Source organism: Pogonomyrmex barbatus, unplaced genomic scaffold (genome assembly GCF_055798465.1).
Source record: "Pogonomyrmex barbatus isolate J1 unplaced genomic scaffold, ASM5579846v1 scaffold1, whole genome shotgun sequence".
Classification (NCBI taxonomy): Eukaryota; Metazoa; Arthropoda; class Insecta; order Hymenoptera; family Formicidae; genus Pogonomyrmex; species Pogonomyrmex barbatus.
Window position 1 is genome coordinate 8,744,804 of NW_028297098.1, and position 132,393 is coordinate 8,877,196.

Sequence of the window (132,393 nt, forward strand, 5' to 3'; positions counted from 1 at the left end):
ATTGCAAATAGAAAGCGTAAATTTAAAATTGCATCCTCACAAGAAGTATTCTGTATTCTGACGCCTCGCAGTGAAACCATCGTGCAAACTATTACTAGTCAAAATCAGATTGGAATAGTGAAACTTGAAGAAACGGAATTAGGAGTATTTAGTAGTTACCTGGTAGAACCCGATGATTATATCTACTCAATAAGTATAATTAATACAACTACCGAAACTATTGAAATAACGACGCCGAGTATAACGTTAGACGCCATACAGCTGGGTGACGCCGCGAAGATGCTCATGTTACACGAGAGCGACGGCCGTACTGTACGTACGTAGTCACGGCAAGAATGCTTACAAAAATTGCTACGAACAGAACATCTAAATCACGAGGAAAAGAAGGCATTAATATAGATATGTTCTGACTTCTGCGACATATTTCACGTAGAGAACGATCCACTAACTTACACTACGACAATAACACATGAAATACACATAGCGATAGCGCGCCTGTAAATGTGCAACCTTATAGATTGCCGGAGAAACATAAAGCAGAAGTAAATCGGCAGATTGAAAAAATGTTAGATGACGGAATAATATGTCACAGTACGAGTCAATGGAATGCGCCATTGCTAATAGTACTTAAAAAGGTGGATCTATCTGGGGAACAAAAATTACGCATCGTAGTGGATTTTTGAAAATTAAACGATTTAACAATCAGAGATTCTTTTCCAAATATAACAGATATCCTAGATAAGCTGGGAAATGCAAAGTATTTTTCAACGTTAGACCTCGCATCCGGATACTATCAAATTCCTATGAAGGAAGAACATAAAAATAAAACTTTTCTACACCGTATGGACACTATGAATTTAAGAATGATTAATTTAGAATGATGATAATGAATAATAAATAATTTAGAATGCCGTTCGGACTTAAAAACGCGCTCGCGACATTCCAACGGCTAATGAACTCAGTATTAACCGGAATTCAAGGACTCAGATATCTAGTTTATCTTAACAATATAGTAATATACGGTGCGACATTGAACGAACACAATAAACGACTAACTGAAGTAACGACTGAGAGACTATAATCTCAAGTTGCAGCCAGATAAATGCGAGTTTCTCAGAAAAGAAGTCACTTAACTAGGACATATTACGGAAAATGGGATACAACCTGATCCCCGTAATTGCAAGCGGCAAGAGAAATTTCCGACACCAAAAAAGGGTGAAAGATATACAGTCATTTTTAGGACTGGATATTATCGAAAATTCATTCAAGACTTTTCGAAAATTGCCAAATTGCCAAACCTCTAACAAAACTAACAAAAAAAGAGGAAAAATTTAACTGGAGAATTGAGCAACAATATGCTTTCCAGACACTAAAAAAAAAAAATTAATTACGGCACCAATATTAAATTACCCAGATTTTACTAAAGAATTTTTAGTAACTATCGACGCGTCCGATTACGCCATCGGAGCAATATTATCACAAGGACGAATAGGTCAAGATCGACCAATAGCCTATGCCAGCAGAGTATTAAATAAAGTAGAACGAAATTATAATACGATTGAGAAAGAGCTTCTAATGATAGTATGGGAGGAATTAAATACTTCCGACTGTATTTATACGGAACGAAATTTAAAATAATCACCGATCATTGACCATTAGTTTGGCTATTTAGCGTTTCAGACCCTGGATCTAGATTGATGGTGAAGACTCAAGCTAGAAGAATATGATTACGAAATTATTCACAAGGCAAAGGAAGTACAAACGCGGATGCGTAAGTAGAAATCCAATCATTCTTGACTCACAGTTAAACACCATCGTACACGATGAAGAGAGGAACGATGACGACGAAAGAGAGGAAGAGATAAAACGAGAATACACTGCAGAAGAAAAGCGACAAATACTTTATGAATATCATGATGCGCTGACAGGGGGGCATCAAGGAGTCGCACGAATTCTGAACCGAATTAAACTATTACATAATTGGCGCGGTATAACACACATGGAAGATTATATTAACAAATGCAACCTCTGTCAGAAAAATAAATTAAACCAAAAAATCAAACTGCCAATGGTCGTTACCGATATGCTTAAAAAAACCGTTCAAAAAATGTGCGCTTGATATAATAAGACCATTACGAATACCCATTACGAACGCAGGAAACAAATATATCTTACTTTTCAAGATAATTTAACGAAATTTAGTAAAGCGATTCCGATAGAGAATCAAGAAGCAAATACGGTGATAAAAACCTTTGTCATCAAAATAGTTGCCGAATACGGGATTCCTGAAAGGATTTTAATTGATCAAGGCATGAATTTTATGAATGAAATATTTAAAAATACATGCAAGTTGTTGAAGATCAAGAAGATTCAAACAAGAGGACGCTCAAAGAAATTAGAAGCGCAATGGATCGGACCGTACATAATTATCAAAAAACTGTCCGAAGTAAATTACAAAATAAAAATGGACCGTACGTGTATGCAAATCGAATGAAAACATTCGCGGAAAACTAATAAATAAAAATAAAGAAGACTCACCAAAATAAGGTTCTAAGGAAGCTGGGAATATCCAATAGAATAAAATAAAACTAGCTTGCACTAAACACTACACAAAAAAAGAACAAGCAAAAATTAAAAATAACTATGTAAGGGTTAATCCCGAATTAAGTAAGGGAGGAAAGATTTTTAAATTTCTCCTCCTCTGGAAAATCAATTAACAAGTCTTCACCACCAACAACACCAGGAATCATAGTCTCCTCCGTAAAATCAATGGGCTCGGGAGAAGTAGTGAAACGGGCAGACTCCGACGATCACGCGGACTGGGTATCATCATCAAGAACGTCCGTTTCATCACCAAGAATATTCTCATCTTCCCCAACGCCCATAAAAGGGTCCGTGGATAGAAAACTTGTGTCGGGGTATCACCGCGTTCGATGTCGTAACGCGCCAAATAATTCATCACGTTTCCTTCATGGAAACCCCCGCGAAACAAAACGAAATATTCGCACCCTCTTCAGAACCCTAAGGAACATTAACATTCTGAGCTATTCGAAACGTAGGAAATCGTATCGGCACCGAAAATATCTGTGTCCAAAAAATTATTTATAATTTTCTCCTCATTTAACTCGCGAGCGTCGCGCAGGGGCGAACTGTTAAAACAGAAACTAGCATCGCGAGGAGACATCGCTAAAAGCACCCGTTAGCAATAATCCACGGAAAACAACTAACATTAATATAATAAAAAGAACGGGTAAGCAGGTGCTATCTTGAAAAGGATATTCCGAAGTCAAAAGATAGACACCAGAGTCTAAGAGGAGATATAGTGAAGAACGAAATAAGAGTAATCATATCCCGTGAAGTGTTACGTCCGGGGGACTTCACGAATTCTTCTCTTTCGGGAAGAAAAAATTAACGGCTGCTAACCCATAAACGGAGCACTTCGAACGATCTAAAGAAACCCTAAATAAATAAAATTTCCTCTCGATATGTCTCACTATCAAAAAAATTCTTGGGGTAAACAGCCTTGTCGGCACTGACAAGTTTATGACCTACCAATAAAAAATTAATATTAACAAAAGCAAATTCCTAACGGATAAGAAACGCGTCGGATCGTTCAAAGGTGACACTCCCCAAATTGGTGGGGAAACAAAAAAAACGCCAGTCAAGAAGAAACGATTAGTGGCCGTTGGCGGCCACACCAATAAACGATTGAGGGTGTGAACTGGCGGGAAAATTTTTATTAACTAATTCTATCATTTGCTAGGAAATCTGGAAATATAAAAACAACCACAATTCACAGAACACTGCTCCCCTCCTTCCTCTATATTCACAATTTTCCTAAACTATCATTCGACAAGCCAACACGGAAATCCATCACGCCCTCAGATATTCCACCCCTTCGGAACCTTTTAAAAACCGCGACTTGGAGCGGATCGCCCTCTTCCCGCTTCTCATCGTTCCACGTCATCACGGTCGGGACCATCCGGAGTTGTCAACAAATCTCGTTTATCAGTTAGAATCTGTGCGCGATTCTTATATTTTCGTGTGATTCGACGATCCAGCCTAGCCAAAATACTTCTCGACCATCACCAGCGGCCGCTACAATAAAAGTAAATCCACCTTTATCACTCTTTCCCGCGGTAAAGTTTGGTTCGCGACCTCTACATATATATCTCATTAAAACACTCCAACATTTCAAATTGGCAAGCCGCCGATTAACTTGGTGAAGCTGCCTCCCCCGATTCCACAACATTCCAACCTGGCAAGCCGCCGATTGATTCGGTGAAGCTGCCTTATCTCGATTCCTCAATTTCTCTTTCATCTGATTCTCTTTTACATATTGAACCAAACGAACGCCATCCCGAATAGACGAACGAAATGAGCATTGCGACACCATCGGGAGAAGTCGAATAAGCGGATTCGTCGCGAAACCTGCCACGCCGAAGAACTCGCGGAGCAATTAATAGAAGTAGAACCGGGGCTAGCCAACATCTCGCTACACCAATACGCCTCCGCCCTCCGCTCCGCGGCCGAATTCGAAAAACAGTGCACTCCAGAGAACTTCGACGTGGAGAAGTTCTTTAATCTCGTCCGCCAATTTCCTCGCTCTCCCATCCACCTCCTGACACCTTCTTCCTCAAAAGAAAGTTCAAACCCGACAGTCAGTTTTGGGATCAGATCTCAAAACACCAAATCACTGATACCATCCCTATGTATATTTCCCGTGATCCTCTTCCCTACCTCGTCCCAGTCAAGGCTTTCCGCAGCGCGCATCCTAATCCCCCGCCACACCTGCAACCCGATCCCATCGACATGCTCGCGATCACCAATTTTTTACCCCAATTGGAACAATTGGGTATATAAATTCAGATTTTCCTTTGTCTGCTGTCATTTACAATATTTCAAATTTTTATGTATAAAATTTTTCTTTTCTTTTTGTAACCAATATCTCAACCCTTTTGATGTACACAAAGAGAACATTGTAATTCATTTTTATTTATTATTATTAAATTAGTTAACCTGAATTCCGTCTTAATTTCTTTACCCTAAAACTTGACCCCGCGCCGTTTCCGGCTCCCTGAGGATCGCACTAGGTCCATCCCTGGTAAAAGAGATTCGGTTCTCTGACCTAAAAACGGACCACCGATAGCGCGGGCGCAGGCAAGGGTAATAACGTCGCCGACGCTGACCCGATCCCTGTCCCCTTAACGCGCGTTCGACTCGCGGATCGACCTCACGACGTCGTTCCGCGAGAACAGAAGAGGTTCCGTGCGTCCACCCGAATTCTCCTCCTCCTGACGAGAGATATTATCTTTCATCCAGAACCACGGACGTAACAGAAGTAAAAGAATATATGCGTCAGTCCCGACGCTACAACAGCAAAAATTTAAAAAAAAATGTATTATATTATAATTACAGAATAATTTTATGGACTATCATAGGCACTGAAGAAAGCCAGGAAAAAACGTTTTCATTTGAAATGAAAAGTTTTTTCCATCATCCTGGGATATATTTCGAGAAAATCGGATTTATGAATCATATACAAACTATAATACATGGAAGTTAGTTATCAAATTAGATACCACCGCTCTAGGAATACGAGCACAGCAATTACAAGATTATTTAGAGCAGATAGATTAGCGATGTAAAAGTATTATTGGACCAATCAGATTTATTTGTCAAAATATCCTGCAAATACTACATAGGAACAACGAAAAACTAACAACACTGTTAGCACGCTTACAAAGCGTATGTAGAGTCTCTGACAGCAAAAGAGGATTATTAAATACGATTGGTACGATGAGCAAAACATTATTTGGTACGATGGCCGATGACGCGCTACACATAGAGCAAATGCAATTATTGCGAAACAACCAACAAATCTAAAAATATGCTGCAAGAAAGATAAAAATTATCAACGCCACAATAGGCTACATAGATGGATTAGAAAAAAACCATAAGTTATAATAAAGATCGGCTAAAAAATGTAACAGCGCAAATGGAATTACAATTAGCAAAATACACACAGCGAGAGGATGAAAATTTATTAATACTAAAGATAATAATGACGGACCTGATCAAAGATGTCGAGAACACTATTGACTATCTATCATTAGCAAAAGACAGAATAGTGCAAACCCGCCTATTACCACTCGAGAATATCATAAGAGAATTGCGAAAAGCTGCGACACAGCTGACAGAAGGACAACACTTTCCATTTAAAATTAGTATAGAAAATTGGCGCACTATCCAGAAATATATGACTATAAATACATATTACGATAAAACAGATATCTACACGATTTTCCGATTCCCAGTAATCATTTTCCCGACATTCAAATTAATAAAACCGATACCGTTCCCGTTACGCGAACACGCGAACATCTTTTCATTTATACGGGTAAATCACGCCTTAATAGCAATAGATAAAGAAAACCATCATTATATATTATTAGAAGAGCGTGAACTAAACACGATACAAAACGATCAAACTTGTGCGAACAAAATTTTCCCGTCTATCATGGGTACGGACGCGTCATGTGAAGTGCAAATTTATATAAACGCGCTCGAACAGCTCCAGAATTGCGAACAAGGACGTATAATTTCCGATACCTCATTATGGCTAACGCTAACGGAGCGTGGCTATATTCCGCACAAGTAAACCAAAAAATAGAAATTCAATGTGATAAGTCGGAAGTAAGAAAACTAGAGATAAATGATATAGATAAAGTAAAATTAAACGGTGTAAACTAACGACGCCGGAAATAACGATAGTCACGCGACGACAGATAGCGACTCATTATGTATGAGCACATTTACCGGAATACAATTTAACGTTAATATCAAAAGACCATCAAAGGTGCAAAACAGCTCAGAAAAAATAAAACTGCGACCAATAATAAAAGACCCATTAAAATTAACAAAATTAAGCAAAAATAAATGAATTAAATAAGCAACTAGATGAGGAACCGAACGTGTTCCAAAACGTACATTTTACTTACCCCGTTAGTTTCAGCGGAATATTAATAATTATAATTATAATAGGAATAATAAGTGTAATTATAAGAAAAAAGAAAGCAAAAAATGTAAATAAAAATAGCGAACTGCGCGGAAGAAACGAAAGTTCACGATTTTAAAAATGTATCGGATTGAAGAATTTTGTAATATGAAAAACTCCGTTTTTCTTTCCCGGCGAAGGAGGGATGTTGTAGTCCGAATTACTCCTTATATTATTTTTTGTATATTATATTTTATCTTCACGATCATTCTCGAATCTCGAAATAGCCGGTGCTATGGAAACGCTGACCGGAAATGCAAGCATGCAAAAACAAGTCTGCAAATTCCAAAACAGAACGCGAACGAGGAATTTGCTAGAGCGCGCCGTTTTAATCATATATGGTCCGATTTTAAATTATAAGACGATACTATTAGAATATTATAAAAACGCTAAATCACCGAGAGTAGGCAGTCACAATACGTAACAAAACAGTTGTATTTCGTCACGGCCAGTCGTTATCAGTAACAACGAGATTCACACGAAACATTGTCAAGAAACCGTACCAATAAATCAGTTACTTAACGAAAGTGAGTAATAATATTTGGCCAGAAAAACCTTTTATCTACGATCCTGCTCGGAGTTTTAACTTCTAAGGCTCGGCGAACCCGACTTTCCCTAATTACAATCTTGTAACCCAGTCCGGGCTACAACAATATATATATATGTATATATATATGTATATTTGTTTCAAAAAAATACATATAAAAAACAATAAAAATATATATAACATATATAATATATAATATATAATATATAATATATAATAATTTATATATAATATATATTATATATAAATATGAATTAATTACTTATGTAATTGACAGCCCGTGATATCGATGCTTAATTAAATCAAAGTATTTTTTTATTAATTCAACGACATTTTTTTATGTAGACATCAGGCAGACATAACGTAACCGCCGAATGGATATACCTATATATATATCGTATTAGCTGTTGTCACTTGTCTATGATTTGTTCATAACGGCGACATTAACTACAGTGAGCAACAAGTAGTCTGTTGAAAATAATAGTATTTCGATAACATTATGAGTCTATTAGAATTAACAGTGTTTCGGTAACATTGTGTTGAACAATTATTAAAAGTATTGAGATGTTCGTGTAGTGTTACGTAGTACAGTGAGCATTGAGAATTACATCTGAAAGCAAGTAAGTTTTTAACATTTTTATAATCTTAAGACACACAAAATGTCGAGTATTTGTAAAGACAGGAAAACTAGTAGTACCTGCATTTATAAAAACTGCAGTATTAATAATAGACACAATACATTAAATATTCAATTCTATCGTCTGCCTATTGAAGATAGAGAACGATTAATAACATGATTAGTAAATAGCGGTTGTGACGATTTAGCGGAAGAATCCGATGCAGAATTGCGAAAGTTAAGAATATGTAGTAGGCATTTTCCAACAAATATGATATATCCAAAGGGAAGATTAAAAAAGAATGCAAAACCGTTTATATCCTGTCGATTTCGATGATGAGGAATTTATTACTGAGAACATACAATGTCACGAGCATTATGAGCAAATACGTATTTTGAAAGAAAAAGTAGCAAAGCAAAATGCAAAAATATAAAAATTAAGAAAACTTCTTAATGTATCGAGATTGAAAGTTAAAACAAAACATAAGGTAATAACTCGTTTACGAAAAAAAATAATCACAGGTGATTTACCAGAGACATGAATATTTTAAACGCTTTGTTTTGACGAGTTCAAGGCTTTGTATTAACATTTTTAATAATGCAACTTTTTCACAAGAAAAAAGAGGCTTATAAGGACGAAAAAAAACAATTAGCTCAAAAAATGCATTATACTTCGCCAAGTTTATATAGAAAAATGCGCGAAGAATTCGGTTTTATATTACTTTCAGAAAGTACAATTAAAACATGGTTTAGTGTAATAGATTTATGGAATTTATAGTATCATATTTCATTGTTTAAAAGCAAAAGTAAATTGCATGGATAGTAGCGAACGCAATTGCGTTTTTGATGAAATGAAAATAAAAAAAAGTTTTGATTTTAACGAGAAACGGCAAAAAATAGGTTTTGAGGATTTGAGATCACTAGAATGTAACGCGACAGTCGCGACAAGTGCTTTAGTTTTTGGTTCGAGATTTATTACATAATTGGAAGCAACCAGTAGCATATTTTATAATGTGGCACTTTAAATAATTAACAATGCGAAACATAGCATTTCCTCGTAGCTGGTAATATAATTAATTAAATTTATTTCATATTAAAAAGACTTTAACAACCAAGATCTTGCTTGCCAAGGAAATGCCATGTTTCGCGTTGTAGTTTATTAGTTAACATATACTCGGCCTATATCTATTGTTTACTTTAAATAATGTTCTTTTATCTGCATTAGACAAAGTTATACAAGCATTATTAGATACAGGATTAAAATTGCATGCTATTGTTTGTGATTAAGGTAATAATAATCAGAGTGCTATAAAATATAAAATTTCTATACATCGTCCTTATTTTATGCATAGACAAGAAAAAATATATGCAATTTTTGATATACACACATATTTATAAATCTATAAGAAATCAACTCTTGAAATATAATGTTATGTACGATGACAATAAAGTAGCATCATGGAACGATATGATTATTATGGCAATTAGAAAATGACAAAGCGACAAGAGCGGCTTGCAAATTACCAGAAAAACATGTAAATCTTAATCATTTTGACAGAATGAATTGCCGTTTAGCTTTACAAATTTTTAGCCACAGAGTTTCAGCTGCAGGTTATTAATTGTAGGAACAACAGGAGGAATTGATACTGAAACTGTTATGTATACTGCTGAATTTTTTACAATTCTTAATAATAGTTTCGATTCTTTAAACAGTCGCAATTGTAATGATTCAAGTCCAAATGCTTGTGCTCTATCAGAAATTCGACTTTATGTGGAAAATGATCTAAAACAATTATTAAATGATTATTCTAAGTGGCGCACTATTACAGATAAAGGTCTCAAAATACTGTCATGTTTTGAAGGATTACAAATTAGTGTTACGTTTATTTTACAATTGTGGGACGATTTAAAACGCGACGAAATTAAATTTTTCATGACTTCTAGAGTTAATCAAGATCCGTTAGAAAATCTTTTTTCCATGATACGTACATATGGCGGAATATATAATCAAAATCCGAGTGCAAAAGCTTTCGATTATTGTTACAAAAAAACATAATATTAAATTTGTGTAAGTCTACACAATCTTCAAATTGCTTAGATGATGAAGATGAAATTGTATTTCCAAATATGAATATATCTACATTTCTTTGTCGAATAACATTCGATACAATCACATCAATTAATATATCTAACGATTATGAAAATGATGATGAACAAAATGTATCGATAAACGTTAAAAAAATTGTTATTGACGCATCATATACAAATAATAAAACTCTAGAAGCGTCTGCTATTGAATATTTTGCAGGATTTGTTGCTAAAAAATGTATTGCAAAATCAAATTGTGATCAATATCATATCTCATTTATTAATACAAATGAACTGACAGACGCAAGACAAATATTAATATATTTTCGAGCATATGAGATTAATGATGACGAGGAATTAGGACATCTATGTGTATCTACAGAAGAATTTTCATTTGTATTTCGATTAATGAACGCAGTATTTGATGCAGGTTATCTTAATATGAGAGGAAATTATAACATATTAGATACTCTATTTCCATTCATGATACAAGCTGTACACACAAAGTATCCAAATTGGTTTCAGCATGAAACTTGTAACATTCATCGAAAAAATTTAGCATATTACATGATGAAAATTAAGATACATAAAGATTTAGTTTGGTTAGGAGAACGATTAAGATTTTCAAAAAGTCATAAATCTATACAGAAATTAAAAAATGTACAAAGCATTTAAAAATTTTTTAACATTTAGATACTTATGAATATACTCACGGCAGTACGTGCGGAACGAGTACACACAGAAGGATTGCGGCTCTTTCAGCAGTACAATTTAAAACATTACTCGCGGCACTTTGTGCCGATCGAGTAAGAAGATCGCGGCTTTTTGAGCGGAACGATCTATAAAAATTCTAAATATTACTCGCGGCATTTCGTGCCGATCGAATAAGAAGATCGCGGCTCTTTGAACGATCAAGAATTTTATACATTTAGAGTTTATCCAGATTAACTTATTACATAACAGTATGCATAAAGAAAATTATCAAATCGTAATTCTATTCTCTAAATAGAATATATAAAATGCAATTGGATAATTTTTTTTATGAATATGTTTATATAGTTATATATATATAAATTATATATAAATTATTCTGGATATATCCTTTCTCGCATTTTGTGCGGAGTAAGAAGATCGCGGCTTTTTGAGCGGAATGATCTGCGAAAAGCACTATAATGCAGTTCGCGACTTTATGGCGGACCGAACCAATATGGGAGACAAACTTGGAATTCTTTCATATTAAAATATTGTATTTCTTTTTTTACGTATGTTTTGTAAAGATTCTTAATATATCCAATATTATTATCATTTTTATGAAGGAATACACGTTATGTGTCAATTGGCCTCTACGTGACATCTCCTGGAAATGCTCTATATGAGTAGCTAACAATTGACACATTAATCTTATTATAGGTATTGTTATATATGTAATAAGATATATATATATATATATATATATATATATATATATATACACATATAATTTTTTAAATATGTAATATAAATCTTATTATATGTATACATATTATACATATATCTTATATAAGTCAGTGATAAATATTTTTAAAACTCTAAGAAATTCTTATCATGCATTAATTTTTTATATCCATTTAGGTAAAGCCGATGCCATAAAGATAGCAAATTAGTAAGAGTATTATGAGCGTAAGAACATGTAATCGAACTATTGAAAGATTTTCATAAAGATGAATAAAACAATTGAGATGTAATCTTGGATTGTCGGTAGCGCATTATCCATTCTTAGGATTTGGATTTATAGTATGAATTTTTTGCGTGGATGAGCTTTACATAAAGAAGGATTTCTCCGAAACATAAGTATTACAAGCGCGAAATAAAAAATATTAAATTTTACGTTTGTTTTTTAAATAAATTTTATATGAATTGTTGCTAATAAATCATAATTGCATTTGTTTGTAGATGATAGTGAAAATAAACCAACAAGTATCAACCAAGTATCAACAGATGCTTTAGAAAAAACATTAAATCATGTGGAAGGTGCGACGAATGAAACAGAACGTCAACAACTCCGCAAGGTTTCATCGTCATATCGTGGCAACTCTCTTGTATATTCGTAACGTAGGAGTTTAGGTATTAGAAATTATATCACGATAATCAACAATATAAAAACATATAATGATTTCTAATTCATATTTTAGATATTTAAATATTTTTTAATCTTTATAAAATGATCGAGGAACTTATAATACGTAACCTACGTAGTAGGTTTGTTGTGCGAGGAAATTGTATTCGAGGGTATGGAGTGGGAAAATATTATTCTTTGCAAAACTAATTCCACGTGCGTATAAAATAATAAAGATATATTAAAATTTTAAATATAAGATGTATTTTAAATATAAGATATTTAAATAAAGATATATTATAATTTTAAATATATGTTATATAAAATTTATGGTACATCAATGTGGTGGTTCGTATATCCACCACTGAAACGTTGTCAATCTGCTGAGTCTCCGACGCTGCCAGACCGCTGCCTGCTTTTCGAGTACAAGGCGGAATGGGCGACGGGGAATGGAAGGTTGTTCGTGCTGGTTCCCAGAAATAGGCGATTCTCATGAGTATATTTCATACATTTTTAATAGAGAAAACATCGTGTACATTAATGACGCGGCGTGGGAGTCTGAGTCCCCCGCGTATACGAGGAGCCTCCGGTGGTGGCCGGGGCGCGTGGTTCCTCTCTGTAACGTTGTGCGCGTCGCTCGCGGGCACCGGCTCCGCCGTGATGAGGCGTCCTGGCTCGTGTCGTTAGAGCGGCTTCGATGGATGGCGAGGCCTCGGTCTGCGAGGCGGCGTGGAACGTGGACTGCCGGTGGTCTCAGCGGGGCGTTCCCCGTGTGATGCTCCCCAGGTCAAGGGGTATGAGGCGCCACGGAGTGATGGTGGGCTCCGGTCGTAGTCCTGTGAAGCTCGGGACGGATGGGCGGTGATGTGCCGCAATCTGCGGCGGAAGCCTCGCCCGTTGCGGGGTGCTTGGTTCGCCGCGTGCGTCCCTGCGGGCCGGAAAATGGATGCTGCGGCCCGGTGTAGGCGGACAAGTCCGCGGAGCTGCTGCGTTCGGCCGCGGTGGCGTCCGCGATGTTGGGCCAGACGTGTGGCTGTCGGCCGACGAGGAGGAAGTCGAGAGGGCGCCAAATAGCTCGACTAGACGGTCTCGCTCGGAGGCCGTGGGGCGATGTTCGCTCCTCCGCACTGGCGGCGCGGGCTCTGGTCGACGCGGTGTCGCCGGTATCGGTGCCTGGCCGTCTCGTCGTCCTCCCAGCCGTGTGGTCCGCTCTGCGCTGGCGGCGGGGGTAGTCCTCCCCGCGGTGATGGCGGCCAGCAGGTCGCTAGGGCACGGGCGGATGCGGCTGCGAGGTCGGCGGCTGTGCTGCGGTGGTTGCGACGTGGTGGCGGAGTCCGATCCTCGGCGGCGTACCTCGGTGTCGTCTGCGGCGTGGCCTTCCTCCGATGTCTGCGGTGGTGGCTCGTTCGGATGCCTCTCAGCCGGAATGCCTAGAGTCCACTCAACGGCGTGAACGGCCGCTGAGAAGAGTTCGGCGAGAGGAGGCACGGCGTGAACGGCCGCGTCGAAAGGTGAGGAGCCCCTCTATGGCGTGAACGGCCACCGAGGGGAGAGTACGACCTGTGAAGGGTCGGTAACGCCGGCAAAAAGGGCCGTATAGTTGACCGCAAGCGGTCGGACCTCAGTGTCTCCTTAGCCGTGTACGGGCCCCAGAGCGCACTGAGGGGTAGTGTCGGTTGCTGGTGCTGGCCGCTCTTATATAGCGGCCGTGTGGTCTTCCGCGCACGAGTTGATGGTTGTCCGGGTGGCCATCTCGCGGCGAGCGCGTGTATCACTCTCGTGCGCGGGCGGGCCTTACGGCTTTTCGCGCACGAGCAAGCGGTCGGACGGCTGGCCATCTCGTGGCGAGCGTGTGTCACTCCCGTGCGCGGGCCCACGGTGTCGGCGCGTGGCAGCGCGGCGGCGCGCGCCGGCGCGCTCGATGCAGGGTCGGAGTGGCGGTGACCGCCACAATATTAATATATGTATAATATATGTTACATATGTTATACTAATGTATATTATATATGTATACAAATATTATATTAATAATAATAATTATTATTATTAACAATAGGTTGTCCCTTGCTTCCTCTTCCTCCCCCTCTTCTTCTTCTTCCTCCTCTTCCGCCTCTTTCTCCTCTCTCTTCTCTTCCTCCTTTTCCACCTCTTTTTTTATACATGTTACGTCGCGTTGACCATTTATATCTATAAAAGAGATTAATATATAACAAAGATGTTAATTAAAAAAAATATTTAATTATTTTACGAATATCTAAAAGTAATATTAAAAATTTAAATTTTATATATACATATATGTATATCTAAGCATTTAAGATCTAGTTTCACCGCGTATAAGCCTGTCGTTTTATTCATATAATACAGGTATCATGCAACAAATATATTGTGTACACAGAAAAGAGAGAGAGAGAGAGAGAGAGAGAGAGAGAGAAAGAGAGAAAGGGGACAAAGGAAGGACCAAATCAATAAGTGACAAATAGAAAAAGTTTGTGTATATTTCGTTTTTATTATAGTTCTTGTCTATTTTTCAATGTAACACACACACACACACACACACACACACACACACACTCTCTCTCTCTCTCTCTCTCTCTCTCTCTCTCTCTCTCTCTTTTTTCTCTCTCTTTTTGAGGCAGACGTATGTTACATCGCTCCGTAAAAATCATAGTTTTTACGGTGACCCAAGAGGGCGGAGGGGAACAAGAGTTTCCATAGTGGTGGTAGTATCGACTATAAATATGTGTGTGCGTTATCTAATCGGAATGTGTTGAATAGTCCAAGAAAGATGAGAATTTATATGTGACATTCTGGTGCTTGAAAGACAGGTGCCAATTAAGTGCCGACGTGGATTATTCGGCGACCGCGGACGCTAAGGTAACTAATTAGTGCAATGCGTGGTGATTTATCGACATTGAGGAGAACAGTCGGTAATGAGGACATGCTTGAATCTGATTATGCAGAGTATCGTTGCTGTGCGTGTAAGAAGGAAATAAAAAACGTTGTACTGCAGTGTACGGCCTGTGTGAGATTCTTCTTTCATCCGGGATGCGCTTTCAAGCATAAAGTATATAATAAGCAGGATGAATTAGTAAAATGCGAAGGACTATTTAAAGAAATCATTGGCGACAGTGATAAGATAGATAGAAATGAAGAAAACGCCTGCAGCGGGTGGCAGTAGAGACAGATTGGGATCAACAGGATCGACGGGTTCGACGGGAACAGCAGTGACTACATCAAGTGCGAGCAAACAAACTGGAATGGAGATGAAAATTGACTGATTGATTAGAACAGTAAGGGAGATAAAAGATGAAGTAACATGTAAGAATAAAATTAAGACGATGATCGCAAAAATCATTCGGGAAGAGTTGGAAACTTTTAGGCGTGAACTTGAAGAAGTGAAGAGGAATATGCAAGAGAAAACCACTGGAATATCAGGACATGGATTAGGAAGTTATAGTGCGGCAGTAAAAAATAAGAAGAAAGAAAGCATCTTAATTCCAATCGTTAAAGGAATAAGAGAGTGAAACTACCAAGAAATTAATAAAAGAAAAAGTAGATATAAAGAAGATGGAGGTAGGAATAACAAAGCTGAGGAAAGGAAGTAAAGGGTCGGTCATTCTGGGAGAGCGAGGGAGAAATGGAAAAACTGAAAGATACAGTACGCGAGAAGCTAGGTGAAGACTTCAAGATCACAGAACCGAAAAAAATAAGACCGAAAATAAAAGTTGTAAATGTTGGAGAAGAAGAAATACAGCTGAAAGATGAAATCTTAATTGATACGATCAAGAAGCAGAATATAGTCGATGCAGAGAAGATGAAGAATTTGGCATAAAAATTGTGAAAAGAATTGTTGAGGGCGATTCTTTAATACTAGAAGTAAATGAAATGACTCATGAGTTAATGCTAAGAAGAGAGAAAATAAATATCGGATGGAGGAAGTGTCGTGTGTTCAATCATTACAGTGTTAAGAGATTTTAAATGCTGGGGTTACTACCATATTGCCAAAAATTGTAAGTGGCAGGAAACATGTCATAAATGTGCTAGGAATCACAAAGTAGGCGAGTGTAAGGCAAAAAAGATGAGATGTGTAAATTGTATGCAAGAGTAAAACATACAATTTAAAGATAAATGACGAACATGATGCTTTAAGTAGAAAATGTCCGACTTTCATCAGAGCGCTGGAGGAGGAGAAGAAGAGAACTGGCTGGAAATCTACTAAATAGCAATCACGGAAGGAGTCAATTGTATACACAAATACGCAAAGTATTATGGCGCACAAAGACGAAATTCAAGATTACATGAAGGGGATGAATCTGGTAATCATGGCGTTATCGGAGACCAGACTCGTCCCGGAAATCGAAGATAGTGAATTAAATGTGCCGGGATATGATTTAGTTAGATGCGATGGGGAAAACAGAAACACATGAGGTGTTGTGATTTATATAAGAAAGATATCAAATATCAGGTAATAGCGAAGAAGAAGATAGAATCTAACTGCTGGTTGCGGTTGAGATGAAAGATAATATATACAAAGGCGTGATTATAGTTGTGTACCATTCACCGAGTTCGCTTCAGATAGCGATTTTATAAAATTTCTAGAGGATATAGTGGATCTTCTAGTAACGAAAGGTCAATGCAATTATGCTAGGTGACTTTAATATAGATTTAATGACGGATATGTTTTACGAAAAAATTAATAAATGAAATGTCATATTTGGGCATAAAGCAATATGTAGATAAGCTGACGAGGATCACAAACAACAGTCAAACTTTGATAGATTTAGTTTTCGCAAATATCAAGATAAACTGTAAAGTATACGATAAGCCAAAAGTATCAGAGCATTCATGGATAAGCGTTGAAATTAATATAAGTAATAATAAGGTAAAATATAGAGAATTTATTAGTAGGGACTTCAGCAAATTTCAAATAAATGAATTTTTATACGAAATAAGGAAAAGATTGGAAAAAAGAGGTAATTTAGAGGTAAATGAAAGAGCAGAGAAGTTTGTTCAGAATATGGTAGCGGCATTAGATATCATAGCACCAAAGAAAAAGTTTAAAATTCCAAAGTTATGGGAAGGGAAAAAATGGTATTCGGATGATATAAGAGTAGCTACAAATAAAAGAGATGAAGCATATGTGAGAGCGATATATACGTGCAATGAACAAGATTGGCTGCAGTTCAAAATTGAAAGAAATACGGTAGTTAAATTAATTAGAAATAAAAAAAAGAATAATATGAAAAAATGATAGATAATAATAAAAATAATCCCGTTCTAATGTGGAAAAACCTTAAAAGAAGTCATAAGAAGAGAGACTATGGATTCAAGAGAAATTAATAATGTTGCGGCCGTGCGGTGTTCCGTTCGGCGCTGCCCCGTGAAATTAATCAATATCAATCAATAAGAGTTTGAAAAGAGGATCGGCCCTTGGCAACGCGTCATTCTCCGATTGTTTTATAGATTTCACGGTCAGATTCCGCGGTGGCCGGACACGTTTCTGTACTGTTGTACCGTTGGTTTAATAAAGAGCGAGCTTTTCTTTAAACAGTGTTCTTTCTTTCTGAAAGCGCTCCGCGAGTATCGCGATCTCGGGAAGTAACGCCGCGAACGCGACAATTTTGGGGGCTCGTCCGGGATCGAATTTTTCGATGTGTGTGTGTGTGTGTGTGTGTGTGTGTGTGTGTGTGTGTGTGTGTGTGTGATAATGGCGGAGCGACAAACGGAAGAGACGGGGACTGGACAGGAAGAGACGAAAGGTCGGAGAGTGGTCTCTGCAAGAAAAAGAACCTGTACTCGAGCGGAAGGGCCGGAGGCGTCTCCGAACTTGGAGGAGATTCTTCGCTTGACGCTGGAAGAACTTCGTTCTTTGAGGGAGGAGCGCGCTCGTCGAGAGACGGAAACATCTTCAATGCCCCGTCCGCAGGAAGAGATTTCGCAACGTCCGATATCAGGCCAGTCATTTCCTTTTTCAAATTTTAGTTCCAACTTGAAACTTAAGCCCGATACTTATGACGATAGTGTTCCGTTGCGTGAATATCTTACGCAGTTTAATTTAATTGCGCGGGCGAATAATTTGGGAAACACAGAGAAGGCTGCTGTATTAGCGTCGTGTCTCCGAGGAAAAGCGCGTGCGATTTTGGAAGGGGGCACAGATTTTGAGAACTCTCAATTTGAAAATTTGGTCGCGCGTTTAGAGCTACGTTTTGGAGAAAATTTATCCTCGCAAAATTATTATTATCAATTTATGAATCGAAAACAGAGATTCGGAAAAGATTTAGCTGCATTAGGCTCGGATATCGAGCGTTTATCTCGATTAGCTTATCCTGAATGTTCTCCCAGAGTTCGTGACAAAATTGCTTGTTCTCAATTTGTAGTTGCATTGTCTGATGTGAATGTTAAACAGACATTGCAGCTAGAAGGGTTAATATCTTTGAGGGCCGCGGTAGAAAAGGCTTTGGTTATTAAAATTATTAGGGAGAATTGTTTAAAAGAGCGGAAAAATTTTGATTTTAAAGAGGTTAAAGATTGCTCGAATTATAAGAGCAATCCTGATTTAAATGGGTTCAAAGTAGAATCTCGTGGAACGAGGAGTTTAAATTTTAAGAAAAAGAAGAATTTTAGAATTGAAGGAAAAAAGGAATGTTGGCAGTGCGAAAAACAAGGGCATTTCCGTTCCGAGTATCCATCACTTTCTGTTTCACAACAGGGAAAATAGGTTTTGTCGAACTTTTAGGGGGCGGGCTCGACAAATGGAAGAAATGCCCCGGGTGTTTGTAGGCGTTTTGAGAGAGAGTATGAAAAATCAGGGAATTTTGTTTTCCAAGGCTCTCTTAATGAGAGAGACTGTTTTTTTAAATTGGATACGGACTCCGACGTGACCTTGGTGAGCAGTAAATTTGTAGGGAGAAAAGGGAAGCATTTTTCAGTAAAGGAAGAAAATTTGAGGTATCCTACGGGGGAAAGGGTCCCGATCAGTTTTAAAATATTCGCTAAGATAAAGTTAGGGAGATTTAATTTAGAGTTACCGATTTTCGTTGCCGATATTGGAGAGGATTGTATTTTGAGCGCGGATTTCTTTTCACGAGTAGGGATGCAAACTGTAATAGAATCTTTTCTCCGTGGAGATCAAAGGGAAGGTTTTTGTCGTCGGAAGCAAGAAGACGAAGCTGTGCCCGTGGAGTTGGAAGAATTCTTTAATAATAATTCCCGAGAGGTAGATCAGAGAATAGTTTTCGCTACATTGTTGCGAGAATTTCGTGACGTGTTTTCGGAGCAAGCCGTTGCAGGAAAGTGTGAAGTTCTTCAACATAAAATTGAATTGATGGATTCTCGTCCTATCAAACAAGTTCCTAGGAGAATTCCAATACATATGCGTTTAGAAGTTGAAAAAATTATGGAAGACATGAAAGAACAAGGGGTTCTTGAAAATGAAGAATCTTCAAGCCCTTGGGTTTCTCCAGCAGTTTTGGTAAAGAAGAAAGATGGATCTCTTAAATTTTGCGTTGATTTTCGGAAATTGAATGCGGTTACGAAAAAAGATTCTTATCCGCTACCAAGGGTTGACGATCTTCTTGATCAGTTATCGGGAAATACCTGGTTTTCTACTCTGGATTTGAAGAGTAGTTATTGGCAACTGAAAATTCGTCCCGAAGATAGGGAAAAGACTGCTTTTTCTGTGGGGAATGGACTTTGGCAATTTGTTGCAATGCCTTTTGGTCTGTGTAATGCCCCGGCTACCTTTGAACATCTTATGGAACGGGTGCTTCGGGGTTTACTTTTGAAAATTTGCCTGGTTTATTTAGATGTGATAGTATGTGGCAAAACTTTTGAGAAAATGAAAGAGAATTTAAGAGAGGTTCTTCTGAGATTTCGTGCTGCGAAACTTAGTATTAACTCAAAGAAATGTGATTTATTTAGGAGACAAGTAAAATATTTGGGTCATATTGTTTCTTCTGCCGGGATCGCTACGGATCCAGAGAAGACTGATGCGGTCACTGAGTGGCCAGTTCCTCAGAATAAGAAACAGGTCCGAAGTTTTCTTGGATTTTGCTCTTATTATCGGAAGTTTGTTAAGGGATTTTCTTCAATTGCGAAGCCTCTGTTTAAGTTAACTGAGAATTTGACTAAATTTGAATGGACCGGGCAATGTCAAGAAGCATTTTTGAGGTTAAAGCAGATATTAACATCTGCATCTCTTCTTTCCTTTCCGAAGGAGGAAGGAAAGATGATTTTGGATGCTTCAGACTTTGGAATAGGGGCGATACTTTCACAAATTCAGGATGGCTATGAGAGGGTCATTGCTTATTATAGTCGGGTTTTGAACAAGCCTGAGCGGAATTATTGCACAACAAGAAGAGAGTTATTAGCTTTGGTAGAATCGGTGAAACACTTTCATCATTATTTGTACGGAAAGAGTTTCTCTATTCGAACTGATCATGCTTCTTTGAGATGGTTGATGTTCTTCAAAGACTTGGAGGGACAATTGGCTCGCTGGACAGAAAAGTTACAACAATATGATTTTGATGTTGCTCATCGAAAGGGGATTATATACGGTAATGCCGATGGTCTTTCGAGACGCCCTTGTGCAGAAAAAAATGTAGATTTTGTACTAAAGTGGAAGTTCAGAGAGGGCTTTCTGAGGATAAAGTAGTTGCTCGTATTGTTTTGCGTGAGGATTCTTCTGAGAATTGGCGTAAGGCTCAAATAGAGGATCAGGAACTGGCAATGTTTTTACTTGCCAAAGAAAATGATTTGCGACCTTCTTAGGAGGAAGTTTCTTTGAAAGGATTGTCAGCCAAGATTTATTGGCATCAATGGCATGCCTTGGAAATCCAAAATGGGATTTTGCATAAGAGATGGGAGGCTCCTAATTTGAAAAACAGTTTTCTTCAGTTGATGGTCCCGCGAAGTAAAGTGAAGCAGATTTTAGAAGAAGCTCATGATACTCCTTCTGGAGGGCATTTCGGGATCAATAAAACGCTGGAAAAGATCCGGAAGCGTTTTTATTGGGCAACCTGTAAGAAGAATGTTGAGGAATAGTGCAGAACCTGTAAGATTTGTATTGCGAAGAGGGGTGCTGCAGATAAGGGGAAATCTTTGCAGATCTTTAATTCGGGAGCTCCTTTTGACAGGATTCACATGGATATTTTAGGCCCGTTACCTGTTTCTTCTTCAGGCAATAAGTATCTCCTAGTTGTTGTAGATTGTTTTACTAAATGGGTAGAGGTTTTTCCTTTGAAAAATATGAGAGCTACTATGGTAGCAGAAATTTTTGTTAATCAGGTTGTTTCTAGATATGGGGTCCCGTTGGAACTTCATACCGATCAGGGAAGGAATTTTGAATCACAGCTCTTTCAAGAATTAATGAGAATTTTAGGAATTAGGAAAACAAGGACGACCGCTCTTCATCCTCAGTCTGATGGTCAAGTTGAAAGACAATTTTATAGTATTTGTCAAAGTTTGTTGAAGAGAATCAAAAGGATTGGGATCGTTGGATTCCCATGTTTCTTCTTGCTTATAGGATAAGCATGAGGCTACAGGCGTAACTCCTTCAAAATTGTTTTGTGGAAGAGATCTTGCCGATGGATTTGCTAAGAGGTACCCCTCCGAGTTATGGTTTTTCCGAGTCAGCGGAGGAGTACATTCGGAATTTGCGGCAGAAACTGGATGAAATTCATCAGAGAGTAAGAGAGAAATTAGAATCAAGGTCTTTGAAGATCAAATGCCGCTATGATCGAAAGGCTAGGCATCTCGTTTTTGAGGAAGGGCAGAAGGTTTGGTTATTTAATCCTCACCGTAAGAAGGTCTCCCAAACTACAGAACGATTGGGAAGGGCCTTTTGAGATAATTAAGAAAATTAGTGATGTAGTTTTCTGTATTTCTCGTTCAGGTGGTCGGAAAAGCAAGGTTGTGCATGTCGACAGGTTAGCTCCGTTTAGAGAAAGGGAAAAATTTTAAGTAGAGGTTTTCGGAGCCCGGTTTTCCAATTTTGACATTACTTTTATTTCTTGTTGATTGTTTTGAGTTACTGTTTTCTGTTTTATCTTTTTTTAAGCTTCCTTCCGTCGTGAGAAGCGTCGTGAGGAGATCCTCGAACCTGAGCACCAAGCAAGATCTTCAAGCTCGTGCTTCGAACTGAAGAGAAGTCTGCCTCGCCCCCGGTTTTCCGAGTCGTGGTTTTTTCGGGGGACGATGGGCGAATGCCGAGACAGGGGCTTAGTGTGTCTTTTCGAAAGACGTAAGAGTCCACGACGATTACCTCCACTTTGCCCGAAGAATGGAAGAGAGAAGTGCGCAAAGCTCAAAACGAAGAGTCAAGAGTGAAACGTGCAAAATTTCAAGAATAAGATTCTTCTGAAGAGTAGAGAAGACTGGGATTAGAAGTAGCGGCGCTCGGTAACCTGAGGCAGCAGCCCAGGGTAGGGCAGGAAGTCGCCAGGAGTCTTTTCCAAGAAGAAGTTTTTGAAAGAGGAAGAATTGTTGGGATGACAATTTTATGAAGAGGGGGGCAGTGTTGCGGCCGTGCGGTGTTCCGTTCGGCGCTGCCCTGTGAAATTAATCAATATCAATCGATAAAAGTTTGAAAAGAGGATCGGCCCTTGGCAACGCGTCATTCTCCGACTGTTTTACAAATTTCACGGCCAGATTCCGCGGTGACCGGACGCGTTTCTGTACTATTGTACCGTTGGTTTAATAAAGAGCGAGCTTTTCTTTAAATAGTTTTTTTCCTTTCTGAAAGCGCTCCGCCGAGTATCGCGACCTCGGGAAATAACGCAGCGAACGCGACAATAATATAGATTTTGAAATATTAGAGAATGTAGGTGAATGTACTTTAGCGAATAAATTTAATATATTTTATATAGAGAGTATTAAGGAAATAATAGAATCTATAAGAAAAAATGACAGTAAAAGTATAAAACTTATCTTTGTTATAGAAAGCAGGGGCATAATTGAAAATTTCGAATGCATAAATGTACAGAAATTTAAAAAAATTGTTATGGCGTTACCACAGAAGAAGGGAACAGATGAGGGGTTATCTAGCGATATATTAAAAATAAGTTTTCAAGTAATAAAAGATGAACTAGTAAGAGTAATAAATGAGTCATTAACAAATGGTATATGTCCGTAGAGATGGAAAACATCTACGATAATACCGATTCCTAAGATAGAAAAACCAAAGAAAGCCTGTGAATATAGACCAATTAATATATTACCAATATATTATGAGAAAGTTTTAGAATTAGTTGTAAAGGAACAAATTGAAAAGTACTTGCATAGTAATGATATTATAACAGAACATCAGTCGGGATTTAGAAAATATCATTTATGTGAAACAGCGATACAAAGTGTTATTGATGATTGGAAGTTGATAATTAGTGAAGGAAAAATGATAGAAGTAATATTCTTGGACTTAAAACGGGCATTTGAAACAATAGATAGAAAAAGATTACTGGGAAAATTAGATTAGAATATGGAATGAGAGGGATGGTATTGAAGTGGTTTAAATCATATCTAAGCAATAGAACACAACAAGTTAGATTTAATAATCAATGGTCAAAGTGTATCAAAACGGAATATGGAGTTCCGCAAGGATCGGTACTAGGGCCTTTACTGTTTATAATTTATATAAACGATTTAGTAGAATTTTGTCTAGAAGAATGCAATATAAAAATGTTTGCAGAGGATACTTTAGTATATGTAAGTGGGGAAAATAGTGCGGAATTAGAGATGAAAATGAAATGAACATGGTACTTAACATAGTAGAAGAGTTGATGAATGTAAATAGGTTGAAAATGAATGCAAATAAAACAAAATGCATGATAATCAGAAGTATAAGAAATGAGCAAAAAGATAATATTATATTGAGATGCTCGGACGGAATTAAGTTGGAACACATCGAAAAAATAAAATATCTTGGCATAATTATCGATAATAAGCTCCAATTTAAAGATCACTGTGATTATATGCTAAAGAAAATAGGAAAAAAGACTAGTTTTTTTAAATAGAATAGGTAACTTCATATCAGTGTATACTAGATGTATTGTACATAAGTCGATCATAGCACCTCACTTTGAGTACTGTGCTACGCTATTAATTGGAATGGGAGAAACGCAATTGAACAAACTTCAAGTAGCTCAAAACCGTGCCATGAGAGTTATTTTGCAATGCAATAGATATACCAAAGTTGAGGACATGCTGCAGGCACTGCAATTTATGTCCGTAAGGCAGCGATTATATTATAATGTAGGAGTATTTATTTTAAAAATTTTATATAACATGGCACCGATGGCGTTAAATAATAGATTAGAAATAGTGGGAAGTGAATGTGATAGACAAACGAGGCAGGCCGGAAACATTGTATTAACATTTCGTAAAACTAGAAGTGCGCAAAAGAGTTTCTTTTACGAAGGAATAAAAATATACAATTCTTTGCCAACCGAGATAAAGCAGTGCGTAAAAATTGAATCATTTAAGAAAATGTTGAAAGTATATGTGGTAAATAGTGTATAATAATTATGTATATGTATATAAAATAGCTGAGAAAGCTAATCAAGTTCAATCAATCTGTGTGTGTGTGTGTGTGTGTGTGTGTGTGTGTGTGTGTGTGTGTGTATGTATGTATGTGTGTATGCGTGCGTGCGCGCGTGCGTGCGTGCGTGCGTCTCTCTCTCTCTCTCTCTCTCTCTCTCTCTCTCTGTGTGTGTGTGTGTGTGTGTGTGTGTGTGTGTGTGTGTGTGTGTGTGTGTGTGTGTCAACACACTGAAGCGTGAGTCTATGTCCGTGTACGCTGCAGTATAACACGACGACCAGCCGGGCTTCGAGAAGAGATAGAAAAGGATAACAATATGACAACAAATACGATTTTTTGTTCTCTCTTTTTAGTTTATAGCAATATTAACAATGCACGATATATGATGATTTTAAGTGTTGAGTTGAGGAAACGCGAGATATTATTCTTAATCTACTTTCTAAATTTTTATATTTCTGTGTAAAATTATTATGATATATATTTTATAGAAATAGATATGTAAAAATCAATATATTCATTTTTTAATTTAAAAAAAGGCGTCTCTTTATTTTAAAAAATTAATTATAGCACTTTTATTAATATTTAGATATTAATTTAAAAAATATTAAAAAATTACAATTTTTAATAAATATTGTTATTAATAGATTGTAATAAATATAGTTTAAAAATTCTGTTTAGTCTCAAATTTATTTTCTTTTAATACATCTGGATATGTTACGTCCAGGTCCCGGAATTATTAGTTAAAGGGTCAAAGAGATGAGGCAAGGAAGGCATATCCTCTCGCAGGTGGCCGTTCTGGAGCGTGCCTGTTAGTCGAACGCACTGTACAGGTCAGTCGATATCGATCTTGAAAAAGACGCTATGACTCCGACTGCGTGACATATGTCCGTTGGTCCGTTAATTTAGGCTAGAAAATTTAATCTTTTTTGCCTGGGATAGGATCATGCGATCCCCGAGAGCGGGCGGGAACGAGCGTGACAAGAGAGTAGTAAGTGGGGCACTATGGCGTGTCAAAACAAACTCCCACCACCTTCCCACTGACGCCAGGGGCGTGGCCCCCCGACGGTCAAAAACTGGCAGCCACGTGGAAATGGAGCGTTCTGATTGGTCGGGGGATGGGAGATGATAATTAGGTAATTAGTGGGAGCGTTCTGATTGGTTGGCTTCGTAGCTGCCCGACGCGTGATTGGCTCTACCCATAGTGTCCCGTGTGTGCGATTGTTTGTCGAAATGCTAGACGAGATAGGGGAAGAGGTGAGAAAGCGTCTGGGACCGATCGGAGTCCGAAAACAAAATGGCGATTGCGAAAAGAAATATGGCGAGACTGTAAAAGGAATATACTTGTCGAGAATGGAATGCGATTTTTTGTTCACGTGGGATGGAGCAAAGAGAAGAAAACCGATTTTTTGTGGAATTTACTGGTTGTATACGGGATATGAAGAATCACGTTTTTCTAAGGGCGAAAGGTTTCTCGGCACCTCATAGTCGGTGAATTTAGATAAATTTCTCGACTCGTTTGACATTTTTTGGGGGAAATATAGGTTACGAGTGGATATAGGTTTTGAAGATATGAGATGATTTTCGGTGTGTAATAACCATTATTTACCAGGTCGTATGGTATTTGGGAGGAGGAAAACGGGAACGGATAGGTTCGCATTATATATTTCTGACGTCGATGACGTCGAATTCGGAGTTATACGAAGCTTTTATTCTAAGACAAACACGTGGATTGAAAAAATTTTCTAGATGTAAACTCTAGATTTTTCTAACATTTGGAGTTATACACTAGCGAGGTTATGTTTCTTAATTCTAAACAAACGAAAAATATTTAAAAAACGATTAGATATTTCTAGCTTGGAATTATGTGGCTAAAATTGGTTTTAAATCGGTGAGAAAGGAAATAAAATGGACAAAGAATTTATGTTACAAAAATTAGATTTATTGTTATATCATTATACAAATTATACCATAATAGTGTTTCATTAATGTTTAATTCTTAAAAGTACAAGTTTGTATATGACAGCACGTTACATGAGATTTTTCACATTTCTTTTTTCCATGAAGAAAGATTTTACGAAATAATTGTACGATTAGCTTATTATTATCTTCGTAATCTTCGTTGAATATTTTGAGAAATTGTTTAAGCTTATAACCACGAGACAAATAATAAATAAATACGCAGCAATTTTGTCCACAGGTCTGAAAAAATGTACCCTGTAATCGCGTGATGTTCCATTTATGAGTAGTAAAGTTTCGTCGAAGTCGTAGATTGAATCTGGAATCCAGGGGTGGTAGTCCGTAGCTATTGAAATACGTGCCTTCTCCGTGCTTGTCTAGGTAGAAAGCAACCCAGTGTTGTCCAGGACGATCGTGATTATCAGTGTTCGCGACGATGGCCGTCGACTTCGTCCACACCCTCGGGATTCTGTCGGCAGGATATACACCCGCATGTTCGATACTGAGATGATGCAACGCTCGTAAGATTTCGAGCGAATTCATCTTCCGCGGTGTGGAATGATGTTTGACTTGTTTTTTGGTCCGTCGGTGTCGTTATATTTTTATCCTCTTGTGAGGATTGTAGGGTAGAAGTTTCCTTTTTTTCACATTTGAGTTTCGATAGATCTTCTTTCTCGGCTTTTATTTGTTCGCACCTCGCCTGTTCTTTTTCTAATCTCTTATTTCTCCACGTAACGAGATTCAGAAAATTTCGTTTTATTGTAAAAACCTCGCTTTCTGTATCATTGTCATCGGAACTTTTAATGGTAAAAGAATTAGCGCTGCTTATGTAGCAGTTCCCTTCTTGAGATTGCATCCAGTATCTCAATTTGCATGCGTTGCGTAACGCGCAATGAAATTTGTAGGAATTTCACTGAAATCCATGATGACCGCAGCGTCATTCATGCTTTTCACCTTCCGACAGGTTTTGAAAGCTGGAGAGATTCCTTTTAGATTATATACGTTTCTTGCGAACGTATTTTCCAAATAATGTATCTTCTCTCGACCTCGGGTGTATATGTAACGCGCTTACCGTGCAATTTCACATAGCTCCGCCATGAAATGTTTGGAATTGACTGTTCCGTCAAACCACTCGATCTCATGGAAGTTTCGAGAGAGCCAGTTGTTTTCTCGTCTGTATTTTTCGGGTAATTCGACAAATGGATATGGAGGCATCATAATGCAGTGATTTATGAATGCTTCGTTAATGGCGACAACCGCTACTTCCTTCGGCATAAACTTTCCCTCAGCGTCGCGGAAACCTTGTATATCGATAACTATATCCATGATGCGTAGAATATACTTTTAATTTATTTTGCACGAAGTGACGACGTTCGTGTCTAAAGCAAAACTGCGGCTACTTTTGGTTAAGCTTTCGAAGAAATAGAAATGAAAAATAGATAACGGTGGGAGGGGGGAAATTCGAGTATGTCTCATCCGCTAAAATTAATGATAATTTGACGCGAGGAATCGATCTCTAACACGTTATCGAATTCTGCGTAAACGATACAATTAATCGTTGAGGTAATAGCTTTTTCAAATCGCACCTCTAATCATAAACTTTCATGTCTGACAAGATTCCAATGTCCAGCGCAATTTACCGATAGATCGGGAGTGAGATCGAAAGCGAAAAGCGTGAAACCTTTGGCATAATCTTCTCTGCTTATAGAATTCCCCTCGTTTAGAAAATGGATGTCTGTTCCTGAGAAGATGGTGTTATAAGTCTCGACATAGAGCGGATGGTCTTTTGAAAAATTCGGTTGCAGCGGTCTACTCGGCAGCGCTCTACTTTGCACGCCATCGGCATATAGCGAGAAGAAATTTATGCCATAATTTTTGAAATTAAATGGATTTAACTTTCTGTCGCCGTTAAACGCTTTGTTATCGACGAATCCGACTATTACTCGTTTCGGAAGTTGCCCGAGTATCGCGTTATCAATCGATTCTCCTACCACTCCAGCGTGAATCGTGAATGTTTTAACTTCGACTCGCGTCAGAGGATACTTGGCGGTTGTTTTACTCAGCATTCTCGCATGTTCGAGTAAACTGCGGGGCTTATTTTTGCTCTTCTTATGAGTAAACTAGCATCTAGAATGCGTATTTTCGACGTTGAGTTGCTTTCCATGAGGCAAAACGCATCTCTCGAGCGAACGAGTCTCATTCTAACCTCCACTCCGTTAATTAAAAATTTATTCTGATTAAAGACGTCGCAATGAAGATGACCTATTAGATCTACCGAACGTTCTCCTTGGATGTATCGGGCGCGTTTCACGAGAGCTTGATTGGGGTTGTCCGATTCTAATAGCGCGTCCATATAACCGGGTTCGTCCGTGTCCCATAGACAGGAAGTCAAATGGGAAGTTTTTGCCGGTGAAGAATAATTTAACAATGCTTCGCGCTGTACGCGCGGTACGCGTAGGCGTTGTTTGGGGGTGATACAAGTTTTTGATTGAAGTACACGTCGATTTGATTGAACATCGAATGTAGTAGATGATTCACAGGGCCTACTTTGTTTCCTTCTGCTCCTCCTCCCACTCCTCCTCCTCCTCGTGCTGTCGATGTTCCAAGACCGGGTAAACTTTCCACTCGTACGCGAAGGCTTAGCATGGTATGCGTGAGATCTAGATAATCTTCTCTGTGCCCGGGTACGACGAATTCTATAGGCGCGTCGTCCGCGAGCGAGGTCACCGGTTTGTAATAAACCCATTGCGAATTCTCGATACTGATTTGAGTAGGAGGTAAACTGAAAAGATCGAGCTCGCTCTTTAAACACTCGCTCGAGTAGGTATGAAGAAAGGACATATCTATATCTCTCAAATTTACAAAATGCGTCGGTTAAGCGAATATATCGGATACGGTGCGCTTTTTCCCGCTATTTCGTTGATGTTTCGTTGCCTTTTTAATTTTACCCGCTTTCCTCTTCGATGATTTTTTTTTTAATCGTTTTTTTCACGCCAATTTTCGATGATTTCTTTTTTTACCGGCTTGTCTGCGTTTACGAACCGCGCTTGTCCCGGATTTAACGGTGCGTGCGTCGTGTCCTCCAAAGGGAAACTGACCCGGTCGTATTTTCGTGGATGTTTTATATCCCAAGCCCTTCATCAAGTTACTTATATTTTCTTTGGCTTTTCTCTTAAGATTTCCGCCCGATTCCTTGAGCCGCGTTTTGACTGCTTCCCTGAACGGAGTGTTGTTTTCAACATCCTCTATCACGCCAATTCCGGCGCGTAAAGCTTCTTTCCGGACTGCGCGCATTTCCCTGCTTAGATAAGGAAGTACTCTTCTAAATAATCCTCCGAGGAAACTACTGATCCCATGACCGCGCTGATAGGCTGAACCGACGAAAATTCGCGGAATTCCGCCTCCCCTGCCCCCACTGTTTTGCATTTCGTAATACTCGTCATATTCCATGAAAACTTAGTTTTTTCTCAAAGCTTCGTAGACTTTCCACCGTGAATGGTAATTAACGGACGCGTCTAAAGTGTAATGTTGCTATCAGCGTTCCGGATACGAATGGTATTTTTTCTCCACGGTGATCTTTTATATCTATTTCAATTTTATGGAATTTTGTTTGACGCAAAGGAGTATATTGCAAAGTGGAGAAATATTTTACTAAATTCGTTCCGTGTAATTACATCCGGGTATTTCGGTTGGAACGATCCGAAGAAGCGGACTCCGCGTATCGCCGGTTATGTAAGGCTCGCAAATGTCGCAATAAACATATATTTTATCAGGGATACCGTACCATAGACTATAGGGTTCTGCAGTCCAGAAAGATACAGTGCGTCCACTACCGATAGCATAACCGAGTTTCAAAAACGGCGTTAATTCGTCGGAATTAGGTAACTTGTGACGGTAAATTGTGCCGGCATCATCGATGTTGATCTTTAATATTTGAAAAATATTAGCTGGCAGATTTATATAATGAACGAGAGTACAGTTGTCGTCACAATCGATGCTTATACGGACATTACCACTTGAATCTTTTCGTAGTTCGAAAGTAAAATGCGAATCGCTGCGTCTGCACTCTTTATTAATCGCGTAGATAAGATCCTCTGTATTTTCATAAACCCTTGTCTGTAAGTGCAATTCTTTCACCGTAAACTTATCATCGTTTTTCTCATCTTTTTCGCTCTTCAAATCAACAAATCTAATCTTATTATCGTTTTGACGTATGTGAAAAAGACTGGCGGGAAATTGAATCTCGCTAAGCGCGACTTCCCATTCCCCGAATAAATGTACGCCGTGAGATAATTGAGTGGTGAAAGAAGAGCATGTATTTCCCGGGAAATACTTCTTACTGCTATCGCTCGGAAGAACCATAAAAAATTGTTCTTCCTCCATCTTGGAGAAAAGTTAAACTCGAAGCGGGAATCCAACTGTCGAATTTATTGGGATATCCTTGCCAGCTAACTAGCAGCTGTTTATTAGCACCGCGTCCTCTGCTTTTTATCACGCGTTCGACGATAAACTCTTCCTCTCTCAAATTTTTTCTGACCCGTGCTAATTCTTGTTCATAAAAAATCCCATCGATGTGTTCACCCGATAAGTCGCACAATTCGTACACGCGGGGTCTTCGCCAATGAAGAATGCGACAAACTCGAAATATTTCCTCGCTTCACCGCGCTTCGTATCCTTTCTCGAAAGTGGCTTTTGCTCTACTGACACGAATGAGATCGTTAACATCGAATTTAGTCTTTTGTTCTACTACTTTCGACGCCGCCTTCTCTTACGCGCCTCTACGCCACTCCATATTTTCGCGTGCGATGCGAGCGAGATTTTCTCTCGTAACGGTCGCCGGTTGCCTGATGAACGAATGACGAGTGTGATTGTAAGCGCGCACGATATCTTGCAGCATTTCGATGTAACGCCGCGTATTTTTATGTGTAAAATAGCGCCACATTCGCTCTTTTAACGTTCTATTGAAGCGTTCAACGACGGCGGCTTTGACGTCCGGATTGCGAGTTACTCGATAACGTATGCCCCTTTCTTTTAAAAAATCTTGCATCGGTCGCGCGATAAATTCTTTACCCTTGTCGGTTTGCAAGTACACGGGTACTCGATCATCGCTTCTCGAGAGAATATTTTGGAAGGCGCTTGTCACGCAATTGCTCGTTTTATCCCGCAACGGTTCTACCCAGACAAATTTACTAAGTACGTCGATAATCATGAGAAGATAAGAAAATCCGTCGTTGTAACTTTTGAGATTACGGAGGTCGATCAAATCGGCCTCCCACAAATCGTCGATATTCGTCACGTTGTAACGCAATCGCTAAAATTTTCGTTTCGACGGAGCAGCGTGTACGCGTCTTGCGATTCGAGCCAGCGAGCTACTTTTTTACGAGAGAAATTCAGTTTAGCGGCACGCAATAAGTTATCCGATGCCGAATACCCCGCATAGTGCGCTGGATCGTAATACAAATTTTCAAGCCTGATCATTTCAATTCACTCCAATCGAGTAAGCGTCTCTTTCTTGCCTGTCGAGAATCTTTTGCGAAGGTTATAGGGATATCGTCTTTACGAAAACGCGGCGAAAGAAACAATGCGCATCTCGCTCGCTCTTCTTCTTCGGCCTTTTTGTCCCTTTCTCGTGCGTCGTACTCTTTTCCGCGTCGTCGCCGTCGACGTCGCCGACGTTGACGTAGAAAGTTTTCTCGGTATTTTCGGAGTGGAACTCGCTTGTGGTGATGATAATATCTTGACAAATGTGATTGCTAACAATTCCTTATTTCCTACGAGTACAGCCGGGGTGTTTGTCGTACGTAGTAATCGCGCAAACTGACCTCTTCCTATTGCTTTCACGATTTTTCTCTCGCGCATCGCGTCGTTTATCAGTTCCGTGATATTCGAATCTTTTATAACGTCACCATCGATAGTCACGATTCCTTCCTCGTCCCAAGTAATTCTCGCGGGTACTGCTTTATCGATCAAATGTTTCAAAAGTAAACGCGCCTTGGCGCGAAAACCTTTCGGCACCTTTTCTAATATTTTTTCGACGCTTTGCCGTTCGCGCTTACGCAGAGACTCGCCTCGTAGTATATTACTTACTTGTCCATCAAGATGCGAAAGTTTGCTCAATGCTTGTGATTCGCGCGCTGGTTCCGCCATGTCTCCCTCCTGCGCATCTGAATTGTTCTCATTGGCGGTGTTACGCGCCGAATTTTCCTTTTGCGCTTTATTAAAATGGAGATATCTCCAAAGTACTTCTTTAGACAATTTCCATTTCTCACTTACATCGCGCGGAGTGGGAGAATTAAGAATTTTGCTCGATATCAGAATCGAGCTGCGACAAAGGCGTTCCGGGTGTTTGTATGGAATTTAAATTTTCTCCATGTAAATTTTCTCGTCTCCGAATTCTGCCTCATGGAATTTTCCCTGATGCCTATTTCCGTTTGCTGCTGTTGTCGGAGACGATACTGCATTCTTTCGAGATTTTCCGTGGAAATCAAGACTATCTTTTTTGCCCTTTCCATAATTAGGTTTACTCGATCTCTCTCTCTCTCTCTCTCTCTCTCTCTCTCTCTCTCTCTTTCTCTCTCGCTGACTATTCGCCGATAATTTTCGAAAATAGGAACGAAAGTATAGGCCCTATGAGATAGGGTAAAAATCCGCCTCGCTGTAGTAATAGCTTTTTCTTACTTTTCCAATTACTGTCTTTTTTTGCTATGCGACGCAAAGATGCTTTATATTTGCTGAGACGATTTTTTTCAGAATGTTCGAGCGGGACGTTACCTTAAGAGTATTGAAAACGCACTCGCGGATACAACGAATGAATTTTTCATCCGCCTGACGTAAAAGAGGCGCGTTGATTTTTGTTCAAATAACACAGCGTTTTGAGAAGACAGATATTTTTCTTACCGATCGAACGTTCTGCGATTTTTCTCGCATTAACCGAGGATTCTCTTCTCTTCTTCATCACGAGGAAGTTGCGCGACTGTCGCAAGAGAATGCGAATACGATACTTTTATACGAAACTTCCGGAAAAGGGTCTGCGCGATACGTAAACGTAGTTCAGCGCATCATCGGGAAATATGCACGTGCGAAAACGATACTCGTCGGGAGTCGATTGTTTCAGATCAAGCAATAAATATCCGTGAGGTTGAGACGTGGCGTCGTGATACGCTTCCTCGAGGAACTTTGGATCGTTGGGATAGACTTGTCGAGCGAGATAGCGGATTTGCGCGCGATCTCGTGGATTTTTGAAAACCACAAAGTAATTCGCGTTGAGAGATATATCACGTTGTCCACGGCCCTGATGAAAGAGATTTTGCGTGATGAGAATTACGCTGAGATTCTTATGATGACTTCCCTTGGTAAACAGATCCACGATCGCTTCGCTCGAGGATGATTCTCTCATAAGATCGTCAATTATTATCAATTTTGCGCGCGTTGGATCGTTAGAATAATCTTCCGGACGCGGTAATCCCTCGTAAAATTCGATTGCGGAATCTCGAGTTTCGTATTGAAGTTGCTGATAAGCATCCTGCCATTCGGCGTAATAAAACAAAATTCTCTCAAAGTAGACATCTGCCATAGCGGATAAATGACGAAGAAATCTCTTTACAAAGATTGTTTTTCCATATCCCGTCGGTCCGCACACGATCGACGTCCACGGATGTTTCCAGCGTACATCCATTTCGCGAAATGAACGCCGTGCGCGTCGTACTTAGATTAATAAACAAAGGAACACTTGATTTTTTCTCAGAGAAATTTTTGAGATTAGCTTACTCGCGGAAGGGCCCCACCGCGGCGGAGATGTGCTCGCGCCAGCATCTTTGCATAACAAGCTCGTATTCGTCCGCGACAAGCCGCGCTCGTACGCTCGTGCGAGCGTCCACCGCGAGAGCACCGTCGCTTACGAGCTTGTACGCGGTGCTCCTCGAAAGCTAATTCAAGGCAGAGAAACTTACTCGCGGAAAAAATAATTGAATACTTATTATTACGGACGTAAAAATTTATAACTTTTTCTTTTACAAATTTAAAAATCGTAACTTATGCGATTATAATTTAGGATTATAATTTAAAAGATATTTTACAAAGTATTTTAATGATTCTCTATTATAAATTCAAAATATTTTCTATATAAAAAATTAGCGATAAAAGAAAGTTATAGGAAAATTATAGGAAAGTGGGAAAAAATTGGATTTAAAAATTTAATTTTACAAAATTTTTATTATACTTTTTCTTACGATTAGAGAAATAAATATTTTTTTTATATTTTTTCTTAATAACTAAACGCAAATTTACATTTTTAATTTTACATTTTCTAATCGAAACCGTATAATATACATTTTTCAAATTTCGCATTTTTTTCTTAAATTTAATACTAAAATAAACTATAACTAAAATAAAAATAATCTTAATTTTTACAAACATATTTATTCCGTATACATATTCTGTACATATTTACATTTGTGGGAAGACGGGGAAAATCCGAGCCTTAACCTAACTTAATTTTAAGTAAAATATTATATCATATAATCATAGGGATAAGAAAGAAGATTGTCGATAAATCTGCGTTTTAATAAAACTGGAGCACACGTTTTCACTTCGTTTCGCGTTATTACTTCGTGAAATGCGGTGCGGCGAATTGTTTTAAATCGCAGATTTATCTCTTCCTCCTCCTCTTTTTCCCTATTTAATAATAAATTATAAATACTCTTAAAATTAAGCAGCCTCGAGTTTTCAAAATTCAATTTAATCCCCTTTATCTTACATATTTCATATTTTCGTGCGTCCGGTGTACGTACCACGTACGCGTAAAATTTCGGTTCGCCAGAGACAAACGCCTCCATGAAGCTACCCCGTAACTCTCGAGTTCGTCGGTCATGTCACCCAAAAAATTACCTGTACGCGGTTCGTACTCCTCGGGATCACCGCTGCTCGTATATATACATGAATCCGTATCATAATATAATACGCGACTATCTAATTTTTCCAAATATTCGTATAATTTTAATCGCGCCTGTGCCGTCGTGTATGCCGCTATCACCACGTTAGTTATCGGTGAAGGTACTACCGCTTCGCTCTTTAATCGCCATGAAACGTATATCGCATCCTCGTTAATACACCAACTATCTCGTGTTCAGGACTCGACAGCAATTCGACGAAACGCTGAAGGGATCTTATTATTTCTGTATTCGGCAGGTTACTCCACTGGCCGAATTTCCCCCAAAACGAATTAAGGCAGAGTTTGACGACGGAGCGTAAGCCGGAATTACGTACGATGTTGTTTTTATCGAGAATGATACCTTCGGTTGCTTCATACTCCCTCAGGTAGCATTCTTTAGTAACATCGTCGTTGCATTCGCTCGGCCACCCACTCGCCTCTTGTTTCAGTTGTAAAAAAGTGTTGATGTATTCGGTAAACAACCCTCCCTGTCGCGTTTCGGAGTTATATAACGCGTAGATTTGTACTGCCAAATTTCGTCTACCCGCGTCACGAGATATCCTTTTTCGACTGCTTTGCGTAATTCGCAGGAGGACACCCATGTGCCCTCGAACTCACGCTCTGCAGGATCGTCGTGAGTGCACGCGTCGCGAGAAAATGATTCGCAACATGTACGGCAAAGAGCAAATAATAATTTACCGCGCACGCGGTACGGTAGTACAGGGTGGAAGAGATCACGTGGGGGGAGTACTCGGCAACATACGAGACCCTCGACCGGAGTAAAATTAAAATTTGGTGCGATTCCAATTAAATCGGCGCAATCCTCGCCCACATAAATATCCGGGTGACCAATTGGAAAAACTCCGGTCTTGAGTACATACGAGTACAGAGAACATACGTCTACGTACTGTATCTTCTCGGTGCCCGTAACCTCGTATCGAGTCGCGATATTGTCGGTGCGTCCGCCGAAAAATGCATCGCGAGGGTCGAGAGGTGGGATTTGCACCATGGGGTGCTTTTCGAGAAATTCTCGCATCTCTCGATTCTCGCGCATTTCTTCGTCGAAAACGCACTCCCATTTTTCTGTTAGGATATATCCTTGACGACGTAATCGCCAAGATGTTGCAACCGTTCGTTCGTAACGTGCGTCAAACGTGTCGTTAAAATTTTCGAGCATTTTATCACGATTTAATGGATAGCAAGACGGGCATCCGTGAAAAAAGCAACCGTGAAATTGCAAGACGTGACGCCGCGTCTCACCCCTATTCTCGCATTCGTAATATCCGTCGACGAGCATACCTTCCGCTAAACAATACTCACGTCCGCGTCCCGCGTGAATTATCCGATGTCCTAACTCACGTTCCTTCAAAATTAACCATTGCGTGCCTTTGTGCGACTGGTTATCTTTAAACCTGTATCCACTCGAAGGAATGATTCCTATTTCTCCTTCGCGCAAAAAGTTTTTCCGAAAAACTCTCATGCACGTTGAAGCGATAGTTGTACATTCCTCGAATGGATACACGTTTCCCCGCTGTAAGAATATTTTTCGGAAGGCCATGCATGCTCGACGAAGGATATCAACATCGGTGCGACAATACTCGAATATTTCACGTTGGAAATCAAATATTACATTTTTTCCTGACATTTCTGCGTGCCACGCGAGAAAACGTTCGCGTTCCTCTGTTCGCATGGTTTCGGGTGCGTAATAACGAACATCGGGTAGTGGACCGACATATGCTTGATTATCGACAGTATTAAATAAGTGCGGAAGGACACCTTTGTCACAAGTATCCGGTAACCCGAAGGCCTTCGGTAATTTTGACAAACGCATTGGCATATAATTAACACTGTCGATAAATTTCGTGCGACTCACTGTTAGAACCATAATTTTTGTACCGTTTAAAATTACACGAGGTTCTAATCCGGAATAATTTTCTACAATGTGCCGAAGGATAAACTGCGCGTCGAACGATTTCGCGTTATGCGCTATGCAAATAATACGTGTAAAATGTTTTGTAGAACGTGTTGCGAATTCGATAAATTGTTTTACCGGATCTTGGCGAAAAACAAATTCGCGTACTCCGCACCACTCGCATCGCACCGACAAATCATTTATCTCCGCGCACGAATCGCAAATCTGTTGCACGACACACAGAGTCGGGACGTGAATTTTTATTTCGGTTCCCTCAAGTGATTGGTCTTGACGTATCTCAAAATCATAAAACACGAATGCCACTCGTCCCTTTTTGCATTTTCGCTCACCTGAGTTATTCTGCTCGCTCTCTCTCGCAAATACAGAAGAATCCTCGCCGCACTCAACAACGAAGGATCTGTCTTCGCGAGAGAGAGGCTGCATGTAACAAGATGGTTTACGGGTTTTTGCAAACTGCAGATTTTACAAAAAGAAACGCCGCATTCGTGTTTTTTTGTCGTTTTTACAACCCGCCCGCATCCTTCGCAGAGACGAATGGTGTTACAAACGCTCGTCGGAGTTTTACCATCATACGACTTTGTCACGCGATGATGTTCGAAGCATGCGTTTCCGAAGAACGAAGTCTCACACCTAACGAATTCCACGATTTCGCATTGATCGCACGGCGGCACGTTGTTATAACAGAACACTTATTCGAACAGCGATGACCCCTTTCCTCACGATACCCGATATTACATGAAATACAATACCCCCCCTCTACTCCCCGCGGCTGCTTTTAAATTTAAAATTGGGCTATAATGTCGATGTTGCTCGTGATATATAATATTTAGACGATATAAAGGTTCGCGTTCTAGAGAGGCGAGTACCGTGCTTCCGTCAAATAAGGATTTCTCGCCGCGTCCAAAAGTAGTAGAATTATAAACAACAATAGCTATATCAGATGCGGCGAGAAAGCGTTGGAAACATTCTATTTCCCGAATCCCGCAACCCTCCGGTGAAATGGTGACACCAGCTCTCCTCGTCAAATCCAACGCGAGTTCGCGTTGTAACGAGGAATTCTGATGTCTTACCACAGTCCACCGCTCGTGAAGTTCCCCCGCACGCAACGTACCACGTTCGTGATAAATTTGCGCGGTTACGAGAGAGCGGGGAAAACATAAATTATCGGAATTGGAGATTGATAAAATCGAACGTTTCGCAACGTCTTCCCGTGTGAGTTTATTTGAAATGCGTCCGCGACCTCTGGATGCCGCGACATTGAAAACGCGTACGTTAAAATCTCGCGCGATATCGAGACCTCCGGCACTTTGCGTTACTGAACTCACAAGGCGCCAAATGTCCTCGCGAGTTAAGTCGCGTGCCGGTCGAAACGATAATCCCGCGAGGCCGTGCGTTAAATCCTCCGAATCAAATGAAAATCCCACGTAATCGTGCGGTTCGGAGGTATGTAACGCGTAGGCATAAATTTCGGCGAACGCGTTTTCAAGCCAGTTATACCGGCTCCTTCGGGTAGCGGACGCAAACGGAATATCGCCTCTCTTCCTAATATTGCAAAATTTCTAAACCGGCGCGAATTTTCCCGATTAATATTAAATGATTAAAATTTCTAATCTCCCCGCCACGTGCTTGTTCTCTTTCCTCCTCCTCTTCCACTTGTCCTCCTTCTTCTTCCTCTTCTTCCACTTGTCCTCCTTCCTCAGCTGCCTCCTCCTTCTCTTCTTCCTCTTCCTCTTCTCTTTCTTCGCCTGCTGTTTCCTGCTCCTCCTCCACCTCCCCCTCCACCAAATTTTCTTGAGCAGTAAGTCCTCCTCCACGCTGCTGCTCTTCGATGTTCGCTTCTGTACAAAAGTTACAAAAATTAGAATTTTATAGAAAATACTTCAAGTTTTCTTAGAATATTATGTTCGTATTTAATTTGATAAACATACATGTTTTTCTGAGGTAACGTCTTTTATCGTCGGCTCCTTCTCACGTAGAGAATAGGACTGGGAGGTATTCCTATTAAAAATTCAATAATTTAAAATTAAATACGAACATAAATCGAGAAATTAAGATGAAAAGGAATATATACCAGGCGGTGTTTCTCTAATTTCCTCTTCGCTTTGTTCAGATTCTTCCTCACGTTCCTCCATCTCCTCTTCCTCCCCCTCCTCTTCCTCCTCATCCTCCCTCTCCTCTTCCTCTTCTTTTTCCTGCACTTCTTCTTCTTCCCCTTCTTCCTCGCTCCAGATTCTCTCCTCTGGGATTATAGGGGAGTACATATGTTCGTATTCTAAGAAAAATATATCGTAAATTTTTATTTTTGATATTAATATTATGTCTTTTGATTAATAAAAATATTATGTACTTTAATTAATTAATATTTTTTCTCTAACAACTTACCAGGTGAAAACACACGCTGATCGGGAGTACTTACTGCCGTATCTAAAAACAGAGTTGTATTAAGATTTTCTACCTTTTATCATTTGTTTTAAAGATTATTTATTTAAAATGTAAACCTACCAGATGATAATTAAATAATTTCCGGAGGCGCCTCTTCCTCCTCCTCCTCCTCCTCCAATTCCTGTGTAGGTAAAATACGAGCCCTTCCTAAAAACATTTAATATTTTAATCTTAGAAAATGGTAAAAATTACATTTTAACATTCTTCCTGGCTAGTTTTTAGCGAAATTACTTACGTGCTGGTCCTGCTTCTGGCTCGTCCTCCGCGCGTCGTCTCCGAATCTGGATGAGCGGATACACTATCGCTGTGGCTTTTTGACGCGCATTTCTTGCTACAATTTATTATTAAAAATTAGCTAAATCGCGAGTTCGATATATGAGTTATTTTTATAGAAATAATAGAGAGCAACTTACCGTTAAGGAAATGAGAGAGGAGATTTTGGATGTGTCCACCCACATCCTCCTCTTCGTGTCCAACCGCGCATCGCGTTTCGATTATTTCTCCGGAGTAAACGCTCGTCGCCAGCGAAGTAACCCAGTTGATATAGCACCCCCAATATCGTATCCGAACATTCGCACGAAAAACGTGTAAAAAGTAAATAATTAGCATCGAGCGAAACGTTTGATATTTTAAACAAAAATTTATCCGCGTTTATGCGGATATCCAACTTCGATGCTAACTTTATGATTTTTTTAATAATTACACTAGTCATTTTTCACGCAAAATATCACGAACACAAACTTTTAAATACCACACGACAAAACCGTAATAGAAACACAGAAGAGTTCAACTCGGAAATAGATTTCCAATAGCGCTAGACGCACTATTTATAGGGAAAATCTTTTCCAAAAGTGATTTATAAAAAAATTATAGAATTATCCCGTAGTTTCGAGGAGAACGCGAGGGTGAAAATGTTATTTTGGCCTAAGTAATAAATTATTTTTTCTTGAAAAATTTATATTTCTTGTAGCTTGACCCTGTTTCGTTTTTTTTTTGTTTACTAACGGCGTATAAACGGCGCCAGATATATAGCACGTCCAAATAAATAGTTATTTAAATTTTTCGGAAGGAAAGTTCTCGCTTTTTCATTTAACAAATTAAACATTAACAAATTTTAAACATTTATAAAATATTACTTACTCGTACTTCTATTGTATATTTCGATACTTTCTTCTTTTTCTTGAAATAGTCTCTGCATTTTACGATGATTTTACGATGATTTTTAAATTTTCTCATCTAATACCCTGACACGTTCGAACGTGATCGAACCTGTAATATTCGCTTTATTCGAGAAAATTCTTTCCTTGAAAAAGAGCAACGTAAAATTATAGTTTATTCGAATGTTCAATAATTTATTTATTTAAAATTTTTCTCATCTAACATCGAAAATTCTCGTGTGTTCGAACATGATCGAATCTGTAATAATTCTGTTATTCGAGGAAAGTTTTTCCTTGAAAACAAGCAGAGACAAAGCGAAAATACGCGTTTCTTCTAGAATCTTCTAGAATCGGTTTAACTGTATATTATTTATAAATCGTACTTTTTTATTTATTTCAAAAGAGGGGATGATGCGATATAGGTAGGTAATATACCGCTACACTACTTCATTCGAGTAACGACATTCGAAGCGTCTACTTTGAAAATATTTCTCCGAGTTTTCGTTTGTTAAAAGTGGAAATTTTGTTCAAAATTCTCTCATCGTGTAATATGGCCGGACAACAAGAAACTGCGAATCCCACTAAACTAGAAAATATTCGCAAGATATTTAAGAACTGTGTGCAAAATGTGGAACAAAATTTGCTACTTTCTACGACGTATCCTCTCAATACCTCTCATACCTCTCAATACCTCTCATACGAAGAAATTACACGTAGGATTAAAATTATCTAAAGAAAAGATCTTCGAGCCTGTCGTTAAATTGAGTGGTAATTCTGCAGAAGGAATCAGCTTTGATGGGAACACGTGGCAACAATTTCAAGACAGTATTCGGTACATGAGCGCATACTTTAACGGAAGCAGCAAAAGCAAAGTAAATCCCATCACATTTGCAAACATATTCATCAACTTCACCTCTGCTTACGGTGCGAAAGCTGTATTGGTGACGTATAAGGAAAATGAAAATTTTCCTAAAAAAAACAATACCGGAAATACGCAAGCAGATTCGAAAACGGTGGAACAACCTCCGTCGAAAAAAAGGAAAACTTATTCCGTTGCAGTTGTAATGCAACAAGCTACTTTTCAAGGGATGGAGAATATCGTCAAATGTGTCGATGCTCGTATAAACCATCTAGCATCCGTCGTCGATACTTAACGAGTGCGCACGTTATTTGATCAAAGAGATAGAACTATGTCTACCTAACAATTACATCGACGCCGATATTATCAAACTCACCGTCCGAGGCAACCAAAGGATATCGAACTTGCTGTGAGAACGCAAATAAATAATTTACCATTTTTGGATACATATTTTGATACTGTATTTTTAGAATTAATTATATTAAAATTTAAAGAAATTACTACTATAATTTTATTGAATCGTGAGTTATAATTTTCATATAATATTCGTATATTTAATTTTGTAACAAGAAGAATAACTCTGTAACAAAACATATTCATATATGCGAAAAATAAATTCGACTTATATTTGGTAACATAAATTCAAATTTACGTCGTTTCTTCATCTCTCCCTTTATCCTAAATTTTTCACAACTCTTCCTTTTTGAAAGTCATTTACGCGGGCCTGCGCGAGCGTGTTTTTCTATTGTCTTCTAGTACCTCTATGCTTTCCTGACCCACACGTTTCTCTCTCTCTCTCTCTCTCTCTCTCTCTCCCTTCAGTATGCCTGCATAGTTATCGTCACATCGAAAGAAAATTTTTTCAGCCCGCGTGTTTGTGGATAGGATAAAATCCTCGTATAACTCTAAGTTCGTCGTCGTCGTCGTCATCAGAAACCTTTAGTGTGAACCTGTCCGTTCCCGTTTTCCTCCGGCCAAATACTGTACGAGCTGGTAAATAATGGTTATTACACTCCGAAAATCTCATGTCTTCAAAACCTATATCCACTCGTAACCTATATTTCCCCCATACAAAAAATGTCAAACGAGTCGAGAAATTTATCTAAATTCACCGACTATGAGGCGCCGAGAAACCTTTCGCCCTAAGAAAAACGGGATTCTTCATATCCCATATACAACCAGTAAAATTCCACAAAAAATCGGTTTTTTTCTCTTCGCTCCATCCCACGTGAACAAAAAATCGCATTCCATTCTCGACAAGTATATTCCTTTTACAGTCCCGCCATATTTCTTTTCGCAGTCGCCATTTTGTTTTCAGACTCCGATCGGTCTCAGACGCTTTCTCACCCTTCCCCTTCCCTCATCTAGCATTTCGACAACCAATCGCACATGGGGCACTATGGGTAGAGCCAATCACGCGTCGGGCAGCTACGGAGCCAACCAATCAGAACACTCCCACTAATTACCTAATTATCATCTCCCATCCCCACCGACCAATCAGAACGCTCCATTTCCACGTGGCTGCCAGTTTTTGACCGGGGGCCACGCCCCTAACGCCAGTGGGAAGGTGGTAGGGGTTTGTTTTGACGCGCCATAGTGCCCCACTTACTACTCAAGAGGGTTAAATTATTAACGAATAAATGGATTTATCGTTAAAATAATCATTTAATTAATTAAAGTGAAACGAACAAAGTACAAAATTAAAACACAAAATATTTAACATAAAGGAAAAATGATACCCATAGTGATTATTCAGTAGATAATGTTAACGGTTAATATTATTTCGAATGGGCGCATGAGAGTGGAATAAAATTGCATATAAGTGTAGCACGCGGATGTTACAAAAGGAGTACTTCGTCGGGCATGGCAGTTCGGTAAGACTCTACGTTAAAATATTTAGGGCCATGCTTTTTACAATATAAGTAAATAAACAAGAAAATAATAGAATAATTTAAACAAATAATTATGTAAGTGTAAATAATAATTATGTAAGTGTAAAAGTGTTAAACCTTAAGCACGGTAGGCTCAGAAAGATAAGTAAGGGGAAGGGGAGCAAGGGGAAACAATCGGTATTTAAGTAATGATGGATAGATCATATTAATCCATGCGACTTACTACTGTGATGATAACAAGAAATGTCATTACAGATAGATCGACTAGAGGCAAGCGGGACCAGCGGCCAGCGGTTCTCCTGGGATCTCACAGCAGAGTAGAAAGAAGCACGGGAGCACAAAAGAAACACTCTGATTCGAATTTAATAAAATGAAGATTAAAAAAAAGTTGCTGGTTTAGTTTAATTTACCCGTCCCGATACTAAAGTTTTAATAACTAAATTTGCGGTTATTTTGGCGAGAATCGACGAGCTAAACCGAGAGTACAAGCGAATACGAACGGACGCGCAGGTACACGAATGTCCGAAAAAGGTTTAAAATTGCTCGTGAAAAAAAAACTAACGGATCAGAGCGCGTGAAGACTGTCGGTCAAAGAGCAAGTGCGAAGTACTTGTTTCCTTCGGAGAGGATCTTGGTAAAAAGCTAGCGCGGGACGGGATTTTGATTCGGAAATTAAGAATCTCGCGATCTTTAACGAATAGGAATTAGCGAGTCATTAGGGATGTGGGGGAGTTAGCCTATCATAGTTCCGAATTTTGGAAAAAGAATCTGATTGGTTCGGGGAGAATTTTTAGGGATGATAGTTAGGTGAGTCTGAGCCTTTATCAATATGTGGCATTATCTAAATATTTGTGGCCGAATGAGTGGTCGGCGGATTAAATAACCGACGAAGACGACTATTCGAGTGCGGAGCTTGCCATGAAAGAAAACAGATACCTACTTGACAATTTATGATTTTCCATCGTCGCCAGTGCACTAAGGGTTTCTTGGCGTTCGACATATGGCTGTCAAATATTATTTTAACTTAGTTGCAATTCAATCGGGTTTTATACTTTATTTATTAGTTCGAAAAGCGAGCCCTCAACAGTCTTCATATGTTCGCTAGACTGGCGTCCACGGAGCTTGAGCTCATAAAAATTAGTTATTTTAGTTTATTATCAGAATGATTCTTTTTATGCTGTATCGGAGCTCGCCCATTCGCTCGGAAAAGAGAAAAGAATCGTGAAGTTCACTGGATGTAACACCCCCCCCCGCCTTAGACAAATGTTGAGAGTAGACAACATTTGCAAAAAGAAAATATAACGATTCTTTTCTCTTTCTTTTTCTTTTTTATATTAATGAATTTAGGTTTTATCGCTTACATGAGCATCCTGAAAGAAAAATTTCTCCTTTTCTTAAAAAAGAGGAGAGAAAAAGATGTTATCATTATTATTATTATTATTCTCTCGTCTTTCCTTTTTATATATATATATATATACCTTTCCGCTGAGGTCTGTTCTTAAAACTGAACCAATACATACATACATTAATAATTACATGGAAAGAAAAAGGAAAAATGCGGTAAATACGCTACAATTAAAATTCACAGATATATAAAAAGAATGATTTTCGGTACAGTAACACATAGTAACAATAATATATGTGAATAAGAGTAATAAAATTAGATATTCTATCAGTCTCTAAAAAGAAAGAAAGTAAAAAATTTTTTCTTTTTGTACTAATCTTTTTTTTAAATTTTGTTTTGCTATATTGTTTAAAGAAAAGCAAATCTGCTGCGTGAAGTTCGAGCAACTTAGTATTATTAAAACTTTTATGTTAGTCACACAAATAATGGCAAATGTGTATATATATATATATATATATATATATATATATATATATATATATATACATATATTTATATATATATATATGTATGTATATATATATATATATATATATATATATATATATACATTTGCCATTATTTATACATATATATATAAGAGTATATAATAATAAGTATAAAAGTATATAATAGTGTAAATGTCTAATATGTAACTTATATATATTTTAATTATTCAAACTGACGGAAGTGTATTCCCGATCAAATATTGTTCGAAGCGAGCATGTCCGGCTTGGACCAGTGCTTGACGCACACCCTCCCTTCTTATTCGGGGGCTCGAGTCATGCTTGATGCAATCTCTCCTGTCGTGCTCCAGGAAGATTATTTGTATATTTGTCAATGGCGTTGGAGAGTGTCGTCGTTGCAGTTCAACCTGTATCCATCGAGAGAATAGGACCATTATCTCTCTGGAGTATGGTCGTGGGGATTCGAAAGAATACATGTATATATGTATATTGTAATATATGTATATGTATATATATATATATATATATATATATATATACGTATATATATATATATATATATACGTATATTACAATGTATGTATGTATGTATGTATGTATGTATATATATATATATATATATTAGGTGTACAAAAAAGTTTTGAGCTTTAGATTTCATACAACCGAAATAACAATTTAAATTTTATATATCTTCCCGCCCTTTTGCGGTTTTAAAGCGTTGACATTTGGCCTTCTAAAATGCCATACGGTTTGGCGTTTGACACATAACCTCAAAAATCAGTAGTATTCACGATGGCAATAACAAAAGAGCATATTCGATTTTCCACTTCGCGTTTCATCTGAAGAAAAATGCTGCTGAAGCCACTGCAATGATTTGTGTTGCATATGGAGAGAACGCTGTAAGTCATACTACATGTAAAAGATGGTATCAAAAATTTCGCCAAGGGATTTCAATCTTGAAGATGAATCGCGTGCTGGACGCACTCAAAAGATTGAAACGGACGAATTGCAAGCATTGCTGGATATAAACTCTGCGCAAACTGAAACGGAGCTTGCAGAACAGCTTGGCGTTACGCAGCAAACCATTTCCGTACGTTTACATACGATGGGAAAGGTTCAGAAGGAAGGCAAATGAGTTCCGCATGAATTGTCCGAAGACAACAAAAATCGTCGGCGTGACACTGCACTCACTTTGCTTTCAAAGTTCCGGAAAAAAGATTTTCTACACAAAATCATTACAGGCGATGAAAAGTGGATTCTTTATGATAACTCTAAACGTATTAAATCATGGATTGACCTTAGTCAACCTTCGACATCGACGCCAAAGCTCAACATCCACGCCAAGAAGGTTTTGCTCTGTATCTGGTGGGATTGGAAAGGTGTGTTGTATTACGAGTTGTTACAACCGGGTGAAACAATCACGGCAGACCACTACTAACAACAATTGACCAATTTGAGCGATGCATTAGAAGAAAAGAAGCCATTTACTGGCCAAGGACGTCGTAAAGTGATCTTGCTTCATGACAATGCTCGACCATATGTTGCGAAAGCGGCTCAGGACCATATCTTTGCGTTAGGCTGGGAACTTCTCTCGCACGCGGCGTATAACCCAGAAATGGTGCCTTCCGATTACTTCCTATTCCGGTCGCTGCAGCATCATTTGGCTGATACACATTTCGTGAGATTTGAAGAGATACGAAAATGCATTGATGACTTTATCGCTTCGAAGCCGGTGAGCTTCTATCGTCAAGGAATTTGCAAGCTACCCGAAAGATGACAAAAGATCGTTAATGCAAACGAGGAATATTTCGCTGATTAATATTTTTTTGTTTGTTTTTGAATAAAGATTGAATTTTACAAAAAAAAATTCAGAACTTTTTTGTACACCTAATATATATATATATATATATATATATAAAATATATATATATAATATATATATATAATATGTGTGTGTGTGTGTGTGTGTGTGTGTGTGTGTGTGTGTGTGTGTGTGTGTGTGTATCATTGTATTGTTGACATGTTATTCTAAATACGTTATTTGCGATAAATATCATCACATGTCTCGGTAGTCGAAGGGATAAGATGTCTGTCCGGTAAGCAGAAGATTCAGATTCGATTCCTGGCTGAGATGGTATTTTTTCGCAAAATAATTACGAGTTTTCACGATTGATTCGTGGTCGGGCCCCGCCGTGACGCACACTCCCTTCTTATTTGGTGACGTTTATAAATCCATTTCCTGCCTTATGTTTAACGATCATTGATACGAGGGCTGCGCCGTCGGTGAGGGGGTGGACAATTTGAATCCATCCCTCCTTTTGTCAAGATTTGACACAAGGTCCTCGTGTCTCGCGGCCACAGGTCGCAAGGGACGAGGGGAGCCAGATGAACTAGCCCGCAGATAAGAGCTTGCCACGGTAGCTTGCGAAATACATTCTCCAGGAAATATACATCTGAGTACCTTCTGTAAACGATTCGCCCCTAGTCACGAAGGGCGATCCTGGCTGTGTATTAGGGAGAACCGCGGTAACGAGACCTCTCGGTCATGTGTTTCTCTCTTTAACGGCTACTATCGTTTTGTTTCATGTCACTCAGCTGGCTATAGCGCAGCTAGCTGGTCCTGTTTTATAATCATCCTCTGATGTAAATCCTGGTGGAGCTTTTCCAATGCCGCTTCGCTGTTTTTTAGCTGGATCTAAAAGAGTAACGATTCGACTCGCAGAATTTTCACGTCCAAACGTCCGCGTGTTAATAAATTAGTGTCATATGATTCGATTTCCATTTTTGTTGTTCTAGAAGAAAGATTTGGTTATAGCAAACAATAATATATATATATATAACAATATTAATATATAAAAAAAACCTCTTTCCCCTACCTAACAATATTTCCTTTATATATATTTCCTATATATATATATATATATATATATATATATACATATATATATATCTAAAGGAAATATTGTTAGGTAGGGGAAAGATGGTTTTTTTTTATATATTAATATTGTTTCTAGTCTGCAGTCCATGTAAGTAGAATGCAAGTGTGGAGGTTTCTTTAGTAGGGAGAGGAGGGAGGAGAGAGTATACGGTTGTAGATCTTGTTGATTTGGTTGTTCGATTGTGTCTGGTTTTTTGCTCATCTCGGTTGGGGCCGTGGGTTCAGAATTTTCAGGCTTGTTTTTCTTCTTTCCTAAGTGTAATTAGAAGTTGGGTTAATGAGTTCTATATGGCTCCTATCAGGTATATTGATCATACACGATGTCCAAAGCATATCTGTGCACGAGAGTATCTAGTATTAATTTTATTATTCTCCCTACTAAGCATATTCCAATGCTTCCGGCGCTGATATTTCCAAAAATCAAAAATTTCTGCCATGCAGATTCAGCTATTTTTGTTATAGATTATTTGCTTCATCCATTAAATTTGAGAAAACGACCCTCTGTTCAAAGACGCCGGTCGTCCCATCATTCCTCTGGCCATAGTGTTGAGTACGGTCTCTCGGCAGGGAACATTATATGATCGCGAAGATCGTTATCGATGTATTCCGCTTGTGAGCCAGGACTAATATATTTCCATGTCAGTTTAGTCATAGGTTTCATGATAGTCGGTGATTGTGTATCCACCGGTCTTAGCATTAATTTATATCATGCGTCTCCTAAGAGATACATAGCAGATGTAAACAAATTACATGTTACTTGAGTCCCTTGGCACAAAAGAATATGAGTCTGCGGGGTTAAAAAATAAGTATTGTTTCCTCGAATTACAGGTAGCTGATCGTAGCAATCATTGATTCATGCAATTTTTACTTCGACGGGTACGCATTTTACGATGTGAATTACTTCACCTGCCAATAAATATCATATATCATATATCATATATCATATATCACCATATATCTATATCGGTCCTTTCATTAAATGGTAGGCAAAAATATCTGGTAATTGCATGTCAATGGCTAAAGCATTTTGTAACATCTTGTGTTCCAGTGTATATTGCTGTAGTAAAATATTTTGGTATAATTGATTTATTTGTATGCGGATATGTTTTTCGACGTATACGAATTTCGAATTCATATAAGTAAAGATGTCGAGGTTAGAGACTTGAGATTGTTTTTTAAAGACTGCTACGCCAAGTGAGGTTTCAAAAATAATTAACTTGGGATGTTCCGTGCGTGTGAGCGTATATCCGCATGTTGCATACTTTCTTTTAGTTGCTAAAACAAAAACAGTGTTGTTCGCTCATATTATCTAATATTTTATTTGCATATTCGCTATATAATACTCCGTAATTATTAAATTTACAAGAATCTGCAGGCACTAGGTCCCAAAAGCTGTCGCTTCCTTTTATATCCGCGCAACGAGTAGTGCTAAGTTCACAAGCTACTCCCAATCTGAGTAGTATTCGATTGGTGTTTATTCGTACATCGGCTATGTAATCTTATAACGTAATCTTTATACTTGTGAGACAACGTCCGTATGGATCTGAATATGTGCTCCCTTTGCATGCGCCGTCGGTGTCTACGTTTCCTGCTAATGTTACCGGTCGTGCTGAGGTGTAAATCGATTTTAGTTCGGTAATATACGTGCTGTGTAATTGATACGTTCCATAAGCGTGCATATGTTGGCATACTTCGCGCGATGTTTTTTCTATATAGGAATATTTGCCGTTAAAAACATTTATGGAGTGAGAGAACATGCCACATCTTTTGATCATTCTATCGATTTCAACCTTACATTGAATTACTTTTACTACTTCGAATTCATTTATCTGTAATAATTGTACGTAGACCTTGCTAGATTCTACGTTTTGTAATGGAATGTCACATTCCTCGATATTTAATAAAGATAAGGTGATGTAACTGTACAGATGGCGATCTGCAATCATAACCTATAATTCCATAATTTTCATCCGCGTTATTAATATTATCAGGATTATGATTATTTTCGTGATTTGATGATCCATTTGAAATTTCGGTTATTTTATTATTATTTATTTGAATGTTAGTTCCTTATTGATTTATAATATCGGTTGATTTGTAATTCAGCTGTTTCTTTGTTTATTTATGGGTTTCACATTTTTTCACAGATCGCGTTCGTTAATTTTCATAGTGTTAGTCATTCTTAGATATTCTTATCGTTTAATATATTCTGGAAACCAAGATTGATGATAAAAAAAATTTATCTGTGAGGATAAAATTTGGACTTTAGCAGGCAGGCAGGTTCGTTAACTTCTGCCATGATTATCGAAGTATTGTCTCGTATTTTCTCGGATTCTCTCTCCCCCTTTTTTTTTCTCTCGTTTTTGGGGTTTTGCGACTTATTTCGGAAACATGTGTGTACAGAATGTTCGCAGTGATGAAGCTAGCTTTCCATAAACGTCTAGATTTCGTAACCCTACAATTACTCCTGAGTCTCTGTGCTGTAAGAATGACGCGATTCTTTGGTGATTACGGGTGTGATAGTGGCCTAAGTAGTAAGACCGGTTCGATAGGGGATAATGTGAAGGAAGAAATGCAGGGATTATTCATTCTGTGTCCCCGAGGGATTCTCTGTGATCCCATTTAATTATCATCGGATTCTGCGGCGCTTCTCTTAGAAATTTTCGAGAAGTTCGTCGCAAGAGCCGGTGTTGATGCAGATCCGGGTCGCCATCCTCCGAGCCCGCCCCGACGAAATCCAGGCGGAAATGTCGCGGCATCGCCGTCGCCGCCACCGCAACCGGCTCGTGATGCCGGTCGTTCTTTTCTTCCGTCTCCGGATAGGGTCATGCTGGACCTGAGGTTGATGCGGCACGATTATCGCCGCGATCGCGTCTCGAATGGCTGCGTTATAATCGAGTGGACGACGGGCGTCCATCCCGTTCGTGGATATAAGAGAATCATCCTGTAACCGTGGGTCAGAAGTGAATACCCAAGTTGTACCAGAGCCAGGTGAATTTCCTGGCTCGGAAAGCGCGAGTTCCCCACGTCACGACTGGAACGTAGCGACAACCTGGAGGAGATGAAAAAAATAAGCCGCATCCTATCACGTCACCAACGAGATAGAATAGTCAGGGCCGAGGATGTCCCTGTACAACGGGACCATCCGAATTAAACGGTCAACGAGGTGATGGCCGAGGTCGAGGCGTGAGCAGAGCTCCTCGACAATCACTACCGTGGATGTAACCTCCACTGGTGAGTTTAAACAGATTCCTCTTTTTTTTTCTTTCTCTTTTTGTGTGTTCTTACTGGTAGATTATCGAATAGTTAGGTAATTAAGTTATCGTGATTGTTTATGCGTATCATTCCTTCTCTTCTCCTGCTATTTTCGGGAGGATTAATTATTGATTGTAATGTTTTAATATGCGATATTCGTAATCGGTTAGAATGTACCACTCGACTGTTTTTCTTTATACGAATTCTTACATTATTTCTGTTCAATATTTCTAACACCTCAGATCCAGTATATCGATCTCCGAATTTTCCTAGTTTAGGCCCTTTTACAAACAAGAATACATAATCTCCGGGTTTGAAAATCTTCTTTCTTGATTTTCTTATCATAGTATCTCTTTGATTTATATTTTGTTTCGACAACATTTTCCCAAGCGTTCGTTTGTATCAAATGTAGCAGCGTAACTAAATTTATTAAATAATCATCATAACTTGTTAACTGTTCTTCGGGAGTTAAGAGTTCATGTGATGAAATCCTTGCTATTTTCCCAAAAACTAGCTCATATGGGGTGTGCTTGGTAACCTCGTGCTAGTATTGTAATTAAACATCGCGAGTCCTATCCATCGATCCCATTGTCTTTGCTCATTGATGTATTGTTTTAAATATTCTCCCAGCGCGTGGTGTGATCTCTCCAAAGATCCGTTAGATTGAGGATGGAAAGCGGTTGTTCGTAATTTGGGGTTCGTAAGTTGGGTAAATGAATTTAAATATTCTGGCGAGCTTCTTCATTAGCTCGCTAATAAAATTTCTCCCTTGATCCGTTAATATCACCTTAGGTGCTCCTAGTACACAAATAAATCTGTCTACGAAAGCTTTCGCTATCGTTTCGGAAGTTTGATCTGGCAATGGTATTTCCATGCAAAATTTAGCTGATCTTGCAATGTTAAAATGTACTCGTTTCTTTTCTCAATTTTTTGTAGAGGCCCGACAATATCCATTGCTACCTTGAAGACAGTTTCCGGAGTGTAATTATCATGGGTTGTTTCGTTTTAACGCGTACTAACTTCTTCAATTGTAGGCATTGCTAAATATATTATTGGACATCGGATTTCATATTTTCCCAATAGTAATTGTGCTTAATTCTGTTGTACGTTTTAGTAACGCCTCTATGTTCACCTGTAGGTAAGCAATGTGTTTCGCCTATTATAGAAGAGCGAAGAACTTTCGGAGGGTATTTTACTGATCCATTACAAATAATTAGTTTAGTTAGTGAGTCGAGAAAGGTTATTTGCATTTGTGCTTTGATATTGTTCCACGGAACGTTGCAAATAAAATCCGTTTTAATTTTAATACTAATAGTTTTTAATTTTAATTCCTCTGTTATTTTTCGTAATTCAATCAGAGTTTGCGTTATATAATTTAAAGTCATTGTTGGTCCTTCTCTCAACTCTTCACCAATGGGTAAGGCCACGTGGAAATTTTTGCGTTTTACGACTTGCGGTTTACATAATATGGATTCGTTGAGAGGCAATTCGTTGCGCTCGAATAATTTTTGTGCTCCAGAATCTAATGGATTTCCGTTGACATCAACAAAATATGCTACGTTATCTTTCCAAATACAAAAATAATAATTCAACATTGTTTTTTATTAGCTTGTTGTCAATGATAGTCGGTTTAAGTATATTTGTACTAAGCTCTTTATTTTCTTCATTTATTATTTCGCTTTCTTCTTCGTCGTCAGTTTCTTCGTCATTTTTCTCTTTTTTGTCGCTTTTGCTGATTTGATCCTCAATTTCATTAATTTCATTTTCTCCTTTGCGTTAATTTTAAGCGATTATTTCTTTCGTTTGTCTACAAGTGAACATTCTTCTGACTCTCAGTGGATTATTAGTACTTTCTCTGTCTGCTACATTGGTAATGCGTCTAATTCTTCTTGTGTAAAGGATATGAATCCCTATTATCCCTAAACAGATCGTCAGGTGGTAAATTTTCTGTTTGCTCGTCATTTGAAAGATATAACTCGAAGTCTTTGTCCTCTTCTATTTCTTCTTTCTCGTCGGGTTCTTCTAACATTTTGAAAATTATTTCCGCATCTTTTGCTTGAGATTTAAAGTTCTTCTATCAGTAATTGCCTTGTAATCCATTTCTTCAAAATTCACCGGATTTCTGGATAACGCATCGGCATTTACATTAGTTTTTCCTGCTTTGTATACAACATCGTAATCATATTCGGCTAATTTTAATCTCCATCGTAATATTCTCATGTTGGTATCTTGTTTTTAAACCATAATAGAGGTTTATGATCTGTGATTAAAGTAAATTTTCGGCCGTATAAATATGGGCTATATAATTATAAATAGGGGTTATATAAATGTTTAACACAATATAGTATAGCCAGCGCTTCATTTTCGTATATATCGTATTTTAATTCATCATCAGTTAGAATTCGCGACGCATACGCGACTAGTCGATCCTTATTTATTTCACCCTGCGACAATATTCCTCCTACGGCTACTCCGAAAGCGGTCGTTAAGATAAAAGGCTTTGAAAAATCAGAATATTGCAACACGGGTTCTTCATATAATCTTTGTTTTAATATTTCAAGTGATTCTTCTTGCTCTTGTGTTCACTCGAAATCTATGTCATTTTTTAATAAATTTGTCATTTTGCTAATTTAGAAAAATTAGGAATAAATCGTCTGTAATATCTTGCTAGTCCTAGAAATTGTTTAATGTTTTTAGGCGTCTTGGGCCTAGGAAATCGTCGTATAGCCTCTAATTTTTTTAGATTTAACTCCGTTTTTGCCTATAATGTGTCCCAAATAAATAAGTTACCTCTGATTTAAAAAATTCACATTTATCGGGCTATAGTTTTAATTAAATTTACTACGCGTAATTTAATCTATTAAAAGATTCTATTTTCTTTCATGCTCTTCTAATGACGACGCGTAAATAACAATATCGTCCATATAAACAAATAATTCTTTTCCTTGTAATCCTAATAAGACTAAATCCATTAATTGTTGGAAAGTAGCAGGAGCATTTTTCAATCCAAATGGTATTCTATCAAATTCGTAATACCCAAAAAGTGTTGTAAAAGCGGTTTTATGGTTATCTGCTGGATCCGCTGGATTTTTATTTGATGAAATCCTGAAGCTAGATCGCATACCAAAAAATATCGGGCTTCCAGTTGATTTAAGATATCAACTATATTTGGTAGTAGATACGCATCTCCGATAGTTTTGTCATTTAATGCCGGAAATCTAATATCATTCTCCATCGTTTATTTCCTTAAGAATCCTCTTTCTTAGATACAAATATCCATATGAGCGTATTGTAAGGCGACTGCGAAGGTTTTACTATGACTCCTTCTAACAGCTCTCCTACCTGTTTATTTCTTCTTTATGAATTTGCGGAAATCTATACTGACGAGTATTTATCGGCTGGTCATCTGTTGTTGATATTTTATATTGTAAAACATTAATTGTCGTCAGTTTTTCCTCGGGTATATGAAACCTATCTTGACTATTAATTATAAGATTTATCACACTCTCCTCTTCATAATTATTCAAGCGTTCTAGTCGCAATAATTCTATGATTTTTGTGAGTCTATCTCTTTGGTTTTCTCCCAATAATGTTAAGCATTTAGTTGCTACATTTCCTTTGCTACTACTCTGTAACTCTTATACAGCTTTTTCCTGCTTTGATTTACGCTTGCGTATTGTCTCTTGAGATTGATTTTGTTTTAATTAAAAAATTTTTGAAGACGGTTTTTTGTTTTTCATTCCTAATTTGTTACGATTTATTTCATTCGATTTATTTATTTGTATCCTTTCCATAAGCTCTTTGGCGATAATGTGAGAGGGTTCATTTTTTCCATTCATTTTTTCCGAGATCATCCCAACTCTTGGGAATTTAACAGCTTCTAACGAAACTGAGGAATTAATATTTTTATTTTCCTCCAGACAGGATTGTATCGAATTACGTAGTGAGGTTTGGTAACTTCCCTCCTCATAACCGACAGAGCTGGAAAATGCTCGAGGAGTGCGAAAACTTCCATCGGCAATTCCAGAATTATTTCTTGAACTGATTCGACAATTTTCATCTCCAAGAAATTCAGAATTTTTTTAAATTTTCGGACGAGGTTTGATAACTTCCCTCTCCGAGGATTTTGGGATGGGAGGATATCTCAGAGGAGGTTTGATAACTTCTCTCTCTGAATACCGAAATTAGGATTTTCCTTTTTACTTTCTTTCATTTTAATTTCATTTTTATTTTCGAATTTAAATTTTTATTAATTCTATCTCCATTTATAGAGGTTTTAATTTCTTTATGTTTGTTATTTATAATTCCGTCTTCTTTCGTCTTTGCATTTTTACTTTCATTTTTATTTTCGTTTCCATTTTTATTTTCATTAACAATCTCAATGCCATTTATATTCATAATCTCGTCTTCCTCTCTACTTATTACATTTTTATTTTGATTTTCGTTAACAATTAACAATTCTTCTTTATTAGGACCAATACTATTTTCGGTTTCCTTCGGAAAGAAATTCGGATGTGAATTTGTTAATTTTTCCTGATAATCTAACGTCTTTATTCTGGTTTCACAAAGGTCAACTATCTCATTCAGAGGTCTAAGATTTATAATCGGCACCCTGATCTCTACTTCTTCGTTCCGTGTGTTTATGATATTTAAATATGCTTTTCCCGAAACGTTTTCCACGACCATGTCTCCTAGATAAATTTCATGCGTTATCTTCAATTTCGATACATATCAAATTTTAACATTAGGATTGCTAATTCTTACGTAAAATAATGATTCTTGGTGATGTCACTATGATTTCTGGCGAGAGAAAAGGGACTTGGATTCCGGATACATCTATACATCCTTGTGCGTAATCAATTTTTGATGATGTTTGTTTAAAGAAATCATTGCCTAATACCAGATTACGGAATCGGGAAATTATTCGCTACAATATGAAAGGTTATTGGTTTATTGAAAAGAATTAAAGTGATTTCCCCGAGAGTATAACCAGGATAATTATTTATATCATTCAACTTTAAGATATTTGTATAATTGATTTTTTCGTCTTCAGGTATGAGATTTTCTTTAATTATGTTTGGTCTCGAACTAGTGTCTAGCATTAGAGTTACGTCATCTGTTATATTACGGATCTCTACCTGCACAATAGGCACGCGACTATGTTTATCCAAGTTTACAGTTACGAGTCGAATTTCCGGAGCGTTTTTGTCTACTTGGACTCTGGAGTTTTCGAAGGGTGTGTAACTCGTTCGGGCCCCCTTTGCACATCCGATCTCAAGGGGCCATTGGAGTTTTCCTGATCGATATTCTTCCTACGATTATTATATCTTCCTTTGTTTCCTTCAAAGAAATATTTTTGTTCAGCATCATAAAAAATTCTTTTTATTAATTTTTTCTGTAGAAGTCTTCTGGAAGATTCATAGACATTAGATCTATTAGAAGTTCCAAACCTTCATGGTAGACCTCTAATGGACATCTATTAGAGGTTTTTGTTCCGTGTGAGTATACCGAGACTCTATGAACCCTCTATTAGCGATCCACTTAACGTCTAACAGACATCTATGAAAGACGTCTAATAGAAGACGTCTAATAGAAGTCTCATAGACTTCTACGAACTGTGGAGTTCTACTGGAAGTCTAATGGCCATCTAATGGATGTTCTGAATATCCATGATTGACGTCCACTGGAGAGTTTTGTTCTACGTGAGATCGTATAACTTCTTTTAATGATTTTTTAAAATATAAACCTGTTATATTAAAGAGTACAATTTCTCGTCAAATTCTTATGTTTAGCATTTACATATATTGCTTATGCGAAAATTTTAACTATTTTTTTAAACTTACTAAACAATTTTAAGTATTCATCTTATTCTAATATGATTGAATGTAAACAAAATGATATAATTACAATTATAATTATAATTACAATGTAATCATAATTCTTTTAATGAAATGATTGATAATTCACTTATGGAAATTCAATTTAATATTATTCATTTTAATATTGAAAATTACTTACTTCGAGTAATTAAATACGTTAAAGAACACTTTTAATAGACAAAGTAAGTAATTAATCATTTAATGGTATTAAATTTTTATAGGGAAATAAGCCATTAAAATTTATGGAATTAACGTCGGTTTTAATTTTTTTTTGTAATTTGTAAAAGTATTAATAAATATTCGCCATAAATAGAATTTATGTTTAACTAAATTCTTTGATCTTATATGTATAATATGATTATAGTGTAATATAATGTATGACTTTAGTGTTAATAATCTTATGTTTATTTTTGAATAATATTTTTGAATAAATTGCAAGAATTAAATTTCTCAACTGTGCGTGCATGGGTGCATGCGTGTGCGTGTGCGTACACAGCAATTAATCTATTCAGAAATTAACGTGTAACGGTGCACTTTTCCTGACATCGCGGATTAATTCGCCGGTGCCAGGATTCGAGAGAAGGGGGAGTCCGAGCTTATTAACAACACAGCAATTAACCAAAATATAATATTTATTGAGAGACTAATTATTGAGAGATTAATTATATATAGGATAGGTGTGTGTGTGTGTGTGTGTGTGTGTCTGTCTGTCTGTCTGTCTGTCTGTCTGTCTGTGTGTGTGTGTGTGTGTGTGTGTGTGTGTGTGTGTGTGTGTGTGTGTGTGTGTGTGTGTGTGTGTGTGTGTGTGTGTGTGTGTGTGTGTGTGTGTGTGTGTGTGTGTGTGTGTGTGTGTGTGTGTGTGTGTGTGTGTGTGTGTGTGTGTGTGAATATGTCTTCAGGCGCAGTGTAAGGTTCCGCACGATATTTACAACGGTAGGCGGAAATACAAAGCTTGCAAAGCGGAGTAGCGGTATCTGCCGAGATTACAGAAGCGGAGTAGCGGTAGCGAGAGATACAAAGCTCGCAGGAGCGGAGTCACAGTATTTCTCAGATACAGATATTTGAAGAGAAAATGCATTGATGACTTTATCGCTTCGAAGCCGGTGAGCTTCTATCGTCAAGGAATTCGAAGCTACCCGAAAGATGACAAAAGATCGTTAATGCAAACGGGGAATATTTTGCTGATTAATATTTTTTTGTTTGTTTTTGAATAAAAATTGAATTTTACCAAAAAAGCTCAGAACTTTTTTGTACACCTAATAAATACAACATATTTTGTATTCCAATTGCATTAGACAATCTTATTTCATTTTTGATACTTGTAAACAGCGCATAAAAGCTCTGATTGGTTAAAATCTCAAATTTGTGCCATTATGCGCAATGAAAGGTTCACCTTTCTTCTTACATTATGCGTAGAACCCATAGATATTTATATTTACATATTAGACCGCTAACTTATCTCAAATACATAGCCTCGAAAAGCATGTACAAAACTCATACGTATGCGTATGAAGTAAGGGGGACACGCATGCGCATGAAAGTCCCATATATGATATAGCACCCTCGCCTCCTTCATCATGTCTTGTGCCATCCGTCGCTACGCAGCATCAACCACACCGTTGGAAAAAAGCTTAGTGCCGCGATTCGAGTAGTGCTTCCATTATCTTCCCGGGCCATCTTAGCGCGGATGTAGCGATCCATCTTATAACAGTCGTTTGCCGACCTTCATGTGCGTAAGTCGCGGCACGGTTGTCCCGCGAGTGCATTGTCGTTGCCTCGACACGGTCTCGACTGCAAGTCTCAAGTCTCGCGAGTGCCGTTTCCCTCGCGAGTGCTTCTCCTGCGCTCCTCATGCGCTGCACGTGTCCAGTGCGTGTCGCCATTCCGTGCGCGGGTGTCCATCTTGTGTGCGCACTCTCGCTCTTTCTCTCTCTCTCTCGTGTCGTGTGCGCTCTAGTGCACGCTCGCTCTCTCTCTCTCGCGTCGCACGTGCTCGGACATTGCACCGCATGCACTCTAGTGTGCGCTCGGACTTCGCGCCGCGTGCGCTCTCGTCTGCCTTGCAGTGACGCGTCGCCTTTGACGCTTGCGTGCATTCGCCGGTCAGCGTGACCGTTCTTGTCATAACCCGAGGCTCAGACTCGTCGCCGTTACCGATATGCTACTCTCTATGATCACGATCTCTTAATTGGCGCGGTACCATAAGCACTATATATGCTATATATACCGACACACGAATTTTATATATATTTGGATAACAAATGTGTAATGTTTTTTTTATTCTTTTCGATAATTGTTAGCTTTTATTCATTTCTTGAAGAAAAAAATATCTTTAACAATAAAGTTGTTACACCTTTTACAAATATGTATATATTACAAAGTATTTGGTCATACGAAATAAGGTATATATTAGGTGTACAAAAAAGTTCTGAGCTTTTTTTTGTAAAATTCAATCTTTATTCAAAAACAAAAAAATATTAATCAGCGAAATATTCCCTGTTTGCATCAACGACCTTTTGCCATCTTTCGGGTAGCTTGCGAATTTCTTGACGATAGAAGCTCACCGACTTCGAAGCGATAAAGTCATCAATGCATTTTCGTATCTCTTCAAATCTCACGAAATGTGTATCAGCCAAATAATGCTGCAGCGACCGGAATAGGTAGTAATTGGAAGGCGCCATGTCTGGGCCGCATGCGGGAGAAGTTCGCAACCTAACGCAAAGATATGATCCTGAGTCGCTTTCGCAACATATGGTCGAGCATTGTCATGAAGCAAAATCACTTTACGACGTTCTTGGCCAGTAAATGGCCTCTTTTCTTCTAATGCATCACTCAAATTGGTCAATTGTTGTTAGTAGCGGTCTGCCGTGATTGTTTCACCCAGTTGTAACAACTCGTAATACAACACACCTTTCCAATCCCACCAGATACAGAGCAAAACTTTCTTGGCGTGGATATTGGGCTTCGGCGTCAATGTTGAAGGTTGACCAGGGTCAACCCATGATTTTCTACATTTAGGGTTATCATAAAGAATCTACTTTTCATCGCCTGTAATGATTTTGTGCAAAAAATCTTTTTTCCGGAACTTTGAAAGCAAAGTGAGTGCAGTGTCACGCCGACGATTTTTGTTGTCTTCGGACAATTCATGCGGAACCCATCTGCCTTCCTTCTGAACCTTTCCCATCGTATGTAAACGTATGGAAATGGTTTGCTGCGTAACGCCAAGCTGTTCTGCAAGCTCCTTTTCAGTTTGCGCAGAGTTTATATCCAACAGTGCTTGCAATTCGTTCGTTTCAATCTTTTAAGGGCGTCCAGCACGCGGTTTATCTTCAAGACTGAAATCTTCTTGGCGAAATTTTTGATACCATCTTTTACATGTAGTATGACTTACAGCGGTCTCTCCATATGCAGCACAAATCATTGCAGTGGCTTCAGCAGCATTTTTCTTCAGATGAAACGCGAAGTGGATGGAAAATCGAATATGCTCTTTTGTTATTGCCATCGTGAACACTACTGATTTTTAAGATTATGTGCATCAAACGCCAAACCGTATGGCATTTTAGAAGGCCAAATGTCAACGTTTTAAAACCGCAAAAGGGCGGGAAGATATATAAAATTTAAATTATTATTTCGGTTATATGAAATCTAAAGCTCAGAACTTTTTTGTACACCTAATATATACATATATATGTATATATATATATATATATATATATATATATATATAATTAGATTTAAGTAAAGAAATTTATTTAATACAAAAGAAAAAAAATTTCTAAAGCAGAATTGAAGAAAGGAGATATTTAAGATTTTTAATAAAAATATTTATTAAAAATATTGTAAATATTGGCTTGTAGTGCATCAGCCATATTACATTCGCATTAATCACGTAACATCATTTGTCTCCCTTACGTCACATTATGTAATCCATAAGGGTGGTTCCTCATGCAGCGTAACTGTAAACTGCGTCAACCAATCAAATCGTCTGATAAGAGTCTAGACGGATTTGTGTAGAGTAGCTGAGACAATTTGGTTGGATGAGTTTACGCTTACGTAAGTTACGGTGCATGGGGAACCAGCCTAAGTTTTGGGGTCAACTTTCAGGCTCAATAAATAGAGGAGTTAGCGGTTTAGTGTGTAGTATAAATGTTTATGTAAAACCAGATTTGAGTTGATGGAGACGCAACAAATGGCGCTCATTTCAATTCCGCTTCGATCCACAAATTTTTACTTCCGATGGAAACAGTATATTAAATTTGATCCATACCAAAGTAAAGGGTGTTGTTGTAGCCAGATCTACAACCAATAATAAAAATAACAACCAATAATAAAAGTAGTCCGCATGGCAACAAAATTAGGTCGCATGAATCTCGAAAAGTCTTTCGAAAGACGACACAAATGTGTAACCGCCGAAATTGCGACCAGTCTTTCGAAAGATCGCAGAAATGCATCACGCGAGAACATTGCGAAAAAGCCTATCAGCAAATTCCTAAATTTGATGATCAAACCGAGCGTAATATTGATTAATCAATATCACGCAACCGACGACGCAATCGATCAGAATGCTGATCGGGCATCGATCAGACTATATAACCGGTTACACAAGGCGAAGTCAGAAGAATCAAAAGTCAAGAATAACGTGTCGTTCGGAATCATTATTATAATTATCGCGCAAGATATTACAAAAGCGCGGTGAAGTTCACGCGAGCCGTACTATCAGCGTCTCAGATGACATACTCGGCCGCCAGAGTAACGCGATACGCACCGAGCCGCCCGCCGACGTTTAACCGTGTAAAGTAATAAAATAAGAAATACTAAACTCAAGAATTTGTGCATTTATTAAATAAATCAATTAAAATAAAGAAAGTGTGTTAGTGAATTCAAGAAGATTTCCTTCCATTCTTTTGATCCTGCTCGGAGTCCCAACTCCTTAGGCTTAACGAATCCGACTATCTCTAATATTATCGTTGTAACCCATCCGGGGTACACCATTTTTTATATTGATCACAATTAATTAATTTATAACTATATTTTGCAATTTTAATATCTCTATTATTTAATAATATATTATCACGCTTTCCATGTGTTTAATACACATGCACAATATACTTAATCAATGCACATGCAAAGTAAAAAATACCGCTATTGAGATTAGAATGAGATGGTATATATTTCTTTCTTTCTCGTAGGATTTAGCCAAAACATGGCGGATCAGAGATCTCCGATTCTCTGATTGGCAGATCAAAGTTATGGCCAGTCTCTGATTCTAGTGCCTCTACTGATAGTGAATATCGGAACGCAGCCCAAATTGATGAAAATAACCCTAAAGGCTATATCAGACTAATGGTTGTCCAGCTACGGTTGCCAGTTGATGATTTTACGATTACCAATCACTTTGACCATAACCAGGACCTGCTACATTGTGATTAGCTGAAATAGAATCGTCAACCAGCAATCGTAGCCGCGCAACCGCTAGTCTGATATGGCCTTAAGAGCGATCACGTGCGAACGTGTCTTGAGGGATTGGCACAGGAAGGATAAAATGACTCGTGAGAATTAAGAGTTTAGAAATAAATTACGAAAACGAGGATAAAGTTATCGAAGTATTTCTTGCGGAAAGGATTTAAGTTGTTGAGAGTAACACAAAAGCAAAATTCGAACATCATACAATCAGGTTCCAGGTTAGCCTTTAAACTTTCGCAAACTGTTCTTTTCTCCTTGATGTATTTTATCTTACCTTGAGGAAGTCTAGTTTGATATTTTCTAATTTATCTATCACGCACGCAGGCTGTTATGGACATGGTTATTACAAACTTGCAACAGCAGCGTCAAGTGACAGAGCAATTGCGTCGCGAGGCCGCCTTGAAACGAATTACGGTGAGCAAAGCCGTTGAGGACATCATAAAATACATCACCGAGCATGAGCAGGAGGATTGTCTGTTGGTAGGCTTCTCATCACAGAAGTCCAATCCCTTTCGTGAGAAAAGTACCTGCATTTTACTTTAAATCTGCATGCTTGAAATGAAAATGAAGAAATGTAAGGAAGAACCTCATATTTACTTCCTTGTAACCATATTGATACATTATTTGTAACATCTAAGGAATTTCCTATTTAAATTTATGATACATATATATAAAATTGTTGAGCATATAAAAAATTAAATTTTTTATCTTAACATTTGCTGTTAGAAATGTACTTTTCTGATAACATTTTTAAGATATACAAGATATACAAGAGAAGAATTGAATCTCATGTGAGTTACAGGAATTTGCCTTAGTTTGTTATGGCCTAATCAGAATTATTGTAAATGTAATAGAAATATATTTGAAAATATATTTTTATATACATGTATAAAAGAAGTTACATATTTGTATGCATTTAAATTACTAGAATAAACATTTAGATGCAGAGTATAATTTTTATCTTTTTATATCTATTAGAATTATTCCATTAAAACACAGTAAGGATATTTTAATAAATTTAAATAACAATTAAATATTATCAAATGAAATTAATATTAATTAATAATCTACTATTCAACAATCAAATTCCCAAACTGATTCCTTCAATATCTGTTAAACACCAATATCCTAATTCAAGACTGATGACAGTAAAATAATGCAATAGTTAGAGATATCAAAGTATAAAAAAAGGTTTAAAAAAATTTTAATTTATTTCACAGATATAAATGTACTTTTATTATATATAAAATATGGTTATATTTAAGATCAATGATATTCTTTATGTGCTTAAGAAGCAAGGTTTATCTGTCTCTTAAAAATTTCTTGATTATATACATAAAGTAATATTTGAAAAGCAAAATGCAATTTTTATACATTATCAAAAATATTTTCATTACTAATTATGTTACATTCTGTATGTAATAATTACGTTTCCTTCTTAGTTTTTTTAGCTCTTTTTGCTCTTGTTGGACCATCAGATGGGCTCATATTGAAAAATATATTCTTAAATTCAGGCATTAAGTCAATTGTTTTTTTGTATGTCTTCATAACTGAAAATTAATATAATTTGTAAAATTCAATATCAATGTACTTTCTCTTTATTTATTCTTAAAGATAAACTTTTTAGCTTTCTCCATATATTCATTTTTAATAGATTTACTGTAATATTGTAAATATTACTCACATGATTGCTCAATGGAATCAATTGGGGGAGGGCCGGGTTCCTTGTCCAAAGCTAACTTCTCCACTATTTGTACTTGACACTCCAATTTATAAGACCTGAACATATATGGATGGAAGTTCATGTCAAGCCGATTGATTATCTTCTTCCATAGCTCGACTTCTTCATCAGTTACAAAACTTTGCGTATCATAATGTTGTAAGACTTCGCTTTTGTCTCCTACGTTTCCTAAATTATAAAATTAAAGGGAATCATTTGAGGAATATCTTAAATTTCTTTCTTTTATCATATGAAACAATAAAATATACCTTGATATGCGATTTTTGATAGATAAAAACCACCCAGCTCAGAATTTGGAATCATGTAGCAGAGATTAGTTTGCGTATTCGTCCTCATTGTAAATGCGCATACTATCATTTTTCCTTCAATTACACATTTATTTAATAAAGCACCAAAGAACAACAAATTGTCTATAACAAAAAAATAAATTATATTTACATTATGTTATTTTTGTAATAAATACAATATAAATGTAATAAATATAATTGATATAATATTATAAATTGAAATGTGCTATATCTCATGTGTTAAATCTTTATACTTTATGCTTATTACCTTTACGAGTACTGTCATAGTCAATTCTGACAAAATATTTCCGTTTAATGTGGTACCTGAAGAGATCACCAGGTATAGATTTGACACCAATTACCTTGATGGCTGGTGGATGTATATTTTTTATCCGAAAGAGCTCTTCTTGCGTGAAACGTAACTTTTGGTGACCAATTAGCTCTTTAGTTTCCCAGTTAACTTTTTCTGGTATTATATAAGGTAAATCAAATTCCTCGTTATCACTATTCTCCTATAAATAAATTAGGCATAAAAAAATTAAAGATTCAAAACATTCATATGTAATTTAAATGCAAATTTTCAATTATGTTACACAAGAAACATGCACCTCGTTATTAAAATCTTCACTCTTGAAATACTTGGATCTTGATAAAACTTGATTGGTCGCTTTGCTTAATGGTTTTGTTTGCAAGCATCTACGTTTCCTGTAAAACATTGCATTCTTACTTGTAAAATTGTATAACGGTATGCAAAAATTAATATTATTCTTAATAAAGATTTACCTGCCCAGAGTACGCACAATCATATCAATCTCTAGTTCATATATCTTGAAGCATAAGCGCGCAATATTCTTGGATGGTGCTTTAATTTGCTGCACTAAGTCTACTAATGATGTCGTTTTGTAAATATCTATATCTTTCCTTGATAGCATCTCTAAATCTTTGTAGAACTGATTATGCATCCAATTTTTTCCTAAACCGATTACATGCAGTTTGATATCCAAATCCTTTAAAGATGCCGCCTTCAATCTAATGCGATGTCTTTCATTGTCCGTAAGTTTAGGTGTATGACAAGTAATCAAGACTACCCTACGTTTGGTGAAGACTGTTTTTATCTTCAAGAAGATATCTATAGTATATGTCAATGCATCGTGAAGTGGATAAGCATTTTCAGATTTCATACTTTGATAATCTTTTATACCATTTTTAGCTGAAAAATTATCAAAAATCCATCGAATATTGTATTTATATTCTTTGAGCATATAATATCAATTATACTCACTTAACTTTCTAATTTGTTGTAAGTCATCCAAAGTGACAACTCCAAGTTCGTGTAAAGTTTGAATATTTTTCCATAATAAATTTGCATCACTTTCTTCAGTACCAAATAATATCACACCCATCCAATCTTGCATGTTCCATGCTAGTTTTTGCCGAAGAATTTGTTTGTACAGCTGAAAAAATAATGACAATCAATTGTTTATATATAACTCCATCAAAATAATATATAACTAACTTTGAAAAACTTTTCAATATGACTGAACTTGGCTTCTGACTCTATTTCGAACATCTTTTGTGTAGTGTCAACGAGAAACAATGTAGCTTCTCTTATTCCGTACCATTGACTCACTTGCAAATCTTTTTCCTCATTTATATTATAATCTTGCTTATTAAGTGCCATTTTTGTTATTACTATAATTTATTTCCAATTATTAATTGTGACACTAAAATAATAAAAAAAAATATCAGAATATCAGATTTTAATTGAAAATAAATATTTTTAATTGGCCATGTATTTTAATTAATATTGCAGACACAATTAACCTAAATATATTAATATTCAGTATTAAATAAATATGTTATAAATTTATATGATTAATTAATAATACATATTTCATTGTGTTTATCATATTCGTATTGATATTTTATTTGTTAAACAGAAAATATGATAAAATATTACTTAAATCTGAAGAAATTAAAGCGGGTGGCACGCGATACTTTTTTTGGCTGCTGGGAGTGCGTTCCTTTATTCACTCCGAGTGCTCATGCTATGATGTAATGGAAGTGTACTGCGGCTATCGTTTCGTTTTACTTTCGTGCGCTTTCTAAGACTGATGTCCCATGGCGCGGAAATCCACAGCGGAATGGAACACGCGAACCAATCACAGCAAAAGAACGAATGAACAGAATAAACGAGTTTTCTTTTGGTTCTTTCGCTGTGATTGATTTGCGCGTTCCGTTTCGCTATAGATTTCGGCGTCATGGGACACCAGCCTAACTGCTTCAAAATTATAAAACGGAACGCAGTTGCAATATGTTTTCTGAAGTTTTCTCCAACTGAAATAATGGCTGGCATATCTAATATTAAAAAAAATATAATTTTATTATATATATATATATATATATATTAAATATAATATATATATATAAAATAATTAATAATAAAAAAATAAATAAAAAAATTAATAATAATTATATAATAATAAATAATAATATATTAATATATATTAAATTAATAATAATTAATAATAATAATTTCATTATATTATATTATTTTATATTATACGCTTTATTTTCTTTAGCATCAATTAAGATTATTTCAGTCTTCATGGAAGCAACCAAACCATCTTTGTGCTCTGACTGCTTTACCTCGCTGGTTGCAGTAGCCGCAACAGGAAGTACGTCAAAATCAATGACGTCATAAACTTCAAGGCTTCAATACTTCAATACTTTCGTAGTGCACTGCTCTCTATATCGGAACGCTATTCGTAGTACTGATAGTACTTGGAGTGAATAAAGGAACGTACCCTGGATTGCTTGCGTGCTCCTGTGCTGATTATTTTGCTGGTTACAGCCAGCGGCAGATGCTTTTTTTCCTGCTGGTTTGCTAGCTGGATTCGCGTGCTTGCTGAGCTGGGATTCTGTACTCGCTTACCGACAACTATCGGTATCGTTAACTAATGATAGCCAATGACAGCCGTGCTTTTTTCCAAAATCGTTCTTGCTATTGGCTGTCGTTAGTTAACGACACCGAGAATTGTCAGTGGACATGTACAGAATTCCAGTCCTGAGCTCTTGTCTTTGATTGATATATTTCTTTAGATCTAAGAAAATATACCAATGAAAGACAAGAACTTAGTAAACACGCGAATCCAGCTAGCAAACCAACAAGAAAAAAAAGCATCGACTGCCGCTGGCTTATATGTACGCACATTATCTATGGGTGCATTCGTTTATGTAGTCACTACCGCAGATGTCGTTCATTTATTCCGTCTGCGAAAGTGACTGCAGCGGATTACAGCGCAGTTCGTCGTTCGTTTATACAGGGATGTGTGGCGGTCCCCCGTACAACTAATACCTAGCAAAAACATTCACGAAAAAGTACCATGGCCCGCATGGCGCAGTGGTAGCGCGCCAAGTCTTAGACACCTGAGAACCTAGATTCGAATCCCACCGCGGCCAACATCTTTTTTCCGTCATCAAATTCATCACATCGTGGACAACACTCTCCTCCATCAAATGCCACAGATGTATCTCTGTGCAGCTATCTCGGAAGTCCTGCTTTGGATGCTCTGCTTGCAGTACTGCGTAAACGAACACCAAAATGAATTTTATTAGAATAAGAAGCAAAAAGGATCAGAAACAAATAATTGATTCAAGTAAAATAAGAATAATAAGATATAATTAAAATAAAAATAAGATAAAATAAAAAATAAGAATAAAAAATAAGAATAAAAAATAAGAATAAGATAAGAAAAAATAAGAATAAAAATAAGAAGAAATAAGAATAATAAAATATAATTTACAAAAAATTAATATCTAACTTTTAAGTAAAATTCATAGATTAAATATTTTTTATAATATCTTTTATTTATATCAATTAAATTTAATATTAATAAAATATTATCTTTTATACAATAAAAAAGTTTTATTACATTTTAATTATTCGAATATAAATTTATACATAATTTTATTCTTATTTTTTATTTTTTTTAATTTTCTTATTTTTATTTTAATTATATCTTATTATTCTTATTTTACTTAGATCAATTATTTGTTTCTGACCCCTTTTCGTTTCTTATTCTAATAAAATTCATTTTGGTAATTATTTACGCAGTACTGCAAGCAGAACATCCAAAGCAAGACTTCCGAGATAGTTGCACAGATGAGATACATCCCTACGTAAGCAAACGACATCTGCGGTAGTGACTGCATAAACGAATGCACCCAATGTATTTGAAAAGGGCACCCGTTTGACCACGTCCCGATTGACCACTAGCCACTCACAGCTCTTGAACAGTGGAAAAATTCTAGGCACCGGCCTCTGTGAATGGTGGTCAATCGGGACGTGGTCAAACGGAACTCTCATTTAAAAATAAATAGGAATAGCCAAAAGATGGCGGACCAATCAAAAGTTGCTTTTTCGTGGCCAGTCTCTGATTATAATGTCTCTATTGTTAATGTCCCATCTTATATACAGAACTTTCATTTCTCTTAGTATATGTTGTGATAGAACCACAGATATTTATATATTAGACCGCTAACTTGCCTCAAATACATAGCCCCGAGAAGCAACAGTACAAAACTCATGCGCATGCGTATTAAGTAAGGGGGACACGCATGCGCATGAAAGTCCCAAATATGTATATATACACCCATATATACACCGACATATGAATTTTATATATATTTGAATAACAAATATGTAATGTTTTTTTATTCTTTTCGATAATTGTTATAGCTTTTATTCATTTCTTGAAGAAAAAATTTTTTTAACAAAAAGTTGTTATGCAAATATATATATATATATATATATATATATATATATATATATATATATATTACAAAGTATTTGGTCATGCGAAATAGGTATATATATATATATATATATATATATATATATAGAGAGAGAGAGAGAGAGAGAGAGAGAGCAACCCGCAGTGAGTTCATCACATTATTTAACAAAAAATACATTAATGACCAACGAATACTTTATTATTTAATTATATTCCACGGTATCTATATATTTCATACATTTATATATTTTAGCACTTAAAGTGCACTAATTCCAAAATTGCACCCATTAACTGCATAAATTTGCATTTTCTATATTTGATGTTTCTATTACATTCGTTATAAATTTAATTAAATTTTTTATTAGTTTCTCCATTTCTGTTTTTTATATTAGGCAACAAAGAAAGACAGAAAATTATTGGGCTCCTTAGACGAAGAGGAAATTACATATTTAACACGGATCCTTCATATAATAACGGAGAATTGTTAGTTTGTAGAAGACCGACTGAATCTAGGAAAAGGACTGCATGTGATTTTATATATTGTGCTGCATGTAAAGGGTTTTTCACCAAAAATAACATACGTCATCATTTTAAAGAATGCACACACAAGACAGTCGGCCGATCTGTCAAAGTACTTGGGAGAAAAGTTCAAGGTCGAATTTATGAATGTGCAAATTCCATTTTAAGAAATATTGTATTTCCAGTATTAAGAGAAGATGATATAATTAGATTGATTAGATATGATGAACTATTAATCATTTATGGAAATAAATTATGTTTAAAATACAAACATCAACATCAACAAGATATTATAAGATCTCGTTTGAGACTACTAGGACGATTTCTACATGCCCTACGAAAAGTTAATAAAAATGTAACAGATTTTTTCAGTCCTTATCATCCATCAAAATATGATAATTGTATTACAGCTGTAAATGAAGTAGAAGCAGGTTTCAAATCAAATACAAAAATCTACACAGCTTCTTTTATTGCTTCAAGACTTGGTACTCTTTTAAAGCAGATAGGAAATTTAAATATTGCTGAATGCAATCAAACGAAATAATTGGGATGAAAAGAAGAATACAGAAAACTTTCTAAAATTAGCAAGAAGATTTTAGTGTAACTGTAAATAAAACTGTTGAAGAATCGATATTACAAGATAAACGTTATCAATTACAAGAGTTATCATCATTAGACGATATTAAATTATTACACAACTTTTTGCAAACCAATAGACGTTCAGCGTTTCAACGACTCAGTGACGAATTTACGTATGGTGCCTGGCGATAGTTAGCACAATTTACTTTCATATCCGTTCAAGTATTTAATAGACGAAGAGCCGAGGAAATAGAACGAATATCTATTGATGATTACAGACATCAAGAAGGTATAAATGAGAAAACAAATCCAGATTTATACACGTCTTTATTTGATGAAGCTCGAGAAGTATGTATCTAACTTTATGTATATTGAAAGATATCTATTAGATTCGGAAAAAATTAACGGAGACCGACTGGATTTGAACTCGGGATCCCTCGTCTACCAATCCGACACTTAGTCTGCACGACCACGACGGCTCCTCTCTGTTAGCTGTTTATATTCCGAATCTCTTTCATGACCGCTTACGGTCGTCTAATTCTTATAATATGTTTACATATAATTTATATATTTTGTATAAAAAATTATAAAAGATTCAAAGTTATTAACGTTAGTTATTAGCGTTAGTTATTAGCATTATTAAGGATAAGACAAATATGACTAATCGCAAATAATACAAATTTCTAAATATATCACAGGTTGGCATTAAAACAGTATAATTAATGATTATCCACGATATAAATGAAAATAATTACAAATAAATTTAAAATAAAGTGAGTGATTTAAAAACATTATTGTAAGATTGATTTTAATATAAGATTTTCGATATTACGATTTTGAATTCCTAGTTAAATACGATACAGTATCATAGCACAATAAAAGATATTATTCATTAAATATTGATGTTGAAAGCTATTTTTTCAAAATAATGTTTTGTGTGATATAATTTTATAAATAATTTATAATATACATATAGACCTCTTGTTTTTACTTACTTAAATCATGATTCATACTTAATGCCAATATGTATTTAGACAACGCACAATTTAACAATTGTTTATTAAAATTAAAATTAATACTATTATTAAATTTAATTATTATCTAAAAGCAAATTTAGAAAAGTTGATTTGCCGGCTTTTTTAATGTATACTAATGTATACTAATGTATATTAATATACATTAATATTTTCAAGATGTACGTATTATAAAATTAAAAAATAACGTATTATAAAAATTTATATAAATAATAAACTCTTTATTAAATATTTCAGATAGCTAAGAAATACGTAAGATTTCTCATTAGAGGAAAGCTTGAGAGATCTCTACCGTCCTTCTAGATTGTAAAATGAAGAAATATATAGATTTATTTCTACGATATCGCAAAGAAGCGAATATACCCGATAAAAATCCATATATTTTTGCTTTACCAGGTTATGATAAAAAACGTTTCAAATATATAATGTGATCTATTGCGCCATTATTCTTTAAAATGTGGAGCAAAACTGCCACTCAGATTACGGGGTACAAAACTCCATAAACATATCGCAACACGGTGCATTACGCTAAATTTATCTGACCTTGATGTAAGACTTGGCAAGTTACCTAGGTCAGTTATCTAGGTCATGATAAAAGTATTCATCTGCAACATTACCGTCAGTTTATTCCACAAATTGAAATTATTAAAATGTCAAAATTACTCAAAATAGCACAAGGCAAAGATCAAGATATGCAATGATTTGTGCTGCATACGGAGAGAACGCTGTAAGTCATACTACATGTAAAAGATGGTATCAAAAATTTCGCCAAGGAGATTTCAGTCTTGAAGATGAACCGCGTGCTGGACGCACTAAAAAGATTGAAACGGACGGAAAACGATTGCAAGTACTGCTGGATATAAACTCTGCGCAAACTGAAAAGGAGCTTGCAGAACAGCTTGGCGTTACGCAGCAAACTATTTCTGTATGTTTACATACGATTGGAAAGGTTCAGAAGGAAGGCAGATGGGTTCCGCATGAATTGTCCGAAGACAACAAAAATCGTCGGCGTGACACTGCACTCACTTTGCTTTCAAAGTTCCGGAAAAAAGATTTTCTGCACAAAATGATTACAGGCGATAAAAAGTGGATTCTTTATGATAACCTTAAACATAGAAAATCATGGGTTGACCCTGGTCAACCTTCGACATAGACGTTAAAGCTCAATATCCACGCCAAGAAGGTTTTGCTCTGTATCTGGTGGGATTGGAAAGGTGTGCTGTATTACGAGTTGTTACAACCGGGTGAAACAATCACGGCAGACTGCTACCAACAACAACTAACCAATTTGAGCGATGCATTAGAAGAAAAGAGACTATTTACTAGCCAAGGACGTCGTAAAGTGATCTTGCTTCATGACAATGCTCGACCACATGTTGCGAAAGCGACTTAGGACCATATCTTTGCGTTAGGCTGGGAACTTCTCCCGCACGCGGCGTAAAACTCAAAACTTTTTTGTATACCTAATAATATAATAACCACGTCATTTCAACAAGAAATGAAAGAGCGATGTTTACCTTCGGGTAGACAAATGGTTGAAATCAAAATGAAGGACAAATGTTTAAACCGCACCATTCTTCAAATTCCAAGTTGGATATATAATCAAATTTTTAAAAAATCGAAATCAAAATAATAATGACTAATAGCTTATGGGAAATAATATATTAGGTGTATAAAAAAGTTCTGAGCTTTTTTTGTAAAATTCAATCTTTATTCAAAAACAAACAAAAAAATATTAATCAGCGAAATATTCCCCGTTTGCATCAACGATTTTTTGCCATCTTTCGGGTAGCTTGCGAATTCCTTGACGATAGAAACTCACCGGCTTCGAAGCGATAAAGTCATCAATGCATTTTCGTATCTCTTCAAATCTCACAAAATGTGTATCAGCCAAATGATGCTGCAGCGACCGGAATAAGTAGTAATCGTAAGGCGCTATGTCTGGGCTATACGCCGCGTGCGGGAGAAGTTCTCAGCCTAACGCAAAGATATGGTCCTGAGTCGCTTTCGCAACATGTGGTCGAGCATTGTTATGAAGCAAGATCACTTTACGACGTCCTTGGCTAGTAAATGGCCTCTTTTCTTCTAATGCATCGCTCAAATTGATCAATTGTTGTTGGTAGCGGTCTGCCATGATTGTTTCACCCGGTTGTAACAACTCGTAATACAACACACCTTTCCAATCCCACCAGATACAGAGCAAAACTTTCTTGGCGTGGTATTGAGCTTTGGCGTCGATGTCGAATGTTGACCCAAGGTCAACCCATGATTTTCTATGTTTAGGGTTATCATAAAGAATCCACTTTTCATCGCCTATAATGATTTTGTGCAGAAAATTTTTTTTCCGGAACTTTGAAAGCAAAGTGAGTGCAGTGTCACGTCGATGATTTGTTGTCTTCGGACAATTCATGCGGAACCCATCTGCCTTCCTTCTGAACCTTTCCAATCGTATGTAAACGTACGGAAATGGTTTGCTGCGTAACGCCAAGCTGTTCTGCAAGCTCCTTTTCAATTTGCGCAGAGTTTATCTAACAGTGCTTGTGTTACGTCCGTGTTCTGGACGAAAGATAATATCTCTCGTCAGGAGGAGGAGAACTCGTCAGGAGGTGGACGCACGGAACCTCTCCTTTTCTCGTGATGCCGATCCGCGAGTCGAACGCGCGTTAAGGGGGCAGCGTCGGCGACGTTATTACCCTTGCCTGCGCCCGCGCTATCGGTGGTCCGTTTTAGGTCAGAACCGAATCTCTTTTACCAGGGATGGACCTAGTGCGATCCTCAGGGAGCCGGGAACGGCGCGGGGTCAAATTTAGGAGAGAAAAAAAGTTTAAGACCGAATTTTGATCAACTAATTTAATAATAAATAATAAAAACGAGTTACAATTTTCTGTTCGTGTACATAAAAAAAAAGTTGAGGTATTGATTACAAAGAGAAGTCTTATACATAAAAAATAATAAAAATAACCGCGGGCAAGGAAAATCTGGACTTATATTCCCAATTGTTCTAATTGGGACAAAAAGTTGGTGATCGCGAGCATGTCTATGGGATCGGGTTGCAGGTGTGGAGGAGGATTAGGGTGCGCGGTGCGGAATGCCTTGATTGGGACGAGATAGGGAAGAGGATCACGGGAAATATACATAGGGACGGTATCGGTTATTTCGTGTTTGGAGATTTGGTCCCAAAATTGCTTGTCGGGTTTAAATTTTCTTGGGATGAAGAAGGTGCCAGGAGGTGGATGGGCGGGAGAGCGAGGAAATTGACGGACGAGGTAAAAAAACTTCTCCATGTCGAAATTTTCCGGAGTACATTGGTTCTCGAATTCGGCCGCGGAGCGGAGGGCGGAGGCGTACTGATGCAGCGAGATGTTGGCTAGTCCCGGCTCTACTTCTATTAATCGCTCCGCGAGTTCTTCGGCGTGGCAGGTTTCGCGACGAATCCGCTTATTCGCTTTCTCTCGACGGTGTCGCAATGCCCGTTTCGTTCGTCCGTTCCGAATGGCATTTGTTTGATTCACTATATAAATGAGAGTCAGATAAGAGAGAAATTGAGGAATCGAAATAAGGCAGCTTCATCGAATCAATCGGCGGCTTGCCCGGTTGGAATGTTGTGGAATCGGGGGAGGCAGCTTCACCGAGTTAATCGGCGGCTTGCCAGGTTAGAAGGTTGTGGAATAGAATATTGTGAAATCGGGGAAGGCAGCTTCACCGAGTTAATCGGCGGCTTGCCAATTTGGAATGTTGGGGTGTTTTTAAGATAAATAAGTAGAGAGAAATAAGTAGAGGTCGCGAACCAAACTGCCAGTTACCGCGGGGAAAAAATGATAAACTTGGACTTACTTTTGTTGTAGCGGCCGCTGGTAATGGTTGAGGAATGGAATGGCCAGGCTGGATCGTTGAATTACTCGAAAATAATAAAATCGCGCACAGATTCTAACTAACAATTTCGGATGGTGCTGACCGTGAACGTAGCGATGAAGCAGGAAGAAGAGAGCGATCCGCTCCAAGTCGCGGTTTTTAAAGGGTTCCGGAGGGGTGGGAATATCTGAGGGCGTGATGGATTTCCGTGTTGGCTTGTCAAATGATAGTTTAGGAAAATTGTGAATATAGAGGAAGGAGAGGAGTGGTGTTCTGTGAATTGTGGTCGTGTTTCCATTTCCAGATTTCCCAACGAATGATAGAATTAGTTTTTAGATAGATAGAATTATTAATAAAAATTCTCCCGCTAGTTCACACTCTCAATCGCTCATTGGTGTGCCAGCCAACGGCCACTAATCAGTTCTTCTTGACTGGTGCTTTTTGTGTTTCCCCACCAATGTGGGGAGTGTCATCCCCGAACGATCCAACGCGTTTTCTATCCGTTAGGGATTTGCTTTTGTAAATATTAATTTTTATTGGTGAGTCATAAACCTGTCGGCGCCGACGAGCCGGTTTACCAAGTGTTTTTTTTTGATAGTGAGATATATCTCGAGAGAAAGATTGTTTATTTAGAGTTTTTTTTGATTGATCGGGTTGATTTTTGTTTGATCGTTCGAAGTGCTCCGTTTATGGATTAGCAGCCGTTAAATTTTTCCTTCCCGAAAGAGAAGAATTCGTGAATCGTCCCCCGGACGTAACACTTGCAACTCGTCCGTTTCAATCTTTTGAGAGCATCCACCTCGCGGTTCATCTTCAAGACTGAAATCTCCTTGGCGAAATTTTTGATACTATCTTTTATATGTAGTATGACTTATAGCATTCTCTCCTTATGCAGCACAAATCATTGCAGTGGCTTCAGCAGCATTTTTCTTCAGATGAAACGCGAAGTGGATGGAAAATCGAATATACTCTTTTGTTATTGCCATCGTGAATACTACTGATTTTTGAGATTATGTGCATCAAACGCCAAACGTATGGCAGAAGGCCAAATGTCAACGCTTTAAAAGGGGCGGGAAGATATATAAAATTTAAATTGTTATTTCGGTTATATGAAATCTAAAGCTCAGAACTTTTTTGTACACCTAATATGTTCATGACATACATCTTATGTTATGTTTGTGTTAATTTTATACGATTATTAGTTTTTTATAAATTTTATATTAATAATTTTATTTTACACGTTTATTTTATGTTTTCTTTGAATAGTTGTCATATTTATTTTGAATATGTACTCTAGTATAAAAACATTTTGTATTAATAATATAAAGCATTTTTGTTTAAATTTATTAATAATAAATATATAAATTTAAAAATATTGTTGTTTTCAATCTTATCTATCACAATATTTATTTAATTACATTATATATTTACATGTCTTATAATCCTATTTTTGAAACCATTTGCTTGTCAATTATCAACAATATCTTTATTAGACAACATTATAGCTTCAATTATATTTTTGTTTTTATTTTTATAGATATTTTTATAGATTTAGATTACAAATACAATTCAGATAATACAAATATCGGATCGTATCTTTTACTCTTCATTTTCCGAAAGTGTACAAAAAAAGAGGACATAAGACTGCTTTCTCACTCTATTAATTCGAAACTCGATTTTAGTCAGAAGGCATATCTAATAGATAATATATCCAGTAGAAGGTATATCCTTATAAAATCTATAAGATCTTATAAGATCTATATCACCTATGTATCATAAATTATAGTCTAATTTTTTATGAAATTGTCAAAATAATTAATTTTGATTGATGACTGTCTATAAAAAATTTTTTCCAAAGACATCATGAATGAATTATAAGACATTTTAAAAATATCAAAACAATATCTTTCTAATAGTTAATAATAGTTAATAATAGTTTTTTAGGCGAATAGAATTCTGTATAGATGCATAAAGTGATATCATAAATCTTATAATACTGGGTACCTTCTGACCAAAATTAAGTTTCGAATTGATAGAGTAAGAGAACAGTGTCTTATGTCTTCTTTTTCTGTACACATCGTAAAATGAAGAGTAGAAAATACGACGCGACAGCCAAACTTGGAAAGACAAATTATGCGCAATCTGCTATAAATTTCTGATGCTAGAAAGGCAAGAGATTGCAAACGAACTTTGTAATATCTGACAATGTCACCAAACTGCTGTTAGAAACTTGACAGAATCTGTCAAGTTGACATTCTATGCCAACAGATTGGCAGAAAACGAGCAAGCCCTGCAATTTGTCAGATTGTCGACAGAAAGCGAGTAGGACCTGTGCACAATAGGGTCTGCTCGATTTTTGCTGCCACAGAATATCAACAGGTTCTGTCAACAGAATGTAAACAAGAACACAGTCTGCTAACATTTTCTAATCAAATCTGTTAATTTGTCGACATTTTGCTAACATTTTGTTGACTGGGGATACATCTATCTCTTTAAGAGAAAAGCTTCCATATATTACAAGATATATACATGTCTTGAACTTATCTATGAAATATGTTTATTAAAAAAGCAAAAGATTTATATCTCATATACATTTCTCATATGAGATATAAATCTTTTGCTTTTTTACAGTATTTGTAACAGTATTTTTAATCTGAATATCTATAAAAGAACAAAAATACAATTAAAGCTATATTATTGTGTAAGCTATATTATTGTGTAAAGCTATATTATTGTGTAATAAAAATATTATTGACAAAACGCAAATGATTTCAATACAAAAGAACCAAAAGAGACATGTGAAAATATATAAATACTATAATGTTATTATATAAATATTATAACAGGTGAAGTTGAAAATAATAATACTCTCAAACTTATATACTTATTATAAATTTATTATTTATAAATTATAATATAAATGCAAAATGCTTTTTATACCTGAGTATATGCAAAAGATACGATAAGTATTCAAAATACAAAGAAAAAGTAAAACGTATAAAATAAAACTATTAATATAGAATTTGTACAAAATTAATAATCATTTAAACTTAATACAAATATAACACAAAATGTAATTATGAATATAAATTATTTCTCTCAAAATTTGAATAATGTTTATTTCGTGATTTCAATTTTTTAAAAATTTGGTTAAGTATCTAACATCGAATTTGAAGAACGAAACAGCGATTTAAACATTCCTCCTCCATTTTGATTTCAATCACTGTTATTCGAAGAAATGTCATTTTTAGACGATTCGTTTACCCGAAAGAATGTCGATCTTTTATGTTGAAGTGACGCGGTTATTATATTATATTCTTCCTCTGTCCACGTTATATGCTTGGTCGTGCCATATGGAGATGCTATAAAAAGTTAAATTTATTACAAGAGGTTTTGTAAATAATATAAAGTATAATAATCATAATTGTAAGATTTGATATGTAGAAATATACAAATACATATACTAACTACTATGTCTTTTTTTTTACTATACATGTTTTCTACTGCTCCATAAGTTGTATTAGAATCATCAATATTGTTCCTATTATCATAATCTTCCATTCGAAGCTCTTTTGTGTAAAATTACTGTTCTCTACATTAATCTGCAGATTATCATCTGCAACGTCTTGTTCAATATTTTGATCTTTGTTTTGTGCTATTTTTGAGTAGTTGCGACATTTTAACAATTTCAATTTGTGGACTGGACTGGCGATAATGATGCAAATGGTTACTCTTATCATGATCTAGACAACTTGCAAATTCTATTACATCATGGTCAGAAAAATTTAGCGTAATGCATCGTATCGCGGCATGCTTACGGAGTTTTGTGTCCCGTAATCTGAGTGACAATTTTGGTTCACATTCTAAAGAATAATGGCGCAATAAATCACATGCCCTTATATACTTGAAATGTTTTTTATCATAATCCGGTAAAGCAAAAATATATGTATTTTTCTTGAGTATATTCGCTTTGCAATATCGTAGAAGTAAATCTATCTAATCTACAGTTCTTCATTTCACAATCTAGAAAGACAGGTACAGATCTTCCAAGCATAATTTAAACATAATTTATTTCCATAAATGATTAATAGTTCATCAATCTAATTATATCATCTTCTCTTAATACTGAAAATACAATATTTTTTAAAATGGAATTTGCACATTCGTGAATTTGATCTTGAACTTTTCTCTTAAGTACTTTGACAAATCCGCCGATTGTCTTGTATGTTGCATTTTTGCATTCTTTAAAATGATAACGTATGTTATTTTTAGTGAAAAATCCAGCACAACATATAAAATCATATACAGTCTTTTTCCTAGATTCAATCGGTCTTCTGCAAACTAACAATTCTCCGTTATTGTATGAAGGATCCGTGTTATGTAATTTCTACTATTAAGAGATGACAATATAACTAGATTGATTATATACGATGAACTATTAATCATTACAACAAATTTTGTGTAAAATTTTGTGTGAAATACAACCATCAACATTAACAAAGTATGATACAATGTAACCATTTGAAATTAATGTACTTTCACATTTTAATAATTTCATGATACATCTACACAATACATCTACACATAGAGCAGTATGCTCTAGCGTAGCTGTATAGCCTATTCATACAGCGCACAATTGCATAGGTTTCATTAATTGTATATTCTTTTCTCAATAAACTTCATAGCGCCTCAAGTTGTAATACAATTAATAGGTAAGTGATTACGCTGCTGATGCCTGTGCAATTATGAACAATTTTATATGCCTGTACAAATGAACAATTCGTCATATTGTTCTATATATATAATATTTATTCTATATATTCTATATATATATATTCTATATATATAATATTTTGTCCATAAAACTAATTGAAATGTGAAAGTACATTAAATACATTTTATATATATATATATAATATTTTGTCCATAAAACTAATTGAAATGTGAAAGTACATTAAATACAGGTGTTCATATTCATATAAACTTATTTTGTAATAATAGATAAAGAACAAAATCTTTGTAATAATAGATAAAGAACGCAAGCAAAGTACAGTTAAAATAATCTCTTTGCATTATCAATTTTTTCTCTTCACTCATTAGTGAAGTTCCTTAATTTTTTCAATCTGCATAAAAAACTTTATAAGGAATTATGATCTATATCTATTTCTATATCTGATATAAAAAATATTTCTACTGAATATCATGATTATGTAAATGAAACCAAATGTTAATTAAAATTGCTACTTATGATAAAAATTATAATCCATAAAAACTAAAATATACTCATTCAATAATTATTTATATATTTATGTATTTGTTTAATAATGTGCGTGTGTATGCGTGCAGACATGGATGTGTATCTGTATATTTGTGTGTGCGCGCGCGCGCGCGCGCATTGTGCGTCAATAGTATAAATACTTTTTGATAATAAAAGAATTTTTTTATCTTCTTATTTTTATGCACTTGCTCGAGGTTCCTAGTTATTTTTGTTTGCATTTTTTTACAATAATAATAGACGTTTCTTTTCTTTCCACCTTTAGATTTTGCACTTTCTACATGTAAATTCATGTCAACACATATATTTTGTCCAAACATATTTAAAGGTATCTCTGAACTATTTTTGGTATCATTATGAGATGAGATATTTTTCAAATGTAATTGAACAAGGTTTTCTTCTTCAGAACTGTCTGTATCTTCACTGTAGTAATAATCAGGATTCGTGTTTAGATTGTCATCACTATTATAAGTAGCATACGATTCTATATCATTATTTTCACAATTGTCGTTATTTTCTTCCGTATTTAAATTGTTACTTGAAAAGACATCATTTAATTCTTCAAATGGGAACAAAATTGTTGGACAATCTATGTCAAGGTTATTATTTATCATATCAGATTGATCTTCTTGTAGATTGTATTCTGGCAGTGCATTGTTGAGCAGAAACTATATTACAGTGACGCTTTCAATCCATACATGTCTATTTATGTTATCAATATTCACATCTTCAGAAGCAATTTGTAAATTCTTTATTTATTTCGATCATAAAATTGTCAGCATTATTATCAACTGAAAGGAAAGAACTATTATAAGTATGCTATCCCGTACAGCACAATGTTTGCAGTAACATTGCTGCAATGTTACCACAAAGTTTGTGCCGTAATATTGTTTACTACATTACAGTGAATAAAAATTACAATTCTAATCAATATTTTTATTTAACCAGTGGTATTTCTAAATTCAAGTTTTTTGTAGTATTATTAAGAATTTCGCGATTACCTGTGTACACAAAAAGCATTAAATGTCTTCCTGGCAAAAATAAAAATTAGAACATAAGAAAAGCATCGAACATAAAGAGAGAGTAACAGAAATGTAAACAAAACTTTTAGAAGCATAGATTGAAACATCGGAAAATAAAATATGTGTTTTAAGGAATAATCATCTGTCTTATGTTTTGCTGTTCTAATTTATGCTTTATAAAAGTTTTATTTGTACTTCTGTCGCTGTCCCGTTAAATTCGCCTTACGTTATATTTATTCTCGTCAAGAAAGTTACTTAAAAGCGACATTTATATCATTTATAATGTAATTGGAAAGAATGCATTGTATTAAATTCATAAAACATTTGCATAAGTCTGTATTTGCAGAATTCAATCACTTAGAATAAATTATCAAGCTTAGTTGTGATTTTTAGCATTTTAAAAGAATGTTAAATTAATTAAATTTAAATTATAAAACTTCTACAACTCACCATTCCGTATGATTATATTTTTCTGACCTTTGCTTCGAATTTGGAACACAAAATATCTTTTTTGATATTTACAAGCCATACATATTAAAGTAAATATATGCTGTTGGGATCCTGAATTTGTTTTTGAAATTTCATAATTCTCAAATAACTTTCTTTTATTGATAGTTATCGCATATGATGAAACATATATATATATATATATATATATATATATATATATAAACGTTTAATAATTTAACATCATGCAATTTCAAATAAATATACAATTAGTTACTATTATGTGTATACGTGCTATACGTGCATATGTATACATACATTGAAAATCACATAATGATAATAAATTATTAATAATATAAATACAATCGGCAATATGTTGGATGTTTCTCGCGTATTATGATACTTCGATACTTCGCCTATGAAATAGAAATGTGTTCTGACGTGTTATAAAAGAACATACATTATATCTACCGTCATTTTTTTTATCTCTCATGCCCTTATACTTCTATCTATAAGCGTAAAAATTACTAGCATTATATAACATATATGCAAAGTAAAAGCGGCCCTCTCAAAAATGCCTAATGAAAACTTGAATAGAATTATATTGTACGATATTTCTGATGATTAAATTAAGGCTGGCGTGTCATGGCGCGGAAATCCCATGGAGCGGAACAGAACGCGCAAACCAATCACAGCATAAGAACGAATAGAATGAATGAGTTTTCTTTTGATTCTTTTGCTGTGATTGGTTCGCGTTCCATTCCGCTGTGAATTTCCGCGCCATGAGACGCTAGCATTACGCCTTCGATACTATTTTGTAAAAATTTTAGTTATGTATTATAATTGCAAATATACAAGAGAATATTATTATTATTATCTCAAAAAAAAAACAAAAATCCTTATTCAATTTTAAGACTTGAATATTTGTGAAATAGAAATGATACAACGACATTTCCATATAGAATTTTTAGGACTAACTCAAAAAGTGCTGTTGCATAGTAAGTGCATGATATAATTTTGGTATGATTTATATTACATAAAAATTAATCTCAAATTTAAGTGGTATAATTAAATAGTTTAATCTGTACATATAAATTGTTTTATTCTTGAAATCAACTTAAACACACTAATATGTATTACATTATACAACTACGCAATTTTTCGAATCGATGAAAATTTCATCTATATCCTGTTGGTTCAACGATGATTCAATTTTGCTGAATATTATCTCTTTGATTAAACATCGCGAAGACGGTTTGAGGTTCACTGATTTTTTCTCATTCAAAAAGAATGTTGTACTAGTGGTCGCAAAATTTGAAAAACCATGGATACTAATTTTCTTGAAAAAACTAATAGTTACCATATTACCAATAAATTAATCAAAATATCTTTTGCAATTATAGCATTTGGTCAAATCATTCGTATAAAATGGTAAAACAATTTTATAGATTACAAATTTATTATTAGTGATATCGTCCATAATACACAATTTTCTCTTATTTTTGGAACATATTTGAGGAAATTGTTCTTATTCTATTGGCAATTCTGTTACTAATAATTTTTACGATTGTAAGGAATATAACGTGCTTGATGATCAAATAACGATCAGTAAAAAAACCTTAGATTTGTTATTTTGACTGAACTGGCTGTATTAGTTCATAGTTTATCCTTCTTTCTTATACTGGAAGAAGAAAGATAAAGTCTGAACTAGTGTAGCCAGTTTAGCTAAAAAGAACAGATATTAACCAGAAATTAACATATTAGACCTTATGCAGGATTCACATTACAACCGGTAGCTGACATACGACGACCGATATTCAATATAAAAACATATTTTCTGGAGGTATTGATATGTAGGAACCTTAAAAAATGAAATCTTTTATTAGATATCGGACTGTCGTATGTCGAATTTCGGACATAGTGTGAATCTGGTATTAGCCCTGTTCTTCAATACGTCGCTGTCGGATGTCAGAACACACACGTTGATTCAATGAGAGAATTTATTTTTTATAGGCGAGTATCTCCTCATTGGATCATTAGTTGCGTTCCGACATTCGATAGCCTATTACGATCTGTTCTATAATGCATCGTCTGTGGTGGGCTGTGGACTGTAAGAACAATTACAATCAAGTATTCTCTTCACATTCGTCTGTGATTGGTCAATTCTTGCGATTTGTGACACTGACATGCGACGTATTGTAAAACAAGTTTGACAATAAGCTATAGATCATAAAATTGTAGCTAAGAATTGACCAATCATAGATTAAATATAATAAGAATCCTCAACTATGATTGATCAATTCTTATTTTCTGACTTATGATTTATTAATAGCTTATTGTAGGAAACCTATTACAGAATGACTAATGATATCATAATTAATTGTTGTTATATATGATACGTCTCCGCTTCATTATAGAATAATGAATAATGCAAATAATTACGTATAAGATTATATTATGTTTCGTCTCTTAGTCGGCAATAATATTGAAACTTATGAAATTATATATATTTTCAAAATACACATGATTTTTAAACTTTAAACTAAAAATAGAATGTTACAGATAACATGGAAAGCTAATAATGATCTTCTATCTAAATATATTATAATCCAGCATATAAATTTAAATATATATATATATATATATATATATATATATATTTATATAAATGTATATATTTATAGAGTAATACAGTTTCGAGGTTAGGTTAGGTTCGATACATTTTGTCTTAAAAATGTAATACAATCCTTGATAAATTAAATAAAACAAATTTCCTTGCTCAATAAATGGTTGTGTTGGGAAATATATGGACTTATAACATAACCTACATAACCTAATCTATAAATGCAAGATTATTATCAGCTCTATTCTTTTTTTGTATTTTCGAAATATACAGTATAATAGAAATCAATGTTTGTATCATATTATTCTAAACTATATAAATTTTTTAGATTTATGTTACAAGTTCTAAAACTATTATGAACATTCGTTTATAGTTGATTGTATCCTGATACAATTTATGTTGCTGTAAATTATTGAAAATGGACTTATTCCATAATTTGGCCGTGATGATTTAATTAAGAACATGTCTTCAGTTCGTCCAGAATTAATTTTCATCTTTTGCATAAAGTGTTTGAAGGCTATGTGTCATTTTGAAAATACATATATATATATATTTATGAATTAGAATTGTTTAGCATTTTAATGCTAATTCAGAGGTGTAGTTACATATAATAATAAGTAGTAATAATATATAAAAGTTACATATATTATATGTTATCATTAAATACAGATACGTCTCTGTGTCCTTAAAATGCTATCGAATAAATACTTATCAATACATACATTGATTATATCACTTTTTATTAATCACAATAATGTTATGGCATATGAATTTATATGTATTTTCAGATTTATAGAATTTTTAAACAATATTTTAAAGAAATGTTCAAAATGATGTACTAAAGAAAATACTGCTAATAATAATCTTGAACTTATTAGCATTTTATCTCAGCGACGTATTTAGATGTAACGATAGCAATTTAAATTGTATATATATTTTAATATATTTTTGAGTCTCTAAGTCATTAAAATGCCAAACAATGTCAAAATGTATCTATATATACAAGATTGTATTAGTTGTTTCATCTATATCATATTTCAATAATCTAAATCAGTATTCAAGAATATATATTTAAGTGTTCAAATTATTTAACAAATTTAATAAAATATTTATATATGTGTTTCATTTTAATTGCTTTACGCATATATCTCGAAAAATATGGAAAATATGAAAAAATGATGAAACCATACATTTGTCTGAAACATTTTTTCGTATCTTCCATATTTTTCTAGATATTTACAATTAAAATGAAACACTCGGTATATTGCAACTTATAAAGCTATTACATTAACATTGTCTTATAGTTGATTTATTATGCTTTTATGTGAGTTGCAATAAATTCTTGAACTTATTTCATAGTTTGACACAGAATATTTTTTCTTTTTTTAGTCATCAAAGATCAATTTTCCTCTTTAGTATAAAGTGTTTGGAAATTACATATTATTTTGTAAATACATTTAAATTCAGTTGCTTCAATAGTATTATCGATGAAAAAAAGTATGTAAGTATATAAATACATCTTTAAATCATTAAATTCTAAACTTTTAATAGTTTTATAAGTTGCTACTTATATATTTATAGATTTATATATTTATAACAAAATTATATATTATTTTTTTTATGTTATTTTCTTGTATATTACTAGTTGTTTTTTTATATTTTTCTTATATACTACAAACTACATATCATTTTTAGCCTTGTATTTTTAGTACAAAGTTTGAAAGCATATGTCATTCTGAAAATACTTATTAAATTCATATGCTTTAATTATTCTTGAAAAAAGGCATAATTATATATCTATAAAAAAGTTAGCATTATTGGGCAATTTAGTATCTTAAGAATGTATTTATATTTTACATAGTAATACTTTAAATTATGCTAACATTTAGATAATATGTCTTTATTTTAATTGATAATATTCTTGAAGCATATAAATCTAAATGTTTTTACTTACAGAATGACACACAATTTCGAAACACATAGTTTTGTCTTAAGAATGTAGATTAATCCTTGATGAATTGAAAGAAAAAAATATTGTTTCTCAAGATATCACTGATATATCATGAAATAAATTATAGGGTATAGAATATAAAACATAATCTATAGAAATAAGATATTTTCAGCTACGTTATTCTTTTCTATAATTTAATAATCAAAATCAATGTTTTCAAATATGTCTAATATTATACAATTCTTTAAATTTGACAAAATTATGAGATTTGAACTGGAAATCATAGAATTATTAACATTTGTTTATGGTTGATTAATTATTTATGTAATTTATGTTGCAGTACATCATTGAAAGTAAACTTATTTTAAAGTATCATTGAAAATAAATTTATTTTGCAGTTTGTTGATATATTGAAATAGATCATTTTTGTTTATCAATATTCATCAAGAATTAATTTGCATTATATTATAAAGTATTTGAAAATAATACTGAAAATATATATATATATCTAGATAAGTATTGTTGTAGCCAGACCTACAACTAATAATAAAAGTAGTCCGCATGAATTTCGGAAAAAAGTCTTTCAAAAGACGACACAAATGTGTGATCGCCGAAATTGCGATTAATCTTTCGAAAGACCGCAGAAACGTATCGCGCGAGAATATTGCGAAAAGCCTATCAGCAAATTCCTAAATTTGATGATCGAACCGAGCATGATATTGTAAGAAACGGCGAATTGGAACAGTAGCGACACCTATTGGTAACCGATCGAGACAGACCAATTAGCAATAGATCACATGCAACCTACTGCGCATGACATGACGCGACCGAGACCGGCGAAATTGGAGCAATCAGAGATCGGAGCAATGGGACGTGCTTTTTGCGTTACGACCGCGCGAGTGGACAGTCGGACAGTACTCCTCTTAAAATCGGAATCAGAACTTAGACGCGAACGGACTCTCATTTGCATTCGACTCGAGACGGATCGTTGCCGTCGCTCATTTTGTAAGGACTTGCTAATCTCGCCGCGAAGCACGGTGCCACGTGCCGTCAGTAAATACTGTACAGATTCAAGTCGCTTGTGCGGGTTCTGCAATAAATAGAGTGATAATTGCACTAGTTAATCCTGATTTATTACGATATCCATCCTACACCAATTCATACAGATTGGGCGCAACATCGCAAGCAGTTACAGTCTTCCGGGCATTAAATAAACGGAACGAGCGCGGATAAGATACAGTCTTTCAATTTATCAAAAGTGGGACTTTACAAGTTATCTCAGTGACACGCACTTCTTACAGTATAGATGAATTACAGATGAAACTTGTGAAAGAAATATATTTGACGAGAATGGAATGCGATTTTTATGACACAAGGGATAGAGCGAGGAGAAAAAAATTGATTGTTTGCGGTTTTTTATTACGTGTATATGGGATATGATGAATCATGTTTTCTTAGGACGGAAGATTTCTCGGCTCATAGCTAATGAATTTAAATTTCTCGAGTTAGTTGACATTTTTTGTATAGAGGAAATGTATAAATGTTTTGAAGACGAGAGATAATGTAATTCGGAGTGTAATAACCGTTAGAGTTATTTATCGAGTCGTATGGTATTTGGGGGAGCAAAACAGGAACGGACAGGTTCACATTAAAAGTTTTTGACGAATTTGGAGTTATATGAGGCTTTTATCCTATGACAAACACGCGGGCTGAAAAAATTTTCTTTCGACGCGATGATAACTTTGCAGGAACTGAAGAGAAAAAGAGAGAGAGAGAGATATGTGAGGCAGGAAAGCATAGAGATACTAGGAGACAATAGGAAAACATGTTCGTGCAGGTCCGCGTAAATGGCTTTCAAAAAAGGAGTTGTGAAAAATTTAAGATAAACGGAAAAATAAAGAAACGACGTAAATTTGAATTTATATTATCAAGTATAAACTAAATTTATTGTACATTTTTCACATATATATGAATATATTTTGTTACAAAATTAAATATATGATTTCGTTATTATATAAAAATTATAATTCTTGATTCATTAAAATTATATTAGTAATTTCTTTAAATTTTAGTGTAATTAATTCTAAAAATATAATATTAAAATATGTATCCAAAGATAGTAAATTATTTATTTGCATTCTCACAGCAAGTTCGATATCCTTTTGGTTGCCTTGGAGAGTGAGTTTGATGATATCGGCGTCGACGTAATTGTTAAGTAGACATAATTCTATTTCCTTGATCAAATAACGTGCGCATTCGTTAACAGTATCGATGACAGATGCTAGGTTTATACGAGCATCGACACATTTGATGATATTCTCCATTCCTTGAAAAGTAGCTTGCTGCATTACAACTGTGACCGAGTAGTTTTTCTTTTTTTCGACGGTGGTTGTTCCTCCGCTTTCGAATCTGCTTGCGTACTTCCAGTACTGCTTCCTTTAAGAAAATTTTCATTTTCCTTATACGTCACCGATACAGCTTTCGCTCCGTAGGCAGAGGTTGATGAATATGTTTGCAAATGTGATAGGATTTATTTTGCTTTTGTTGCTTCCATTAAAGTACGCACTCATATCCCGAATATTCTCTTGAAATTGCTGCCACGTGTCTGGATCAAAGCTGATTCCTTCTGCAGAATTACCACTCAATTTGATGACAAGCTCGAAGATATTCTCCTTAGATAATTGTAATCCCACGTGTAATTTCTTCGTATGAGAGATATTGACAGGGTACGTCGAAAGCAACAAATTTTGTTGCACATTTTGCATAGAGTTCTTGAATACTTGCGAATATTTGCTACTTTAGCGGAATTCGTAGCTTTTTGTTGTCCGGCCATATTACTTGACGAGAAAATTTTGAATAAATGTTCACTTTTAACAAACGAAAACTTGGAAAGATATTTTCGAAGTGGACGCTTCGAATATCAATATTCGAGTGAAGCAATGTACTGGTATGTACACCTACTTATATAGCATCTTCCCTTCCCTTTGAAATAAACAAAAAAAGTATATTTTTATAAATAATATACAGTCAAACCAAAGATTCTAGAAGAAACGCATCTCTTTGCTTTGTCTCTGCTCTTTTTCAAGGAAAAACTTTTCTCGAATAACAGAATTATTACAGGTTCGATCATGTTCGAACACGCGTGTGTCTTGGATGTTAGATGAGAAAAATTTTAAATAAATAAATTATTGAACATTCGAGTAAACTATAATTTGACGCTGCTCTTTTTTCAACAAGGAAAGAATTTTTTCGAATAAAGCGAATATTGCAAATTCGATCACGTTCAAACATGTTTGGATATTAGATGAGAAAATTAAAAAAAATCTTCGAAAAATCATACAAAAACTAGAAGAAGAAATTATCATACAATAGAAAACATATACAATAAAATTACAAGTAAGAAATATTTTATTTTTTCGCAAAATAATTACGAGTTTTCACGACTGGTTCGTGGTCGGGCCCCGCCGTGACGCACACCCTCCCTTCTTATTCGGGGGCTCGAGCCATGCTTGATGCAATCTCTCCTGTCGTGCTCCAGGAGAATTATTTGTATATTTGTCAATGGCGTTGGAGGGTGTCGTCGCTGCAGTCCGACCTGCATCCATCGAGAGAATAGGACCATCATCTCTCTGGAGTACCGGTCGTGGGGATTCGAAAGAATACATGTATATATGTATATTGTAATATATATATATATATATATATATATATATGTATCATTGTATTGTTGACGTGTTATTCTAAACACGTTATTTGCGATAAATATCATCACATGCCTCGGTAGTCGAAAGGATAAAATGCCTGCCCGGTAAGCAGGAGATCCAGGTTCGATTCCTGGCTGAGGTAGTATTTTTTCGCAAAATAATTACGAGTTTTCACGACTGGTTCGTGGTCGGGCCCCGCCATGACGCACACCCTCCCTTCTTATAAATGTTAAATTTGAAGAAGCGAGAACTTTCCTCAAATTTAAATAATTATTCTTTTGGACGTGATATATGTTTGGCGCCGTTTATGCATTAGTAAACAAAAAAGGTGAAATCGAAAAAGGTCAAGTCTAGATACAAGGAACAAATTTTCAAGAAAAAATGATTTATTACTTGGGCTGAGATAATATTCTTATCACTTTCGGACGCAGCGAAAGATCTTTATTCGACGGAACTGCGGTACTCGTTTCTCTAGAACGCGAACCTTTATATCGATTAAATATTATATATCACGAACGTCAATATCATTATAATCCTATTTTAAATTTAAAAGTGGCCGCGGGAAGTAGAAGAGGTTATTGCATATCATGCAATATTGGATATCGCGAGGAAAGGGGTCACCGCTGCTCAAATAAATGTCTTCGATGTAACAACGTGCCGCCGTGTGACCAGCGCGAAATCGTAGAACTTGTTGTAGGTGTAATTTGCGTTCGTTCTTTGAAAACGCATGTTTCGAGCATCATCTCGCGACAAAGTCGTATGACGGAAAAACTCCAGCGAATGTCTGTAATACTATTCGATTTGCAAAGGTTGCGGACAGGTTATAAAAGCGACAAAAAGAAACACAAATGTGGCGTTTCTTTTTGTAAAATTTGCAGTTCGCAAAAACCGTTAAATCATCTTTGCTACATGCAATCTCTTTCTCATAAAGACAGATCTTCCGCTGTTGAGACGGAGATTCTCCTGTAATTACGAGAGAGAGTGAGCAGAATAACGCAGATGAGCGGGAACGCAAAAAGGGATGAACGGCATTCGTGTTTTATGATTTTGAGACGCGTCAAAATCAATCGTTTGAGGGAATCGATATAAAAATTCACATTCCGCCTTTCTGCGTCGCGCAACAGATTTGCGATTCGTGCGCGGGGATAAATAATTTGTCGATGCGTTGCGACTGGTGTGGAGTACGTGAATTTATTTTTCGGGAGAATTCTGTAAAACAATTTGTCGAATTTACAACACGCCCTACGAAACATTTTACTCGAATCATTTGTATAGCGCATAACGCGAAATCGTTCAACACACAGTTTATCCTCCGGTACATTGTTGAAAATTACTCCGGATTAGAACCTCGTATAATTTTGAATAATACAAAAATTATGGTCTTATCAGCATATTGTACGAAATTTATCAACAGTATTAATCATGCCTATGCGTTTGTCAGAATTAAACATATGTCGGTCCACTACCGGATGTTCGTTATTACTCGCCCGAAACAATGCAAACAGAGGAACGCGAACGTTTTCTTGCGTTTTCTTGGCACCCGAAAATGACAGAAAAAAAGTATTTGATTTTCAATGCGAAATACTTGAATATTGTTGCACTTTGACGTTGCACGACGTTGATATGCATAGTCTTCAGAAAAATATTCTTAGAGGAAACGTGTGCCCATTCGAAGAATGTACAACTATCGCTTCAACGTGTATGAGAATTTTTCGGAAAAACTTTTTGCGCGAAGGAGAAATAGGAATCATTCCATCAGGTGGATACAGATTTAAAGATAATCACGCAATCCGTGCAATGGCTAATTTTGAAGGAACGAAGATCGGTCATCGAATAATTCACGCGGGACATGGACGCGAGTATCGATTAGCGGAAAGCATGCTTGTCGATGGGTATTACGAATGTGAGAATGGAGGTGAGACGCAATGTCATGTCTTACAATTTCACGGATGCCCGTCTTGTTATCCAATAAATCGTGATAAAACGCTCGAGAATTTTAAAGATACAATTGACACGCGTTATGAACGAACGGTTGCAACGCTTTGGCGATTACGTCAGCAGGGATATATCCTAACGGAAAAATGGAAGTGCGTTTTTGACGAATGCGCGAAAATCGAGAGAAAATGAAAATTTTTTGAAAATCACCCTGTGGTACAAATCTCGCCTTTCGATCCTGGTGATGCATTTTTTGACGGACGCACCGGCAATATCGTGACTCGATACGAAGTTTCGGGTATCGAGAAAATACGTTACGTAAATGTATGTTCTCTGTACCCCTACATACTCAAGACTGGAGTTTTTTCAATCGGTCATCCAGACTTTTATGTAGGCGAGGAATGCAATAGTTTAATTGAAATTATGCCAAATTTTAATTTCAGTCCAGTCGAGGGTCTCATACGTTGTCGAGTACTCTCCCCGCGTGATCTTTTCCATCCGGTACTGCCGTATCGCGTACGCGGTAAATTATTATTCGCTCTTTGTCGTACATGCTGTGAAACATTTTCTCGCGATGCGTGCACTCACGACGATTCTGCGGAGCGTGAGTTCAAGAGCACATGGGTGTCTTGTGAATTACGCAAAGCAATCAAAAAAGAATATCTCGTGACGCGGATAGATAAGATTTGACAATACAAATCCACGCGATATAATCCTGAAATGCGACAAGATGGATTGTTTGACGGGTATATCAACCTTTTTACAATTAAGACAAGAGGCGAGTGGATGGCCGAACGAGTGCGAGAACGACGATGTTGCTAAAGAACGTTACCTGAGGGAGTACGAAGCAACCGAAGATATCATTCTTCTTGATAAAAATAACATCGTACGTAATTCCAGCTTACGTCACCAAACTCTGTCTCAATTCGTTTTGGGGAAAATTCGGCCAGCGAAGTAACTTGCCGAATACGGAAATAATAAGAACTCCTCAACGTTCCGCCGAATTGTTGTCAAGTCCAAAATACGAGATAATCGGTATATTGTCCGTTAACGAGGATGCAATATATGTTTCATGACGGTTAAAAAGCGAAGCGGTGGTATCTTCACCAATAACTAATGTGATAGCGGCGTATATGACGGCACAGGCGTGTTTAAAATTATATGAATATTTGGAAAAATTAGACTGGCACGTATTATATTATGATATAGATTCTTGTATATATATATGAGCAAGGATGATCGAGTACGAACCACATACAGGTAATTTTTTGGATGATATGACTGACGAACTCGAGAGTTATGGATGTGGTAGCTTCATTGTTTGTATCTGGTGCATCGAAATTTTACGCGTACGTGATACGTATACCGGACGGACGCAAATATGAAACATGTAAGATAAAGGGGATCAAATTAAATTTTGAAAACTCACGGCTGCTTAATTTTAACAGTATTTATAATTTATTATTAAATGGGGAAAAAGAGGAGAGAGAAGAGATAAATGTGTGATCTAAAGCAATTCGTCGCACTGTGTTTCACAAGATAATAACGCGAAATGAAGTAAAAACATGTGCTCCAGTTTTATTAAAACGTAGATTTATCGACAATCGCTTTCTTATCTATACGGTTTTACGTGATATAATATTTACTTAAAATTAAGTTAGATTAAGACTCGGATTTTCCCCGTTCTCATGCAAATGTAAATATGTATACCAAATAAATATATATTTGTAAAAATTAAGTAAAATGTAAATTTATTTTATTTTAGTTATTAAATTAAATTAAATTAAAATAATTAAATTAAAAATTAAATTTAAAAGAAAAATGTAATTCGAAAATGTTTATTATTCGAAGTTTTGATTAGAAAACTTTTATAAAATTGAAAATGTGAATTTGTGTTTACTTTTAGTTATTAAGAGAAAATATAATAAAAATGTTTATTTTTCTAATTGTAAGAAAAAGTAATAATAATCCTTTTATAAAATTAAATTTTTTAAACTCCCAATTTTTTGTCACATTACTATAACTTTCTTTTAAAATTAATTTTTTACACAGAAAAAATTTTGAATTTTCGTTGAAGAATAAAATACTTTGTAAAAGAAAAAAGTATAAATTTTTACGTCCGCAACTATTCAATCACTTTTTCTGCAAGTTTCTCCGACTTGAATTAGCTTTCGACGAACACGCGTATAAACTCATTAGCGTCGGTGAACGCTCGCACGAGCGTATGAGCGAAGCTTGTCGCGGTCGAGTATGAGCTTGTTACGCGAAGATGCTGGCGCGAGTACAGTCGCGGAGAGTACTCGCCTTCCGCGAGTAAGTTAATCTTAAAAATCTCTCTGAGAACAAATCAAGAATCTCAAATGACTCATCCCATGTTTATTAAACTAAGTTTAACGCAAGATGTTCATTTCGCGAAATGTGTGCTGGAAACGTTCATGGATGTCGATCGTGTGCGGACCGACGGGATGCGGGAAAACAATCTTTGTAAAGAGATTTCTTCATCATTTATCCGTTATGTCAGATGTCTGTTTTGAGAGAATTTTGTTTTATTACGCTGAGTAACAGGATGCTTATCAGCAGCTTCAATACGAAATTTGAGATTCCGCAATCGAATTTCACAAGGGATTACCACATCCGGAAAATTATTCTAACGATCCATCCCGTGCGAAATTAATAATAATTGACGATCTTATGAGGGAATCGTCCTCGAGCGAAGCGATCGTAGATCTGTTTACCAAGGGAAGTCTTCATAAGAATCTCAGAATTCTCATCACGCAAAATCTTTTTCATCAGGGACGTGGATAACGCGATATATTTCTCAATGCGAATTACTTTGTGGTTTTCAAAAATCCATGAGATCGCGCGCAACTTTATCATTTCGCTCGTCAAGTCTATCCGAACGATCCGAAGTTCTTTAAGGAAGCGTATCACGATGTCACGTCTCAATTTCACGGATATTTATTGTTCGATCTGAAACAATCGACTCCGACGAGTATCGTTTTCGCACGTGCATATTTTCCAGCGAACTACGTACGTTTACGTACCGCGCAGATCTTTTTCCGGAAGTTTCGTATAAAAGTATCGTACTCGCAGTCTTTTGCGACGTCGTGCAACTTCCTCGCGATGAAGAAGAGAACGTCTTCGGTTAATGCGAGAAAAATCAGAACGTTCGATCAGTAAGAAAAATATCTGTCTTCTCAAAGCGCTATGTTATTTGAACAAAAATTAGCGCGTCTCTTTCTTAGGCGGACGAAAAATTCGTTCATTGTATCTGCGAGTGCGTTTTCAATACTTACAAGAATAATGTTCCGCTCGAACGTGCTGAAAAAAATCGTCTAAACAAGTATAAAACAACTTTGCGTCGCATAGCGAGAAAAGTCGATAATTGGAAAAGTAGAAAGGCTATTACTACAGCGAGGCGGATTTTTACCGTATCTCATCGGACCTATACTATCGTTCCTATTTTCGAAAATTATCGGTGGATAGTTAGAGAGAGAGAGAGAGAGAGAGAGAGAGAGAGAGAGAGAGAGAAACAGGTAAACTGAATTATAGAAAGAAGATGGTCTTGATTTCCACGAAAAATCTCGAAAGAATGCAGCACCACCTCCAACAACATTAGCAATCGATAATAGACCCGAGGGAAAACTCCATGCGACAGAATTCGGAGACGATACATGGAGAAAATTTAAATTCCGTACAAACACCCAGACCGATTTTGTCACGATTCGATTCCGATATGAGCAGGATTCTTAATTCACCTACTCCCCGCGATGTAAATGAGAAATGGAAATTGTATAAAGAAATACTTCAGCAATATCTCCATTTTGATAAATTGCAAAAGGAAGATTCGACGCGTAACGCCGTTGATGAGAACAATTCAGATGCGCAGGAGGGAGACGTAGCGGAACTGGCGTGCGAATCACAAAGCAAACTTTCTCATCTTGACGAGTATGTAAGTAATATACTACGGGTCGACTCTTTGCGTAGGCTTGAACGGCAAAGCGTCGAAAAAATATTAGAAAATGTGCCAAAAAGTTTTCGTGCCAAGGCGCATTTACTTTTGAAACATTTAATTGATAAAGCAGTACCCGTGAGAATTACTTGAGACAAAGAAGGAATTATGACTATCGACGGTAACATTATAAAAGAGTCAAATGTCACGGAAATGATAAACGATGCGATGCGAAAAACTATGAAAACAATAGGAAGAGATCAGTTTGTGCGATTACTGAATACGACAAACACCCCAGCTGTACTCGTAGGAAATAAAGAATTGTTAGCAACCACATTTGTCGAGATATTATCACTACCACGACCGAGTTCCAAAAGTACCGAGAAAACTTTCAACGACAATGACGATGAGGAAGAGACTACGACGCACGAGAAAGGGATAAAACCGCAAGTGAAGAAGAGTGAGCGAACTGCGCATTGTTTTATTCGCTTCGTTTTCGTAAAGCCGATACCCCTATAACGTTTATGAAAGATTCTCCACAGACGAAAAGAGACGTTTACTCGATTGGTGTGAATTGAAATGACCGGGCTTGAAAATTTGTACTACGATCCAGCGCATTATGCGGGGTATTTGGCAACGGATAACTTGTCGCGTGCAGCTAAACCAAATTTCTCTTGTAAAGAAGTATAAAAAAGTTCTGAGCTTTTTTTTATAAAATTTAATCTTTATTCAAAAACAAACAAAAAAAATATTAATCAGCGAAATATTCCCCGTTTGCATCAACGACCTTTTGCCATCTTTCGGGTAGCTTGCGAATTCCTTGACGATAGAAGCTTACCGGCTTCGAAGCGATAAAGTCATCAATGCATTTTCGTATCTCTTCAAATCTCATGAAATGTGTATTAGCCAAATGATGCTGCAGCGACCGGAATAGGTAATCGGAAGGCGCCATGTCTGGGCTATACGCCGCGTGCGGGAGAAGTTCCCAGCCTAACGCAAAGATATGATCCTGAGTCGCTTTCGCAACATGTGGTCGAGCATTGTCATGAAGCAAGATCACTTTACGACGTCCTTGGCCAGTAAATGGCCTTTTTTCTTCTAATGCATCGCTCAAATTAGTCAATTGTTGTTGGTAGCGGTCTGCCGTAGTTGTTTCACCCGGTTGTAACTCGTAATACAACACACCTTTCCAATCCCACCAGATACAGAGCAAAACTTTCTTGGCGTGGATATTGGGCTTTGGCGTCAAAAGGTTGACCAGGGTCAACCCATGATTTTCTACATTTAGGGTTATTATAAAGAATCTACTTTTCATCGCCTGTAATGATTTTGTGCAAAAAATCTTTTTTCCGGAACTTTGAAAGCAAAGTGAGTGCAGTGTCACGCCGACGATTTTTGTTGTCTTCGGACAATTCATGCGGAACCCATCTGCCTTCCTTCTGAACCTTTCCCATCGTATGTAAACGTACGGAAATGGTTTGCTGCGTAACGTCAAGCTGTTCTGCAAGCTCCTTTTCAGTTTGCGCAGAGTTTATATCCAGCAGTGCTTGCAATTCGTCCGTTTCAATCTTTTGAGGGCGTCCAGCACGCGGTTTATTTTCAAGACTGAAATCTCCTTGGCGAAACTTTTGATACCATCTTTTACATGTAGTATGACTTACAGCGTTCTCTCCATATGCAGCATAAATCATTACAGTGGCTTCAGCAGCATTTTTCTTCAGATGAAACGCGAAGTGGATGGAAAATCGAATATGCTCTTTTGTTATTGCCATCGTGAACACTACTGATTTTTGAGATTATGTGCATCAAATGCCAAACCGTATGGCATTTTAGAAGGCCAAATATCAACACTTTAAAACCGCAAAAGGGCGGAAAGATATATAAAATTTAAATTGTTATTTTGGTTGTATAAAATCTAAAGCTCAGAATTTTTTTGTACATCTAATATAACTGAAATATATAAATTTTACATATATTATAAAAATATTCTTATAAGAATAAATATAAACAAATGTTCTAATAAATATAAAAAATAAAAATATATATATTTTGAAAAATATTAAAAATATAAAAATAAAAACATTTTTAGATTTCTATGACAATGAATTTTTTATTGCCTGCCTTTATTTGTAATAATGAAGTGTTATTAAAATATAAGTAATTCCAAAATTTATATCAGTCGATTATCACATTAATTGCTTCAATATAGTTACTTTCTACTAATGGCAATGAGTGGAATAATTAATCTTAAATACTGACAGATTTTTTACAATTACAATTTTATAATATTTAAATTATATTGCTTTTTCATATAATAAGGATTTTGCATTCTTAGAGATAATTTGAAAAATTCATTTTGCTTATACCTATGTAATAAACGGTTTCATTTTAATCATGATTGTTTATTCTAATATATAAGCGTAATCAATTTACATCAGGTTACATTATTTCAAGTATCAAGCTACACTCGTATTACATGTGACAAGCAATATGATAATGCGACATATTGTAGAATAATAATTGGAAAAAATGTATAAGTATTTTTTCAATAATTTCACTGATTATTTTAATTTAGAATCAAATTATATTAAAGCAACTGTGATATTCAATTAGAATAAGTTCTGGATTTAAATTCTAAAATTTCTGACGTTTCAATAAATAAATAAATTCTTGGTTCACGTTTACTAAGGATTTCCATAATATTCCGTTTATATTTGTTGGAAAACTCGATAACGTTCTGTTGATGTTCACCATACAGTTTGACAACGATCCATTTACATTTAACAATCATTTTCCTCACACTTGCCAAAAAATTCTATTATGTTTTGTTAACATTTTTTTAACGTTTAGTTGTCGCTTGCTTTAAGTTTCGAGGTCCCAATTTTCGCCTCTTATAAATTTCTCTTACACTTCTATTATTTTCCCTTTACACTAGATTTACTCTTCAAATAATACCTTATTAACGCTCGCTTAACGCTTTATTTTTACCAGGGTTTTAGTGGATAAGATATACTCGAATTTCTTCCCCTGCCACCGCTATTTACTTTTCATTTCTATTTCTCCGAAAGCATAACGAAAAATAGTTTTGCTTTAGACGCGAACGTCGGGCAAAACAGATTGAAAGTGCATTCTATGCATCATGGATATAGTTATCGATATACAAAGTTTCCGCGACGCTGAGGGGAAGTTTATACCGAAGGAAGTGGCGGTTGTCGCTGTTAACGAAGCATTCATAAGCCACTGCATTATTGCCTCCATATCTATTTGTCGAATTACTCGAAAAATATAGACGAGAAAACAACTGGCTCTCTCAAAACTTCCACGAAATTGAGTGGTTTGACGGAACAATCAAATCCACACATTTCACGGCGGAACTACGTGAATGCACGGCAAGCGCGTTACATATACACCAGAGGTCGAGAGAAGGTACATTATTTGCAAAACACACTCGCGAGAAATGTATATAATCTAGAGGAAATCTCTCCCGCATTCAAAAACCTGTCGGAAGGCGAAGAGCATGAATTACGTTGCAATAATCACGGGTTTTATTGAAATTCCGACAAATTTCATTGCGCGTTACGCAATGCAAATTGAGATACTGGATGCAATTGAAAGAAGGGAATTGCGATATCAGCAGATAATTCTTTTATCGATGAAAGCTCCAAGTGATACAAAAAGCGGGGTTTTTACGATAAAACAAAATTTCCTGAATCTCGTTACGTGGAGAAATAAGAGATTAGAAACAGAACAAGCGAGGTGCAAACAAATAAAAGTGGAGAAAGAAAATCTATGCATGAAAAAAAGGAAGCTCCTACCGTACAATCCTCGCAAGAAGATAAAAATATAACGACACCGACGAGCCAGGAAACAACTCAAAAATCATTTCTCTTTGCGAAAGATGAATTCGCTTGAAATCTCTATGAGCGTTGTATCATCTCAGTGTCGGACGTGTGTGTATCCTGCCGACAGAATCCCGAGGGTGTGAACGAAGTCGATGACCATCGTCGCAAACACCGATAATCACGATCGTTCTGGATTGCTTTCTACATAGATAAGAATGGAGAAGGCACGTATTTCGATAGCTACGGATTACCTTGGATTCCAGATTCAATTTACGACTTCGACGAAATTCTACTACTCATAAATGGAACATCATACGATTACAGGGTACATTTTTTCAGACTTGTGGATAATATTGCTGCGTATTTCTTTATTATTTGTCTCGCAGTTATAAGCTTAAACAGTTTCTCAAAATAGTCAGCGAAGATTACAAAGATAATGATAGGCCAATCATATAATTATTTCGTAAAATCTTTCTTCATGGAAAAAGGAAATGCGAAAAATCTCATGTAACGTATTGTCATATACAAACTTGTACTTTTAAGAATAATTAAATATTAAAGAAACACTATTATGAATTGGTATAATATGTATAATATAACAAAACTTAATTTTTTTGTAACATAAATTCCAATCTTTGTCCATTTTACTTCCCTTTTCTGCCGATCTAAAATCAATCTTAGCTACATAACTCCAAGAAATATCTAATCATTTTTCAAATATTTTTCGTTTGTTTGCCATAGAATTAAGGAAAATAACCTTCCTAGTGTATAATTCCATGTTAGAAAAATCTAGAGTTTTGAAAGATATTGAAAGATATCTATTAGATTCGGAAAAAATTAACGGAGACCGACTGGATTTGAACTCGGGATCCCTCGTTTACCAACCCACTTAGTCTGCACTACCACGACGGCTCCTCTCTGTTAGCTGTTTATATTCCGAATCTCTTTTTATGACCGCTTACGGTCGTCTAATTCTTACAGCTCGGCCATTCTGGCATTACATTCGTCCCAAATGTACCGAGTCTTCATCTACCGGAATTTTACCCGAAACTTAGAGCTTCCCGAATTCGTTCACTTTTTTGAACGATCGACATTGGAGTACTTTTACTCCACGACTTTTTCCGTTCACTTTTGAACGATCAACACGATATTGGAGTATTTTAACTCCTCGACTTGGTTCATTTCGAACAACACACAAACGACACTCATAAAATCGACTGAATTCTCCCTGTCAGGTAACATGGGCTGAATCCTCTCTGAGGTAACATGGGCTGAATCCCACTTCTGAGATTGAAAGATATCTATTAGATTCGGAAAAAATTAACGAAGACCGACTGGATTTGAACTCGGGATCCCTCGTCTACCAATCCGACACTTAGTCTGCACGACCACGACGGTTCCTCTCTGTTAGCTGTTTATATTCCGAATCTCTTTTTATGACCGCTTACGATCGTCTAATTCTTACAATATCTACAAAATTTTTTCAACATGTTTGTCATAAGGTAAAAGCCTCGTATAACTCCAAATTTGTCGTCATCAGAAACTTCTAGTGCGAACCTGTCTGTTCCTGTTTTCCTCTTCCAAATACCATACGACTTGGTAAATAATTCTAACGGTTATTACATTCCGAAAACCTCTCGTCTTCAAGACATTTATACATTTTCTCCATACAAAATGTCAAACAACTCGAGAAATTTATTTAAATTTGCTAGCGATGAGGCGCCGAGAAACCTTTCGTATAAATATATATCTTATTTGTAGCCATTCCGCGTTATGTTTATGAATCTCTATATTTTTTTAATATTTAATATTTATTCCTATTCTATTTCTTCTATTATGTGCAGGGCCTAATTGTAATTTAAAATAAAATAATTTGCTCATATCTAATACCAATGTACAATTTGAGAAATGTATTATCCGCAATGTCAAATAGATCTTTGTATTCCTTAATCTTTTCCTTATTATATTTAAATTTTTTTGGTGATATCTATTCCTATCTTTTTCATTTTCTTCCATCAGCAACATAATAATGAAATCCATTATTTTTAATATTAATCGATGTTTAGGACTATCGTCCTAAAACTCTAATACGATGCAAACTCAAATTACAAATACGACACAATTTTACTGAATTCGACATTCAAAAACTTGTAGAGCAATGTTACGTGAAAAATCGCATTTTCACTATGATGAAAATTAACCAATTAAGTCAGAGCTCGCCTTTTTACTTTAGGTTTTGTTAGTGTCGGTCCACAATAAGTATTTAATCTTTAAGTCGTAAGAAATTGACCAATCATAGTAGATTATTCTTTTCATATTCGATTATAATTGGTCAATTTCTTACTTCTCAAAGCTTAAATCCCTATAGTAAGAGTCTGGACAAAGTTTCTAATTTAACAAAATATAGTAGACATAACGAACATATATAGATATATTAATTGTATGACCAGTGATATATATATTATACATAATATATACTGTTAAGATAAATACCATAAACAAATAAAATAAAGACTTACAATGTTATAAAAAATATAAAATATATAAAATATAAATATTATAATGAAATGTCATAAAAATTAATTTCTAACCTTTAATACTGTATTCTATGTTCATTACAAATTACATGAATTTTGTAGAAATGCCTGGTTGCTGCATGCCTAATTGTTTTAATTCTACGATTAAAAAATAAGGTTTTTAGTGGTAAAACTATAGCTATTATTAATGTTATTATTAAGGTTATTATTAATTAATATTTATTTTTTACATAGACTAGTATTCTTTATATTTTTATATATAAATAAAACTGTTGAAAATTAATTTATTTTTTATATTATTTCATTCGTACTACTTGAATAATACCACGCGTAAAGTATAAATTGAAGACATTTTATTAGTTCCATCATTTTGTCAACACCAATAGGATGGAAGACAATTCTATCCGGACTCTTATTATAGGGACTTTAGGTTTTGTGATACATAATCGACCCCTTGCCCAGTGAAAAACGCCATGACTCTTTCCCCCACTATCCTGGGTTCTCCAGAGTTGATAGAGTTTTGGAACGCAGCCATATATACGATGCAAGATGTAGGCTACAGTCAATATAACACTACAAATGCTTCAAAGTGCTTGATTGTCCAATTAAACCAAAGAATTTTACTAATGCACCAATCAAAAAATGCATCAAAGCATTTGTAGCAAGCCTTTGACTGTACCCGTAATTTAATGACAACGATAATTTTTACTTACAAACCGAAAATTTTGAATTTTGATATACTAGCTATTTATCCTCAAGAGAATAATACGTATAAAAGCGAGAATATATTTATTTATTCTTTTAATCGCTCTTCTCGAACTACGGTGTGCAAGTCATAGTATGGATAAAGTATTCGATGATGTTTAAGAATTCCGTTAAAAAACTTTGAATATTCGAAAAAAAAAAAAATGACAGAGGTAAGTTAAATATACAGTCGATCTCTCGATTGGTAAAATTATTTTATATGTTATTAGAAACATTCTGCAGCGAATGAAGATTATTGTCTCTTTCATCTTGTCTTACACTTTGCTTGTGCTTTCATCTCAGTTTATTTTAGGTACAGAGTGACAACTGCATATACAATTCCATAATTATGTATTGTAAGTGAGTTTATTTTATACAGCATATTGTAAATATATTTTATTTTGTATTACATAATCACACAAGGTGAGCTAAGAATTAATGTTTAATTTCAGATGAAGAACGAGCTAAAAAATACCAATCATTTTTACATCATCCCAACGTTCGTATATATATCCTCAAATTTAAGGAGCAATTCACTCATAATCCTTTTCTACAAGTGGCTATCTTTATTGCAATAGTATCACTATTGATACCTATCTTCTTGTTTATTGTATTTGCTATTATTACTGCTGTATTTGCATTTGTTGGTTTTGTGATGGTTCAAGGTAAGAGATGATATATTTGTTTCTTAAATTGTGAAAAATTTCATATTTTAATTCATATTTTAATAGATTATACATTGTGTTTTCAGTGATAGTATTGATTATTGGTGCAAGTATTTTAAGTTGCGTACTTTTCTGCATTGCAAATATTCTTATAATGGTAGGGTTATTTATTCTTTTCTTCTACTATACATTATATTATACGAATCATGCTTTTAATCGTTTGATTAATGCTAAAATTCAATAATCATATAAAGATCTGGACAAATTAATAATTCTAAGAATAAAAAAGAACGAATGGAAATTAAGAAATAATTTTTTGTTATGGAGCACAAGTTTATTACAAATGAATGTATGTCATACTTGAATGTATGTAAATCAAATATGTACAAATATTTATTTTAAAAAAATTTAAAAATTAAGATTATTTTTTTTTTTAATCGTATGAATTTCATCCAAATATGAAGTTTAGGTTAGGTGGAATGTTGGTTCGAGATTTTCCTTGTCTCCACTGATAGATAAATATATCTCATGCCACAGAGAGTCAAATAATTTGTCATTAGTCTCTTGACTTTTGTGACAAAAGTGATGAATATAATCACGTTTGTTTGAAACATCTATGTTTAGAATTAAAGATCACTTCTTGGTAAAACAAAGCAACAAACCATTACATATGATTAAAATCATGCTCAATATACTTATATTTGTTGCGACGATTTGTTACTTCATTAGTTATATTTATATAGTTTTATATATATATATATATATATATATATATAAAATCTAAATTACTTACATAGTTACTTAATATTACTTACATATACATGTAAATTAAAAAAGGATACAACCTTTAATATCATGCTTTATGGTTTCATAATCCCATTGTATTTTCGTTAAATCCTTGTATAATTTCAATTTTTTCCTATAAAGCAAATATGATAATAGTATAAATAGTTTGATAGAAAAGTTAAGATATCTTAATACATCATAATGATACACATACTTTCCTTGTTCTAGCAATCGCTCATCATGCAAATTTGGTTTAAAAGACTTCATGCTATTACATTTCTCTTCCAACTGTTTGATCTCTTGCAACAGTTGTTTTTTCTCTACTTCTAATTCTTTCTGTTAAATAAGATTCAATATTAGAATATTTTAATTATATGATAAAAAAATAAAGACTTTGCACAATGGAGAAAATAATAATAAATATTAAATTTTGGAAATGAAAATTCAAAATAAAGCGTAATGCATAATAAAAGTAAATATAAAATATTTACTAGCCATATCTTATATTTATTTATATCCATTGTGCATTACATTTAATTTCTATTGCAAATTTTTATTTCCAAAATGTAATATCTATTCCTAACATCTCAATTGTATATAGGGTCTAATGTATATGCTCTATGTATATATTAAATATATATATATATAATATATATCAAATGCATACACTAAAATAAATAAATAATCTTTATTAGAACTTACTAAATAACCCTTTTCATTTGATAACTCATTATTTTTTTGTTCTAAAGTTTGAGTCTCCATACATATTATCTCTTTAATTGTAGCCAATTTTGCCATTGATTCCTCAATTTTAGTTTCATCCTCTAAAAACATTAAGATATATTATCTTATTTCATGAGAACTTTAAAGCAACAAGAAATAGCTTATTTCTTTTTCAAAATTTATTTTCTTCAAATTAAATTATTCGCATTCTAAATTTACTATTGAGTTGTTGACTTTTCTTGATTTCACCCACGATTTCAGCATTGGACTGCAACAACTGTTTAAGCGTCGTCGTATCTGTTTCCACAAGTTTTGTCCTCAGCGATTCTATCCAGTTGCTCTCCATCTTATATGAAACTTATCTAATATTAAATCTAAATCTCGCGTCAAAATATAAAATCTTTTTGACATTTGTAGAACTTACGTTATAAAATTCGAATCACCAACCATAGGATCGACAATTTCCGACATAAACTATTTATTCTTCGTGAGAGAGTATCGAGATGGAGTTACGAAGAACAAGTTGGATAGAGACACTACAATTAGAGACTGGTCACGAAAAAACAACTTTTGATTGGTCCGCCATTTTTTAGCTATTTCCACTTATTTTCAAATACATTAACTACATTAATCTTAAATTGTAATATTATACTTTAAAAACATAAGTGTTTTAAAGGTAATAAAATGTGTACATTTATAAAACTTTATTTTACATAATTATATTACCAATTTATTAATATATTTCTTTTAATTTTAACGATTTTAAATTTATTATTTATTAAATTTATTATTTTACTATTTATTTATTTATTTATCTTTTTTTTCGCTATTTATCTTTTTCAACACAAGAGCAAAAATTAATATAATACTATTATACTACTGTTACACTATAATATTTTTAACTTTTTGATACACAATTGTCAAAATTCTCTATGAAATCAATACAATGACAGCTATTCACAAAGTTAGCGCAGCGAGAGAACCCATCGAAAAATCTAAATTAGAAAAATCGAAATCTAAATTATCTTGAAAGTACCCGAATGCCAATGTGATTTAACGATGACCTATACCAGCCTGATCAACCATTTTATAAGAATATTAGTTACTTATCTGATATTTATCCCTTCTTCATTTGCCTTTCCTTATTTTTCTTTTTCATCTTTATTTTTCTTTCACAATATATTTACAGTTAGAAAATACTTATTATTTTATATATGCACATGACATATGCATATATATATATATATATATGTGTCAAAAAAGCTTCCGCAACTAACAGATTATTATTTACACGCCAATTCACAGAAATTAAATTGTGTTGTTTAGGAATTTTTGTCATTATCAATTTTATCCCCTCTTTTTTTATAGAAATTGTCATGTAATCAATAGTTACTACATTTACACGGCGACGTTAAACCGATTTAGTAACAACCACAGTTAGTGATTTCCTGCATTTAATTGGAGCACATTTTTAGATTTAAAAAAAACACCAATCGAACTCAAGATTTTACTAACTACGGTTGTTACTACAGTTTAACGTCACCGTGTAAACGTAGTAAGTGAGTGGCCAGATCATAAACCTTATATATAGATATGGACTGGCAATTGCTATAATTTCTGCATAAGAAACAGTGTTTGCGGGAGATTAGACAGAGAGAGATGTACTTTTTGATACTTCTTTCTCTTAAGATGTCCGGAAATATGTATTGCGCATGAGTTCGAAGCATATGGCGGATTAATATAATAATATGATATCAAAAACAATAAATGTTGATGAAGAGTAAAGAATGAAAAACTTCATATCAAACATATAAAATGCAATAAAAAAAAAAAATATATATATATATATATATATATATATATATAAGAAAAGTGAAAAAACATATTAGATAAAATTTTTAGATTAATTTGTGGAAAGAGTTTTAAAATAAACGATATGTAATTCTACATTGAAGTTTTTATTTTTTATGATAATTCTGTAAAATAATAAAAAAAGAGTAAAATAAGAATTGCAATATTTAATGAATCATGCATGGCATACTTACTGCATACTTAAATTTTAGTTTTATATATAGTTTCTAATGTTGTTTTATTTTATATACATGATACACAATACACTCGTTTTTTAAATAATGAAATTATAAAAGAATAATTTTCTTTTTAAAAATGCAAGTTTTTGGAAAAATATGATAGTTATAATTATTTTGAACAATAAATGTTTTAAGACTAATAATAAATGGTTTTCTATAAATAGGCAGTTCGTGTCGTTTATACTTATTGCACTTAAGCTTTTTGTTTTTTTTTCCATTGCTCACAAATATATCTATTTTACTTTAAATATTGAAAATTCTAAGCAACGCGAACCTAATGTTCTAATGTAATAAAATCTGTTAAAAAAGTGGATAATAGAATGTAAATTTTTTTTTAATTTCAAATGAAACAAATGAAACTTTTTTTCTAAGAATTATTATATATTAAGAATATAATAATTGAATTGAATTTATAATTTAAAGCTCTTAAAATTTATAAAATTTATTTATTTATTTATAAAATAAAAAAATTTCACAAATGCTTCTACAATTATTAAAGTATGCTTAATATATGTTAAAGTATGTTTAATATATTTTACAATAAGGTCTGCTTCATTATTATTTACGAATGAAAAGAAACATTATTTTCTGGAGAATAACTCACTCTGCAAATAATATACTTTCGAACCATTATTTCTTTTATATTCTGCAAATAACGTACAAATAACCTCAAACTTTCCTTTAACTTGCATAAGTATATACTAATAAGAATACATTAATGTATAGTATATGTCAAGCATGCACAAAACATATTTCCGGACACTTAGAAAAAGAGAGACGCTTCTCTCTCCAACCTCCCGCGGACATAATCATATCTGTATTACTAGTCCATACATATAAGATCTATGGGTTCTGGTTCTGGACTCTGGAGATTCTGGTTTAGGGACTCTATAAATACCTAATTTCAGTCGGATTTCAATACTCAACTGTAGAGATATTACAATCAGAGATTAGCCATGATTTTGATCCGCCAATCAGAGACTCTGATCCGCCATGTTTTGGCTAAATCCTACGAGAAAGAAATATACACCATCTCATTCTAACCAATAGCAATATTTTTTACTTTGCATGTGCATTGATTAAGTGTATTGTGCATGTGTATTAAACACGTGAAAAGCGTGATAATATATTATTAAATAATAGAGATACTAAAATTGCAAAATATAGTCATAAATTAATTAATTGTGATAAATCAATATAAAAAATGAGTGGATGTTCATTTTTTTACTTAAATTTTATTTTATACTGTAATAAAGTTTGTTTATAATAATAAATATGTTTATAATAAATATGTATAATAATCCTTTCTAAAAAAAGACGACATCGATACTTGCATCTCTCGAAATTTCTTCGAAGTTTGTTGTTGATGCTTTTCCGCGATGGGTTCTCTCGCTGCGCTAACTTTGTGAATAGCTGTCATTGTATTGATTTCACAGAGAATCATTTTGACAATTGTGTATCAAAAAGTTAAAAATATTATAGTGTAACAGTAGTATAATAATATTATATTAATATTTACTCTTGTTGAAAAAGATAAATAGCGAAAAAAAAGATAAATAAATAAATAAATAGTAAAATAATAAATTTAATAAATAATAAATTTAAAATCGTTAAAATTAAAAGAAATATATTAATAAATTGGTAATATATAATTATGTAAAATAAAGTTTTATAAATATACACATTTTATTACCTTTAAAACGCTTATGTTTTTAAAGTAATAATATAATATTACAATTTAAGATTAATGTAATTAATGTATTTGAAAATAAGTGAGAACCGCCAAAAGATGGCGGACTAATCAAAAGCTTTTTTGTGACTATAGACATTTATATTATACACTAGACCGCTAACTCCTCTACTGAGCCTAAAAGTTGATTCCAAAACTTATGTAATGTACTTATATAATGGCTGCGTTCAGCAGAGAAAGCAGATCAGTGAGCACTCAGTGATTTTTCAATATGATTGCCTTTAGATTTTCATTGAATGTAAGTGTAGAAATCAATCATAATCAAGAGACACGGGTGGTGTCTCGATGCCAAGTTCACGCGCAGTGAAATTTGCGTAGAACGGCGCCCGTGGCTTTATTTACGCGAGACCCCGGGATGAACTCGGTTTATATTTTCATATCTTGGTCTATATTTTCATATCTCAGCAATGACTGCATTGATTAAGTTTTAATTATGCTTAATCGAGTATCAAATTATTAAAAAAAGTGTTTTTATTTTTTTTCCGTGTTCTACAAACTGAGATATCGCGACGCAATCGTGACGCAAAGTTCAAATTGGTAAATTTAAGAAACGTCCTGATCGTCATCGTGACTCTCCTTTTTCTGTCGCAAGAGGCATTAATGAATGTCTCTGTATGACAGCTCTTGTAGCGCTCATTTTTTTTATTTGATATATCTTTGACAGATGTCCTTCGTGTGAAGTTGTATGTATTAATAAAAAAGAAGATATAACATGAAGATATAACATCTCATATAATAGTAAGTAATATTGTAATATTGTAAGTAATAATATATAATACATTGAAGAAATAGAATAAGAAATAGAAATAGAAATAGAAATAGAATTAGATTTTTACAACAAATTATTACATTAAACATAAATTAATTAAATATAAATATAAATTAAATAAATATTAATTAAATAAATATAATTAAAACGGTCTCGCTTTCCCGCGCGGAGAGCGGTCAGTCGGTTGCCAGGAGGGGAAGCGAGGACGTTGGAGACAGAAAGTTGTTATTAAGTTGTTAGGCGATAATTATAAGAAATAACGATGCTTTATTCAACTAACAGTGGTGCGATGGAATGCACCGAATCTTCGCGTAAATGTTCGTGGCCGTGGACGGGCGAGACGGCGATCGGCGCGCGGATAGCGCGTGAATACAAAATGAGATATCGCTCTGGCGGTCGGCGCGATACTGGTCGCGGCGCGTAGTTCGGTGGCACGGGGCGCGCGCGGCGGCGGCGGTGTCGCACGTATTCGTCGCGGACCTTTAAATCGGCGTTGATTGAAACGTGCACGCGTGTCGCGGGTGTTGTCGCGAGGGTGGATATTCGTGAGGTTGTCGGATCGTTTAGATCGGAGAACGGGTGTGCCCGTTCCCTGCCGAGAGGGCTCGGCTGACGGGGGCGCCCCTCGTCTGTCTGCGTGAATGCCGAGTGAACTCGGCCAGCCGGGGAGAGCCCCAGCTGTGTGCGGAGAAGAAAGTGGCGGTGCCGAGTGTACTCGGCCGATCAGAGTGTACCTTGGTGCTCGGAGAGGTGGTATCGGGGAGAACCCCGATGCCCGGCGGAGGAATCTCGGAAACGGCGGAGTCGGATCGAGCGAACTCGATGCGCTGGGCAGACCCCAGCAACTCTCGGCTTGCCGTGCGAGATACGGAGACGGCTTTCGGCCAGGCCAAGCGAACTTGGCGCGTTGAGGAGAGCCCCAACAAAACTCAGGCTTGCTACTAGTTTCGGATGCTCGCTTCCTTGAGTCGGGCTCTCGGAAAACGAGCTAGGAACAGGAGTCAACGAGGAATGCTTTCTTGTGGAGAGTGATGCCTTTTTATACCCGAGATCGACCTCGGTATTTTCGATCGGATCGGTCGGATTGGTCGATCTCGGGGTTAGCATCCCTCTCCCCAGGAGCGGAAAAAAAGGATCGGGTATAATTGGTTTTTTGGGGATTAGACGGAATAGGAGCGGGGGATGATTAAAGGTAGGAAAGGAATTCGGTGGAAAGGTAACGACGCGGTGCGGGGGTGGTTACGCGCTTATGGACGCGGTCATGGCGCGATGCGGGACACTCGCTCGGTTGCGTGGCGCGGCGTCGGTGCGGCGCGGGACGCGTTCACGTTCGGTGGTACGGTGTACATACATGTTTTCGTGGTGTTCTCCGACGCTTCGAAGTTCGCGTATTGACAGATTAAAAAAGGAGGCATTACTGCCTCTTGCGGCCACTGCCGCACTCCGCCTGGTGTTCGGCGGTCCCCGACGGATGGTCTGTCGGGGGAAAATCGGAGGAGGCCTGGAGCGGAGGGATGCGCTCCGTTACATAATAATAAATATAATAATTAATATTAATAAATATAAATATAAATATTAATTAAATATAAATATAAATTAATTAAATATAAAATATAAATTAAACATAAATAACATAAAAAAACATAACATAAAACATAAATTAATAATATATAACATAAAACAACATAAATAATATGTTATATGTTATATGTTGTATGTTGTAATTATATGTTATGTTATATGTTATATGTTAACAGCATTTGAAACTGCAAAACAGTTAGTTCAGAAATATCTAGATAATGAATTGTAAAAACAATAAGATGATCCAGAAAATGCAATAGGTGTGCAAAATATAGAGGTGGGTGAAGCTATGCAAGACTTTAAAGATCTTGGAGTTAAAATTAAAGAAGAGGATGTTTCTGAAATGATAATAAAATTAAACGCGGATCAAAAGAGAATATTTGATAGAGTTATTAACACTATTACATTAAATAAATCAGTATTACGATTATATGTTGCGGTGGTACTGGAAAAAAGTTTTCTAATTAAGGTTATTAAATGTTGGGTAAAACAAAATCTTAATAAAGAAACTGCTGTAGCAGTACCTACAGGTATTGCAGCATTTAATATAGACGATTTGATAATTCATAGATTGTTCCAATTACCTGTTGAACATGGTCATACTCCTAAATATAAACAATTATCTGATCATGTATTGAAAGTTCTACAAGTGAATTTAAATGATATTACACTTTTTATAATAGATGAAATATCAATGATATCTAATTTAATTTTAATGTATATACATCTTCGATTATCCGAAATATATGACACTACTGAATGTAATGATGGCTGGTTTGGTAGAAAATATTATATATTTACATATTCTTTTATTTGGAGATCTTCAATTATCTCCTGTACACAAAGATTTTGTTTTTGTTCATTGAAAGAAAAAAATTGATAAATATATTAGCACTTTAGGAACCATTAATTTGTGGACTACATTATTTGAATATGATGAATTGACAATTAATATGCGACAGCAAGGAGATATGGCTTATCATGAATTGTTATGGCGTATTCGTATTGGTTTATTGACAAATTCAAATCACGAGATTCTTCAAAATAGAAAAATATTCTTTACGAATACTTCTTTTAATTCAAGATTGGATGAAATATGTAATTTTATTTCAATTTATCAGTTGACACTGTGTGTTTACTTCCTACTTGTCATATGTGTGATATTTTAAATACTGCAATGTTGAATCGTATTAATTCAAAAGAAATATTATTAATTGCTGAAGACACGATTGTGTTCCATACATAAAAAAGAAAGTATTGAAAGTATTATCGAAAAATGATGATGATACTAGAACATATATTAGATATACTAGAACAGCTGGACTTTCGAAATAAATTATTATTAAAGTTGGAGCAAAAGTAATGATAAGATGTAATATTGATGCTAGTTTGGGACTGATAAATGGTACAATCGTGAAAGTAATATCAATTGTTCAAGATATAAATACTGAATATGTAAAAAAGATCGAATTTTTATTACCTACAGGTTCAGAATATTTGATTGAAAGAGTCAGCGTTAAATTTCAAATGATGGATAGACGTTATCAGAAAACAATTTCCATTATCATTGAGTTATGGAATCACTATTTATAAAAGCCAAGGATTAAGTTTATAAAATGCTATTATGGACATTGGTAATTCTGTATTTAATGCAGGATAAGTTTATATTGCTTGTTACGAGTAACATCTAGAGAAGGTTTGTATTTAATTAATTATGATCCCTCATCTGTAAAAACCAGCGAAGATGCAATTATTGAATATAATCGATTAAAATAAATATATAAATCAGAAGCGAAATTGATTACTATTTCACAACAAAAATATACTAAAAAAGATACTTATGGACATTATCAAAAGTTATTTCTTCTGTTCAAGAATCATATGAAACGGTTCAAAAAAATACTGTTTGGGTAATACATGGTTTCCAAAATAAGGATAAAGTTTCATCTTACGCAAATGCAATTTTGCAATGTCTTTTGCATTTAAATGTTATTAGAAAACAAATATTTGAGTGTGATAAATTAAATGTTTTAGTATATTAATGAATCGATATGAAAACGGAATATCTAATTTAAATACATTTACAGTACGACAAGCTTTAGGAAGTAATTTTTCTAGCTGTATAAAAGATGCATCTGAATGTCTCATAACTATCTGTGAAAAATATTATATAAAAAATCTAATTAAGCATCAAATACGTTCCACTATACGGTGCAAAACTTGTGATAATACAATTATTATTACTAATGATAATATTCTTATTTCAATTCCCATTACTAATTTAAAGAAAGACAGTTACGATCTTAATGATTTATTAAATATTACTTTTTCGAGATGGTATTCTCATGACTTATGTAAAAATTGTACAGGGAAAGATACAATATTTTTAAAAAAATTAACATTAACACGAGAAATACTTATCATTTATTTATAATTATTTTCAGAACAAAATGGTAAATTAATAAAAATAGATCAATTTAATTTGCGTGCAGTACCAACAATTATAATATCAGTAGGGGACAATTTTATAATGAATGCCATTTTTCATCATGGATCATCTATTGAAGATGGTCATTATACAAGTATATGTAGAGATGAAACGACTAATGGATGGATTGATAATGTGCAAATTAACAAGAAAAAATAGCCTAGAGGAGCAAAAAATGTGTATATATTTTTTTTAAAAAAGATTATTAAAAAATAATGACTGAATACTGATTGTTTTTTCTATATATATATATATATATATATATATATATATAGTAAAAAAAGTATATATATATATATATAATAAAAGTATATATATAGTAAAAAAATGCTAAATAATAAATATTATTTGTTACTAAAAAAATGAGTAATATCCTAATAAAATTATCTTTTAAAAAAGGTAAAAAATAACACCAAGTTCATGCGCCCGTTTTCTTATTTATGTAAAAGAAAGAATTTTATACAGAAATTTCCATCTACAAAAGTCTTTTTAATAATAAATTTCATATTGGTACAAAAGATGTGATATGAAGAACTAACGCCAACTTCTAATTTAATAAAATAAAAAGAGCTTTACATTGAAATACATTTTATTTTGTAGTTCATTTTTATTTGAAAAATCGTTTCATTATTTCTACAAAAAACATGATATCAAAAATTGGTACAAACTTTTAATTATATGAAGTAGAAAAGAAACTTTGCAAAGATAAAAAAAGATGTTATCAATCCAAAATTAATGTCAATTTGAAGTTGTCAAAAAAATTTTAATGAATTATTTGTACTTGTGTTTATATAAAAATAAAATATATTAGGTGTACAAAAAAGTTTTGAGCTTTTTTTTGTAAAATTCAATCTTTATTCAAAAACAAACAAAAAAATGTTAATCAGCGAAATATTCCCCGTTTGCATTAACGACCTTTTGCCATCTTTCGGTTTGCGAATTCTTTGATGATAGAAGCTCACCGGCTTCGAAGCGATAAAGTCATCAATGCATTTTCGTATCTCTTCAAATCTCACAAAATGTGTATCAGCCAAATGATGCTGTAGCGACCGGAATAGGTAGTAATCGGAAGGCGCCATGTTTGAGCTATACGCCACGTGCGGGAGAAGTTCCCAGCCTAACGCAAAGATATGGTCCTGAGTCGTTTTCGCAACATGTGATCGAGCATTGTCATGAAGCAAGATCACTTTACGACGTTCTTGGCCAGTAAATGGCCTCTTTTCTTCTAATGCATCGCTCAAATTGGTCAATTGTTGTTGGTAGCGGTCTGCCGTGATTGTTTCACCAAGTTGTAACAACTCGTAATACAATACACCTTTCCAATCCCACCAGATACAGAGCAAAACTTTCTTGGCGTGGATATTGGGCTTTGGCGTCGAAGGTTGACCAGGGTCAACCCATGATTTTCTACGTTTAGGGTTATCATAAAGAATCCACTTTTCGCCTGTAATGATTTTATGCAGAAAATCTTTTTTCCGGAACTTTGAAAGCAAAGTGAGTGCAGTGTCATGCCGACGATTTTTGTTGTTTTCGGACAATTCATGCGGAACCCATCTGCCTTCCTTCTGAACCTTTCGTATGTAAACGTACGGAAATGATTTGCTGCGTAACGCCAAGCTGTTCTGCAAGCTCCTTTTCAGTTTGCGCAGAGTTTATATCCAGCAGTGCTTGCAATTCGTCCGTTTCAATCTTTTGAGGGCGTCCAGCATGCGGTTCATTTTCAAGACTGAAATCTCCTTGGCGAAATTTTTGATACCATCTTTTACATGTAGTATGACTTACAGCATTTTCTCCATATGCAGCACAAATCATTGCAGTGGCTTCAACAGCATTTTTCTTTAGATGAAACGCGAAGTGGAAAATCGAATATGCTCTTTTGTTATTGCCATCGTGAACACTACTGATTTTTGAGGTTATATGCATCAAACGCCAAACCGTATGGCATTTTAAAAGGCCAAATGTCAACGCTTTAAAATCGCAAAAGGGTGAGAAGATATATAAAATTTAAATTGTTTTTTCGGTTTGAAATCTAAAGCTCAGAACTTTTTCGTACACCTAATAATTTTATAACTATATTGAAATTGATTAATCGCATTTATTGACAAATTTAACGACAAAGGCGATTGATCCATTCCATTAGAATAAGAAAATTCAGTTAACCGATGACGGAAATTATTTTAAAATAAACTAAACTTAAATGTTTTATTAAAAATTTAATTCTTATGTATAATTTATAATTAAATTTTTATAATATTAAAATACTTTATATAAATATTAATTCATAATTATTAAATTGTGATTTTATATTAAAGAGGTTCTCGCGCTATTTCCTAGTCAATAAATAGTTTATTCTTAAAACCATATAAATCGATTAAAATAATAATATAAAAGCATTATCAGCAATATCTAATTCGCTAATGTCATTCTACATGATCATTGTTAATTTTATATGTTATTAAATATTTTTATAATGATAAAATAAAAATTATAAAACGCTCATTTGATGCAAGTGCCAATAGCAGGAAATGAAATATAAATATGATATTTATTTACTATTTTATTATATCTTAAAAAATGATAAAATAAATAACATTTGAATTAAAAATATATAAATTGATATATTTCATTGTAAATTCATTACATTTTTACTTATTACATCACATATGTATTGGTTTATTAGTCTTGTTAAATTTGACAACGTTATATTTTCACGAGTTGGTGACACTGCACGCGCACAATTTCATGAAAAATAACGATGTATCAAAATTTTGAGTAACTTGAATTTGGTATCCACTGAGTCATACATATGTGGTAGACGATGCGTTGCCAATCTATAGTTTAGGATGAGGCTGCCAATTCTGCTAGGAATGTAAAACGGCTGGTTTCTGAAAGTCGAAGAGGCAGGAAAAATTCTAGGCAAATTGAATTTAACACCATACTTTGATGTTCGACTGTTACCAGCAACGACTCGCGAAGTTCTGACTCAGTCTCATTTATTTCGAATAGACGGATAGAAAATCTAAAACACTCAACTGGTTAACAAACAAAAACGCGAACGCGATATTTACACAGCTTACAGTTAATATCATAAAGAAAGCTCGGAAACGTACAATGCCAACAAGGGCACCGCAAACACGAGGAATACGCGTGACAAATATTATTTTTCGGAACATACAAGGCCAGCAAAGGCATCGTGGACGCGAAGATGCGTTTGAGACTAGAGACGCTGAAGAAAACAAAAAATCCTGAAAAGATCGTTTGCGAGAAAAGGCGGAGCGGCTGATAACGCACGCTGCGTGAACACGCAGAACGCTCGCGAAACTTAGGAAATCGTGGGCAGCTGCCGCAGGCAGAACGCAGACTAAGACTAGAAAGACGCGACGAGACGAATGACGAGACATAACGCGGATGTTAAAACGTTAGGATCTTTGTCTACGTCTTTAACAAAAATCGAGTATTATTTTTGCATTTTCGTGTGAAATATTTTTTCCAGCGATTAAAGCAGCATATCGAATCTCCGCGAATTTTTTCTGCTCCTCAAAGGACGAAAACAGTTCGCTAATTTCTATGTTACAATCTTCATTCGATTTGCTTGTTATTTCATCAAACTTTTCGCAATTATTCTTATGTATTTTAGATTCGGATAGATGACGGTAGATTTGCGATAAACCGTCAGCAATAGTTTTTTCGCACGTGATCGTGCATGTATCGAATATTATAAGACATGCAGAATCTACGCAATATAAGATTTTGTGAATATAGTGGACGAAGTGTTTGAAAATGAAGAAGAAATGGAGGTTGACAATATTGACAATATTGACATTGATATTGAAGATGAAGAGCACGCATTGTCTGACGATAGCAATTACGTAAGTGATCAAAGTGATGACCTTACGGATTATGCAGAAAAAAGTGTTACCCGTTCGGAACTCTTTGCGGAACTCTTTGAATAATAATGAAAAGTATTGTTCAATACAATTTTATTATTCAACGGGTGGTGCACTAACTCTGTGTGCCGAATGCATGGTTCGTCTGGCGGACACTGACATTGGAGTATTGTATGCCGTTAGGAAGCACGTTAGGAGATAGATATTCTCAATGCGCTAAACAGCCGATTTTGCTTCAATTGCCAACAGTCCGTCTGTGTGATAATGCCATGCAACATGTGCCTAATTTGCACAAATTGAAAAAAGACAACATTGTGAACGAGTCATATGCAAGTGGAAGAGTGTGATATAGAAACAATATGGAAACATTGGAAAAATTAACAAGTTCTCCGTTATGGAATTCAATCTCTCATCTATCAGTGAACGTGGCGGTATATTTTATAAAGAGACACTATACCCCAACTCCCCATTTCCCGATTCCTCGTCCAAGAGTTAAGGGACGCTACAATTCGACTCTCTGCTTTTCCGCTCCTTCTGAGAGAGCGGAAATAATTCTGGAAGCGTGCACATATTATCATTATAGAGGACACGCATACAATATATTACTACCTCTCTTGCGGCAAAAAGTAGCAGAAATAATTCCAAGAAGCGAGAATAATCATATATGGTTGTTCTATTCCCATCAATCTCCGGACATGTCGGAAATACAACGCTTTATATACTGGCTTCGAGTTAAAGCAGCTATAGAGAAAAGAAAAAAAGAAAGTATAAAAAATGTAAAATTGTTTTGATGAAACAACAATTTAAAGAAATCAAGATTTTGCAATATGGAACACCTAGAGCGAATGGAACGCGAGCTGCTGGAGCAGCCAAGTCACTACCTTGGTGGAGTGTTTCGCGTGGTTGCAACGATGTGAGGAGTGCATCGAACAACTCAAGGAACTTAGCTGTGTTAAGCGTCCTCAACTCACCGTTGCAAATAGACAATCTGTGGTGGCGAGAATCGCGCGACTCGCGGGTGCAAAAGTACAACTAGAAAAACGTTTCGTGCACGTTGATAATGAGTACGCGAGTAGAGACACTGGATCTCTCGTTTGGCGAGAAATCAATACGGTGTTTGAAAACCATATATTGACTGGTGCGGTGATCAATGTGGACTATATCGAGCCGCGACAATTTTTAGAAGACGCTGGTGGTGTAGTGCTCGAGCGAGTGCGAGATATTCTACAAAGACACGATAGTATGAAAGTGAACACTGCATTTAACGGCGAGTTTGTGACGGGCGATAGACGCGCGAACAAAAGTATAAACACTAAAAATAGTGAACTCTTTCGAGTGTCAAATTTAGACGAATGGTACGAGCAGTACATCATGGTGCATCAAGTAAAAATTCTGTTATCCGCGAATGTCTCCATGGAAACGTTGTCGAGAGAGCAGTGGAAGGCATATCGTAGCGCGACGCATTGTCACATTTGCGAGAAACCATTTGTGTCGGACGACACGCGGTCATTGCCATTTTACCGGTCGTTACCGTGGTCCCGCGCACTCAAATTGTAATCTAAATTATAAAGATTCATATTGCATTCCCATAATATTTCACAACTTATCCGGTTATGACGCGCACTTTACCATCACGGAAATACGGCGTTCGAAGGCAGGATCGACGTGCTGCCGATAACAAAAGAAAAATATATTTCGTTTACAAAACATGTTCAAGATACCACCGAGAGATTAGATTCGCAAAATTGCGTACGCCTGCGGTTCATAGATTCGTACAAGTTTTTAAATATCAGCCTTGATAAATTAGCATCTTTTCTAACGAAAGAAAAATTAAAAATTTTACATTCCGAATTTTCCACGATATCAAACGAAGATTTTGGCTTGTTGACGCGCAAAGGTGTCTTTCCGTACGAATACGTGGATCGCGCGGACAAGCTGCAGAACACACACCTATCACCGCGCGAATCGTTCTATAGCTTGTTGACCGGTGACACGGTGTCGGAGAACGATTACGCGCACGCCGCGAACGTCTGACAGCGGTTCTCCGAACGCTCGGCGAATACAGCGATCTATATCTCAAGACCGATGTCTTGTTATTGGCCGACGTTTTCGGAAATTTCCGCGAAAGTTGCGTCGCGAGTTATGGACTCGATCCCGCGCATTACTACACATTGCCAGGTTTCACGTGGGACGCCATGTTGAAACATACGCGCGTAAAATTTGAGTTGCTCACCGACATCGATATGGTTATGTTTATCGAACGCGATATACGCGGTGGTCTCAGTCAATGTTCCGGCAGATACGCGCAGGCCAATAACAAGTACAATGCGTTCGTACGACCCGTCGAAACCATCGTCATACCTTATGTACTTTGATATAAATAATCTGTATGGATGTGTCAACCGCTGCCCTATGCCGAATTTCGATGGATGGAAGACGTTGAGAACTTTGACGCGAGCGCGATCGCTCAGGATTCGTCTACGGGTTATATTCTCGAGATCGATCTCGAGTATCCGCATCATTTGCACGATTGACACACTGACCTACCTTTCTGTCCGATGCGCGATAAATCACCCGGCACGCGGCAGGATAAACTTCTCGCAACGTTATACGATAAGAAGTGGTACGTCATCCATTATCGCAACCTGCAGCAATGTACGCGCCATGGTCTTCGTAAAGATCGCGTACTACAATTTGCTCAATCCGCCTGGCTCCGCGATTACATCGAACTCAATACACACTTTAGAACGTGTACGAAAAACGATTTCGAAAAAAATTTGTACAAATTAATACCGAACAATGCAGTATTCGGTAAAACAATGGAAAATGTGCGCAATCACGTCGACATTAAACTTTTGACCAAATGGGACGATATGGCGCGGAGGCAATGATTGCGAAACCAAATTTCCACAGCCGCAGCGTCTTTGCGGAAAACTTAATCGCCGTCGAACTGCGTAAACTCGAGGTAAAATTCAACAAACTGATTTACGTGGGTATGTGTATACTGACATATCGAAAATCTGCTCTTCAAATCTTGTACGAATTTCACCACGAATACGTCACCGCTGTATCGCGAGAAATGGAAGATCACCGACACGGACAGTCTCGTATATCACATCCAGTGTGACGATGTGTACGAGATGATGAAACGCGATATCGCTAGATTCGATACGAGCGATTATCCACCGGACAACGCGAATGCCTCTCGCGAATAAAAAAGTACCCTAATCTAATGAAGGATGAGAATAACGGTGCGATAATGACGGAATTCGTCGGACTCAGAGCGAAGATGTACGCGGTGAGGGTAGGCGGCAGAAAAGACATTAAAAAGATGAAAGGTGTAAAGAATAACGTCGTAACGCGAACAATAACGTTCGACGATTATACGCAGTGCTTGAACGAAGAGATGATACCGGTCGTGGGGATTCGAAAGAATACATGTATATATATATATTGTAATATATATATGTATCATTGTATTGTTGACATGTTATTCTAAACACGTTATTTGCGATAAATATCATCACATGCCTCGGTAGTCGAAAGGATAAGATGCCTGTCCGGTAAGCAGGAGATCCAGGTTCGATTCCTGGTTGAGGTGGTATTTTTTCGCAAAATAATTACGAGTTTTCACGACTGGTTCGTGGTCGGGACGCACACCCTCCCTTCTTACATCGAAATGACTCGTCGCCAGTCGTGTATAAGATCCAAGCTACATCAAGTATATACGGTGTCCGAGTCGAAAATCGCTCTGAGTACGACGACAAACGATACATCGTACCGGATTCGACGGAGACGTTACCGTGGGGACATTGGCGGATTCCATTGTAATATATATATATATACATGTTTATACAATGTACATATATTTTTATATTTTTTATATAGTTTATATATATATGCATATATGCACGTATGTACGTACCTATGTATCATATCTATGTATGTATTCTTGTAGTTTTATACGATACTGTTTTATATACTACGATACTGTTATATATGTAGTATAGATGTATGTATTTTTTTATAGTTTTTATATGTAGTTTTACAATAAAATTTATTTTATATAAAATTTATAATAGCAACCAAGATCCTGCTTGCTGAGGAATTAGCTTTAATTCTCTCTTCGATTTATTTAATGTATACTCGGCTTAATACATATATTGTTTATAATACATGTAGTTTTACATGTGTTCTCGTAAGTTGCATACATGTATAGTTTAAAAAATGTAATGAAAGAAAAAAATAATAACAAAAAATAATAACTCTTTGTATACATGTATACAGTGTATATTTATTTTTTTAATACATTATAAAAATAAGACAAATGAATTAAATCACACTGCTTTTATTTATCCATGAGTTGCAATCTATGCAATCTATCGAATCCCAGCTTGACGTAAACCTTGTCTCCCTTCCTGCGTAGTACTTTCTCCACGAGATACACGTTCGGATGAGTCGCGCGATGCAATTCGTGCTCGAAGAACGCGCCCGCGACCGATTTTCCACGATAGTCCTCGAGCAGATAAGTTACGGGATTAGTACGCTGCACTTTAACGATCTTAAACACCTCGGTGGTCCAATTTGGCGTGTAACCTTTTCGAAAATTGTCTTGTACTTGCTCATGCGTACCGATTCGCCTACTTTGAATTTTGCTGGACCTGCGATCTTTATCGCTCTGTATACCGTATCCAAGAGTCTTTTGGCGATCGCGGGAGTTACGTCAACGGATCGCATGCCGATAGTGCGATGCTTGCGCGCGTTGTAATCTGATACGAGACGCGGTAGCGCGTCGACTCACTTGTAAGTGCCGTTGAGCGTAAATATCTTCCACATGTCGTTCTTAAGCGTGCGATTGAATCGCTCGACGATCGATGCCTTCAACACTGTATACGTAGAATAATGATTAACGTTGTGTTTTTTTCAAGAGTTTTTGCACATCGGCATTGTAAAATTCCTTTCCCATATCCGTTTGCAAGTTTCTCGGGCATCTTCCACTCTCTCGAATTATCTTAGCGATAGCATTAGCCATCTCGCTTCCGACCTTGCTCTTGAGCGGTACAACCCAGGCGTACTTGCTCAACGCATCGATGACGGTGAGTATGTAGTGATGACCTCTGTTGAAACTCGAGTACGGACGCATCTCGACGATGTCAGCCTGCCATAGATCGTCGTATCGCCGAATTATGATACGTCTTCGCGGAAAATTTCTCCTCGCCGGAGCGTGTAATTCCTCAACGAGTCGTCGCCTCTCGGAGCTAACATTTTTTTCACGTCCATCGGATCGCATGTTTCGATGTTTAATAGTAAATAAGATGTACAATTTAAAATTGTTTTTTCCCTCACTGACGTTAATCGACTGGCTCGTTTCGTCGATACGCGATTAATTTATAATAATGCCGGCTTCGCGAAGTTCCTCGATGATCGATAGCATCTCGTTATCGTGAGCGTTGTTACCAGCTCGGTGCGAAGCGTCGAGCAATCGGAGTCGATCCACTAGTTCGTTGGGATCGTCACAATGCACGTAATCGATCTTGTTGTCGTTTAACTTCATGGCGGTTGGTATATTGCTCACGCCTGCACCCTTTTTACGCCCGCTACTTCCATACGTAGATACAAGCGGAGCGATGATGTTAATATACTTGGATCCCTTATTGCCCTTGATGGGATTATGGGCGCTGTGACCACGTCTATGAGCATTTGTTGTTAACAATATACTGTTGCGTTCGCGGCGTTACTTCCCGAGATCGCGATACTCGGCGGAACGCTTTCGGAAAGGAAGAACACTGTTAAAAGAAAAGCTCGCTCTTTATTAAACAAACGGTACAGAAACGCTCTTTATTAAACAACGGTACAGAAACGCGTCCGGTCACCGCGGAATCTGGCCGTCAAATCTGTATAACAGTCGGAGAACGACGCGTTGCCAAAGGCCGATCCTCTATTCAAATTCTTATCGATTGATATTGATTAATTTCAGCAGCGCCGAACGGAACACCGCACGGCCGCAACAATACTTTTATACGTTTGTTTGTCATCCTCAGTAAAAACCGCATCATCGGGAAGTCTCTTGAAGATCAATTCGTACAATCCTGGTGTACCATTGTATCTCACATTGTCTATGATTATGGAGTCATTTTTGTCAACGTCAAATTTCTTGTCATCAAGCATCGCACCACTGTTTTTATCGAAATAAACACCATATACGCGATCAAATGTATCGTTTTTTCCATTATCATCGAGGAGAGGGCTTACATACTTTTGCCCTAATGGTCCCAGCTGATTATGCAACGCCTCTCGATCTTGTTGCATTTGCAGACTCTGTTTGATGGTTGTTTCGAATGACGGTTCACTGACGTCTTTTGTTTCGAAAACATCTTCCTTTTGCAGGAACAGCGGTGGTTCTTTCGGTGGTTCTTTCGGTGGGTCTTTCGATGGTTGTATCGGTGTAGACTCGAATACGAGTGAATCTGACACGGCTTTAAATTCTTTCGTTGTACGTCGTTTTTTAGACTGCGGCGTTAATTTCAACCATCCAACATCCGTCCAATATGAATCCTTGTCAGTAGTAGTAATAATATTGTTATCGTTGTCGTCATCGCTGTCTTCACGTTTTTGTTTTTTCTTAATACCGAGATCCTTTGCTTTTTTTTAATCGATTGAGATTCCTCGGTTTTTTTAACAATCTGTTTTAGAAGTTCGACGATGGGCTTGAAGCGTTTTTCCAACGCTGTATCTTCAGCTATTTTATCAATTTTTAAAGCGCGATATTTTTTGCGAATCGAATCGCTCGTTTTCGCAATCTGTTTCGCTATTTTCTCGCGATCTTTGGTGTTATCCATGTTGCCTGCTTGACGTATCGACATCGATTAATCACGTTACGCGTTACCGCGAACGTATTCAATTCCTTTCTGTATCGCCCATTGATAAGCGGACTGTCCTTATCTATCACTAGAAATCCATACTCGCGCTGCCAACAATCGCGGCATAACGCACAGAATTCATCGTATGACATGTCGGTATTCACGTGATCGTTGTAAACATATTTCAAGTTGGTACCATCCTGTTTGAATAGAATCAGCAGGTTTGCATTGTCGCGTATCAGATGTTTAGGTATCCTCGCGTACGTCTGACAGAGATAGAAGCAATCGACGTTCGAGTGGCGGCCCATCGAAAAGTATTCTCTCACAGCATCTTGCTTATCGCACGCAACGTCGTCGAAGACGAAGATCGAATTGGGACGTGCCTCGCTCGGTGGAATGACGTCACTGTTGGAGAACGTAAAGTAACCGATTTCTTCTATCGATGTTACTAAATTTTCCAAGTATCGATATTTCAGTTGTTGCAGTGATTTCGAGTATACGTACACGTTCTCGAAACGTACACCGTGCGGACTCTCGAGCAAGCTTATGAGAATGTTGGTTTTACCACAATTCGACGGCCCGCAAATGATGGCGCGTATAGTACTCGGTAACATTTCACCGTGCTTGCGCTCCGTCGCGATGTCTCCCATCATTCGCGCTCTCTCGTCACAGTTCGCGACGCGTATCGTCAGCCGCTGCCGTACAAATTTCATGTTCGTACTGTGTTATCTAGGCTTCGATCGAACGCCTATTTATAGGCGCGCGAAACCACGAATCGGTCAGTAGCAAAAATGTATCTCGCGCTGTCGCATCCCTCCGATATTCGGAATTTGAGCGCTGAGCAGTTGCAATATATACCGAAGGTCGTACTGTTACGTGTGTGCGGTAATTATATCGATCACGTGTGGGACAAGCTTCCGGAGTATATAAAGGCGGATTTGGAGGTTCAAACCTATCGCTGCGTCGAACATTATAATCAATCGTGGGATCGAGATCATATAGACGGTCCTGCATCGAAGATAAAGGATTGTGGCCTATGCCAGCAGCAGTGTCAAACGAAGGCTACATTGGAGGTCTGCTCAATCGAGCGATAAACGCGCTTCCTTTCGAACTACATATCCCCGGCTATCAATTTTCCGGGTACTCGGCTGAAAAAGCGATTAGCCAGAGGTGAAACGGGCATAAATCCATTGGACGCGGCGTGCCGTGAACACGACATTGCGTATTCTCAGAGCAACGATCTCACCGACAGACACGCGGCGGACAAAGTACTCGCCGATAAAGCCTTAAGACGCGTCATCGCGAGAGATTCGGCTCTGAGCGAGAAAGCTGCAGCTGCAGCCGTTTGGGCAGCGAAAAGCCAAGATCAAGATCGGCATGGGTATGAAGGCGAAAAAAAAGCCGGCAAAAAAAACGAATATTTCCAACGGCGAAACGAGGTGGTGTGTTACCGATTTTGCCAATTTTGGGCGCTCTCGGATCCTTAATCGGTGGAGCGGCTAGCGTGGCGAAAGCGGTAAACGACAGGAAAATCGCGCAATATCAACTCGAGGAACTGCAACGTCGCGCGATGGAAACGCGCGGACAGGGACTGTATCTCGCTCCGTACAAATACGGACGAGGACTGTATCTCGTCCCGTACAAAGGCGGATAAGGCGTAACAGCGAAAAAAAGAAAAAAAGAAAAAAAAACGCCAAAGAGACAATAAAAATATCTACGGGTGTAACCACCAACGTACAATTGGATCAGCTGGCGAAGCGTAAGCGCGTACCGTACTTTAGAGGTGTTTTCATGCGTGACGCATTACCGATTAGCGGCGCGCGTGAAAATGGTATCGTAAATCTGGACACGACGAGCCCCGGTACTCTTGGGTAGCGTACGCAAAGAGAAACAATCGCGTTGTGTACTTTGACAGTTTTGGTAATTTTCGACCGCCCAAGGAACTGATACGATATTTCGGAGACGATGCTACGATAGAGTACAATCGAACGTCCTATCAGACGTACGATCAGCGTCTGCGGACAGCTGTGCTTGTGGTTTCTTCTCCAAAACGGTCGACGCGCGTGAATTTATAAAGTCCGACAAAATGTCGCGGCTCAGTATTCGTCGAATGCTTTTTTCAACATATCGCTGACGCTTACGCTAAGCGGGAAGAGCAGCGTTCTCGCGACAAATTACTCTCCAGCCATAGATTTGAGCGACGATGACTACGAGCTTGGTCTAACAATTTTGGAGACTTATCACACGATACCGAATGTAAACGCTTCGAACAATACATTTTATTTTGGCAAAGACGATGCAGAAATTATGATTCCCGAGGGGTCGTATGAACTGCATGCCATAAATGAATTTTTGAAATGTGAGATTTTACGGAAACGTCCGCGACGCGATGCGCCCGAGGGTAACGCTGGTGACACCGCGTGCGGCGATGACGAGATTGGTGAATAGTGCTCCGCGCAAATTACAATACGATGAGGTGTGAGATTAAATGCGCCTACAGAATAAACTTTAATAAGTCTCATAACATTGGATTGCTGCTGGGTTTCTCGAGGCGTATACTGCAATCACGAAGGTGGCACGAATCGGACATGTCAATCAACATAATGAACGTAAACATTATCCGTATAGAGCAACGTGACCGCGGGCGCATACAGCAACGAAAAAAGTATACACACGATACTCGAATTTTCGCCGAGCGTGCCGCCAGGATATAAGATATCGGAAAGGCCGATGCAGATCATTTACCTGCCAGTCATCGTATGGAGCATTACGGAGCTAACGATACGCATTGTTGACCAGAACGGACGATTGCTCGATCACCGATTGCATGTACGACGGCGACAGCGATAACGTGAGCGTGACATTTGAGATGCTCGTGTTGAACGAAGCGAAGCATACGCAGAGAGATAACGCATCTTTTACAAAGAAAACATCGATCGACAATATTCGCTCATTCGGCTGCGTCAAGAAGAAGAAGAAACTTAACGCGTCGAACGTTAAATTTTTACAAGCTTTAGGATTCGCGGTGCGCAACTTGTGAAATGACTGATATCCTAAACATCGAAGACGAGCCAATCTTCGACGATCGCATCGTCAAGATTGAGACTCATGCGTACAACCCGTTTGCCAATACGACGTTCGGGTACAGCGATGAGATAAGAATACTTATACAGCAACAGGATCTGTACACATTGCCGTACGAAAGCTTTCTATATATCGAGGGAAAACTAACGAAGAACAGAGTTGTCGAGGGATCTGATGTGGTGCTGGGAAATAATTTTGTCGCGTTCCTGTTCGATGAGATTCGATACGAGTTTGATGGTGTGGAGATTGATCGTAACAGAAACGTGGGCGTAACCAGCACGCTCAAACATTACGTAACGACATCATCCGACAGAAGCGTGATTCTGAGGAATGCCGGTTGGGATGCGCATACTAGCGCGGATGGATATTTTAACTTTTGCTCTCTACGCACTGTTGGGATTTTGCGAGGATTACAGACGCGTGATAATCAATGCTCGTCACGAGTTGATCTTGATACGATCGCGTAACGACAACAATTGCCTGATGGGAAATTCGGCGTTGGATCCCGTGGTCGACTTATTCAAGATACAATGGCGAATGCCGCACGTGTTATTGAGCGAGATAAAAAAACTATCGATGCTGCGCACTTTGGAGAGCGGACGATACTTGAGCATGGCTTTTCGCTCGTGGGATCTGTACGAGTTTCCGCTGTTACAGCGTACAACCAAGCATTCGTGGGCCATCAAGACCGCTACTCAGCTCGAAAAACCGCGATACGTCATCTTTGCTCTGCAAACAGGTCGCAAAAATGTCATGGCTGAGGACACGAGCCGATTCGACGACTGCACCTTAACCAACGTGAAATTCTATCTGAACTCGGAATGTTATCCGTACGACGATATGAATCTTGATTTCGACAAAAACAGATGGTCCGTGTTGTACGAAACGTACGCGCGTTTCTGCAAGACTAAGGAGAATGTATCGATGAATACCACCGCGTACTGTCTCATTATACACGATCGCGTGGTTCACTACAATGTTGACCAATGTTGTACGCAAGATCACCTAAGAGCATCGCTGGCACATGAGAGAGAGAGACAATAAAATCTACGATCGAAATCGACCGCAGTCTCGAAAAATTGCTCGTCATGATCGTGCCAACATTCGTAGACCTGCAAGGTTTTCTCGTTGGAGGACAGTTTGTTGTAAAGGAGTTTGCCGCTCTGAGAAAACGGACCGTTCTCTCTCACTACATTTTCGCAAGCCCTATACTATGGCATTTCCTCGCAAGTATCAACAAGTTTCGCGCACGCTGGGTGATACGTCCATAGACTGCGATGGGGCGACGGAACGATTTCATACAGCAAAGCTAAGAGTTTGATTACAAAGGCTGTGCATGGAACAGAAGAAGATGATGACGACAATGACAGCAATGCTGTCGTATATGTCAAGGGACACGAAAAACGACAATGGCTGTGGAATTTGTTTCTGGACGATGAGCGTGTACATCGAGACTCTAGATGCTGATTACGAATATGTAGATTCTCTAAACAATCTGAATGCTGATAATACTATGCGATGCGGATATCACTATACTAATTGCGCAAAATGTATTCAAATTATTTAATTGGTGGTCAGATAATAATGAATAAAATAAATATATACGAATTATGTTTTTTATTTCTTTCCCATGCGTTGATAATTCTAACGATCGACGTACTGCTTCTTATCATATAACGCTGAGAAGTTTATCTTGCCGGGGTGACTCGCGCGCGCGTCGAGCAGGAATGTAGGTCAGTGTGTCGGTCATGGACATAACAAAGAAATTGAATCACGATTTAAAAAAGTGAAAAATTGTTTTAATATTTATTTAATGCAAAAGAATAACTCATACAATGCACTTTTATTTATTGTATATACATTCATTTGTGGATCTTTATTACTTATGTAATTATTCAATTATGTAATTATTCAAAATAATGAGAATATCCTGTAGAAAATGTTCACCACACTTCTTCAACATCTTCATATGGACGTAAAACCAAAGAGTCTCTGCAAATCAAATAAGTCCTCGCGAGTAATTTCTTCCCATAAAAAGTATAAATACTCCTTGTGTTGGAGACGCTGATACCGTATCCACCGCCGATGATTAATATTCATAAATCCATTAATTTTGATATCATATATGCATAAATATTACAAAAAATAATAAAAAATCTCAATTTCACACAATACATTACATATCAAATAAAGGAAAAAAGACAAAAGAGAGAAAAAGAAAAAAAGGAGAAAAAGTTACGTACCCCATTCGGGTGGCGTATCTGAATTTTTATAAGATTCCGTACTTGCACAGTTTCCACAACTGAGATACCATCGAGATATAATGTCTGTCAAATTACAAAAAATATTGAGTTTAATATTTTTTACAATATTGAGTTTAATAATATTTTTAAACATTAGAAAGATACATGTGAATAAATATACTTATTGCTTCAATTGGATAAGTAATTTTTAATAAATCTCTAATATACGCCAAATAATCAAATTCCTGCGATGTCTTTTCACTTGCCATTTCTTCTCGTTGAACGTTAGACACTACGCGATACTTTTGCGTTTTTTTTGTATGCACGTCAGCTTTTCTCTCTCTCTCTCACATTAGACTTCCATCTACTGTGATCCTGCACAGGACCCATTATATATCGACAATTTCTTTGTCCCTTTGTCGGAGCATCATCATAGGTCTCCCCAATTTGTTTATAGCACCGGAGTATCGGCGCTTCTCTTGACACGCTGCGACACGTACGTCGATTTCTACGAAGAGCTATCTTTTCGCGGATTCTTCCTAGAAAAAAATTTGAACGTCATCGCGCTCCTTTGCGAACATGTCGCTACATGTTTGATTGCAACAATGAAATTCCTAGAAAAAAGGGGGAGGGGGAGGGGGGTTAACGGTTTTCCATGTCAAAAATTTACGCAATCAGTCCTCCTCCATCGAACGATCTGCACGACAAAAAGATACTCCGCTCCTCCATCATTCGAACAACACGCAATGTATTCTGCCAAAGGAAGCAACGCACCGTACAATGGCGAAAAACAAAAGAAGGAATGTAACGCGTAAGTTTTAACTGCATTTTTTTTATTTTTTTCTCTTTTTTCCAATATTGTGCAATATTATATATTTAATTTCCACAATATTTCGGTGGAGCGTCGTGCGGTGCGCTTACTGAGCAGACGTTACACTCTGACGACCACGGGTTACAAATTTCTGGAATCAACGTTGGTCCACCGAGCTACGTGGAGATCGCTCTGGGAGATCATCGGGGACAGGAATTGATACTGTCTCTCGAAACGTGGAAGGGACTCTACGAGCAACGATGGAATATCTATAAATTGCTACGAAACGATTACAAAGACAATTTTATAAGCGTTGGACCGTTAACC

At 36.0% G+C, this 132,393-nt stretch overlaps 5 protein-coding genes, 2 long non-coding RNA genes and 3 pseudogenes across 13 annotated transcripts; 6 read left to right on the forward strand and 4 right to left on the reverse strand.

Annotated features, from left to right (window-relative positions):
• The first annotated feature begins 8,033 nt into the window (after positions 1 to 8,033).
• On the forward strand, positions 8,034 to 12,713 carry LOC148938021 (uncharacterized). Its single transcript, XR_016139873.1, has 5 exons — positions 8,034 to 8,224; positions 11,625 to 11,718; positions 11,920 to 12,138; positions 12,241 to 12,411; positions 12,480 to 12,713. It is a non-coding gene; the product is annotated as an uncharacterized LOC148938021 (long non-coding RNA).
• Positions 12,714 to 33,865: 21,152 nt separating this feature from the next.
• On the reverse strand, positions 33,866 to 34,796 carry LOC148938022 (uncharacterized). Its single transcript, XM_089080753.1, has one exon. It carries the CDS (start codon positions 34,564 to 34,566, stop codon positions 33,895 to 33,897), a length of 672 nt encoding a protein of 223 aa, XP_088936879.1. The 5' UTR covers positions 34,567 to 34,796; the 3' UTR covers positions 33,866 to 33,894.
• A 28,704-nt stretch (positions 34,797 to 63,500) lies between these two features.
• Positions 63,501 to 64,443, forward strand: Ggamma1 (guanine nucleotide-binding protein subunit gamma-1). The gene is made up of 2 exons (XM_011633819.2): positions 63,501 to 63,707; positions 63,814 to 64,443. Exon 2 carries the CDS (start codon positions 63,820 to 63,822, stop codon positions 64,030 to 64,032), a length of 213 nt encoding a protein of 70 aa, XP_011632121.1. The 5' UTR covers positions 63,501 to 63,707; positions 63,814 to 63,819; the 3' UTR covers positions 64,033 to 64,443.
• Positions 64,444 to 64,681: 238 nt separating this feature from the next.
• Positions 64,682 to 67,662, reverse strand: LOC105423857 (DNA repair protein Ku70). 3 transcript variants are annotated; one of them, XM_011633798.3, is made up of 9 exons: positions 67,478 to 67,662; positions 67,137 to 67,241; positions 66,800 to 66,971; positions 66,301 to 66,727; positions 66,126 to 66,222; positions 65,786 to 66,029; positions 65,479 to 65,640; positions 65,174 to 65,398; positions 64,682 to 65,039 (listed from the first exon to the last, which is right to left on the reverse strand). In XM_011633798.3, the coding sequence occupies exons 2-9, from the start codon at positions 67,137 to 67,139 to the stop codon at positions 64,915 to 64,917; spliced, it is 1,455 nt and encodes a 484-aa protein (XP_011632100.2). In that variant the 5' UTR covers positions 67,140 to 67,241; positions 67,478 to 67,662; the 3' UTR covers positions 64,682 to 64,914. The 3 variants fall into 3 exon arrangements, with proteins under 3 accessions (XP_011632100.2, XP_011632091.2, XP_011632108.2); XM_011633789.2 differs by having other exon boundaries at positions 67,034 to 67,241; XM_011633806.3 differs by lacking the exon at positions 67,137 to 67,241.
• A 2,449-nt stretch (positions 67,663 to 70,111) lies between these two features.
• LOC148938023 (uncharacterized) lies at positions 70,112 to 71,771 on the forward strand (annotated as a pseudogene).
• A 985-nt stretch (positions 71,772 to 72,756) lies between these two features.
• LOC148938024 (uncharacterized) lies at positions 72,757 to 74,385 on the forward strand (annotated as a pseudogene).
• A 1,956-nt stretch (positions 74,386 to 76,341) lies between these two features.
• Positions 76,342 to 83,699, reverse strand: LOC148938025 (uncharacterized). Its single transcript, XR_016138685.1, has 4 exons — positions 83,045 to 83,699; positions 80,116 to 82,363; positions 79,766 to 80,040; positions 76,342 to 79,659 (listed from the first exon to the last, which is right to left on the reverse strand). It is a non-coding gene; the product is annotated as an uncharacterized LOC148938025 (long non-coding RNA).
• Positions 83,700 to 104,093: 20,394 nt separating this feature from the next.
• On the forward strand, positions 104,094 to 105,413 carry LOC105424185 (uncharacterized). The gene is made up of 4 exons (XM_011634280.3): positions 104,094 to 104,502; positions 104,643 to 104,685; positions 104,782 to 104,994; positions 105,081 to 105,413. The coding sequence occupies exons 1-4, from the start codon at positions 104,494 to 104,496 to the stop codon at positions 105,236 to 105,238; spliced, it is 423 nt and encodes a 140-aa protein (XP_011632582.2). The 5' UTR covers positions 104,094 to 104,493; the 3' UTR covers positions 105,239 to 105,413.
• On the reverse strand, positions 105,307 to 107,084 carry LOC148938026 (uncharacterized). 5 transcript variants are annotated; one of them, XM_089073670.1, is made up of 6 exons: positions 106,928 to 107,084; positions 106,723 to 106,849; positions 106,483 to 106,604; positions 105,995 to 106,116; positions 105,837 to 105,913; positions 105,307 to 105,608 (listed from the first exon to the last, which is right to left on the reverse strand). In XM_089073670.1, the coding sequence occupies exons 2-6, from the start codon at positions 106,847 to 106,849 to the stop codon at positions 105,460 to 105,462; spliced, it is 597 nt and encodes a 198-aa protein (XP_088929796.1). In that variant the 5' UTR covers positions 106,928 to 107,084; the 3' UTR covers positions 105,307 to 105,459. The 5 variants fall into 5 exon arrangements, with proteins under 5 accessions (XP_088929796.1, XP_088929800.1, XP_088929794.1 ...); XM_089073674.1 differs by having other exon boundaries at positions 106,723 to 106,865; positions 106,928 to 107,079; XM_089073668.1 differs by having other exon boundaries at positions 106,723 to 106,877; positions 106,928 to 107,054.
• A 5,735-nt stretch (positions 107,085 to 112,819) lies between these two features.
• On the forward strand, positions 112,820 to 114,940 carry LOC148938027 (ATP-dependent DNA helicase PIF1-like; annotated as a pseudogene).
• The last annotated feature ends 17,453 nt before the right edge of the window (positions 114,941 to 132,393 follow it).

Coding starts and splice junctions, on each gene's coding strand:
- LOC148938022 (XM_089080753.1), bottom strand. CDS start 34,566: ATGGATGTACGCTGGAAACATCCGTGGACGTCGATCGTGTGCGGACCG.
- Ggamma1 (XM_011633819.2), top strand. CDS start 63,820: ATGGACATGGTTATTACAAACTTGCAACAGCAGCGTCAAGTGACAGAG.
- LOC105423857 (XM_011633789.2), bottom strand. CDS start 67,198: ATGGCACTTAATAAGCAAGATTATAATATAAATGAGGAAAAAGATTTG. Junction 66,728..66,799: donor ACAACAAATTAGAAAGTTAA/GTGAGTATAATT, acceptor ATAATTTTTCAG/CTAAAAATGGTATAAAAGAT. Junction 66,223..66,300: donor ATTGTGCGTACTCTGGGCAG/GTAAATCTTTAT, acceptor AATGTTTTACAG/GAAACGTAGATGCTTGCAAA.
- LOC105424185 (XM_011634280.3), top strand. Junction 104,686..104,781: donor CAATTCCATAATTATGTATT/GTAAGTGAGTTT, acceptor GTTTAATTTCAG/ATGAAGAACGAGCTAAAAAA. Junction 104,995..105,080: donor TGGTTTTGTGATGGTTCAAG/GTAAGAGATGAT, acceptor TTGTGTTTTCAG/TGATAGTATTGATTATTGGT.
- LOC148938026 (XM_089073670.1), bottom strand. CDS start 106,849: ATGGAGAGCAACTGGATAGAATCGCTGAGGACAAAACTTGTGGAAACA. Junction 106,605..106,722: donor GAAAAGTCAACAACTCAATA/GTAAATTTAGAA, acceptor TAATGTTTTTAG/AGGATGAAACTAAAATTGAG. Junction 105,609..105,836: donor AAAGCATGATATTAAAGGTT/GTATCCTTTTTT, acceptor TTCTAAACATAG/ATGTTTCAAACAAACGTGAT.